The following is a 112,500-nucleotide window of genomic DNA, read 5'->3' as shown; positions in this document are numbered from 1 at the left end:
CTATATATGACAGGAAGAGCAAACGGTGAATGGATATTACTTCTGCCACTGCACTGCTTTTAGCCTTTCTTTGATGGGACAGTAGTGAGAAGACAGGAAAGCTGTGAGAAAGACCAGGGGCAAGGCACAGGAAGTGACCTCGGGGCAGAATCAGGTGTGGGCCTCTGTAATAGCCTGACAGCTCAAAGCAGGCAGCTATCTTAACTGCACTACTGTATAGCTCTGTGTAAATAATCATTCTGTACATTCGATAATCTTTAATCCTACAACTGTTTACAACTTGCATAGTTCCCATTTCTGTATAGCTGTATATCTCAGATTTCTGTAAAGTTATTTATTTCATATTCTGTATAGTTTTTCATATTTATATCCTGTTCATAGCCTGTACATAGCTTGTACTCATTACAGCCTGTACATACCTATAGTTATAGAATATTCACAACATACTTCATACCGTGTACATTATAACATACCATAATAGACCCATTTCTGTAATATACTCACATATCTATATTATTGCTAATATATATTGTAATATATCTATATCACTAAAGCACTTCTGGATGGATGCAAACTGCATTTCGTTGCCCTGTACCCGTGCATGTGCAATGACAATAAAGTTGAATTCTATTCTATTCTAAAGCAGCTTTACCCACACGCAGGCCTTTAAACAGCCGGTTAAAAGCTCGACCCAAGACACAGCTCAAGTAGAAGAAATGTCAGTTGTATTACACATTGTGCTGGCTCCTGTTAGTTTAGTTTTTGTTAAAGTGTTAAATACACAGTTATGTAACTAAAGTTTTCAGTGGAAACACAACCTGGGCTACTTTTATGCTTACATCTGACACATGCTGTAAAATGGAGAGAATGTTGTCTCCAGGAGTTTAGGTGATTTAGAGCAGCAAGGTATGGTGGGTGTGTTCCGGTTAAAGAACACGGAGGCAGCTTCCAAGTTTAGGAGATTTATTCAGCTGTGGTCTGTAGTAACGATACATAAAGCACCTATCAGTACAGCACACATAAAATATTCAACATGCCCAGACATAATTCTAGCACAGAGATGGCACAAGGAACTGTATTCAACACTCACATCTATAACAACTTCAACAATTACACAAGAATTAATAATTAGCATTAACTAACTTAGTAGCTTACATAGCGTATTAGCGTATTAGCATAGAATAATATTAGCATAGTCACGAGGGAACAAATACACACAATAGCATCTGACATACACAACATCATGTAAACAGAACCCACCTTCTGGCATTCACATACAGCAATAAACCAAAACCCACGAGATGCTGATGAGAGGACACAAGGAGCAATGCTGGCTATCAGCAGCTACAAAGGCAGACTAGCAGCACATGGCACAGAGTGGTGCATTCAAGGAGCGTCAGCAATGATATGGTGAGTTCAATGACGTAGGACATATCAATTTCCACAGCGCAAACACTATCAATAAACAAACCACAACACTTCAACCAAGCAAACAACGTGCAAAAATTGGGCTTTCTAACACAGCCGCCCCCGACTGTCTGCACAGACCATCGAATCCGAGGTAGAAAGGCCACTCAGGTACGTGGATCCTTATAATCATCTTCAAGCATAGGGAGTGAGACCAAGCGGGCTACTGGTTGAATACACGTTTGATCTTTGACCTTAACGGCAGCAGCCTGGATGAGTCCATCAGCTCCAGGGTAAGTAGTCGTCACCTTACCAACAGGCCATAAAGCTCTTGGGAGCTGAGGATCAACTATGAGCACCACTTGGTCCGGTTTGAGGTACTCCGCATCCTTCTGCCACTTCTGTCTCTCTTGCAGGATAGGCAGGTAGTGACGGATGAATCGGGACCAGAAGTGGTTGACAAGAACTTGACTATGTCTCCATCTGCGACTCCCGATAAGGTTACTGGGATCGTAAACCACTTCAGGGAGTGATGCATCATAGCGTCCCATCAGCAGGATGTTAGGTGTGATGGGGTCTGGATCTGCTATGTCTGATCAGACATAGCCGAGAGGCTTAGCATTTACGATACCTTCCACTTCCACAAGGACTGTACGAAGCACAGTTTCAGGGACCGTCTGCTCCTTGAGTACGACCTAAAGAGCAGTTTTCACGCACCTGACCTCTCTCTCCCAGGCGCCACCGAAGTGAGGAGCACTGGGGGGTGTTGAAACGGAAAGCAATCTGCTACTCTGCCAAACGCTCCTTCAACTGAGGCACCATGGTCTCAAAGGCCTCATGTAGCTCTCGGGCTCCACTGACAAAATTTGTCCCGTTGTCACACAGGAGCTTAAAAGGTTTGCCTCTTCTGGCAATAAAGCACCTTAACGACATCAGAAAGGAGTCAGTGTCAAGGCTCTCGAGGAGGTCTAGATGCACACAACGGGTCGTCATGCACTTGAAGACTATGCCCCAACGCTTCTCTGTTCGACGTCCAATTTTCACAGTAAAGGGTCCAAAACAATCGACTCCAGTTGAATAAAAGGATGGTTTATACAGACGCAGACGAGCTGGTGGTAGATCTGCCATCTTTGGGATGGAAGGATTGGCACGCCAAGCCTGACACTGCCTGCAGTCCCTCTGATACCGTCTGACTGCTTCCCTCCCCCGGAGGATCCAGAACCGGCAACGCAGTTCAGCCAACACTCTCTCTGGTCCAGGATGAAGGAGGGTCTCATCAAAATCCTGGATGATGAGCTTAGTCAGAGGATTTTTTTTTTTGGGTCTACAGGGAGTGCAGAATTATTAGGCAAGTTGTATTTTTGAGGAATAATTTTATTATTGAACAACAACCATGTTCTCAATGAACCCAGAAAACTAATTAATATCAAAGCTGAATGTTTTTGGAAGTAGTTTTTAGTTTGTTTTTAGTTTTAGCTATTTTAGGGGGATATCTGTGTGTGCAGGTGACTATTACTGTGCATAATTATTAGGCAACTTAACAAAAAACAAATATATACCCATTTCAATTATTTATTTTTACCAGTGAAACCAATATAACATCTCCACATTCACAAATATACATTTCTGACATTCAAAAACAAAACAAAAACAAATCAGCGACCAATATAGCCACCTTTCTTTGCAAGGACACTCAAAAGCCTGCCATCCATGGATTCTGTCAGTGTTTTGATCTGTTCACCATCAACATTGCGTGCAGCAGCAACCACAGCCTCCCAGACACTGTTCAGAGAGGTGTACTGTTTTCCCTCCTTGTAAATCTCACATTTGATGATGGACCACAGGTTCTCAATGGGGTTCAGATCAGGTGAACAAGGAGGCCATGTCATTAGTTTTTCTTCTTTTATACCCTTTCTTGCCAGCCACGCTGTGGAGTACTTGGACGCGTGTGATGGAGCATTGTCCTGCATGAAAATCATGTTTTTCTTGAAGGATGCAGACTTCTTCCTGTACCACTGCTTGAAGAAGGTGTCTTCCAGAAACTGGCAGTAGGACTGGGAGTTGAGCTTGACTCCATCCTCGACCCGAAAAGGCCCCACAAGCTCATCTTTGATGATACCAGCCCAAACCAGTACTCCACCTCCACCTTGCTGGCGTCTGAGTCGGACTGGAGCTCTCTGCCCTTTACCAATCCAGCCACGGGCCCATCCATCTGGCCCATCAAGACTCACTCTCATTTCATCAGTCCATAAAACCTTAGAAAAACCAGTCTTGAGATATTTCTTGGCCCAGTCTTGACGTTTCAGCTTGTGTGTCTTGTTCAGTGGTGGTCGTCTTTCAGCCTTTCTTACCTTGGCCATGTCTCTGAGTATTGCACACCTTGTGCTTTTGGGCACTCCAGTGATGTTGCAGCTCTGAAATATGGCCAAACTGGTGGCAAGTGGCATCTTGGCAGCTGCACGCTTGACTTTTCTCAGTTCATGGGCAGTTATTTTGCGCCTTGGTTTTTCCACACGCTTCTTGCGACCCTGTTGACTATTTTGAATGAAACGCTTGATTGTTCGATGATCACGCTTCAGAAGCTTTGCAATTTTGAGACTGCTGCATCCCTCTGCAAGATATCTCACTATTTTTGACTTTTCTGAGCCTGTCAAGTCCTTCTTTTGACCCATTTTGCCAAAGGAAAGGAAGTTGCCTAATAATTATGCACACCTGATATAGGGTGTTGATGTCATTAGACCACACCCTTTCTCATTACAGAGATGCACATCACCTAATATGCTTAATTGGTAGTAGGCTTTCGAGCCTATACAGCTTGGAGTGAGACAACATGCATGAAGAGGATGATGTGGACAAAATACTCATTTGCCTAATAATTCTGCACTCCCTGTTGTATGATCGGGTGGAAGGTGTCTAGCTCCAGCTGCTCAACTCTTCGTAACCTTCCACCAGTTCCGTATCCTTATCATATTCGGGTGATAAGGAGTTCTAACGGCTGTTGGTTGGCAATGGTCTGCCAGACTTGAGTGCCTTGGCCTCCTCTGGGAATGACTCTGACTGGGCCTTCATCAGGAGGAGTTTCTCAGCTTTGATGTAATCGTCTGCTTCACTGGGCGAGCTTGAGTTTGGGTCAGCCGCCCCATGTAGGGACCGCGCTGTTGTCTTCATGAGATCCTTCCAGGTGGAGAACATGCTGATTTCAGGAAGTCGAGGGCAGGAGTTAACCCTAACCTGTCCACAGAAATATGATTTCTTCAGCTCACCATCCTCTGGCTCTGGATATGCTGGTGGGCTGGTCGGCCAATGCTCCTCGGATTGACGTAAAAACTCAGGGCCTTGGTGCCACCGGTGTGGTCGTGACAGCTCCTTCAAGGTCTTGCCCCTGGTAATGTCATCATCAGGGTTATTCACGCTATCCACATATCTCCAGGTATTCCCATCTCTCTGCAGGTAAGCGACAGACCCATATGCTCTCTTGGAAGTGTTGCAAAAGATGTGAAGATCTCTACTTGAAGCAGATGAATCAGCAGACACTGGTGCATAACATCTGGGGATTTCCATTTGGATAAGATCAGGAATCTCCCTTTCCCAGGCAAGCCATCTGTCACGAAGGCTAGGTGGCTGGATCGGGTCGTCCCAGCGGAGCTGCTCCTTCCAAAGATCCTGTACCAGAGTCTTGGCCTGTGTGGTGAACGGTACTATATAACCTAGCGGATCGTACTGTCACGCAAGTGTTTTGTAGACGTTCCTCAGTGTGGGTTCAGTTCTCTCCCCAAGTCGATGTCTGTATTTGAAGGAGTCACGAAGGTAATCCCATGTCAATCCCAGAGTTGGCTCCCAATGGTCTGTGCTAGACTGAGAGAGCCATAGGTCACTACTCTCAGATCTGACATTGGATGGAAGATGTTCAATGACAGCAGGGATGTTGCTGGCCCATTGACGTATCTCAAAGCCCCCGGTGTGGAGCAGCTGGCGCAGACTGTCGACTAGGGCCTTAGCTTCCTCTTGGGAGTGGGTGCTGTGGAGGCATGGTAGCACTTGCCATTCATAGATCTTCGGCTCTTCATTCCTCTTCATGTCCCGCCAGAGGAAGCGCAGCACTGGTTTGTTTGCTGGCAAAAGGCGTGCCTGGTGGAACATACCTTTGATGTCGCCAATCACAGCAACTGGATACTGTCAAAACCGAACAAGAACTCCTAGCAAAGATGGACCTAGGGCAGGTCCAGGGAGGAGAATAGAGTTGAGGGACTTCCCTTTGTACTGGAAAGAGCAGTTAAAGACGATCCTGTCCGTGTCGCACCATGTGGTGAGGTATAAACCAGGATTCTGCAGTGGTTCTAGCTATCTCATGTGGCACCACGGCTACATAGCCCATCTTCTCTAGCTTCTGACTCTCCTGACAATATACTTCGGCGCGTTGTGGGTCTTTGACAAGTCTCCTCTCTGTACTGCGCAGACTTGGCAAAACTGCTTCCATAGGAGTTTGAAGCATGGCGGAGTTGGCGCGACGAAGCAGTGGTGTGGCATACCTCTGTGTCCCATCGACAGTGACCCTGATGGTGGGTGTCTGGAGTAGGTTTAGAGCTTGCTGATCTTGCTTCGATCGGGTTACCTGCTTCTCGCTCACATAAGGCAGCGTATCAATCTGACAGAGACGCTCAACATTCCTGAAAAGCTCACTGGTTGGCACAACTGTTGCTGTGAACAGGCACTGCTGCTCAGTTGCAGGAGTTTGGTCGATACTGATGGGACCTTGGAGCGACCAACCAAGCTTGGTATGGACAGCGATGGGTCCCCCTGTCAGGCCCAGATGAACTGGTTCTGTAGGTGCCATGAGATGAGGCATGTCAGAGCCGATAAGCAGCAGAGGTTGAACATGGTCTACCAAAGGCAGAGGTAAGTCAAGCAGGTGTTTATAGCGGCGTTGGAGAATCCTCACCGGATAGGAATGTTCTGAGAGACCAAGGGCATCGGCGGTGAATGCCTTTTGTATATGATACTTCTCCCCAGGTTTGTAGGGGGAGGACACTTGGAAGGAAACTGAGGCGCCACGAAACTGCACTACCTCTTGGTGGACAGTCCGCAGGGTAAGTGTCTCAGACTCTGGGGTGAGGTTTAAACGTCGAACAGCTTGTGATAAAATGATGCTTCATTCTGAGCCATCAGAATGAAGCATCAGAATGAATGCCGGACCGCATCATGCAGTACAGTCAGGTGTTGCTCTCTGTAGGTATTACAAGGTCGTTTGAGGGTGCAAACCTCCGGCTGGTGAGTTCTTCCACATTTCCAGCACCGCTGTGCATCAGTTAACCACCTCACCATCTGGTCGGTGGTCAGTTTCTTAAACTCTATACAAGCGTTCAGGAAATGCTCCTTATTCTCGCAGCAGGGACAGTATGGTTTTGGTCTGGATGAGGACTTTGGTCGAACAGAACTCCCTTCTGAGCATGCTGTGTCACTACTGCTGCTAGTGTGTCATCAGTGACAGTAGCTCACCTCTTCATAAATGAAAATGTAATTATTCAGGTTACCTGTCCTCTCCTGTGTCAATATTAATGACTTACTGAGGGAGCAAACGACAGGCCGATCCAGTAGAAACAAATGAAAAGAAAATAGGCACACCTGAACCCCAGACAGGCCTGACAGAGACAGCAAAATACTGCTGCTGTTTGTCTTCTTATTTCAAAAAGTCTCTTTATTTCAATCATTTCAGTAGATAAACACAATGCTAAGCGAGCTTTAAGTGACTTTGGTTCTTCCAGTGGGAGCAGAAGTTTAAATTGTTCGCGTTAATGATACGTATCCAAACATCACGACTCAACCTGGAGATGGCGTCTGTGCAAAAACGGAGTCTAAAACTGTGACGCTTCACTTATTTTAACCAGATGAATATTTTGGATAATTAATTAGCTGACTGCTGTTGTACGTATATATGCACAGCTATATACTCATTATCAAGTTTTTCTTTATCACTTTGTACTTTTTTAGTAAAGCAAACATGAAAGAAAAAAAGTAAAATGTTTTACAATTTAATGCAACATACTTCATACTGCAACATACTTAAACTGAATCAAAAATAAACCTTGTATATGTTACAGTTTACAGTGCCATGGGAATAGTTAAATTTTTTGTATTGCTGCGTATGTCTGCTCTGAGTTAGCTATGATACAAATCCAAAAATACAAACATGCATTTAACCAGACACTCTTTCAGCTACACAGCCACAGTCACACTCAGCTGACTTTATATCAGCTGAGTGTGGTCATTGTAACAAGACTCCATTGTCTCGTAGTGCACTGAACTGACATGAAATCTGCCAAATAGCTCTAACACACACGGAAAAAAAGTCACACAACCACAAAGCAACACAAACAAAAGCACCAAGAAAAAGAAACTTTCAAGTGTGTGTAACTGCACACACACACACACACACACACACACACACACACACACACACACACACACACACACACACACAATTCCCTATAACAAAAGACCTTTGTTTCTTATAAGAAGCCCTGATTAGCGCACAGACCACACACACAGTCATAATGACCTGGCTTTATACAAATGATCAAATGACCTGGCTTTATACAAATGATGATATACGTATATGTGTGTGTATATATACGTGCACACACACACACACACACACACACACACACACAAATACACACACACACACACACACACACATATATATATATACATATATATATATATATATATATATGCGTGTGTTTGTGTGTGTGTGTGCACGTGTGAACCATGTCTATGTGTGTGAACCAGCTGCTAATGGAGGAAGGGACCGGTCCAACTTCTGCCCAATGACCTGTCTCAGAACCACATGGAAGCTCCTGCCAAACATCATCAGCCACCTCCTCCACATGGATGACATCAAGCTGTATGCCAGGAGTGAACGAGACATCGATTCACTCATTTACATCACAAGGATCTACAGCAATGTCACTGGAATATCATTCAGACTGGAGAAGTGTAGTTGGACGCTAACAAAGAGAGGGAAGGTAGTCAGAACTGAGGGGATTGGACTACCAGAAGGCAACATTGCAGACATAGAGGACAGCTACAGGTACCTGGGGATCCCGCAGGCAAATGGGAACCACGAAGAGGCCGCTAGAAAAGCTGCAACCACCAAGTACCTGCAGAGAGTAAGACCTGAGGAGTCAGCTGAATGGGAAGAACCAGATCTGGGCAATGAACACTGACGCCCTGCCTGTGATCAGGTACCCTGCTGGGATCATAAAGGATGAGATAGAAGCTACAAGACAAGGAAGCTCCTGACCATGCATGGAGGGTTTCACCCCAAGTCCAGCACCCTGAGGCTGTACGCTAAGCGAAAGGAAGGAGGCCGGGGACTAGTGAATGCAGGAACCACTGTCCAGGTTTAGACAACAAACATCCATGAGTACATCAGGTAGATGGACACAACTGACCGTGTGCTCAGTGAATACCTCAGGCTGCAGAAATCTGAAGAAGAGGAGGGAGAGGAGGAACCATCATGGAAGGACAGGCCCCTGCACGGTATGTACCACCGGCAGATAGAGGAGGTGGCTGATATCCAGAAATCCTACCAGTGGCTGGACAAAGCTGGACTGAAAGACAGCACAGAGGCACTAATCATGGCAGCACAAGAACAAGCTCTGAGCACAAGATGCATAGAGGCTGGGGTCTATCACACCAGGCAAGACCCCAGGTGCAGGCTGTGTAAAGATGCTCCAGAGACAATCCAGCACATAACAGCAGGGTGCAAGATGCTAGCAGGCAAGGCATACATGGAACGCCATAACCAAGTGGCCGGCCTGGAAGTCCCGAGGTCAAAATGGGAGACGCCCCTAGGGTGGTGGAGAATGACCGAGCTAAGGTCCTGTCGGACTGTGGCTAACCAAAGTAGTGGTGGACAACCAGAGGAAGACGGCCGTAGTGATGGACGTAGTAATACTGAATGACAGCAACATCAGGAAGAAGGAACACAGAAGCTGGACAAATATCAAGGGCTCAGAGAAGAGCTGGAGAAGTTGTGGAGGGTGAAGGAAACAGTGGTCCCAGTGACTCCCAAGATGGGGGAGTGGCTCCAGCAGATCCCAGGAACAAGAAGGATGAAGAAGGACTAGAGGGGAATATTTTTGTATGTGTACGCATTGACTTTAATATAATTAAAATGAAATGGAGGACAGGTAGGACAATAAACGCAGAAAGATTTGCAGCATATTCAAAGAGCCTGTTGTGTTACCCGAGTAATAAAGCTGCTGCACGATTAGCTGCAGATAAAAACAACCAAATAAAAAAAAGGGGAAAAAATGTGTGACTTTACCAAGATCTCTGTCTGCACGGGGCAACAAGAGGGATTTTATGAAGAGCTCTTTTATAAAGATCACTAGTTTTTAATGTCACCAGTTGATTTTATACCAATTAACTACTGGATGCTCACATAAACACCCCGCAGCAGACACCGAGTAGAACAAGGCACCTTTTTCACTCATTTTATTTTGGAAGATTCTTGTGGCGCAGATTTGGTTTCACGAGCGATCAGAGAAACATGTTGCTAACACAAACAGACAAAACAAGACGTTAGTCTGATTGAACTAAAATCAGTGATTCGTGTGCTGTCCTCGCCTGCAGTCTATGGTAAAGACCATCAATATTAAAAGCTAGTTGAGTGATGTTAACAGTCATTCAGGTAATAGGATACATAACAAATCAAGTACAAAATCAGCTTTGATGTCATCATTCCTGCAGGAAAGAGATTTTTTTCAAAGGCCTTCAACAGTCACAAAGAGACTTCTTCCAACAATTTCCTGGAAATTTCCCACGGCCTTTCTGGGAGGTTTGCCTTTGATATTTCCATAATGTAAGTGTTGTACTTCTTGTGATTTCCAAGTGGAACTGATCAATTTTAAAGGTCTGATATTTAAGTATCAGTTTGTAAAGACTGACTTACAGCGTGGAAACAAGAACAACTGAAGATTACTGTGAACGAGGTGAGTTCGAGGGAGGAGACGAAAAAAGGAAGTGCCGAAGTTTCTTCCCCTGGGATAAGAAGTACGTGTCTCGGTGTGCATGCACCGATAAGGTTGTGATAGCCGAGTTCAAATTTGACTATTTACAACATGCAGATCTGATTGAGACACTAAACAAAAAGGGCATCACACACGCACGCACGCACAGCTATGATGACCCCTGCTGTTAGTTCATGGCTCACTGAAGCGACCAATCAAATCATTCCAGTAAAGAGCACGCCCATGGCTACATTTGGCCAATGAAGGATGACTATCTAGCTGACGGACCGTTTTGGACGACCAGTTGTAGACGGCCTCTCCGTGCCACACTGGAGTTGGTGCCAGCACGAGCTGCCCCTGCTCTCTGCAGCCCAGTTCCTCTGCTGGAGTCTGAGCGTCTCAGAAAAAGGCAGCTAATAATTATCAAGGAGAGCAGAGTCCAGGAGAGAAGTGCTCTTTGCTCTTTGTCCTTGACTCTCTTTGTTACTTCTTCTAGCTTGCTGAATAAGTTAGAACATGTTGTTTCACTTGCCGATCTCTCCTCTGTAGCTCAAAATGTCTTCATCTTCCTCCTCTTACCTTCCCAGTCTGATTCACATTCATCCTCCCTCCTCATATATCGCTGCACCCTCGTCTCTCCTATCCTGTTTCCTTTCACACTCCCACAACACTTTTCTGTCCTTTGAGAAAGAAGAAATTGAATTCTCGTGCCTCACTGCTTCAGCGTGTTGTCCCTGGGACTCTCCTCCTCGCTCTTTGTGTTCTTCCCTCTTTCCTTTCTTGTTCTCCTACTTCATCCTTGTTTCCATCACTGTCACACTTCCTATTTTCTCCTGTAATTTCAGTCTTTTCTATCCCCTGTTTGCAGACTGCAATTCTTTGCCCCGTTTCTATGTGCTGGGTATTTTTGCCTTCATTAAATTCTGCCTCCTTCCATCTATAACGCTCCTTTGCCTCTCTGAGCAAAACACCACCACCTTTTTTCCTCAGTTTTGCTTCCCTTCCCCCTTCTATTCTCCTCTTCTGAGGCTTAAACCCAATTATCTTGTGTTCTAGAGAGAGAAACCACACACACGGTGGGAACAGCCTGTGGGAAGCAGCGCAGCCGCGAGGGACGGACGCCGTTTGTTCTCCCTTCGGCCGGTCGCCTCCGATCGTGTCAGCAAGACACAAGCGCACATATACACAGACTGAGAAAGCCAGAGATAAAGACGAGAGGGAAATACAGAAAAGGAGGCATTGTATGTCACACACACAAGCCTGTTTAGCTATCTTAGTGAGGACCTTCATTGACATAATGGTTTCCCCAGCCCCTCACCCTAACCATTACAAATGAATGCCTGACCCTAAACCTAACTGTAACCCTGACACTAAAACCACATTTTGAGCCTCAAAAAGGTCTTCAAACTTGTGAGGACCGGTGAGTGTGTCCTCACAAGTGACTGTTGGTCCTCACAAAGATAGCTAGACAGGAACACACACACACACACGAGGAGAATAACTGACTAAATTGCTTTGATGCTAAAACACACTCTAATCAAAATAACTGGATAAAGATTTATGAATTCATATAAGTTTGGTTCACAATTTTCTTCACGTCAGTTTAAATCAATACAAAATTGAAAGCTGATATTTCATGTTGAATGAAGTACTTCAGAATAACCATTTTACTGCATAAATCTCCACAGAAAAACACCAAAAACCAATAATCACTGATGTTGGTTTGTTTGAGCACGTCGCGATCCCGAGCTTAACATTCCCACCGCTTTAAACGTTCCTAAGCAGGGATGATGAAACGAGCGTCCCTGCCCTGTTTGGGTAAAAGTCAGTTACTCAACGACATCTTTATTAAGTGAGCAATGCAGGCCTCCTCTGTTACTCTGTGACTATGAAGTGCATTGAACTCATGATGTGTTTAACAGTCTTGGCTTGCATGTGTTGTATTCTGTCAGTTATTGAAAGAGAAATTACACAGACATTTAATAACGTGTCAAAAGATGTCATGAATGCCTCCTTTATGACTTTTCTTTTTACAGACCAATGTGTGATTAGAATGTGTGATAAGCATGACAGCTCAGCTAAACTGAGGCTTTACGACTACGCAAGGACCAAAATACAAGCATGCTGGTAACACCTCACCCTTTGAGTCATTTCAAACATCTGCGTACCTGAGGGCCAAAAACATGGTTTACAAAAATAAATAAAGGCTATGGTAGCATTGTAAAATGCATTAAGCGGCCGTGACATGCACCAAGTCCACGAGCGCAGCGTGTCAGCTATAAAACAGCAGTGTTTGGATCTTGAACGCTATGATTTGAAACTGGAAGCTGGAAATTCCACTTGTTTCAGCAACGATTTTGCTATTTTATCCTTTAACTGCTGCTAGGTCATTAGGCAAACCTATAAAATATAAATCTTCCATCTCCAGAAATAATTAATCCATTTCCTGGTACGCTTACACCCATCTCTGGAGTTTGCCCTTCCAGGAGCAGCCCCCAAAGCAAAGCCTTTCAGGGCAGAGTGCAGCCTACTCACAGCCACTCTGACAGGACAGAGGGCTGTACTTAATCACATCGCTGGGAACAACCTCTAATATCCTCCTCACTTTGCCTGACGGCGGCTTCTTCCTCGCTCCTGTTTGATGATATGAAAATATCCCGACATTAAATTAGTTTTCTCACATGCTCACAGTGAACGCTGCTGGAGAGGTCAGTTTGCCAGCTGGGCAGCGAGAGAACATTTGCACACATCTAAACACACACAGGCCCTATAAACAGATGGTGTCTCCTCGTGCACGCACACACACACACACAGTAATATGCTGTTAACACATGACCAGGTCCCTCGAGTTTGCAGCCCAAACATTACACACGAGATAACATCGTGTACGTACTTATGCAAAAACGCACACAATCCAGTCATTCACATGATTCTGAAACCAGTTCCCCATCTCTGCACAGTCAAACATGTTCTTCCTCAGTTCGTCATCCTGCTTCCTCTTTACTGTCTCAGAAGTGCAGTCCTACAGTGGACCATGCTGTAGCTTCACACCATCAGAGCTTAGTCATCCACACACTGCTGTACTTAATCCACTATCGCTAACACGCACCAACGACGAGCACCTGCGTTCCCCTCAGAGACGTTATCGCTGCATCACATCGGAAAGCAATAATCTGCATTCTAAAGGAGAACGGGCACAGACCTAAACGACTTCACCCGTGCACAGTGCACACTATTGTGTCTATGCTGTATTATACAAAGTGCTGCTATAATAGACTCCCTACTTCCAATCATTGAGATCACACACACGCAGCTGCCACACGGATACGCCGCAGCTCAGTGGACACGCCGTTAAATCTAAACCTTAATCTAATCCACTCGTCCTCCCTGTGCGAAGAAAGCAGTCCACTAACAGCAGCAGGTCACTCGGGCACGCCCCGATGTTGAAAGCACACTGTGAAAGAAAATGCAGCGAGGAGTTTCCTCTCTGACGGTTCAGGAAACACTAGAGCATCTAAAAGGCTTCCCTCACAGGGCGCTGACCGCCACTTTGGAAAAAAAAGTTTTACATCGTTTATAAAGAAACACAAATGCTCTAATTTTACAATTTATACAGTAGTCCATTACTGGCACTTTGAAAATGCCTCTGATGTGGTCCCGCTGCATCACGCTGCTCGATACCCGCAAATAGAACGAACCCTGATAAGAGTATAGAGCGTAGTGGATAAAACCAAGAATAGTTTTAACATGACATCCATTCTTGCAGACTGTAACCAGACAGCAGACACATGGAGGTGGCAGGACTGATGTGAAGAGCAATAACTGGCTCCTTTTTGTCAGGAAATCGTGTCGATTGATGAGCAGAAGTCAAAAACATCCACGCTGTCTTACGTAATAAAGGATATAAAGTAACAACCTTGTCGGCACCGTCTACATAAATCTATTAAACCAACAGACTCAGACCTAAATGGATTAACGCCAGGTTTTATAAGTGCACGAATTACATCAGTCCAATGCATACAACGACTCCAGTGAACCCACTGGGAGGACTGGTCCATTGCTGGAAGGACCATTAACAGCTGAGCAACAGGCTCATCTGGATCCACTCGTGTCCGTCATGTGATGCGTCGCCATGCATGCACAACCAAAGCAAGCCTATTATCGGCTAAAATACACCAGCGGAGAAGACTGATGGAAAACCATATGTCATAATGGGATTACAGATTTGAAAGAAAAGGACGGGGGGCAGCCCATGTGCAGCCAGCCTTAAAGAGGAACTATAGTAAATCCTGTAGGTGCTTTATAGGATTATTGCAGCGACGCTGCAAACACAAAAACAGCATTAGGAGTATAATAAGGCTGCCACAGATAAGTCCTGATAGAAGGATCATTACGCACATTGTTGTGAGTCCACAGGAGAAAGAAATCTTTACTTTAAGCCCCTGAACTCAGCCCTAAATCTCAACAGGAGAAATCCAGATGTGCCACAGCTACACTGGACTCACATCTGGTAACTGTGTAAGCCTTCACAGGCAAAAGCACATCCAACAGGGTAAAACAATGTTTCAGTAAAAATATTACAGAAATAAAACGGCTACGTCACATTTCGGGTCAAAGATTGTCGCACTCAGTTTCTCGTTTCAGTTTTCGGCTACTGGTCCATGATGGCCTATAAGCCTCATCCCAACCACTCCCACCAGGAAAAAAATCAACAAGTAAATAATTTGAGAGCTTAAAAAAAAAACCCCACTACAGAATAAAATCAGAATAGTTCTTACTTTAGAGTCAGTCAGCCCCATCGCTAATGGATAAAGTGTTTAAGCTCAATAAAATATCACGATTATATAATGATGGTAGTCATTTGTGTGGGAACATTATCATTCAACCAAGGTAACAGGTAGCAGCATTTCCCTGGTGTCTACAAAAACTAATCCTCCTACAATGTATTATTACAGGATTTAACAGTAAAAAAAAAAAAACAACAGTTCAGTGCTTTTAAAATGGACAGTGAATGCATAACTTACCCAGTCACTGCAGTGGGTGAGAAAACCCACTGCATCTGTCTGAACATAACCGTAACCAATGATTCATCCTGCAACCGTGAAACGATACAATCGTCCTTTTGCAGATGCACAAACTTGGAAACTCCAGACCAATCATATGTTTCTAAAATTGTGGTTTTTTTAGTAGCTAAACATTAAATCTGGATCCATTTTTGCATCAGATAAAAATGTTACACTAGGCTGTCAACAGTGCAGCACCTGTGTGTGTGTGTGTGTGTGTGTGTCTGTGTGTGAGAGTGTGTGTGTGTGTGGGGGGGGGGGGGGGGGGCATAAGAAAAAGGACACACATGCACACTATAGGTTTATTAGACCGTGGTTATGAAAGACTTACTTCATCTGTTTGACGATGGTGCTTTTCCCTGACTCTCCGGCCCCTGAGGGATAAGAGACAAGAAGACAATATAAACAGGGTGTGTGTGTGTGTGTGTGTGTGTGTGTGTGTTTGACAGAAAGATGGAGATAGACTGTCAGAGAGGAGGGGTAGGTAGGGAAGAGAGAGAGAGGCAGGGAGGTATGTGCACAGCACAGCAGCAGCGGGTGGAGATGAAAGAGATGGACAAAGTGGCTGAAGCCTTTCTTCCTCAGCCTCTTCCATCCTCCATCTTGCAACAGAGTCAAACAGATTAAACACTCGAGGTTAATTTCGCGCAAAGAATCAATGAATCAATCCCAAACCAATGAAGCAGAGCTGCCTGTGCGGGGCCCTCCACTGCTGCATGCTGCCATTTTTTCGCCTTGGCTTCCATCTGCAGCCAACATCTCTGGTGTAGATGTCATCTTTTACCGACCCACTGACTGATTGCGCGTTAAAACATTTGGACCATCTGCCGTTATTCAAGCAGGTGGCTTCAAAATGATGCAATAGGAAGGAAGGGTTCCTTCAAATGCACAATAAAAAATCATAACGCATCTTTGTTCTTGTTGTTGAATATAGTTTGTGACAGACGTCGACAGTTTGTCTTTTCTTTCTTTATTTCCACCACCAACCCACACCCACCCACACGCGCGCGCACACGCACACACACCACACCTTCCCACGGCCCCAGGGTCTCATTTCTCAGCCCTGGCGCTACCAGCCGAAGAGAAGAGCATTAAAGCCAAGTCTCTTACCGAGCAGCAGCAGTTTAACATCTTTGGCCGCGGTGAGGCCGTCCTCCTTCAGGTTTTTCTCGATGGCTTTGCTCCGATCCAGAGCCGCCCTCTCCTCTGCGCTCAGAGTACATCCCATGGTCAGAGAACACAGCTTGATAGAGTATCGGTACCGGGATCCACGGAAGAAAGCGCAATAATTAGACGAATGAATGAAACTTCAATTGCAAATCCTTTTTCTTTCCTTCGCTGGTTTATTGCCCCCCTTTTCTCTGCTCAGGCTTCGATCCCTCTGTTTCTTTCTGGGCAGCCGGGTAGAAGCACCGTTAAAGCATTGAAATCAGGGATCCGCTCGGTTTGATCCACAGCGCAACACCGAGACGATATAGCCTCCGCAGCTGGTCGCTTCTCACGCGTGGTCTCGGAGCTGGTCCGTCCTTTATCCGTGTCTTTCTTTTCTCTTTTTTCTCCGTTAGTAAATCACGATAACGGTTCCCTTCTTCTTCTTCTTCTTCTTCTTGTTCTTCTTCGTCTCCACTCGTCTATTCTGCGTTACTGGGCGGCGGTGCGCATTGCTCGGTTCTTCCGTTTGGCTCCTCCGGGGCGGGCGGCGGCGGGGACTCGCTCTGTAACACTACTGCCTCCCGGTAGCTCCGGTAGGGGCTCAGTGCTCCGTCAGTTCATTCGTTCAGTTGCAGGTTTCTGACGTCAGAGCAGTGAAAACAAATGTGGGAGAGCACATCCACGCTCCCAGTGGCGCGGCCTTGTGGCGCACTGGTATATAGTACCATCATGGGCTTCAGAAACAGTTAAACCCAAAGCCACTCCAGGTTAAGTTAACGGTGAGGTTGATCTGTCTATAGGTCCGATGGCTCGTAGAAAATCACATAAAGTAGGGTTAAATGGATATCTCATACTCGATAGAGCAACGGATTTCATTTTCAGACGCATAAAACTGCAAATGCATGAGATTTCTTTACTCGTGTATCTTTCTCTGAAGTTCTCTTCAGTAATAATGTCCTGGCATCATTGTATAAGACACTTGGACTGATCTGAAAGTATCTCTGAGACTCTTCCCAAAGACAGCAGTGCGGTGGTTACATGCAGGGCTGGATCTAACCTTTCTGATACCCCAGGCTAACTCATGATTTGGTACCCCCAACCTCCTTACATATTCATTTTTACCACCACAAGTTTTTGAGAAAATTGTCCCTTTTAGGTATGTTAATGGCCCCGAATGAAATGTACAGGATAGATGGATTCCCATTTTTGGCAAACAGGTTAAAACCCAATTTTTGTAATTCACAGGGCAAAAGTTTGTTGGACAATTTAAAGCAGGGGCGGCCAACTCCAGGCCTCGAGGGCCGGTGTCCTGCAGGTTTCCCCAGTCTTATAAAATGTCCTGTTTATAAGATTTGGGGAAACCTGCAGTCAGCTGAGACTGAAGAAGTCGCTTGGAGTGTCGAAACGTTTCTCCCACAAAACGCTACGTCCAGATGAACAGAATCAACTTTTGCACAACAGCAACAACATTTAGCTACGTGGAGCATGAATTAGCTAAGGTAAACACAAACACGTATGTTCTGCATCTGGTACACAGCTGCAAGTGACCAAAGGTCATAAAACGCTATACAAATACAGGCCATTTACCAAAACAAAAAAGACAAGTAGCCAGTGCATTAGCAGTGATCATAATTTCATCCTACAAACAAATATTTAATCCAAGATTAAATATCGAAGCTACAGTATTAGTTTATATATATTTTGACTATAATTCAATACAGTTGCAGTTCTAATATTACAAATGTATTCATGGACATAATATTGTTAAGGAAAAAGTACCGAGGGAGGCAGCTCTTCCATTACATCTTTTTTATTGAGTTGCTGGCTTCATACAGCCGCACTGTTCATCTAACCATCACACTGTTTGTGGAAATGGAGCCATTTTCCAGCTGATTGTGTGGCTGGTTTGGTAATAATCAGCATCATCAACAATATGACGCATTACATGCACACCTTGCACCCCTCTGTTTGCACAAGATCATCTAAGATGCCTTGCTTTTATTGACTTTGTGTATGAAGACAATATTTCAGTCTTGATATTGTAGTCAATTGGGAAAAATGACATTGGCTTTGACAAAGAAAAAGAAGCCCTCAGTGGTTACAGCCATGACTAATGGCTGGATCTTGGCAACAGCGGGTGCTCTGAGGTTGCATATGTGGCAAAATAAGAAGCTTCTGGCCCAGCTTTCCTCAGCGTAAGTGTTTTCGTGCCTCCATTTGGATCTATTTTAAAACTTCAGACAACATCATCCTTTGCTAATAATTTATCAGACATTAGACTTTAGAGTCATAGTTTCTGGTATGTTGGCGATGGTGTTTGGCTCTGCCGCTGCCGGGCGCAGTTTGTCGCGCTCTACTACTGTTGTGTTGTTTTTTCTGCTCTACTGTTCTCACTCAGTTTTAATGATGTATTTGCTGCCCTGGTGTATGATCGCCTGGGTAGCAAAGGCAGCCAGGCTATTTACCATGATGCCACACGATGTCTCGTCCTCCTCTGGCATTTTCCACCCTCCTCCATTAGCTGGATCCTCGTCAGGCGATTTCAGTGGTCCCTCTAGAGCATAGGTGTCAAACTCTGGCCCGCGGGCCAAATTTGGCCCGCAGCCTAATTATATTTGGCCCGCGAAGCCATACCAAATTACTATCAGAGCTGGCCTACTGCTATTATACAGCTAATATATATGTTGTTTAGTATTAAGCTTTGCTTGTTCCATATTCAGTTTTCCAGCAAAACGTGTTTGAGTCCATAAGAAGAGATTCATTCTTATATCTGGAGCAATAAATATATTTCAATAAATATAAATGTTAGCCCGCGACTTTGTTCCAGTTTTGAATTTTGGCCCACTGTGTATTTGAGTTTGACACGCCTGCTCTAGACCACGGAGAAGGCGAGAGAGAAGAGGAGGTATTCAGGTAAAGCTCAGGCTTTACTGGCGGCGTGGTTTGGCTGGTAAGCGACGTCGAGCGTGCGTTGTCTCCTGCGTCCAGAAAAGCTCCATGGAGGGCGACTTGTTTTCCACGGCCTTGTTTGGATACGCTGGGCCCGGCTCTTTGAGACCGTGCCACCTCAGGAGGGTTTATCCAGACTCTTCTGCGGGCTGGCTTTTTCTTCCCTCGGTGAGTGGACTCTACGAGCGTGACGGCTCGAACCCTGTGTATTTACGTCCCTTAACATGAGCCTCTGCAAATAATGAGGCTTCTAGCTCACTGAATATGGCGCTTTTTAACGCTCGATCTCTGTCTAATAAATCATTCTTGTTGAATGATTTTATATTATCTAAAAAACTGAATTTTTTACTCCTGACTGAGACCTGGCAGCGGGATGTAGACTACTCGTCACTTATTGAACTCTGCCTGGATGGCTATACTTTTATTACCCAGCCTCGGTTGTCTGGTCGGGGTGGTGGGCTTGCCGTGGCTTTCCAGGACCGTTTCTCCTGCCGCTCCGTGAAAACTGGACATTTTCGTTCGTTTGAGCTGCAGCTGCTTAAAATTGGTAACAAGGATCCTTTGTACTGTGCTGTGGTGTATCGTCCACCTGGATATAAGAGGTTATTTTTATCGGAGCTCAGCGACTTCTTATCCGCTGCTATGAAGCTGTCTAGAGTGCTTATAGTTGGGGACTTTAACATTCACGTTGATGATGACTCCGACCTATTCGCCAGAGACTTTATGAACATTATGGATTCTTTTCATTTGACTCAGCATGTGTCCGGTCCTACACACAGCAACGGTCACACACTGGACCTTGTTTTTTCTTTGGGTTTAAATATTGATTTTATTTGCTCTGAGGACATTTTTATTTCTGATCACTATGTTATTGTTTTTAACTTGTCTTTTAATGAGCCTTTGTCCCCCGTCAGACGGATGGTTAGCTCTCGCATCTTAAACTCCTCCACAGCGGAGAAATTTGTGGATGCTTTTAACTTACAGCTATCTCCTCAAAATGGTGTTGATTTCTCAACCAGTCTTTTTAATAATTAATTATTGCCGTTTTATTTTAGATGAAATCTGTCTGGTTAAGACGAGGAGTGTTTCTGCCTCTAAATCTCCTCCTTGGCTAAATGACAGTATTCGTTGTCTAAAACGTGATTGTCGTAAAGCGCAGGTTGAGGAAAACTCATCTAAATGTTCACCTCCTCTATCTTAAGGACCTTTTAGCTTCTTTTAATAATGCGATCAGAGATGTGAGGGCTGCCCATTTCTCACGCTTGGTTACAAAGAGCAGAGGCAATCCTAAGGTGCTATTCAACACCATTGGTGACATTGTTACTCCTGCTCTGCCTGCGGCCCCGATTTTTTCTAACGACTGTGAAAATTTTCTCTCTTTTCTGCTTGCAAAGATTCATAACGTGAGAATGAATTTTACACACTCAGCACCTGTTATCTCGATCTCTACCCCATCTCGGCCCGCTATCTTGGATCCTTTCTCTCCTGTTTCACTACCTGAGCTGGTAAAATTAGTGAATTCAGTAAAAGCATCCTCCTGTTCACTTGACATTGTACCTGCATCATTGTTCAAAAATGTCTTCCAGTCTATTGGCCCATGTGTGCTCACTTTAATCAACTCTTCACTGGCATCTGGTATAGTTCTGGTTTATTTTAAAAACGCTGCTATTCTCCCACTTTTAAAACAACCTCAGCTTGACCCCTCTCTTTGGAGCAGCTACAGACCTATCTCTAAGTTACCGTTAATTACTAAGCTTCTAGAAAAGGTTGTGGCTCAGCAGCTTATGGCAGCTCCTGATAAACATGGCATTTACGATAAGTTTCAGTCCGGTTTGCGTCGATTTCACTCCACGGAGACAGCTCTTCTTAGGGTCTCAAGTGATATCTTGATGGATAATGATGCAGGAAAATGCTCTGTTATACTCATGTTGGACCTCACATCAGCTTCCGACACAGCTGACCATCACGTCCTCATTGAAAGGCTGAAAATTGTGTTGGTGTATCTGGAACTGCATTAGAGTGGTTCTCCTCTTATCTCCATCACCGATCCTTTTCTGTGGCAGTCTCCGATTTTAGGTCATCCTCTACCTCCCTTACTTATGGTGTCCCTCAAGGGTCAGTTTTGGGGCCTTTATTGTTTTTAATATGTCTTCTCCCCCTCCAGCATATAACGGGCTCTTTTGAGGACATTTCTTATCACTGTTATGCTGATGATATTCAGTTGTACGTTTCTTTTAAGCCCCAGGATTTATCTAAGCTTCAGCGTCTGAATGATTGCTTAGATTCGATCAAACGTTGGATGGCTGCAAATTTCCTCCAACTCAACGAGGGGAAAACCGAAGTCCTCGTATGCGCCCCTGATAGGTTTCTATCGCAGATAGTGAAAGCCCTCGGTCCTCTCTCACTCTGTGTTAAATCCTCTATCAGGAATTTGACTCGAGTCTCACATTGGATGGGCATGTGAAATCTCTGGTTCGGTCTTGTTTTTATCATTTCAGAAATGTGGCTAAGCTAAGCCCGATGTTATCTCGCTCTGAACTGGAGATTGCTATACATGCATTTATTTCTTCATGCTTGTTGTAATTCGCTGTTTATGTGTCTAAGCAAAGGTTCTCTGGATCGTCTGCAGGTTGTGCAAAACGCTGCAGCTACACTGTTGACTAAATCCTGCCAGTACTCACATGTGACACCGTTGTTATCTCAGCTACACTGGCTTCCTGTTAAATTTAGAGTCAATTTTAAGATCCTGGTCTTGACCTACAGAGCTGTGCACGGACTGGCACCTGCCTACATCTTTGATCTGCTACAGCCCGATGTCCCCAGCAGGTCTTTGAGGTCATCTGATCAGGGCTTACTATAAAAATACTAAGAGGAGGACTGAGGGTGACAGAGCTTTTGTGGCCCCGAGACTGTGGACTCCCTCCCCCCAACATTAAGAACTGTGGACTCAGTAGCTGTTTTTAAAAACCAGCTCAAAACTCACCTTTTTAAAACTGCTTTTGGTTAATTTTTTGCCCTGTTTTATTTTCTCTTTTTAAATCTTTTTATGACTTGTAATCTTATGTGCAGCACTTTGTGATTCTGTCTTGAAAGGTGCTATATAAATAAAAATGTATTTATTTATTATTTATTTCCTGTTCACAAAATAGTGACTTGCAGAGTAATTTGACATAAACAAAGAGAAGATGAACACATTTGTTATATATGCCTTGTTCTGCTATGACACTTTTATTTAGCATGACATGAAGTATATACAGTATGAGTTTAAAGTCTATAGCAGGGGGGGGGGGGGGGGGGGGGGGTCTCATTCATTTTCCCAAGGAGCCACTTGAGAAACTGGGACTGTTGTGGAGATCCAGCTGATAAGCAGAACTCAATTCTGCAACAACTACAATAATGATAACATAGAGGCTATAATAACAGTCTGTGGAGTGGGTGTGGTCTCTGGCCAGCTGCAGAGGAGGGGTGAGGCAGTGAGCTCCCAGGGCAGCGCAGGGGCGGGGTCAACAGGTGTGCTGGGATGAGAAGGTGACTGTGACTCTTTATATGTTCACAGTGACAGTCGGAGGGGAGGAGAGCGAACGTGACAGCGGAGCGGGAGTGTCTGTGTCCCAGTAAAACAAAACCACAGTGAAACCAAATCTGTAATTAAAGAAGTGCTGTCATTACGTCCGTGTTCTGTCCATGTGTAACGGGTCCAACATCACACAGTCATTTGATATAATTATTATATAATCATTTTTTGGCCTTATTCAATTTTATTTATACAGCACCAAATCACATCACATCAACAACAAGTAAGCCTGCAGTGCGAGAGCGACGTGGTCCTACTGGTCAGAGCAGAAGTTATACTTACACAATGAAAACGTAAAACCGACATCATAAAAAATATCAACATTAAATCACCATTTAATCAAATTGTGCATGTTTTTGCAAAATTCCAAAGCATTTTAATTTTAAACAAAGTACTGTTGCATTTTGCTTGTAGTTTGATTACTTCATCTGCAGTCAGTCTGTTTTGGACTTGAACAAGTGCATGAAGGTAATGTTTGTATTTCCACCTTAATGTCTGAGGTTCAAAGGGAAATAACAGTCACATCAACAGCAAATTCAAGATGTGCTTACCATTCTGCATCTGAGAGCTCTGGGATGTCCCTTTGTCCCACAAACCTCTCAGATTTCTGCTTTCAGATTCCTGCTGCCACTTTGCTCAGGCTGAGCTGAGCCTGACATTTGTGCGATAGCTTGTGTCCCCATCTTCAGCCTCACATTCCTGCAAAGGTACAACAAACTCATTCAGTGTTCTTGTCCTGATGGAGTTAAATATTTTAGTTACAAGCTCTCAAAGCCTTGGGTCAGTACGATGCAAAAATATTTGTTTCAGTTCCTAGTTCATTTTAGTCACTTTGTCTTGCAAAGTCTGACCATTTTCCCCTCAGACCTGTTCAGCCCCTGGTTCTAACACTTTTCAGCACAGCCTATCTGATCGTGCACTTACGTCTGTGAACAAATCACTTCCTGTAGTAGTTTTTTTTCACTTGGTGCATTGTTGCCAGGTCCTCAATAATCTCAAACTCTTTCATTATCCCGTGTACCGAGATGAGTAACCGGGCTGTGCGCAGACACACTCTGTAAAAAAGTAAAAAAATATCCAGTTTGTTTTCAACTGAAGCTCCAGGTTTCCCTCATCGTCCCAACCTCAGATACTCAGATGGAAATGGAAACATGACATTAATGTTCATTCAATATATTCAGACTTTTATTGCACTATAGATGACAAATTCCTAAACAGCATTCGATAATTTGCGATGTTAGAAAAGTATTGTTGCATCTATAATAATACTTCTCCCTTTTTCTCTTTTCCTTGTCACATGTGGTCAACGTGAGTCATGAGAACATGAGGTACCCTCACACAGGCACACACTGTAAATAGTGATGTGATGCAAGTCTTTGTAAGAACTGTTGCATCAGATGTGGGGTGGGATCCACTTACTGAGGACACAAAAACTAAACTAAAAATGTATTTTGCAACTCACTAAATAAGACTTTTTTGCTGACAGCAATCACTTTTTCCAGTTTCATGCTCTGTTCAGCCACCATTTATCAAGAGATGCTGAATATGAGTTCTTACACTTATATGCAATTATCAAGAATATGTTCAACATGTACAAATCACAGTTTGGCCACAATGAACACCTTGTTCGAACATAAGAGTGTCCATAAGTGCACGTGGCACCAGGACGCTCTAGGCCGCAGGTCTGGTGATACGATTTTGTAATCGTATCAGCAGACCTGCGGCCATATGTTCTGGACACTCGGGTAAAGAGAGGGGCTGAGCTGTCAACTGATCACCACCTGGTGGTGAGTTGGATCAGGTGGCGGGGGAGGACGCTGGACAGACCCGGTGCACCTAAACGCGTAGTGAGGGTGTGCTGGGAACGCTTAGCAGAGGCCCCAGTCCGCGAGATCTTCAACGCACACCTCCGGCAGGGCTTCAACAGCATTCCGAGGGAGACTGGGGACATTGAGTCCGAATGGACCATGTTCAGCGTCTCCATTGCTGAAGCTGCTGCATTGAGCTGCGGCTGCAAGGTGGTTGGTGCCTGCCGTGGTGGTAATCCCCTAACCATATGGTGGACACCAGAGGTGAGGGCAGCCACCAGGCTGAACAAGGAGTCCTATCGGGCTTGGTTAGCCTGTGGGACTCCGGAGGCAGCCGACAAGTACCGACAGGCCAAGCAGAATGCGGCTCGGGCAGTGGCTGAAGCAAAAACTCAGGTGTGGGAGGAGTTCGGAGAGGCCATGGAAAAAGACTTTCAGACTGCCTCGAAGAGATTCTGGCAAACCATCAGGCGTCTCAGGAGGGGAAAGCGGTGCTCTACCTGCACTGTGTATAGTGCTGGCGGAGCGCTGCTGACGTCGACTGAGAAAATTCTCGGGCGGTGGAAGGAATACTTCGAGGACCTCCTTAATCCCACTGACACGTCTTCCGAGGAGGAAGCAGAGTCTGCGGATGACCCGCTTATTTCCGGAGGCGAGGGCACTGAGGCAGTTAAACAACTCCTTGGTGGCAGAGTCCCTGGTGTGGATGAGGTCTGCCCCGAGTTCCTGAAGGCTCTGGACGTTGTAGGGCTGTCCTGGCTGACACGCCTCTGCAATGTTGCGTGGAGATCAGGGGCAGTACCCTTGGACTGGCAGACCGGGGTGGTGGTCCCCATCTTTAAGAAGGGAGACCGGAGGGTGTGTTTCAACTACAGGGGGATCACACTCCTCAGGTTCCCTGGGAAAGTCTATGTCAGGGTGCTGGAAAGGAGAGTTCGTCCGCTAGTCGAACCTCGGATGCAGGAGGAACAATGCAGTTTTCGTCCTGGTCGCGGAACACTGGACCAGCTCTTTACCAGTGGTTCTGGACCAGTGGTTCTGTTGGCTTCATCGGGTGATGGCCTCCAGTTCGCAGCCGAGTGTGAAGCAGCGGGAATGAGGATCAGCACCTCCAAATCTGAGGCCATGGTTCTCAGCCGGAAAAGGGTGGAGTGCCCACTCCGGGTCGGGGATGAGTTCCTGCCCCAAGTGGAGGAGTTCAAGTATCTCGGGGTCTTGTTCGCGAGTGATGGGAGAAGGGAGCCGGAGATCGACAGACGGATTGGGGCTGCAGCTGCAGTGATGCGGACGCTGCACCGGTCCGTCGTGGTGAACAGGGAGCTGAGTGTAAAAGCGAAGCTCTCAATTTACCGGTCGATCTACGTCCCTACCCTCACCTATGGCCACGAGCTGTGGGTAGTGACCGAAAGAACGAGATCGCGGATACAAGCGGCAGAAATGAGCTTCCTCCAAAGGGTGGCTGGCCTCTCCCTTAGAGATAGGGTGAGAAGTTCGGCCATCCGGGAGGGGCTCAGAGTAGAGCCGCTGCTGCTCCACATCGAAAGGAGCCAGCTGAGGTGGTTCGGGCATCTGACAAGGATGCCCCCTGGGCGCCTGCTGGGTGAGGTGTTCCAGGCATGTCCCACCGGGAGGAGGCCCCGGGGCAGACCCAGGACACGCTGGAGAGATTATATCTCTCGGCTGGCCTGGGAACGCCTTGGTATTCCCCCGGATAAGCTGGAGGAGGTGGCTGGGGAGAGGGAGGTCTGGGCCTCTTTGCTTAGGCTGCTGCCCCCGCGACCCGGCCCCGGATAAAGCGGATGAATATGGATGGATGGATGGATGTTCAACATGTATCAGCTGCTGCTGAGGAGGAGGATTTTTAAAACTGTAAAAACCTTTTAGCTTTACCTTCATCGAGTCTATCAGAATGAAGCTGGCGACATAATTCAGTCTTTTTAACCAACCTAGAAAGGAAAAGTTGCTTCTGACTGTTTCAAAACAAGAATTCATGCTGGTTTAAAATCACAATGATTTGCGGAGTAAATGTTGCCGCTGTGCAACACAGCAACACAAAGATGGATCGCCTCGTAGGTTTAGTGTAATTATCAGAAATGACAAACTGTGTCCCCACCAAAATAAGCAAAGCGCTCCCAGTTATTTCTATTAAAAAGAGCATAAATGTTTATACAACTCCTACATAATCTTTTCTAAGAAAGAGCACAGAGGCTGGGGCCCGATGCAGCCTGTGAGAAGCAGAGTGTGGGCAGAGGGCTAACCGGAGGTGTCAGGACATCATCTGCAGTGCTCAGTCTGCAACGTTAAAAACAACACAGTTAAAGATGGAAAGAGAAAAAAGATAAATGGATCGATAAAAAAGAGGAATATTGGGGTGCAGTGCAGGTCCTAATACTACCATGACTACATCATATGTGATGAGCACAAAACTGAGGTGAGATGAGGGAAGCGTTAGTCTTCATCAATCAAAACGGAGAGCGAATCAGAAGAAGGTCAGCCTCTAATTTAAAAACCTGCTGAAGTAACCGTAGACGTCAGCGACGTTTTTCAGTCGCTAGCTTGGATCTCTGACCTCACTGAAAGGTCAGTGAAAGGACATAAGTCACAACAGCAACAACAATCACAAATAAATATGAAATGCATAATGTGACTTATCTCATTTTCCTTCTTTAGATGCTTCAAACAGGAAATGGGTGCAAAAATCTGAAATGATCTGAAATTTTCTCCAAGGTCAAAAATATATATTCAAGCTCAAATGTTTACACCCCCAAAATATCTCTTTGTTACTACTGTAGTAATCAGAGGAGACTCAGTGGAAGTCTTACTAAACGTTTGTACTTGAACCTGGAAAAAATCATTACACAAAAAGGCTCCTGATCATCGGAGGTCCTGTGATATGGTTTAACTGAGGTAAAAATAAAGACACAATCAGCATAAAGCTAATCCACTGCAATATATCTAATGAATGTGCCTGTGTGTGTGTGTGTGTTTTATAATGTTCCTACAAAAATAAATGCTCTTAAAAATAATCTTCGTAGCTCATGTGATAACTAATGTAAGGATTATCATTGTACTTTGGGGGTTTTACACAGTGTTTGTACATTTTAATTCCACATTTACATGATTAAAATTATTATTTTATTTATTATTATTTTATTCTACTGTATATATAGTATTTTATTTTATTCTATTCTGTACAGTTGTGTACTGTATTTATTCTTATTGTATTCTAATTTTTGCCTCATAACTTTTGCACTGTCCACTTCCTGCTGTGACAAAACAAATTTCCCACGTGTGGGACTAATAAAGGTTATCTTATCTTATCTTATCTTATCACTGAGATCTGCTCTCGGCTGCAGGGAAAGTGTCACAAAGATGCAAAACAGGAAAATGTATCTTTTTTTTTTAATACTTCCGACACTTTATTCACTTTTAGTCACTTACAGTTATTTATTCACTTATTCAGTCACTTAAAACTGTGTATATACTGTATATTTTAAGTATTTCTATCTCATTCTTATTGCCTGTTTATGCCCTGTCCTTATTTCTAACGTCATGCTGCTCTGTTGTATCTTAATTGCCCTTTGGGGATAAATAAAGTCTCTCTGATTCTGATTCTGATTCACTTGGGAAATATATATTTTAAAATACGTGTAAAGACAGATCAACCATCAGTTACCTAACTGAGGTTCCTTGAAGTTGTTTGTTGTGGCTGCATGAAACTGGCTGCAAAGAAAGTACTGCACAAAAAGCCTTCTAGTGGTCGTTTTCATCTTTGTCTGCAAGTTCAAGTTTAAAAGTGTGATGGAACCAGGAAATAGAGAAGCTTCACCCTCAAAAGAAAGGTTGTGCTTCTGTGCTTTAGCCAACATGTCTCAAAATGTGCAGCCTTTACTTTGAAGGCAGTTCTGGTTTGTGGCAGTTCGCTGCAGCTCCAAGAGTGGCTGGCCACTTCTAGACAAATTTGTCACTTACGTTCAAGCATCTTTCTGCTAGCTGCTTGGGTTACTGACTGTGTGACTGGGTCACTTAATCCTACACCATTATGTAGTTAGTGGTCACATGCATTAATGTAATGACATTGCATTTTTCAGTTACACAATAATGTCACACGTGCTAAATGCTGTAATTGCATCACAGTTACAGTTATAGCACTGCTAATGTTAAGCCTCTTCAGTTATCTGCACTCAGTGGATAGAAAGAAAAAAAATCCAAATCACGCCTTCTTCGTCCTGCAGCTTGTGTTACAATCTGCTGCATCCTGTATGTGTGCTGGGAAGAGGAAACGTTACAGCGATCTGAAGCTTTTGAGGAATGGAGACATAGGCATTCCTTTTATTTTGATTGCAAAAAAGGAAAACGATGCAACCCTGACATGCAAACTGCATCCAGGACAGAAACAACTGCATTATACTGCTAACACAGCTTTGGCTCTCGGTCTGCATCTGTACAAACAGCACGGCAATACAAAGCTAGCCAACACATAAACGTCTGTGAAAAAGACGGAGCAGCACGGCTGTGCAGCGTGTGATCTGGACACAAGCGATGGAGGCACAACTTGTAGAACTTTGGAAAGCTCATCCGAGCCTTTTCGATGTGGCCTCACAAAATTATCACGACCACAACAACCGTGAAAATAGTTGGATCTACATTGCTGCTCAATCACAGCTGCCTGATCATGTTTTTCATTAGCAATTTAGCAAAGTTGATGGTGGTGGCGTGTCTGTGTGAGTGAAAGACAGAGAGGGAGAGCGAGCGACAGATTTTCTGTTATAACCTTCATTTTATGGAGGCACAGTGTGAGCACTCAGGTTGCATCAGAGCATCGGGCCGTATAGTGTGAGACCTGCATCGTGACCTATGAACTTCTAACCCCTGTGAGTCAATCGTACAGTTTGAGCAGGAGCTGAATAACGTGACTGAAAAAAATCGCACAGTGTCTGCCCAGCTTAACCAGACCTTGATCTCGAACTGGTAACAAAAGCAGTGATGAGCAGTCAGGTTCGTGTTGAAGCCTCAATTTCTGCTGGTACAGGTTTCTACAGTAGACTCACAGAGTTGACTGTTATAGTTATGTTGTAGTTTTTGCTTTGTGTTTACACATAACAACTAAAAAACAGAGCATATGTGTGTTCTCATTAGGATAAGGATGTGTTAGTGTGTGCAACTGTAGCTTCAGATTTATATGCTACTGTTTCACGTCATTATATTGAATAACATAAAAATAATGTAACAAGTATTGTAACCAATTCCTTTCTCAGGCAAGTAACTTCTGGCAGTTCATTACTATAAGAAACACACTGCATTCATTTGAAGTACTTTTAAGAAAAGGCTTGGGCATTTTGGAATCTGTTCCTTTAACCTCTGATGACAGGTTTTGTTTTCTCCTCCCTCCAGGGCAAAGCCGGTCCCTGCTCTGGTCCAGAAAGACCTGCACGTCATCAAGCTGCAATCAAGCACAGTTACATAATGAGCAGCCGGATTGTCTGCCGTTCACAAATCATAATGTGGCCTCCAAATGTTGGAGCCATCACCTACCTGCCTGCCCTCCTGGACGCCTTTCTCCTCTGGATTTGGAAACAGGATTGGTTGGATTTTCTCAAAGTTTACTCCGTCTCGGCTCATGTCTGAGCAATCATGCTTTCCAAGCGTTCATATTACAAACAGTATTAATGGACCTATCGTCCCCGGCTGCCCCGGACCCCAGATTTCTGTTTTGACTCTGTTCTAAAGTTGTTTTTTGTCAAACTCACCTGTTTCAATAAAGTTTTTGAATTGCATCAAGGCCCTTTCAGCTTCCTGAAAGTAATGACTAATGTGTAATATGGATTTTTTTTTTTGTTTTTTGTAAGGACCCCAACACTGGCAACATTACTGCAAAACCTCAATGATGATGTCTTTATTTATTTATTTACTTTATCTTAATGAGCTGCCACGAAAACTGTTACCAGCCTGTAATCATGTTTACTTCCCCTGTAAAATGTACAGTTTTAACATTGGAGTGGAAACAGATCAGGATGGCGACATGTCCACACTTAGGTTTATTTTGGTGTTTTCTTCTGTGAAAGTATTTACATTACCAGAATTAACTAAATGATCTCATTCTCATTACCATTATCACTGTGGCCTTGCATGAATGTCACGTCGACTTTATTTAGACTTCTAATGCATTCAATTTTACATAAAATATAGAAAAAAATATATCATACAGGGGCCCAAACTTCATGTGTTACATTGTATCATGTCTTTTTTTTTTCTTTTTTTTTCGCCTGTCCCGTTTGGCTCTTTTGCCATCAGCATTGTTGTCTAAAGGCAAAGAAAGATGCCCAACGGATTTACTTTACCAAATTGACCATCCCAGCCTTGCCATAATGGTCCATTTGATTCACCTTTTTATTGTTTATTTTATTTTCACTTACTGAATACGGGACAGACTTGACTGGAGGAAAGAAGGGGAGAAAGAAAGAGGGAAAGAAACAGCTGAGAAGAGGGACGGGGGAGAAGGGCAAAAGACAAAAACCAACAGAATGAGCAGAAAAAAAAAAGAAAAAAAAGAAAGAAAAGAAAAAAAAGAAAAAGAAAATGCATATATCAATCACCTGGATCACCTGTTGAGAAAGAAAAAAGAAAACAAGCAGAAGAGAACAAGAGTAATAGAATAAACAACATCACAATGATATATGGGAATATGACAGTAAATACTAAATATTAAACATTATTGTGCAGCACGTAAGATCGACAGAACACAGTGTGCTTTGAGGTAGGAGCCAAAAAGGGTGTAGTTTGTGGGTGTGATCACCCGTGTGTACACCTGTGAGCAAGGACGCGCTTGTTTTTTTAAAAGGTTCCTTCATGTAATGATCTGCTAGAGGGTGTGGGGGGGCCACAGCCCCGTCCTCCAGGGCATGAAGCAGGTATGGAGGAGATCAAAACTCCAGACATCCAGAGGCCCCCAGAACACAAGAGACCAAGGAAGACCAACAGAGGGGCAGCCGCGCCACTGTCCCAGAAAGAGCTGAGGAGAGTCCCAGATGAGGGCTCACTCAGCAGCCGCGGAGCAGAAGCCAGGGGGGGTTGCATTGACGCGCCCGTGAGCTCCGCCGGCAGCCAGCTGTGCCTGAGTGACCGAGCCCCAGGCCGAGAGGCCGGGGGCACCCCACCTCCGAAGTGGCCCGAGTGAGCCCCAGGCTCCAGGCCCCGATAAGCGGCCACCAGGAGTGAGCCGGTGGGTACCTGGACGCCCATCCCCGGACACAAAGAACCACCAACGCACCGATGTCTGAGGGAGTCCGCCACTGGCAGGGGAAGTGGTGGTGGGTGGAGATAGGCCTCCAAACCTTGGAGGGCCTGAGATGTCCCCAGAGAGGTGGCGCCTGACACCCAACCTGACATATAGACACAGAAATACAGGCACACACAGACACAAACATCCATCCCCACCCTCATGCTCTCATATGCACTTACTCCACACTCAACCAACGTGGAGACAGACATAAAGAGACGCTGTACACACGATCACACTCCCCAAGCGTACTCTACGAACCGGGTCTAGGTACCCTTGCCCCTGGAGGGGGGAACTGCACCCAGACCCAGGTGGTGTTACCCTTTTCCCTGCGGTGGGGAGAAGCAGACCGCCCCGACTCCGCAGCAGCAGGGAGGCCCCACACTCCAGACCGCAGTCGGACGGCCAACTCCTCCTCCTAGCCCCCCCGCTCCAGCAGGCCGCAGAGAACGGGGGTGAGAGAAGACTCCAAACCTCCCTCCACCCGCTCATTGTAGTGTTGATGCATGTGTGTTCTAAGGTGCATTTAAAAAATGCATTGTATCATGTCAACAATACAGCAGAACCAATGATAAAGAAACAGTAACTGTAATGTTGCAGTAACATTGTTACGAATGACACGTCACCATCGAGTCAAAGCAGGACGTACGTATAAACACACCGACGGTACCATTAGTATAGTCCCACAAAGACAACAGGAATACTTGTAGCTTTTTTGGTGGGGGTGGGGGAAAATATCAGTTATTTCTGTTTGTATGAGAAGACGTGGCATTTCTGTTTTGATGTTAAGAAACTAAAAAAAAACCCATATTACTGTATTCTCACCATCCTGCTTTGAAATGCAAAGCACCGAGCAAGAGCAGCACTTCTCCATAAAGGTGTTTCCATTTTACAGCAGCAGCAGTTATTACAGCAACAAACAATAGAGCAAAGCTTCAGAGCCCTGACTGAATTGGGGGCACTGCACTGTGTGGGCCCTTAAAAACACAACACGCCTACTCTTGCTTCCTAAATGAAACCTGGACCGTTCTGAAAGTTGTGATGTGGTCGCAAACATTTCTTTAAATATAACCAGGCATGTTGTTTATAGATTTCTTTGCATACCACAGAAGCACAAGTCCAGTATCGTTGTTGTGCTCGTCGGCAGATTCGAAATACCAGAATCTCGTAATGATGTGCATTATGTTCTTGTTGATACGATGCAGTAGATCCTTTCGTGTGTGTCCTATTAAATGTGTGTGTTTGGAAACGATTCCTTGCTTTGTCTATACAAATACCTCTGTGTAACAAATGAGTGAGACAGCAGTGATGTACTGCAGGTCTCTGTGAGGGAAAAAGCTCCAAAAACTTCACATTTAATAGGCAGAGTGGTTGGAATGACCACATCCTACATTCTGCTGGGAAATGTTGCTCCTTCCTTTCACTGTCATTTCCTCATGTTACCGCTAACCTTGTTTTCACTTGTCACCAAATAATTTTGTATGGAGACGATATGAAATTCTGTTTTGGATCTAATAAAGTTAATGTACTTGAGAACATCTGTAGTATTATCGAGGACTCCTGGGAGTCATTTCTTTTTTTATGTAGAGTGAATAAATACACAGCATGTTTGTTTGTTTTTACAAGGGAAGTTTACTGTGTAATGACAGTGTAGTAAAGACTACAAGGAAAAGTAAAAGGAACACATTTTGAATAAAAGAGTATGCCTCAGGCATTTACACGGTGACCTTTCCCTCAACACAGGTTCTTACCTGATCATAATCTGTAGGCTCAGATTACCAGACTACAACCTGATTACTTAGCAATAACAACAAAGACGTCACAGATAAAGTTTAGAGGAGAAATTTAGAAGAAGATGTCATAAACAGAAAAACACTCCACTTCTCCGAAAGTGAAAAAGTCCTTCAGCTGAATGAGAAAAACGTCATATCGCACATGTTTGTTGACAACAGCACTTTAATAACTGACCAGAATCACAGCGAGATGATGCCGTTTCTTTGCCCAGTGTTTGACCTGATCTGAGGAGATGAGTGCCACCAGTTTGATGGGGAAATGACAGAGTAGCAGATGAAAACAAAGAAACACATTTAATATCACTAAAGTTTCCCAGAAAATTGAGTTAACATTAGTAAATCGTTTTGAAAAAGACAGAATCAATGCCTGGTATCAAAATGTGGGTAAAAAGCAGACCTTTCATCACGGCCACCTATGAGCCGCCCCTGAAAGTAGCTTTGGAAGTTTGTTTCCCAGTGATTTAACAGAAAGCAGATAAAGCATGTAGTACTTGCTTCTCTCATTCTACATACAGGCGTTAAACTGCTGCGGTTCTGGTGAGTCTCGAGTGCTTGAAAAGAAGGTAACCTGACTTTCTTTTAGTTCATGAAGACCTTTCACTTCAAGAGATCTAAAACAAGTGTTCCAGGTACTGACCCACTTCAATTTTATTTATGTAGCGCCAAATCACAACAACAGTCTCCTCAACTTCAGGACCGCCGATCACAACTGTTCAGTGATGGCCATTTATAATGGATGGCCTCTTTATTTCTCTCTGAAACCATGTGTCCAAAATACAAACTCCTTCAGCCCATATGGAAAAGATATATATAAATCTTATAAAGTTTGTATCTGTCTTGTGTGAAACTTGTATGAAAAGCATATAAGAGTGAAAACAGATATAAGATCCCTTGAAAAATTATATAATGAAACTTGTATGTTTTGGATACTTACTAAAACAATGTATGAAAGTAATGAGAAAGTGGCCACTTTCATGAGTAAATCATGTAAGCCTTATATGATTTACTCATGAAAGTTTCATGAGTAATCACATATAAGTTTTTACTATTTCTTTTCCATATGGGAGTGTAGGTTTGCAGCTGAATCCTGTGCCGTCGAGGTTGAGCTCGTATGTTGCATCGTGTGTTTGTGGAGTGGTTTAAACTCCCAGCAGGTGTTAAATACTCAGGACTCTGAAGCTTCTTGGGTGAGAAACAAACTGTGTTCACAACCAAAAAAAAGCCCACTTGCCTTCTTTTCAGTCACTTGAGACTACCATGCATACCTGAGACCCTACACAGCCCACTGAAATTGAAACTGTATTATATTCCATGATATTGATTTAAAATTGATCCTCAGATTTGTTTCTAATAAAAAGAAATTTGCAGAAGCAATGCTGGCTTTAGGTAGTGATGCTTGGATTTGGCATAAAATTGTTTGCAATTTTTAACAGATTTTTCAATTTTTACGTGCCGACACAAACCTGACGTATTAGCCAGAGGTCCCTTTACTACGGTTCAGAGCCGCGGACCTGTTTTATATACGCGCGGAATAGTTTTCTATACGAGATCGTTTCAAAAAGTGCAGCCTTACCTAATGTCCACCTACTGTTACTCATTTATATTAAAATTTAAACATCTAGTTGGTGTTGGTGTGGAGAGTAACCTTCAGTAATAGTAATAAATCACACAGCAATAGTACATTCACGTTGTTGTAAAAAGCATGATCATATATTAAGTAATCCAAAGTATTCAGAATACGTTACTCTCATTGAGTAACGTAACGGAATACATTACAAAGTACATTTTGGGGCATGTAATCTGTAATCTGTAGTGGAATACATTTAGTAACCTTCTCAACACTGCTTGTGGAGCTGTAGCTTTGGATTATTCTCTCCTGACTTGTTTCCCTCCTCTTGTTCTGAGAGAGCTCACCAGTGAAGCTGTTTTTGATTTTTACTTTGTGCTTTTGGAGGCCTGCCACAAAGCCAAACCTGACAACTGTTTTATTTTTATTTTGCAAAACACAAGGCACCATTGTAAGATTTGTTTTTTTAATTTTTAAATTTTTAAAACAATATACCTTTGATACATTTTCTTAGCTGATGATCCTGTTTGATGTCTTTTTTTTTTCTTTTTTTCTTTTTGCCTGTCCTGTTTGGCTCTTTTGCCATAAGAATTATTGTCTAAAGGTGAAGAAAGATGCCCAACTGATTTAGTTTACCAAATGGACCGTCCCACCCTTGCCGTAATGGTCTATTTGATTCACCTTTTTTTTAAATTGTTTATTTTATTTCATTTTCACCCGCTAAATACGGGACAGACTTGACTGGGGAAAAGAAAGGGGAGAAAGAAAGAGGGAAAGAAAAACAGCGGAGAAGAGGGACGGGGATAAAGGGCAAAAAACAAAAACCAACAAAATAAGCAGACAAAAAATATATCCATCAATCACCTGGATCACCTGTTGAGAAAGAAAAAAGAGAAAACAAGCAGAAGAAAACGAGAGCAATACAATAAACAACATCACAATGATATATGGGAATATAACAGTAAATACTAAATATTAAACATTATTGTGCAGCACGTAAGATTGACAGAACACAGTGTGCTTTGAGGTAGGAGCCAAAAAGGGTGTAGTTTGTGGGTGTGATCACCCGTGTGTACACCTGTGAGCATGGACGCGCTTGTTTTTTTTAAAGGTTCCTTCATGTAATGATCTGCTAGAGGGTGTGGGGGAGCCACAGCCCCGTCCTCCAGGGCATGAAGCAGGTATGGAGGAGATCAAAACTCCAGACATCCAGAGGCCCCCAGAACACAAGAGACCAAGGAAGACCAACAGAGGGGCAGCCGCGCCACTGTCCCAGAAAGAGCTGAGGAGAGCCCCAGATGAGGGCTCATTCAGCAGCCGTGGAGCAGAAGCCAGGGGGAGTTGTAGTGACGCGCCCGTGAGCTCCGCCGGCAGCCAGCTGTGCCTGAGTGACCGAGCCCCAGGCCCCACCCCCGAAGTGGCCCGAGCGAGCCCCAGGCTCCAGGCCCCGATAAGCGGCCGCCAGGAATGAGCCGGTGGGTACCTGGACGCCCATCCCCAGACACAAAGAACCACCAACGCACCGATGTCTGAGGGAGTCCGCCACCGGCAGGGGAAGGGGGGGGGAGATAGGCCTCCATACCTTGGAGGGCCTGAGATGTCCCCAGAGAGGTGGTGTCTGATACCCAACCTGACATATAGACACAAACATCCATCCCCACCCTCATGCTCTCATATGCACTTACTCCACACTCAACCAACGTGGAGACAGACATAAAGAGACGCTGTACACACGATCACACTCCCCAAGCGTATTCTAAGGCCCGGGTCTAGGTACCCTTGCCCCTGGAGGGGGAAACAGCACCCAGACCCAGGTGGTGTTACCCTTTTCCCTGCGGTGGAGAGAAGCAGACCGCAAGGCTGGACTGGGACAAAAAATCGGCCCGGGCATTTTGACTAGAGACCGGCCCACCAAGATAAAGATTGAAAATGTGACGTCATTCAGGGGTAAAACCGCAAAGGATTCTGGGAACTTGTGGCAAGAGGTACTAGCGCACGCAGGCTTTCAATTGAACTCAGTTACACAGCGATAAAAAGAAACCCAAAAAATGGCAAGAAGCTGTTGTATTATTAACAGCATGACAGCCACGGGAAGCCGACGGGTAAAGAGATCGTTTTTTTTATCGGATTACGTCGTTGAAGAGAAATTTTTTAAGCCGAATGTTTCCGAAGTAAGAGCCGACGGATGGTCTGGATATACCAAATATAACGTCTCAGAACTCTTCAGCTCACAGGTTAGTCTGCTCCAAGTATTCCCACAAAGGTCAGAGTTTTGTAGTTAACGCGTCATTTTCATAACATAATTGGTGATATAGGTTACAAGCAAGTCTGGCGCTGAACAGAAATTGTCGCGCTATGCTCCTTTGTTTATTGTGCATAAATAGTGAATTGTCCTGACACAATATTGCGTTTCGCTTCTGTTATTACCATGGTACACTGACAAAAACATATACTTTTATTCACATCATAAAACAGGTTTTTTGTATCACTAATTGCCCAGTGCGATTACAGCATACAGTATTATTGTCACTGCTACATTTCTGTAACGCGTACCAGAAATTATCGTATATGTCCTATATATAAAATCCTATATGTATGTGTAATGAGAGTGTGAGTAATGTGAATGTCTAAGTTGTGGGATAAAATTGAGGCACAAGAAGCCAGAAAGGGACGGGGGGGACGGGGGGGGATGCCTTCCCTCCACCCTGGTGACACACCTTTACCCCAAGGCCCTGCATGTGTGGGTGATTGTGGTGGAGCAGGAAGAGGGAGGCAGCTGGAGATGGGGAGGGAAGGAAGGGAGGGGCATGTGACCCCTCCCTGGGGCCAGCTCCCCCGCTGACCCCAGTAGGCACCCCCATACTCTGCAACCAGCCAGGGAAAGGGGGCTCAGGCCCATCCGGACCGGGGCCCAGTTCGGCAGCGCCGCCTGGCCCCACAGAGCCCGGGACAGCCCACCCAACCCCACCACAGAGAAAACTGCACCCACCCCACCATCCACTCATCTTCCAGACTACACAAGACAATAGACGCCCAGGCTGAGATCTTCCTCCACCTCTCCTGTATCTCCCCCTCCTGCAGAGTCAGTTCCTGAAGAGAGGAGACCTCCTGCAAGATGTGACAGCCTCCCCCACCAGTTGAAGAGCCCCCCAGGTGGCTCGATGCACTGGCAGCACCCTGCGCCAGGGCTGGGCCCCCATACACCCACCCGCCCACAACCCCGGCAACACACCAACCAGGACCCAAGCCCCCAAGGCCCAGCCAGGGCCCCAGCCCAGAGACGGAGCGCCCCCAGAACCCCACGCCCATCCCGGACCCACCCAGGGGCAGCCAGGCTACCAGGTCAGTAACCCACGTCCGTCAGCACAGACCCTCCCCTAGCCCCGCTGCACGCAGCCACGAGGAAACAGTCACCTAAGAGCCAACAGAGCCCTTAATAGGCCGTGACCGCTACCCCGGGTTGAGCTCCCCAAGGAAGATGCTCCTGGGGAACCCCCCGACGCCCTAAGCCTGTCCCTACCCCCACACCAATCACAACAGCGAAGGTGGGGCTAAACTATGACCCCCCACTAGGTGATGAAGCTGATCAAAGGAGCCCAGAGCAATTGATCTGATGTGGTGGCAGAGGCTGTATCGAGACTAATGTAATCTAATAGGTAATTTCTATATTGGTTAGAATTAAGATTGTTTTTATTTTTCCAGTTCATGAGGACAGTTTTCTTGGCTATGCATAGGGCAGTGAAAACCATATGGGCTATATTCTTTTCTGAAGTGACATTATCTAAGCTGCCCAACAAACACACTAAGGGGGAAGTTGGAATGTTACATTTCAGACACTTCGATAAGTCTTCACATATCTCGCGCCAAAACTTCTGAACTGGTGGACAGAACCAAAGAGCGTGGATATAATTGTCCGGTGAATTGGTTTGGCAGTGTGAGCAGTTGTTGGTAGACGTAAAGCCCATCTTGAACATCCGATGACCTGTATAGTGCACTCTATGTAGTATTTTGTATTGTATTAATTGCAGACTGGGATTTCTAATTAAATGAAAGGTTTTTAAGCAAATCTGAGACCAGAAGTTTAGGTCTAAGTTAACTGATAAATCCGCTTCCCATTTTGCAATAGGAAGTGATATTGATTCACCTGTTTTAGAAAGGATTCTGTATATTTTGGATAGTAATTTGGGGGTTTTAAGAGTAAGAAATTGAACCACACTTGGTGGTGTTTGTAGTTCAACTTGACCCGGTTTAAATTTCTTTTTTACTATGGATTTAATTTGTTGATATTCTAAAAATCTTTTCTTGTTGATCCCATATTGTGTAACTAGTCTGTCAAATGGAATAAATTCTGTTCCTTCTAGTATATGTTCTAAATATTTGATTCCTTTACCACTCCAATCTGAAAAGTTTATCATATTATTGTTTTGTAATATGTCAGGGTTGTTCCAGATAGGTGTACGTTGGCATGGGATTAATGAAGACTCCATCAATTTTAGAAACTCCCACCATGCTGTCAGAGAAGAGCTGATGTTGATGCTTTTAAAGCATTCATGTCGTTGGATGTTTGAGCTGATAAATGGTAGATCTGAGATCTCTAGATTATTGCAAAGTGCTTGTTCTACATCTAAGGTTCCAAGGTTCATCTAAGAGGGTATGTTTTAGCCATCCTGAGATAAACTGAAGCCTGTTGGCTAAGAAGTAGTGCTGAAAGTTAGGTAGTTCTAATCGTCCTCTATCCTTGGTATTTTGTAGTGTTTTTAAGCTTATACGTGGGGGGTTTATTTTTCCAAAGGAATTTGGACATACATGAATCTAGAGATCTGAACCAACCTTGTGGCGGTTTAGTTGGGATCATTGAGAATAAATAATTTATTTTGGTAAGACCATCATTTTTATAGCTGCAACCCTTCCCATGAGGTTCAAGGTTCAAGGTTCAAGGTTCTTTATTTGTCACATGCATAGTTATACAAGTATAACACACAGTGAAATGTAGCCTGACACGCTCCTCGACATGTGCAAAAAAATTGGGGGGGGGGGGGGGGGGTGTAGAGGAAGAACATTATATATATATATATATATATATATATATATATATATATATATATATATATACACATATAGTATATACATTGGGTGAATGTGCAGTAGTAGCAGCAAGCAGGTGAATTCTGTACATTAATATGAATAGACATCTGACTATTTTACAGGATAGACAATATAAACATATTTAAAATTAAAGGAATTGAAATGTACATTGTGCCTTGGTTTAGTGTCTGGAAGAGTCCTGACTCAGTCAATTATAGATGATGTGAGAGGGCAGGTGTGTGTGTTTAGGGCACGGATGGCTTGGGGATAGAAGCTCCTCTTGAGTCTCTCTGTCCTTGCCCGGAAGATGCGGAACCTTCTACCAGATTGCAGAAGTTGGAACAGTTTGTTGCCAGGATGGGACGGGTCCTTCAGTATCTGCGCTGCTCTAGTCCGGCATCTCCTGGTGTAGGTGTCCTGAAGCGGGGGGAGAGCAATCCTACAGCAGCGTTCTGCTGTACGGATCACTCTCTGGAGAGCTTTTTGGTCCTTCACACAGCTGTTCCCGAACCACGATGTCATGTTCTGTGTGAGGATGCTCTCCACAGCGCCTGTATAGAAAATCCTGAGGATCTTTGGAGAGACCCTGAACTTCCTCAGTTGTCGTAGGTGATACAGGCGCTGCCTAGCCTTTTTGGTCTGGACCTGAATGTGGGCAGCCATGTCAGGTCTGAGGAGATGTGGACACCAAGATACTTGAAGGACTGCTCTCCACTGGAGCTCCATTGATGATAATGGGCTTGTAGTCTCTGTGCTGACCCCTTCTGAAGTCCACCACCAGCTCCTTGGTCTTGCTGACGTTCAGCTGGAGGTGGTTGTCCTGGCACCACGATGCCAGATTCTTCACTTCATCCATGTAGGCCGCCTCATCGTTGTTGGAGATGGCACCCAACACCACTGTGTCGTCAGCAAACTTCACAATGGTGTTGGAGCCATGGGTGGCCACACAGTCTGAAGTGTAGAGGGAGTAGAGCAGTGGTGAGAGGACACATCCCTGAGGTGCTCCTGTGTTGATGGTGATGCTGTTGGAGAAGCACCTGCCCACCCTCACCACCTGAGTTCTGCCAGTGAGGAAGTCCAACACCCATGCACACAGACGGCTGTTAAGTCCCAGATCCCTCAGCTTTGTGAACAGTCTGCAGGGCACTATTGTGTTAAACACTGAACTGTAATCAACAAACAGCATTCGCACATAGTTACCCTGTTTCTTGTCCACGTGGCTGAGAGTGGTGTGTAGGACGTGGGCGATGGCATCCTCTGTGGATCTGTTGGATCTGTAGGCGAACTGCAGTGGATCTGTGGTGTCTGGGATGGAGGAGGAGATGATGTTCTTCAGCAGCCTCTCAAACACCTTCATTACTACCGAGGTCAGTGCAACTGGCCGGTAATCGTTCAGGGATGAGGGTTTGCTGTTCTTGGGCACAGGGATGATGGTGGATCTTTTGAAGCATGTGGGGACCACAGACTTCGCCAGGGACTCGTTGAAGATGTAAGTGAACACACCTGCTAGCTGGTCAGCACAGCAGCGCAGCAGACGGCCGGTGATGCCGTCTGGCCCCGCCGCTTTCCTTGTGTTCACTCTCCTCAGTGCCGCTCGGACGCCATGCTCCGCGATGCTGGTCACCGGTCTCTCGCTGATGACGTCACTGTCCTCGTGATATTGGTAGACATTTCCACCTAGCCAGATCACCTTCTACTTTCTTTAAAAGTGGGATATGGTTTAATTTAGTTAGATCTGCAAGCTTGGGAGAAACATTAATACCTAAATATTTTATATATCCCGATTGCAGTGGTGTAGAAGAAGAATTATGGAAGGAGCAATTAATCGGAAGGATTGTAGATTTTGACCAGTTAATTGAGTAATCTGATATTCTTGCAAAAGAGTTTATCAATTCAATCGCCCCAGAGATATTGGTTTGTGAATTTTGGAGAAAGAGTAACACATCATCTGCATAAAGGCTGATTTTATGTTCCACGTTCTTGCATTTTATGCCCTTAATTACTGAATTCTGTCTGATTGCTGCTGCTAGTGGTTCAATAAAAATTGCAAACAGTGAAGGGGAGAGTGGGCATCCCTGCCTGGTGCCCCTCAGGAGACAGAAACTGGAGGATGTCTGGTCATTTGTTCTGACACAAGCTGTTGGGGAATTATATAATATTTTTAACCAGTTGATGAAAGAGGATCCAAAACCAAATTTGTGTAAAGTTGCAAATAGAAATTTCCAGTTAACTCTGTCACATGCTTTTTCTGCATCTAAAGAAAATATTGTAGTTTCGATGTTTTTACTGTATGAGTAGTCTATTAAATTAAGTAATCTACGTGTATTTGTTGATGAGTGCCTACCTTTTATGAAACCAGTTTGGTCAGGATGAATTAAGAGGGGGGTTATTTTCTCCAGTCTCTTTGAGAGAGCTTTGCAGATTATTTTAAGGTCTACATTTATAAGGGATATTGGACGATAGCTTGAGGGATATACAGGGTCTTTGCCTGGTTTTAGCAGGAGATTAATGTTTGCAGAATTCATATTTGATGGAAGTCTGCCCTTTTCTTTGATTTCCAACAACGTTCTGTAAAAAACTGGTGCTAGAATCGTCCAGAATTCTGCAGGAAAGCCGTCTGGACCTGGAGCCTTATTATTGGGCATACTTATCAGGGCTTCCTGGAGTTCACCTGGTGTCAGTGGTGAATCCAGTGCCATTGCTTGAGTGTCTAATAATTTTGGAAGAGTTATGTTGTCCAAAAACTGATCAATTTCATATTTAGATTAGGGCTGGGACAACGCGTCGACGTAATCGATTACGTCGACGCAAAAAATACGTCGACGTAAAAAAATCTGCGTCGATGCGTCGTCACTTTCAAAAAAAGACATGGCGGCAGCGAGTAGCGAAATCATGAGTGAGGCAGTTGCAGTCAACTTAAATCACTCCACCCGAACACGCAGTTCTACAGTATGGGGATATTTTAACAGAAAAGGAAGTGATTCAGTCGTTTGCCGGCTTTGTGAGGTGGAAATGGCCTATCATAAAAGCACGACGGCTATGCACCAGCACCTCAAACGACTGCATCCAGGAGCAGCTTCTGCAAAGGACAAACCACCGTAAGTTTTCAACTTTTTTACTAACGCTAGTTTTTACCCGTTAATTCATCCAGACCCCCCCGCCCCACGTAGACGTACACTCACTCATAGACACAGAGATAAACACCCAACCTCCGTAAATGCAAAACTCATTTAAGCTGCTTAGCAGTAACATATAGCAGCTGCTGTTTAGTTGTTATTGTTTTTTTGGTTTGTGGCCCATGCTGGCGAAATGAGTCGGAATGCACGCAGGCTGATTATCAGAATCGGCGAAAGACAAAAATGTGAGACAGCGAATTGGCCGCAGGAGAAATGTTAACAAGGATAATGCACCACCTGCTAAACATAGCCGTCGTGGACACTATTACAACATTGTTAAAGTGCTTGCAAAAGCAAAATGACAACGAACTCTTGATTTGTCAAATTTAATGTGTTTCATCCTATTTGAACGCTGTTTTTATACATAATGCTTCTCCAGCTTGATCTTATAGGTCAAAGTTATGCCATCTAATGACTAGAAAGCAGTGCACCAGTAAAGGTGCCATCAGCTATGGCTGTTTAAACGTTATCTTTTCCAGCCATCATGATTACTGCATATCATATGTTCAACATTGGGGATTATTATTAACCTCTTACTGTTATGCTATGAAAGCACATGGCATAACAGTGTGTGTGTGTGTGTGTGTGTGTGTGTGTGTGTGTGTATCTATCTATCTATCTCAACCAGATCCTTATCAAATTATTTTGATATTATGCTTTCCATATAATTATTTAGTAATTATTCGAATTCATCTGTGTGCTGTGTGTGATTTATGATTTCAGGAATAAACAGAAAAGTCTGGAGGACTACTGTCAGAGAAGAAGTACACCATGCACCCCCCAGGAGGTGGCTGTACTTACTGAGAGCATCTTATCTATGATTGTAAAAGACAAGAGACCACTTGCTGTGGGTGAGGGATTCAAAGAAATGCTGACCACTTTCCAACCAGGTTACACTCTGCCGTCTAAGCGTCATTTTACAAGCATGATGGAGAGAAAGTATGAAACTTCAGTGGAGAAACTAAGGAATGAACTAAAAAAAGCCTCCAAAACATCCAAAATCTCCCTTACCACTGATGCTTGGACAAGTCTGGTCACAGAGTCCTACTTAGGGGTAACTTGTCATTTCATTATTTGTTCAAAGACGCCATTGCTGCTGTTTGTATATTATTAATGTTTTGCTATGATTTCCTTTGTTATATTTGTTTTGCAAAACATTTAATTTTTTGTTAAAAACAGAAGATTGTAGTACAATGTTATTGTGGATTTTGTTTTGTGAATGAAGAGCACTTTTTGGCAGAAAGCAAAGTGAATGTTACATTTTGTTTGTTTAAAGACACCATTGTTGCTATTTATTTGAAATGTTTTGTTAACTTTTCCTTAATTTTATATATGTTTGCACATTTCATTTCTTGTTAAATGCTATCTCTATTGTATTGATTGTACGACCTCTACAACTTTATTTTGCAATTTTTTTTTTTATTAAAAGGTCTTCAAATGAATAAATTTGTGTTTTTCATTTATATACATAAATTAGTAAATGTGAAATTGCTATACAAGTCAAATAATGGGGGAAAAATCGTTAATCGAATCGAATCGAAATCGAATCGGATTGAAAAATGAATCGTTAGATTAATCGATGCATCGAAAAATTAATCGCTAGATTCATCGATTAGGAAAATAATCGTTTTGCCCAGCCCTAATTTAGATGGTTTATTTGTGGTGAATACAACGTTTTATAGAAATCCCTGAAAATGTTGTTTATTTGTTTCGGTTCATATATTGTGTTCCCAGATGAATCTTGAACAGCACATATAGTTGTTTTTTCTTTATTTATTTTTAGCTGGTTTGCTAGAAATTGACCGGATTTATTACCATGTTCATAATTTTGTAAGCGTAGTCTTTGTACTAAGAATTTTGTTTTTTTAATCAATTATCTCATTTAATTCTAGTTTTGTTTTGCGTATTTTGTTCAATGTTTCCTGAACTTGGTGGGACGAGTAGGCTTCTTCTAGTGATTTGATGCTTTTTTCTAATTCCTGAATATTTTTGTTTTCTTCTTTCTTTTTATGTGATGAGAAAGAAATTATTTTACCTCTCATCACAGCTTTCCCTGCTTCCCATAGAACAGAAGCTGAGGTTTCGGGAGCGTCATTATACTCCAAATATGAAGTCCACTCTTTTTAAAAATATTTAATAAAGACTTCATCTTTGAGCAGCGATGTATTAAATCTCCAGTTTTTACTTGGTGTAGCGTTCTTCTTATGTATTAGTGTTAAAGCTACAGGAGCATGATCGCTGACAGCTATAGGGTGAATCTCAGTGTCTGAAATGTCGCTCAGCAGTGAGCTGCTGACCAGAAAATAATCCAGACGAGAGTAGGAGTGATGGACATGTGAGAAAAAAGTATATTCCTTACTGGTGGGGTGAAGGGAGCGCCATGCATCGCAAAGACCAAAGTCGCTCATATACTGTTTGATTATATTTGTGGACTGCCAATTACGCTGAGTTCCCGCTGTATTGAGCCTATCCATGTCTTCATTTAGTCCAAGGTTGAGGTCGCCTCCAAGAACAAGTGTGCCATCTAAGTGTTCAGAGAGTGCACTGAAAAAACCGTGGAAGAATGAGGGATCATCAACATTTGGACCATATACACTTACAATACATAGCTTTTTATCAAGTATAGATAGTTTAATGATTAAGAATCTGCCCTCTGGATCTATAACTGTATCGAGTACTGTGAAATTAATATTTATGTATTAAAATTGCTACTCCCCTTTGTCTAGAATTATAACAGGCTGCAAACACATTAGGAAACTCAGGTGTTTTAAGTTCATTCGAACCTCTAAGAGGTCTGTGGGTCTCTTGTAAAAGGACAACATCTGCCTGTAGTTTTTTGAGTTGGTTAAATATTTTTAACCTCTTTTCTCTGGAGCCAGCTCCATTTATATTCCATGTAACAAACCTTAGTGCACCCATAGATGTCTGTGCATAACTAGGGGTGTACGCTGTGTGTGTCGCAGGTGGAGAGAATACATCACTTGTTTGTAAATAAAGAGAGGGAGAGAGAGAAAAACTCTGTGGCGAGATGCTCCCTGAGTCTGACTATGTGTGTGCATATTTACTAATATGAGTAGGCTTGGCTTTAGTGTGTGTATCCTATAGGTCTGTGTGCGCTGTCTGACTGATGTAAATGTGCTGCCGTTGAGCGCATGATTGTGCGTATAATGTTGAAATAAAGGATGTTGTTTGTGGATGAGTGTGGAAGCAGGTGATCGAAGCAGTGAAAGAAATAAAGAAAGAAACCAAGGACAGGGGTGAGCAGCATAAAAACAAGAGGGGGAAAAGAGAGAAAACCCCCCTCGGAAACATTCCAATTAAATCACTGACGGAGAGTGACGGTGTTAATTCTGCTATGAAATCACATTTAAGATGCGATTTGATACTGGTAAGTTAAACAGATGTTAATGCAAGTTGGTGTGAGTGGATAGGGAAAGGGTGTAGCTGATTCTTATCTGGTCTGAAGTTAATACAGCCACGGAGTGTTTGATGTCATACTAACATGCACGTGACTGGAAGAGGTGTAACTATTTCCAAAAAGCAGACACCACATTTTTGTGAATTTGTAGTTATCACTGTCGCTTTACTGACGGCAAAGTTCTCTCCGGGTGTTCTTCCTCTCACAGCCCAAAGACATGCAGGTTAGCTTAACTAACGTGGGCGTGTTTGTCTCTCTGTGTCGATAGACTGAAAACCTGTCCAGGCTTTTTGCCCTCTGATAGAGTTGTACAAGCGGAAGAAAAGGGATGGATCCACTATATCACTGTGACTGGAAGCAACAACTTTAAAACTAGGAATGAAATAAAACATGAAACATTTAATCCATGACAGTTACAGTGTAGCTGTCAGTGAGACGCACTGAAAACGTTTGTAAAAAGGAAAACTGACTGTTTGCGCCTTGGCTACTGTGTCATTAAATCAGAGGAAAGAAACAAGTGCTACTAAAACATTAAGTGGAAAACTAGAATGACTGTATTCAAAGTTAATACGAGCCATCACTGATTCAGTGTCCTCGTCTTCTTTGACATCAATAACTCCATTTCACCAAAAGCCTGTATACATCCTCAAAGTGCAGCTATAAAAAGACATTTTACATGAAAAATGCAGCAGAGCTTCAACCCTGATGCCCCAGTCATCGTCATCATCATCACTGCCGCCGCTACCGCTAACCCTCCCTTGTGTTTTTTTTACTCTCACAAACATTCATAGCTTTCATCTTTCGGCTGTGCTCCCTGAAGTCCATCTGCATAGCTATCGGGCATAAAATGAAAAAGGGAAAAGCAGAACAAATGATGGTGGAGGTGCCACAGAGGCCACTTCACTAAAACAAGTGAAAACTGAACAAAGGAAACAGCTGCCAGAACCCTTCAAGAGCCACTTTCAGCTGCTGGTATTTTAGAAGAAGCGCCATAAACAGATAAGATTTCATACCTAATAGATATACACTTCATCGCCATCTATTTCTCAGTGTTTTTGCTCCTGCTTGTGATGTGTGACATCTTAAACAGTACAAAACTGGCCCAACAGGCACATTTTTCGCTACTCCTTGCTGGGTATATCCTTTCATACGCCACATTTGCTTTTACACATTGCTAAAGATGCAGAGCTTTCTGATGAAGAGACTTTCAGTAGCTCTTTGCTTTCCGTTCAGTCATCCTGGCTCTTTTAGATGATTAAATATGCAGGGCTGTTTGTCCTCTTTTCCCTTTTTTCTACCAGTGCAAAGCCTCGTCCCTGCTCTGTGTTGTGAGTCTGTGGCGCCTGCAGTTGAAGTGCTTCAGCTCTGCTGCTGCTGGTTATAAATAAAAGACATCGAGTTCTGTTGTAGTTTGGCCGTGCATCTGCCTGCAGCTGCTTCTTAAGTGATCTCTGTGGAGCCCTGGCTGGCATTCAGGGAAGAAATACAGGAGTATGTTTGTCATGACAATAGTGAGCACTACCTTATATGAGGATTACACCAGGTTTATAAAGATGCGTCTGTCACGTCTAGCGAATCTATGACCTGGTAAATTGTGCATTTGTGTGCATGTGTTTCTGGTGCAATCTGTGGTTTTGCAAGGAGGGGTTAACCTCTCGAGCGATGCTCCACAGAGCACGATGAAAGGAGAGGTACGCAGGGACAACACAAGCCATTCCAAATAGCACTCAGTCTGAATAATGCAGCAGTATGGAGCAGGGAGCGAGGGGGAGGGAAGAATTACCGGGCAGGGTGTGAGCGATTGTGTAGTGAGTGCCGACAGAGAGAGTTACAGGCCGAAGCGAGCACAGGCAGAGGTGGTGGAGATAAGAGGCGAAATAATGTGCACAATCCGAAGGGAGAAACAAACAAAACATAATCGTGCTGATTCATAAAGATACAGATGAGCGGCGTGGAGGACGAGGATGGCAGGAGAGGAGGAAGAGTAACAAAGGTTATTAGCATTACCATTAAATAAATAACTACACAAAAGCCCCCCCAACTCACAGACACACAGACATGCGCACACACGCGCACATGTACGCACACATTTGCACACACACAGACGCACACACTTTCTGAACACTACAAAGCTTTTCCTAAAGGGCTAAAAATAACTGCACAGGCCTGCGTTTCAGCTGCTGAGATAAAGAATCCCAGCAGCATCTCATTATAGGCACAGTGGCTCACCGAACAGCCCCCTGTATATTTTGCATTGTGCAAGACGATTACATGAATGAAACGTAAACGTCACACTGAAATTGTGAATGTGTGTTAAGGCAGAGAAACGTACAAAAGTTTCTTTTTGTGTAGCCAGTTCGGCTTGAGCCCTTGCACGCATGTACACTGTGTACATTTTAAAAGTGATTACTGTTGTTTGCAGTGTTTTAAATCTGCCATAAAACTCAAAAAGCTCCATTTGAAACAGGATCAGTTTCTGGCAACTGCCTACAGGCTAAATTATAATACACGTGAGGCGTTTGATATGAAGGGAGGAAGAAATGATTTGGGGTCATCTGACTTTAAATAAAAATAAATAAAGCAGGTTCTTAAATTTGAATTCTTGACATACTTGATCCCTAAAAAAACCAAGTGGCAGGCCTTTGGAGAAACTGAACGACTGCCACATGTCTTCCCTCACGCTGACAGCATGCTCTCCACCGCGCCTGTTTGGTCAGATGACGCCTTCGTTCTCCTTTTATTGCTGCCTGCACATCCTCCATTCCTTTCCTTGTGTCTTAGTCCCGCCTACCACAAATGCAAGGAGAAGAAGGAAGGGCCAATGAAGAGGGAGCAGTCAGAGCAACAGGCATGTAACAAAGTAGACTTCTAGTATTTTATTGCAAAATCAATGAAATATGAGGTTTGGCAGTCACTACAGTGTGTGCAGCTTCTGGTGCTGGAGATGATCTCTATCGGTCGACTGTAGCTGTGTTCATATTCATATGAGATATGACCAACCAAACCCAAACTCTGGAGGTGTAGCAGACCTTAGACAGAAATACACTCTGTGCCTTTCAAATCACTGAATGCAGGTGTTCCAATCACGTCCACGACCACAGGTCTATAAAATCAAGCACCTAGGCGTGCAGACTGCTTTTAAAAACACTTGTGAAAGAATGACCTGTGAGCCGTCAGGAGCTCAGTGACGTGGGAGCAACTGGGAACACTTTGAGCTAAAGAACTGCGTGTAGAGACGTTCATGGCTTCCATGGCTGAGCAGCTGCAGTCAAGCCTCACATCACCAAGTGCAATGCAAAGATGCAGTGCTGTGAAAACTCTAGAGGAGTGGAGACGAGCTCTCCGGAGCGGCCAATCAGCCTTCTCTGTTTGGTAATCGATAGACGAGTCTGGGTTTGGTGGTTACCAGGTGCTTGATTATAGTGTGGGTTTTTTGGTTGTTTTTTTTACCCAGTTTTACCAAGACATCTTGGACAATTTCACCCTCCCAACTTTGAGGGAACAGTTTGGGGATGCCCCCCTTCCACCAGCGCACAAAGCAAGGTCCATAAAGACATGGGTTAGGGTCAGGGACATACAGAGTGTAGTCACTGACAATTTTGGTTTACAACAAACCAAACAACAACTGTGTAAGTCAGAACAGCATTGAGAGCATTTAATGTTGTTATCCTCACCAGCAAGAACAAAAACATGAGACAATTAAAAACGAGTAATGCCAACCAAACCCAGTCTAAAGATTTGTTCATGTAAAAAGAGGAAAACTGGGATCTCCATTATAAATCGTGTGCACTGAAAGAACGCAGCGTTTCCCTGACATCACATCCAAATATTAGACGGGGACTTTACCGCTCACACTCTCAGGTTGATGGCTGGTTAAAAGGGGAGAAATCTAATTTGGAGGATTCACAAATGGAAGATGTGCTACATCAGAGGCGTAACTGGAGACGAGTGCAGCTCAACCCTGAGATGAAGAGAAGCTGACAGACGCACAAGTTGAGAGGAGAGAGGAAATATTTATGTATTTCTAGCTTCTGTACTTCCTGTCAGTGTGTGTTCCTGGTAATGGCGGCGAGCTCGGCTCATATCGCCCCGTCTGTTTTTAAAATGCTCCAGACTCTTTCTGTGGCTGCAGCAGGAGGAGTGTACAGCGTTATAGTGCGAAGATAAAATAAAGGCAATTCATATTTTAATGAAAAACTTTTCAGTGACTGCTGATGACTCAGTTTGAAATCCAAATTGATGTAATTACTCCCATTTATAGTACTAAAGCAGTGTTTTAATACTCGCTATTACATTTAAGGAAACATATAACCTCATACAAGCATTTAAAGCGCCATATGTTCCTCCTGTCCATACAGCCAACGAGGACCTTTTTATGTTTCAGTGTAAAACAGTTTTATATTTCAAAAGAATCCAAAATTCAGCTCGAGGCTAAAAATAATTTGAGAGTTTTGCTGTTACGTAAGTGAAGCAGGTTATTTTTCAGGTTCTCATTTTGTCACAGCTCAGCAATGAAGCACAAGAGACGTGCAGCAAGACCATCACATGCACACACATGTGTAATGTAATGAAGCCATTCTTGACTTTTTGCAGTATTCATTATTACTGTTAATTTACAGAGGTATCAATACAGATTATTTTCAATATATATAAACAAACTTGTTTTTATCTTTGGGAGGGAATCAAAAATGCTTTTCCTCTTGATGACTCTGTGCACGTCCTTCAGGAATATATATCTGCATCGATCTGGTGTCTGTCAGCCTGCAAAACGAATACTGCACATTTCAAGGTCTGTCTAAAGAAAAGAGCTAAGAGCTTTTCAAGTTTGCAGTTTTTAAAGTGCAGATTATAGTTCATAACTTTTTATTGGCCAGACTCTGCAGGTGCAGCCGAGGGTGGCAGGGTGTGTATGGGCTCAAATCGTGGTCATAAATATTTTGTACTTATATTCTTATATGTTTTTCAATGCCTCCCTATCCTGATTCCAAAATCATTTTTTAAATCTCTAGACTCACAAATCACTTCATTTATTTGGAATGGTAAACATCCAAAATTGAAGAAATCTATTCTTCAAAGGCCCAAGCCGGTTGGAGGTTTAGTCCTCCCTAATTTCCAGTACTATTATTGGGCCGCCAATATCAGGAGTTTGCTGTATTGGAGACACTACCATGTAAAAACATCAACACCAGTTTGGGTTGCCATGGAGTCATATTCAAGTGGGAAAATTTCTCCACCTGCGACTTTAGGTTCATCACTCCCTTTGGCATTGCCTCTACCCAGTAACAATAGAGTTGTCCAGCAGTCTCTTAGAATCTGGTCTCAGTTTAGGACGACTCTGGGTCTCCGGGCTTTCTCACTTCAAAGCCCAGTTGCAGCAAACCACCTATTTGTTCCCTCAATGACAGATAATGCTTTTCATATCTGGCATAGAAAGGGCCTAAAATCTTTTGCAGACTTATATGTAGATGGACAATTTGCAAGTTTCTCTCAAATATCCACCAAATTTGGCATAGCTGCAGCTCAGTTTTTTCGGTTCTTACAGGCCGGACACTACGTGCAGAGTGTGACAGCAGAATTCCCCCAAATGCCTCCACACAATCCAGTAGATGATTTTTTAATGGTCAACCCAACCTCAAGGGGCATAATATCAGCCTTGTACAGCTCAATTTCCTGTAACGGATGCTGAGCGGTAAGACTGTAGGACGGCTCTGAAGTGTGAAGTTTGTTTCAAAAAAGAAAAAAGAGGCAGCTCATAACAAACTGCTTGAGTTTCCTAACGTTAGTTAGCTTTATTTCTAACAGAAAATAATGTATTTGTGTAATTTCTTCAGAATCAAAATACTTTATTAATCCCTAAGGAAATTACGTAACCAACCTGTATTTGGTGCAGGGAGACCCTTTGTGCATCCTACCCTAAAACCTGCTGCCAGGCCAAACGGATCAAACCTCGTTGCTGACACTGAGCCAGCCCCACATGTATATAAATGTGTGAATGCAAAAGGCCTGATGGGAAATGTATTTTCCTTTTGTAATAATAATAATACATTACCATTGTAACCCACACAAACAGAGTAGTTTCTCTGCACTATGATTGCTGCAGGCACAGAGAGCTTTCAGTACGTAAATCAGCTTAATCATAAAAGCTGTTTGTGCTTCACGAGGTCTCAGCACAGAGACGCTTTAGTGTCTTTGTTTAAAATGGATATAATTAATGTTTTAAATAAATGTGTTTAAGCAGTAAAAAATCTGTTTATACCATGTTATAGATTTATAGAGGTATGTCCTGTGTGGGTGACCCTGTGCTTTGTATTTTGAATTATTAATAGTCTTTAATTTCACTGTTATTTACTTTCTTGTCTCCTGAATTCTGCCTCTGTGCTCGTCTCATGTTCCTGTTTTACTTTGATAGTCTCGTGTTCAGTGTTTTAAGTGCTTCCCCCGGGTTTCCTTGCTTGTGATTGCTCTCGGCTGTGCTCTCCTCCTGGGTCTTATTTCAGCCCTGTGCCTTCCTCTGTTTGTTGCTTCCATGTCTCAGGTGTTCCTGGTTTTCATGTATTTAGTTTTCCCAGTTTAGGTTTTTTAAAATTAGTTTCTCATTTAACTGGTTTTTCGTGTTCGGATCATTTTCTGTTTTCTGGCATCAATAAAAGGCACGTTTCCTTCACTACTTTTCCACTCCACATGGTCACTTTGACAGGTGTAAGGTGCCAAAAAAAAAGATCTAATGCCATTATCATTAAAAACACTTACACTGTATTATCTAAACACAATATTGATGCATGTGTGCGCAGTGTTAGGGCTAGCATGGAGAATTAAAGTGTGGAGCCCAAAATGACGGCCCTGTTTGTCTTTGAGTTTTGCTGCACCAGAATCTGAAAAGGTTATCAAATTAAAACTAATAATAAAAAAAGTAAATAAACAAATCTGGGAATCTGATTACTTTAGATTAGGGTGACCATATTTTGATTTCCAAAAGAGAAGACACTTGGCTCAGTCATGAAGAACTTGCTTAAAGAAACAAAAAATCGGCCCGGGCATTTTGACTAGAGACCGGCCCCCCAGGTATTAAAGCCATAAATCCTTTGAATGAAAACAGACGCTGTTGTGACAGTGATGTACAGTCTTGTTGGTATATATGATTTCTATACATTGAACATCAGATGAAAATTTTGGTTGTAAGATTCAGATAATTATTTATTCAAAGCGAGACATTTTAAATAAGAATAAGAAAGTATTTCTTTGTGCCCCCCTCTCCCTGTTAATGCCCTACCTGCCCCCCTGGCAACACTTTGCTAGACCCGCCCCTGCACAGTTACCAGCTGTCAGCTACTTAGAAAAGGATCCTGGTGTTATTTGTCTCTCAGAAACAGTTCATAACTTCAACTCATTCATGTCACCTAAAAGGTAAACCTGTTTCTCCATCACCTGTTCAGCTCTGATGATCCAGTAAGGACATCTCCTGGTTCCATCTTCATGTTTCCCTCTCACCACATATCCAAACCGACATCATGACCAGCAACTTTACAGCTGTGGCTCCAGCAAACATCAGCTGATAAATTCTAACAACAGCTGATCAAGCTTAAACTGCTGCTGCTGTTTAGCTCGACATCCGCTGGTTTCCTCTTTCTGGAGCAAAGTGGGCGATAAACAAAGAAGAGAGAAAAGCTGATCAGCTGATCATTGATCAGTTTCATGATTGAAGGAGCAACAGGAGAGGGAGGGGAGAGAATGAGAGAAGAAGAAACAGCTGACAGCATAACGACAGAAAAACTCCAGCTTTGTGTCTTTTTTTAATTCTAGCTGAAGTCCGGGACAAACTGTTCCTTTTCAGCTTTTTTTTTCTTTTTACCGGAAGGTTGGCAACTCTAATAACCTTATGAATAAAATAAAGTTCACTATCAGTAACATCATAGCACCCACCCAGCTGTATAGAAACTCCGTAATGCTAGCTAGCACGCAGTATGAGTTATTGTAACTGACTGTAAAAAGTCAGCACAATGAGAATACCCTCCACCTAAACTTGGTTTATATCTGATCCAGATAGACTGCAGGCAGAGGTGGGTAGTAACGAGTTACATTTACTCCGTTACATTTACTTGAGTAAGTTTTTGAAAAAAAATGTACTTTTAAAGTACCTTTTTTGCACAATACTTTTTACTTTTACTTAAATACATTTGTGAAGAAGAAACGGTACTTTTACTCCGCTACATTTGCAAAATTCGACTCGTTACTTTTTGAAAAAATAATTAGTTTAACACATTAGATAACATGCCGCCAGTGGAGTTTCCGGTAACTTTTTTACCAATCAGATGTGGCTGTGCAGTCACATGACCAGTTTGAAACTGTGGCGGGCAGAGCGGCCCAAGCGTTTCAAAGTAGCGACACACGTAAAGAAGAAACATGAAAACATGGCAGAGCCAGTCGTCTACGCTAGAGCTGAAGAGGATGAACAGCCTTGGCCTCACATACAAAGGATGTTTCGCTTAAAAGCAGCACAAAAGAACAGCTCTGTCTTCAGTGTCGGTGTCTTCAGTGAGAGCCAAAACAACAACTTTTCAGCGTGAAAAAACTCAGCTCGTGTAACCTGAGTAAGTTTTCTCTAAATATCTTTTTAGCTGTGGTTAGCTGGATGTCAGTCTTATGTTACAGTAGCTGTGTCGAGCTGCGAGTCATGTTTTCGGCGCTACGTTGTAGTGAGATAAGTTTGTGGGTGTTTTGTGCAGCTTCGGCTGTCCTTTTAACTGCTCGCTGGTTAGCTAGCGTGAGCTATAAGCTAACAGCTAGCCTGGTTAATGACGCTAGAGTTCCACGCACATGCAAACAGCTCGTCTCTACTGCTTTAACTTTTAAAACAGAGGCAATACTGCGGCTGACAGGGTTTATTATGTGAAACAGCAGCTTGTTTAGTTTAAACAGTCTGCATTAAGCTGGGCAAACACTGCGATTTTTTTCAGTCACGTTATTCAGCTCCTGCTCAAACTGCACAATTAAATCGCAGGGGTTAGAAGTTCATAGGTCACGATGCAGGTCTCACACTATACGGCCTGATGCTCTGATGCGACCTGAGTGCTCAGACTGTGCGTCCATAACATGAAGCTTATCATACAAAATCTGTCTCTCGCTCTCACTCTTTGTGTCTGTCACTCACAGAGACACACACACCATCAACTTTGCTAAATTACTAATGGAAAACAATGACCAGACAGCTTTGATTGAGCAGCAATGTCCATCCAACTCTTTTCATGGTTGTTGTAGTCGTTATAATTTTGTGAGGCCACATTGAAAAGCCTCGGATACGGAAGCGTAGAGCTGCCACCCAGGCAAAGAAAAATAGAGCTTTATCACGTTATAACATGAAAAGTATATTGTTCTAACGATAAACCTTTCATGTTTGTACAATATACTATCACGTTATTACAATATACAGAATTATCACGTTCGTACAATATTAATATTATATTGTACGAACGTGATATTATATTGCTCAAATGTGAAAGGTATATTGTTAGAACAATAAACTTTTCACGTTATAACGTGATATAGCTCTATTTTTCTTTTGCCTGGGTGGCAGCTCTACGCTTACGTACTCAAATGAGCTTGCCTCATCCTACAAGTTGTGCCTCCATCTCTTGTGTCCAGATCAGACGCTGCACTGCCGTGCTGCTCCACCTTTTCTCTTTCATTTCTGTGTTTGTGCGTGCGCAGTGTGAGAGGCTGCTTTGAGGGGCGACAGGATTTCAAACAGGTTTGATTATCTTGCGACCAAACGATTGATGATTGGGAGCTGGTCGTGAGGTGTTAACTGCTTTTCGTTACCCCATGTATACTACACGATGCACGACACACGATTAAGGCAAAACTTGGGCCGATCCCCAAAATAGTTGCGCGACTGAAAAATCGGCTCAAAATGGGCCAAAAATCACACAGTGTATGGCCAGCTTTTGGAGGCTATAGCTCCAAACAAACATCTGCAGCTTGGCAGTGTATACGGCACTATAATGACCAGACCTGATTCTTTTGAAAACCTTACATCTTTCCACAGGTCTCCACTTCATCAGACATCACATAGACACAGAGCTGGATGAGGCCAGCACAAATAGAAGCCTAACCGTTGAAGATGATGGATCCATGGGGTCAGGAAAACCAGAAGCAGGGGAGCTGGAGAGGTACCTTTCATGTCCATTCACTGGAGGTGTGGATCTGTTGCATGGCATTCCTGCAGAAGCTGTCGATCAAAGTCAATACAGCTCTTCTTGCATCTGGAGGTTGTGATGGACTTCTCAGTCATGCAGGACTCGTGTTCACTGCTAAACAGTTACAGCTTCACAGCAAGAACCTTGAGAGCAAACTGCTGCTGAAGCTTAACCATCACCTCACTGAGTGAAGAAATGGCACATTTTTGCTAAACATGCAGAAATAGATGCACACCCATACAACTTATGGTAAACTGAGCTGCCTTGTATGTACATATGATGAAGATGCCTCGTTCTGTTTTCTCTGAGGCTGCTGTGCCATTTGGAGCAAAGATGAATATAAAGTTTACAGCATATCTTGTCACTGGAGATTGTTTGCACTGTTTATATATTTATATTATTTACTGCAGGCATTGGTGAAAAAAGCTTTATGTTGTGAAAATCTGAAAATTAGAATTGTTGTGCCTTATTTTGTTGATGTTTTTACATATATTCCTGTTGAAAATACTAAAATTTGTATATTTATTTATTTTTGTTTGTCTGATAGCATTTATTTATAAAATAAATCGGACATTTCAAACAGTTACTCGCTACTTGAGTAGTCTTTTTGCCAAGTACTTTGTTACTCTTACTTGAGTAACTTTTTTGAAGACTACTTTTCACTTATACTTGAGTAATAACATGTTTAAGGTAATGCTACTCTTACTTGAGTACAATTTCTGGATACTCGACCCACCTCTGACTGGTAGTAACAGGTAAATGAACTTTTTTTTTTTTTTTTTTTTTTTTTAATTATTTGAATATATATGAGTGCTTGTGTATAAATACACAAACAATACACACATGCTTTCAATTGTGTAATTTAAGTGATCTAGTAGCTCTGTTTTGGATGCCACCACATATATTTATATATAAACATATATAAATAAAACTACTTTTTTTTTTTTTTTTTACATTAGTAATTCCTTTTGTGCATAATTTTATATTATTGTTAATAATAAATTAATTAAAGCAACAAAACAACCTGAAGAGCCGGTTCGGAGCCGAAAGAGCCGGCTCTCTAAAAAGAGCCGGAAAGCCCATCACTAGTCTGTGAGCGCAGAACGTGCTCACAAAGCAGCAGATTGGGGATGACGTCACACACATGGGTCCTCTGTCAGAATATAGGAAAACCCGGACATTTTTATCAATCTCGAAAATCCCCCCCGGACAGAACGTGAAAAGAGGACATGTCCGGGGAAAAGAGGACGGTTGGTCACCCTACTTTAGATAAACTATTACTAAGCTAGCTAACGAGCTAACTTAGCATGCTCCTGTTAGCTGTTTACATAAAACAGAATAAATACAGTTTAACACATTCTGATGAATCCTTCAAATAAATAATTTGTTTGTTATGAATTTTTATTTGGAGTATCCATTTAAATATTTCACACACAGGTGGAATACATGTTCAGTTTCTTTGACTCCCTGTAACGATACACTTTATTCTTTAAAAATAAAAATCCATTTAAAACAATTCACATTTTCAGCGGCCCACTTTCAAAAGCATCTAAGCACTGAGATCATGTCTTTGTCTTCACTGACAGCCGGTGTCGACAGGATTTTCTGCTTTAATATACATGATGTGTGTTTCTATGCACATTTCTTAGAGTCCATTTAGCGTGCAGAGGTGCTTTTGGATGCCAGGCTTTGTTACAGCAGAGATCTTTTCACTCGTTGAACATCAATACTTATTTATCTGTCTGCAATCCCGACAGGCATAATGTCATCTGAACACACAGTTTGATCATTTCCAGTGCAAATGATTAAAAGTGGAAAACGGAATAAATTAAGAACACAACAGCAGCTGAATGCATGTATTCATCACTCCTTGGAAAAAAGTAATTACACTCATATTTATTATGAGGAACACAAATAAATGCTATGTCTAAAATGTACTGTGTACTCTCAAATATCATACAACTGTCATTTTTAGTGCAATTTCATTTGTTTACACCACAACTTGCTTTCCGTCCCTTTTCCAAAAGCTGCATGGAGAATGAAATAATCAAATGTTAGCCTGCAAGTGTATAAGTTTGTGTGTGTGTGTGTGTGTAAAAAAACATATATACATACATACATACATATATATATGTATGTATGTATGTATATATATATGGGGAAAAAACCATGATGGTCAGCTTCACATCGTGGGCAAAAGCTGCAGATTTTCTGCACAAGTCGTGATTTTGGTTGAGCGCCGAGGTACTGAGGCGCGGCTACACGATGCAGCACGATGTTGGTCGTGGCCTTGCTGCAGGCAGCGCTGCAGCTGACCTCCTCACTAATGCTACTAAAATTTGAAGCTTTTGTCAGACTCGGTATGAATAGCGGGGCTTTTAGGCTCACAAGCTAACATTATCCTTCTGCAGTGCATCTTTCTATGGTGCTTTCCAGTCCACCGCTTACAGCTGCTGCTCTCTACATTCCTATGGTCATTGCAGTTTCTCACAGTTCTGTACAGTATTGCACAATTCAAGTTCATCTACTGCCTCCAAACAGTGGTGAGGACTAATATTCGATGTCCAACGGCATAATCATTAATAAACTGTCGTTATCCAGAGTAAATAAGACGCATTCCTTCAAGCAGGTAAAAGATTCAATTATCAAGTAATCACCCCACCGTACATTCAGTGAAACAAAGTCAAAGTAAACACCGGCTCCTGGACAGCTGACGAATTCTTCTTCTCCTTGTGGTTTTGGCGTAGCCCCCTGTCCTGACTTTGGTTTTTATGCATGTGTAGCACTGAGCACAGATACAAGTGCAGCAACACTGTGTGACCACTCGTCTCCAAGATGAAAGATTACGGTTTAAAAATGCTGTCATTCATTTACTGAGCAACCCAGTGCTGGCTATTTACAAACAGGAAATCAATGACCCACTGTTGTAACTAGAGATAAATGACTAGATATACCGATTGTGCAAATATGCCGTAGTGTCCAGTGTAGATTTTGTCAAATGAGAATCTGTCTATTAAAACTTAACACTTAAATCAGACAGAAGAGAAATAACCTAATCCCAGGCTTCACGTCGGGACTGTGCAAAGATGGGTGTTACCTTCTACTGCGATAGATTTCAGAGAGCCTTCTTTATGGATTTTAACACAGCCTGATAGAAACGCTAACACGCTTATCTCTCTGAAGGATAGTGATGATTTTTTTCAAATGCCTAAAGTATACCTCAAATTCTACACTCCTACACAGACTGAGAAAATCACATAAAATCTGCCAAAGTTTGTTCTTTGATACAAATACATCATATTCTTAATAAGGATAAACTAATAAAAAATATTCATCTGTTGTGAAATCTTTATAGGAAGAAAAAGTCACCTCTCCAAGCAGGAACTCCCTCTCACACAAAGACTAAAGTGCAGGAGCCAAGAATGCACCGTCTGCATCCATCCGGCTTAATATCAGAGTCTAGATGTAAGGCTGTCGTAATGCTCTTCTGTGATTGGTTAACTGTGAAAATCATAGTCACTAACATCTTTTTTCGCCATGTAGGTATCGTTCACGCCCACAGAGCAGACAGCTGATAGATCCGATGAAGTCAAATAACCAGGAAGTAAAAGCTTTGATCAAAACGACTGCAGAGACCTTTTTCTGTTGTAGGCATGTGGATGTATAAAGAATAAAATCAAAGTCACGTGTAGGAAATAGCCTGGCAGGGCCTGGGGCTCAAACTGGTGCCCACTGGAGTACAAAGCGTAACAGCAGCGTCTGTGACCTGCAGACACAAACAGGAGAAAGGAGCGTCAGAAACTGAGGACACAGTTTTCAGTCATCGGTGTGGCATCACGTTCATTTTGTTATTAAAAATAATGCAGATGAGGTTACAAACCTTTACATTACAAAAAACGTCTAGTTTTATAGAAAAGCAGCCTGAAAGCTGAAAGCTCTGCCTCCCGTTCTCCTTTAAACGAACCAGAAGCGGTCTGAGAGCGAGGAGCTCTGTGCTGATGTGGTGCTGCGAAGTCGTTGACATAAGGCTGGGTATCATCTGAGCAGCAATGAAAACGTATGCTGATGATACTGCCTGAGGGAAGCATGTATAATGTAAACAGGGCCGGCCCCGGCGCAGAGCCCACTGGAACCCCATAATTAACCTTAATATGTGAAGAAGACTCCCCATTTATATTAAAAACTGGAGCATATTAAAGAGATTTGGTTCATCTGCTGCACACAGTACATTTAAAGCCTACAGCATGCTAATCTCTGTAATAAAATATAAAGGTTTGAGGTGTCAAACTGAGGTCTAGCAGGCTCTAAGAGTATCAGCTGTAACCTTCACTAAAGCTGTTTCTGTGCTGCGATGAGCAGTTGGACAGCTACTCTTTCAGGAGTTTGGACATGTGGGTCAAGTGATGGCTTTATAATAACGGTTTCATTCATGCAAGCATTAAAGCCACTCATTTTATTTAAAAGTGACAACAACTATTTATACTTTCAAGAGGTCACCATAGCAGGTACTTCCACATATCTGATGCAGCAGATTCTTAAACTTCCTCCCTGACACATCCCAAAGCAACGTGAGTCTCCTCCTGAGCCCAAACCAAGGATTCAGCCGCCCCCTCAGTCCCAGGTTGCTTAACTAACGATCTACGAGGTCGATACACAGAAGCTAAAATGTTCTCGTCATCCAAAGACTTCTGAACCTATGAAGTCTGATTCTGACCACACGATGGCAAACCTGAACAAGAATCAGAGAGCAGGTCTGCTGTGTGCGAGCAGCGAGGAGCTGTGTCGCGATTTTTATATCTGTTAATACATTACAATGTTTATTTTCAGTGTAATACCAGGGGGATCTATGAACGAACAATGAGAAGCTGTGTCTCATTGTGTACGGGCAAAAAGTCTATTTAAATCACAAAAAGTTACCAAAACACTTTCCAGCAGCTAAACGAATACGATTCGGTCAGATGCAGCATGCGGGTGGTTTGTGGCTGATGTGAGAAATACGCTGATTAAATCATTTCTTCGTGACGTGACAACACTGTAAAAAACAGTCCTGCATTCGTGCACAAAGAAATGGATTTGTTTGATAGTTCGATTAGTCTAAATATCCTCTGAAGATATGAAGCTGCATTGACATTAGTCTTAAACAAGAGACTGTTACCTTTCACCTCAGAAAGGACTATTCACGGCACAAATTCACTGTTCTTCACAGCCAGCGGCTGGAAAAGCCTCGACTTCCTGGTTCTGGAACATGTACTGTGAAAATAAACATGCACACGTTAAAATAAATCCCAACAGAAACGTTTCATATTATATCAAACAATTTGTTTACACAACGAATATGTGAGGACTGCACTGTACAAAACTCAGTATGAGCTAATAAATCATTCACTCATTCATGTCGTTATGAAATATCCATGCTAATAAACACTAAGGCTGTAAATGCTGGGAACAGAAAAGATTATGAACAAACGTGGCACTAAAGGGAGCTTTGAACATTTAATAAAAGGTTGTAATTTTAGTGGCTTTAAAACATCCAAAATACACCAAATCACACTTTATGTGTTCTTCATACAAAACTCTGAATTTTATGTATTTATAATTACTGAATAATCTCAGCTCAATTTTATTTAGAACAACCACCTTGATGCACTTTATACTGTAAGGTAAAGATTCTACAATCACACAGAGAAAATGTCAACAATCAAGTGTTCTCATCTAAATTGAAGAGGAACAGAAGCAGGATGAAGAATGAATTAAGACTCAGACCACAAGTTAAAGTAACAGTTGTATTAAACAGTCGTGCGTTGTTGAACATGGACTGAAAGAACTAGCAGGGCTCCACAGCTTGTCTTTGTGTCTTCAGTCAACATGAGTGGGCTGTGGGGGGGGGGGGGGATCTGAAGCCACCCGTGTTGTACATGTGAAATATAGGATGGCAGATATAACAACGTGGCGACACAGGATCAGAAAACACTGTAATTATAAGACAGTTTAACAGAGTGCAGTGCTGGGGTTTTGTGTTTTTGTAGGATAGCAGGAACATTCAGGGTCAACAATTAGGAAAAGGCAGTTGGTTGATCTGAAAAAACACTTCAGATCAACATGTCTGTGAAGGTTCTCAGTCATCCAGGTCATCGTAGTCTAAGGAGCTTGCAAACAAAAGTGTCTGGACTTCTTTGAGTTGCTTGAAGACGTTTCACCTCTCATCCGAGAAGCTTCTTCTGGCCGATGTTCACATTTTGGACAGAGAGGACAGATGGTTTGAAAGAGGAGTGAAAGAAGCATCTATGTCCACTGTGAGCCACCATCTTTGAACAGAGGCGGGGCTTACGACACCAACTGTCTGCCATCTATAATCCAGTTTTGAGTTCTCCCCTCCCCAGATGCCTGAACGCCCACTCACATCCTGGGCCAGCTGACCTCAGGAAATCACATGATAAGGTGGGGCCAGGTTTCACAACGAGCTCACCTGAAACCCTGGCTGATTGGGACCCACACCCACTTTCACACCTTGGCTCAGGTGATTAGAGGATCATCAGGGGGTCCTTTTGTCCCTCTTTGGGGGGAAACTCCCACTAGGTTTAAATCTGGGACTCTCCACCATTTGACCTTAGAACTGAAGAAGCTTCTCGGATGAGAGGTGAAACGTCTTCAAGCAACTTAAAGAAGTCCAGACGCTTTTCTTTGCAAGCTCCTTTGACTTCAGATCAACATTTCATGGCACTAGGTTACCATGTGACCATTCTTCAAGGTAATTTTTAAAAATGCAGATCTCTCAAAGTGGGGTTTTTAAAAAGCCAGATGTTGGTGACGATGTATCGAGAAAGAGGGCTGCACCTCTGAGGCACGAAAGAAACTCCAACAATAGTGACCGAGGAGAAAGTCAGAAAAGGCACAGCCTTCCAAAGTGTTCCCAAAACCTTCACTGCTTGAGCTGGCAGCAGACATTTAGCCAGAGTTGGGCTGGTCTGCAGTGCATAGACAAATTATGTTTATTTACTTCAAAAGAAGTTTCAACTCCAGCAGACACACGAGCAGGTTTCCCCTGCTGCTGTAGATCATTCCAAAGTATCATGGTGACTGATTGATGAGAACCCCAAGGCTTGAGAGGAGAGAAACTTTGTGCTACAGGGTCTGAACACACTCATTTTTACCCCCACACAAGAGTGCTGGCACCACAGGAAAGGCTGAGATGCTTTACAAAATAAGAGACTGGGGAGCTCTGGTGTCAGAGTGAGTTCATCATCACTGACTGGAGGCTGAGCAGGAACCAGTGTTTTTAAAATGTTCACAGGAACCAATCAGCAGGTGACACATCAATAGGACAGCCCATGGGATCAACCAATCAGGAGGAGATCTGCAGAAGGACTCTCAAAGATCCTCAAAGGTGGAGAGGTCTCATACAAAACATCACTAAACTCCAGTGAATATGAGGCTGTAAGAAGAATATTTTGTCCTCCTGCAGCTGCTGGTAGTGAGAGCTTCCCACAAGGTGAATGGTATAAAAACATCTGGAGTTTGTATCAGAGTCACATTCTGCTTCCTTAAATGTCTCCGTCACAGAGCAGTATGGAGCTGCTGTAGTAAAGCTCCACCTGCTGGGGCTTTTTCACACTGCACTGATGTGACTGATCCTGTTACAGCATTCACTTTGTATCTGATCAGTGTTTTCACACTGATGCGCATCATCGTAGTGAAACTGAAGGACTTGTGTTGCTGTGCGGAAAAATGTCTAAGAATCAGATGAACATTGAATTTAATGTTACTGAAACTGGAAATAAAATAGAAGATGAAAGTCTCTCCATCATCGCCACGTGCTTGCTCGTAGGGGATTGTTGGGTCTTTTCAATATTATTGAGCTGGTTTACCTCCCAGTGACTAAAGCTTTGAGAGTCACATGACTAAACTTACTGGTTTGAGGTTGGGCTCCATCTCTGTGAAGTTCCACTCAGTCAGAGGCAGACTTAGACTGAAAGGCTAGAAGAAACAGGGGGGAAGCAGCATAATGATATGAATACAATAATACACTCCGCTGGCTGCTGTCTATAATCATTAGGGATGGGTACCGGTATCATGGCACCGGTTCTGACATAAACGGTAGTAACCAGACCGAAAAGCAGCGCACATTTCGGTGCTTTTTTTTCCTGAGCTGTGATACACTTCTAGCCAATCATTTTACGTTTCCGAGGATAGTAGGCGGGTCCAGGTACGTACGTTCTTTTAGAGCAGAGCTACAGATTAAAAATGCCCAAGGCGAAGCGGTCAAAAGTCTGGCTGTACTTCACAGCAAAAGATGCAAACTCAGCAGCAACAAGTGCTTTAAGCTGATACTGTGATACTGTCAAAGGAGGTAACACCTCAAATCCAATGAAACACCTGGCGACGCATAGCGTTTTTTTTTAAAGCCGAGAAATGCGCCGTATTTGATAGCTTGCTGCGAGACCTCACACCGAGCACATCTACTGCGGGTGTGGTGCCTGTTATTGGACCCGGAGTTAGTAACATCCCCCAAGGACCCGAAGAGGAGAGTCCTGGCCCCTAGCCCTGCCAGTGTAGCAGAAATGATGAGGATGATGATGCAGCAGCAGCCGTTCTTCTCTGCATGAGTAGCTTAATGTTGTTCGTGTGTAATTTACGTTGAGTAGGCTAACCACGTTATTACATTAATGCATGTAAGGTGAACTAGCAAACACCATCATAGCTACATGCGGCTGTCTTCTTGTTTGATGGCAGATGCTCCCTTCACCCTGGCCAAAAAGGCTAAAATGACCAAAGAAAAAGTGGAAAACAGCTAAACTTTGGACAAAGTTTGTGTTTTTTCCATTGTTTAAGCACTGCTTCCAGCCAAGAGTGATACCATAAATCCCCCATAGCTGCAGAAAAGGCTAACATTGTTACCTTTTTACAAAAAACAGCTAAACATGAGAGGTTTTTGGACAAAGTTTGTGTTCTTGATTCTTTAAGCACCGGTTCAAGCACCGTTTAAGCACCGGCACCGTTTCAAAAGTATCGGTTTGGTACTGGTATCGGATAAAACCTAAACGATACCCATCCCTAATAATCATCAAACTGACATCGGTCAGCCTGATGTCGCAAATATCTACTGACATCCATGACAGCACTGGTCCCAGCTTCCACAGCGTTTTGCTGATGGCTCCTAAGAAGCAGCTGCTGCAGCTCCTCCAGACTCATGTCCACATTCTCCACTGTGTCTGCAACCTCAGCTCTGCACACACACATGGAGGATGTGTTATACAATTCATACACCTCACAGTACTTTTCTGTTGCATTACATTTTCCATGACTTCGTCCACCTGTGAGCACCTACCTCTCCAGAGCAGGTCTCTTGCTCCTCCTCTCCAGCATGGAGCCTACAGAGCCCCTCCCCTCCAGAACAGATTGGACCATTGCAACAGGAAGGACAGGTGGTTCAGAGGAGCACACCTCACACGGGGAGGTCAACGCTACAGCCTCTCCTCCCGGTACACTGCTTCCTTTTCCTCCCCCTCGTACCCCTGGACTCACAGGCTCCTCTTTGATCAGCATCATGCACTTCTCCCTACAAGCAGAGTCACACGTTGTGTGTTAAAAGTAGCTTTTAATAGTGAGCCGAGAAAATCACACATGGATCTCCTACCTAGTCTCATCAGGCTGCATCTGCAGAGCCATGCTCGCCTGAGACATATCAGTAACATCGGATATAATCGGTCCTCCTGCAAGTCCGCTAGCAGAGCAGGAAGCAGTATCACTGGATGGCTGAGGGCAAAGAGGAGAGGACTGTGATGCACATTTGCTCTAATAAATTTAGCACCAATGAAGTTGAAGATTTTCAGGATGCTTGTATTTAGTTAAAGAAACAAAACAACACACAACCTAGAATCTGTTCAAACATATCTGGTTGTGAGCCCACATAAATGCTTTTGGTTCCTGAAAACAGTTGAAGTCAGAATTTCGTTGGACTCGTTTAGACCTTTTTTGAACTTCAGCACTTCTGTGATTGTTGCCTTTGCAGCAGAGCCTGTATGTAACAGTCCTTTACAGACTCATGTGTTTGACCTCGGACTGAAGTGAAGCACATCGGTGGCCCCCTAAATCTGTCACTGCACATTGCTTCCCCCTAGTGGTGACGTACTGTAACAGCTGGATTGATGGCGCAGGAGTGTTAAAGGATATGTATTCAAACAGATGAGGACAAAATGATTAACCCCTCCTATTAAAGGTTAAAAAGTGCATCAGTTATAAACACGCTTGTCTAAAATGGAAAAAAAATAATTGTTGATGTTCATAAAATAGGAGGTGGATCCAAAGTTATCATTCCAAGTATCATGAACTGGAGTGAGAAGTTTCATCAAAGAAAGCTGGACAGTAAAGAGCCAGTCTGTCAGAGGTAGGAAGCAAAAGATTTCAAAGAAGGAAACTAGTGAGAGATGTGTTTACAGATAGCAGAAGAACGACCGAGACACTGGTGAATGACTTGGCCGAGTTGGGAACTGAAGTCTCAAAGAAGATAATCACGAGAAGCCTGCACAGGAACAAAACTCCACTTCTTCAGAAGAGACGTCTTCAAGCCAGAAGACTTTGGTCAGATAAGACAAAACTAGAGCTCTTTGGCTAGAAACACTACTTATATCTGAAGAGGCCTCTCCTGTTTGAAGAGCCACCTCGACTGGACAAGACTCAGTGGTCCATCTGCATCTAAAGGTCAAAGGTCACTCTTTTGAGGACTCCAGTATTCACATCTTAGACAGAGAGGACAGATGGTTTGAAAGAGGAGTGAAAGAAGCATCTATGCCCACTGTGAACCACCATCTTTGAACAGAGGGCGGGGCTTATGACACCAGCTGTCTGCCATCTATAATCCAGTTTTGAGATCCTTCCCAGACGCCTTAACCACCACTCACATCCTGGGCCATCTGACCTCAGGAAATCACATGATAGGGTGGGGCTAAGTCTCACAGCGGGTTCACCTGAAACCCTGGCTGATTGCGACCCACACCTGTTTTCACACCTTGGCTCGTGGGATTAGGTAGAGGATCAATAGGGGGTCCATGACCCTCTTGGGGGAACACTCCCACAGGGCTTAAATCTGGGACTCTCCACCATGAGAGGTGAAACATCTTCAAGCAACTTAAGAAGTCCAGATGCTTTTCTTCCCAAGCTCCTTAGACAACCCTAAGGACACCATTCCCACAGTGACACACAACTGTGGGGAGTCGGGAAAGATAACAGAAGATTTTGAAAGAAAACCTCAAGCACTCCACAGTGAAGAACTAACTCCAGAAGGCCAAAGTGAATGTTATCGAATGGCTTGCACAATGCACTGATTTAAATCCCACTGAAGTTCTTCAGACTGAGGTAAATGCAAGAAGAGACCATCAAACATGGAGAAGCCTGAGAGATTAGCCAAAGAAGAATGGGCTGTGATATTTCAGGCGATGTATGTGAGAGTTGCCAAAACCTACAACAAAAGAATAGAATCTATTATCCAGCAAAAATGATATGATTCATTATTAGTATCAGAGGTGCTAATGATTCTGTCCTCATCTGTATAATAAATTGTGATTTAACACAGTAGCTGTCATGGTTCTACATTTAGATTCATCAGTATTGGGAAGTGTGTATGTACTCGATCAGTTGGTTTTAAAGGTCATCTTAGAATCGCACATAGCCGAGCACTTAGGAAGGCCAGCTGTTTACCTCAGAGCTGATTTGACTGCATGTTGCTACCAGCGCTGTTTGTGCTGAATGTGGAAGGTCAGCAGCAGCACAGCAGATTATTAATTATAGTTCCTAGTAAAATGTGTCCACACGGTACTTTCAACAAACTGAAAACCAGACTCGAGGTGTGTCGTTCTCACCGACTGGATGTAGAAGGGCTCGTGGATGGCTTCCATCTGGTGACTATGGCTGAACTTGGAGGCAGGAGGGCTGGGAGAGCCATCGTCCAACATCAGAGGCCTGGAGGAAGTGTTATTGTTTCACTAAGTTATAAAACAGTAGTAATATCAGCTACGCACAATGATCATCAATGTACTAATTAACAAATGGTTAATTGGTGTGACTGGAGCAGACGTCTGTTTGTCTGTGGTGTTTACACTGAAACCTGCTGAATGCTACAGTTCTTTTCGATCCGTCTTTGTTACACGGCTTCATGTAATTAACAATGCCGAGTCACAAGATTCAGTCTTTCAAAAGCTCATGTGCTCCTTCGGTTTTGTATTTATTAACCAACAAGTCCATGCAGCAAACACATGGTTGTGTGTGTGTGCTTTATATCCACGGATAATAATCTCAGCACTGAAGGGCAAATTCAGCTGGCAGCAGCCAGTGGTGTGCTAGACCCCACCTCCACTGTTTTAAATCATTAAACTGGACCTCTGTGATGTGTATGTGGAATGTTTTTAATGGATTAACCAACAAACTGTATGCTGTCTGTGGTGATACAGACCATCCAAGGAATCTGTGCTTCAGTTTACATGCTAACACTGAAACTACGATGGCAAACATGCTAGACTTGTGCACATGTTAAGACCCATGCAGAAATGAGCTCGAAGCTTTTTTAAAAGGTTAATTTTGGAGCAAGGAAACTTGCAGTGAGAGTAGATGAACTAGGACACAAAACCCAGATTGTGGAAGTGTATGAAAAAAAAGACATACATTTCTGCAAAGCATACATCTGAATTCTTCCCGACCCAGAAATACACATTTTTTTGGCACTTTTGTGTTGCGGCGTGCCGTTGCTTTCTCACGTCGGCCTCGTTCACTCTCAGTAACAAAGCTGAACCAGCATTTTACACACACAGCCTGTCGTGCAGGGTCGCGCACCCTGCTCTGCCTTCACTGTGTGTGTGTGTTTGTGTCTGACTGACTGATTCAGCACTTGTCTCCATTCACATCGCTTGTTGAGTTCGATTATTCAGTTTGTCAGCTGAGCCAGCCCTTCCCTCTGCCCCACTGTGGCCCTGTTTGTCTCACTTTTGTTGATTGCTCTACTGTGCGCCCGTGTGTGTTTGTGCACGGCTCTGTGTGTGTAGGTGCGTGTCTACTCACAGCTTTCTCTTTAGGCCCACAGTGCTGGGTGTGTTGGACTGCATCTGGCTGAACAGAAACTGAATCAGCTGGCAAAGACAGAACGAGCATGTGTGAATCAGCAGCTCACACAGGAAAACATCACCAACTCTCATTTTTTACCTTCAGATATAAACAGAACAGGAAACTGAGAGACACGAGCCCTAACCTCCCCGCTCACATCTTCAGACGATGAACCTTTGTGTTTCTCAGGTCTGATGGTCTGATGCCATTTTCACTTTATAAACTGATTCATCTTTTTGTGAATCAGACATGCAGCAAAAGTGCTGATGCTTCAAGTAACAATCCAGTAAGCTAGCTGACGGTGCTAAAACAGCACTCTATAAAAGCAAAGGAAACAATGCTTTATGACGCCAGAACATTTACCTTCAACTCTAAAACAAAAAGTTCAAAAGAAATACTGTAAAACACTGTGATACAAGTGCCGTCGGTCCTGCATTCAAACGTCTCACAAATTTATACATGAATCACCTTAGCTGTGAAAAGAACTTCATTTACTTTCCACCACAGCGACGAACCCACAGAGAACAAACATCCACTGTGTGGTTTGAATGACGTCTGGAAGGAAAATTATACTCCTGCTGCCGACCTCTGGCAGGTTTCATCAGTGACAAAGATGCTGGAAGCTCAGCGATAACAGAAAGAAACGGTAACATCACCGAAATATAGCTTTGAAGTATTTGTTCAGTGTTTATTCCTTTAGAGTGGAAGATACATGTGAAATACAGAAGCGTGAGTCAAACGTGAAGGCAAAAACTTTCATTACTTACTTTTGTATTTGTGTTTTACATAAACATATAAATGCATCATGTGTACCCATAGACTGACCTTGTTCATGACTTTCTGTTGCTGCGTGTGGTTCTGTCTCAGTGACACCACCTCCCGCCACAGCACCTCATTCTGCCTGCAAACGGAGGGGAAACACTGCAGAGATCAGAAAGGCGGAACGAGCAGAACGAATGCGAAACATTACAAGTACGACCTGAACGTTTTGTTATAGCCACCTGTTTATAGACTAATTACGTTTTTAATAAGCAGAGTTAAAAACTGGGTTTCGATGTGATGCAAAGAACAGAGCACAGTCGATTCTTCCATGTAGGTTTTTTTCACTACTTTAGGTTCATTCAGGTTAATCTCACGAGCATGCGTGCTTCAGGCACAAGCAGTGTTTCATTTAACCTGTCAGGCATCAGTGCACAGCAATCTGTGCAATCTCTATAATGTATTTATGACTCTATTAGCTGTCTTTTCCTCCGTTTGCCTAAAAACAATCCACCCTGAGGAAATGAAGATTCTGTTTTTGTTTTGTTGATGTGCAAAAGAAGAAAAGTTTAAATAGTTGTGTTGGTTATATCCCAAATTTCCCTCGATGTGGAAATGTGTGTAGGGTAGCTAAAGGAAGCAATGGCGTCTAAATGTGACATAAACACACAGCGATGATGTTCATCATCCACCTGCTGACACACTGACTTTCTGTGATGGATGTCCACACCATTGCTCACATACATATGCACGCACCTGTGTTCACGTGTGCTCACCTTTCTGAGAAGATTACCAGTGGTTACTGACGTGTGTGTGTGTGTGTGTTAGTCAGGTGAGCAGGTGAACATTCTCTTCTCTCATTAACAAACAATACGGAGCACAAAGCAGCCACACAACAGGCACAGCAGCTCTGTTCAGTAACAATAGTGTGTAGAAAAAAAGTGAGGTCATCTACTTAGCAAGAGAAACAAAACACAGGTTAGCTGCTGCTCTGACACAATCCCTGTCTTCAACATGGGCCAGCAATGTGTGAGTGTGTGGGTCAGATGACCACGAGCGGACATCGCTGTAGCATGGCTGTATTTATTTTACCAAAAACAAGTTCAGAGGACAAATAAAAAAAAATGTTTTTAACTAGAAAAATGTGAAATATTTTTTCAAGGAGACAGAAGAGTCAGGAAGGACGTCGTTTCTCTGCCAGTGTAAAACTGAACAAGGACACTTTATGCAGCCCAACAAGCGTCAGTCACGTTTCTGGGCTCCACACACACATCATACTTTTCAGCTCCCTCAGAGGTTAAAATGTTGAAATAAATGAAAACAGGATCACAACGATCCAAAAGGGCTAACTGTTTTTATTTAGGTGTCTACGCTTTAATAATTGTTAGTTAATATGAAAGACTGTGCTTATATTCTTCCAGAGAACGGCACAACACTCTTCCACAATCACAGTAATTCACATTCAAATTTCAGTCAAATATAAACTATTAAACGTTTCTGTGCTTACACGTGTTTATGACTGTAATAATCTACAAATGTAGTTTTTGCACCTACAGTAAAATAAACAAAGTGATTTTGCAGAACGTCTGATGCTCCAGTTCACACTGGACTGAAACGTGTGTCTGAAACTTCAGGCTTTGAGTCAAAGGGAACTTTTTTCAGCACGTTTGTGCGAATCGTCTGAAGTTGAGTGTTTTTATTTTCTGCTGCACTAAAATTCCTTTTACCTAAAAATCTGTTGAACTTTTGAAACAGTGTCGCCTCTGTGACAATGACAAATCAAAATCAAGAAGGGGCGGGACTTGTGATATCAGTTCACACAGACCCACACAGACACACACAGACACACACAGACCCACACAGACACACACAGACACACACAGACGCACAGACGCACACAGACCCACACAGACACACACAGACCCACAGACGCACACAGACACACACAGACACACACAGACACACACAGACACACACAGACACACACAGACACACACAGACCCACACAGACACACAGACGCACACAGACACACACAGACCCACACAGACACACACAGACACACACAGACGCACACAGACACACACAGACCCACACAGACACACACAGACCCACACAGACACACACAGACACACACAGACCCACACAGACACACACAGACCCACACAGACACACACAGACCCACACAGACACACACAGACACACACAGACCCACACAGACACACACAGACACACACAGACGCACACAGACACACACAGACACACACAGACACACACGTCCTGTACTCACTGCTTCATGTCCTGCATCTGACACTCCATGTTGTCCTGTTGTGTCCTGAGAAGCTGGACTTCGTACAGCAGCTTACTGAGGTCCTCCTGACGAACTTTAGTCTCTTCACTCTTCACTATGGACACCTGAAAACATGATGCATTCTGGGCAACTCATTTCCAAACTAACATTCATGTTGTGTGTTCAGGTAAAAACACCTCAAATGATGAATAACTCCAGCAATTATCAAGCATCAATATCGGGTCCATTTTTCTCACTTTCCCACAAATGCAAAGGAAAAATCACATTTCTCATTTTTGAATGATTTGAATTATATGTTAAGATAAATCATAAGAACTTTGGCATAGAATTAATTTATGACAACAGAAAAACTACAGTTCTACGGACGTTTTACACGAATGGTAGTTCATGTCCACAAACTACACCAGTGCTGTGTTTTCATGTCACGTTTTAAAATCTCCTTTATGTGAAAATTTGAACAGTGTTCAGTGAAAAAAGCTGCGCCTGAACTCTTGAAGTATGATGTTGTCACTGGATGTCCAGAGCTGAGGGAGATGGTTTGTTACAGACTGATATAAAAAGAAAACAATGATTTCTGTTTCTCAGATGTCTTTTTGGAAGAGGGAAATAAAATTTTTTTTTTTTTGTGCGAAACCCTCTCTAAACGTGCAGCTTCACCTAACTGGACCAACAGCAAGGTCTTGGACTTTGGTCAAAGCACCACACTGTTATTGGCTTTGATAGAAGCGTCGTCTAAGGAGCTTGAAAAGAAAAGCATCTGGACTGGATCTTAATAATTTTTATGAAGGAAAACAAACAATTTAGCATAATGAAGAACTCCTTCAGAGACATTGCTCCTATCTGCATCCATACCTTTCTTTTGATGTGTTCCAGCATGTGCTCATGTCCCTGGAGGAAGTACAGATGTTGGAACTCTGTATCGTCTCTCTCAGGTTTCACCAAACCACTCTGCTCGATGTTTACCACCTTACGAAAACCATCTATAAGCAAAAAGTAGGACTGATAAATAAATGGAGAATGAAGAGGAGAGGAGAGGAGAGGAGAGGAGAGGAGAAACTCACACATGTTGAGTTGCCGGACGAAGCTTGCCATGTTGTTGTGTTTAAAATATTTGGGCAAAACCTCCTTAGCAAAGCGACCCTGGTCAAACACATGGAAACTAGTCCCAGTCTGAAACAGAGAAAACACAGAAATGCAGAATCAGTTTTCAGGATCTCTGTGCATAGCTAATCCAGCACTGAGAGAAATACATTATTCATGTGCGTACTAATCTGTACTGAATCGTTTTTGTGTTGCAAACATTAGCGTACGGCAGCTCAGTGTGACAGGAAACACCGCTGTGATGTACTTTTCCTCAGATCAACCAAAAACATGAAGAAACTGAAGATCAGGTTAACTTTTAGCCTTTTAAATGTGTTTACAGCTACACATTGAGTACGGTTACCATCGTGCTGCGTTTGATTCCATCTCTGGATTTCACAGACATCCAGATAAGCTCTTACAAGTAGCTGAGTTAACTTTAAATAATAATACGTTATAAGTTATTAAATAATACTAACAATAGGGAATCATCTGGAAAACTGGCCGATGCCGGGGTTCGTCTACAGATGACTGATCCCAATAATAACACATTTTAATCAGAACTAGCAGTGAGTAACGTCAGTAACGCAGCGCAGCACAAACTCGGTGTAAACATGAAAGAAAATGTTTGTCTATTTGGGAATTTGGTGTTTTGGTCAAGCAGAGAGTCTGTCAGTGATAAAATGCAACATCACTGTTTGAAACCAGGTGAAATCAACGTTATATGGATGCTGCATGTATTGGGGAACATTAAATGAATAACAACAGAACTTTTACCCAGTTTTTGCCCATATTGTGAGATCTAATTATCAGAGGTAAAATTCCCTCATGCACACTCTCTCCCTCCATGAGTCATGCTTTCCTCCCATTTTCACTGAGTAGCTGAGAAATTGTTTAATATAACTTTTCACAAACTATATGAAGCTCCATAAGAACACATTCCTGTGGTGCTGTCACTCTATTACACCCATCTTGCACACACTACATTACTCTGAGGATCATTTATACGGTTAGAATTGGTGTTTACTATAAAAGCATATTTAGTTCTTAAATATTAGGAACATTTAGTAATCAGATTGAATCTTTTATTTGTCCTTTTTTTTCTTATCAGCAGGTATAAATTTGTACATTTTACCGAAATTCCCGGAGGAACCCACCCGAGGGATTAATAAAGTTTTATCTAATCTAATCTAATCTAATCTAATCTAATCTAATCTAAGGACAGTAAAGAATTGACAGTTAATCACTGTTTCTCTGCCTGCTGCATTTGAACCACAGCATCAGTCCAACATTTCCCTCCTGCTCCTTTCAGGAGTGTTTTCAGAGGCTGTTTAATGATCGTTGTTTTGCATTACAGTCACCAAATTATGTCGACTTTATGGAGTTCTGGATCATGTAACAACTGAAAGGGAGTTACTGTTGTAGTTTTCTTTGATTAAGACCGTAGATGCAAACAGCCATCTAATTCCATCTAATGAGGAACTCGGTTACGTGTTTGATGACTTTGACTCTTCTTACAATAAATTGTTGAAGGCTGAGAGAACAGAATCAAAAAAGTATTTCTGCAAAATAATTTCTGACACAATTGTCCGATTATATTGAATAAACATTTTAATATTTTGATCATTCAAAACTGACTTGGTGTTAATACATTTTAATCTGTAGACATGATGCAAGTTAGCTGTAGCATATAAATACTTTAAAAAGGGCTGATCAGAATAAAAGTGTAAGGAAACAAAATGACCTTTTTGGCACCATTTCAAACTAGAATTTGACTTTTTAAGTCTGTAAGTTGTTCTGTTTGAAAAATTGTGAAGCAGATATTGAGTAAATAAGCAACTTTCTCTTTGAAAATGTAACAATATCCTCATTAGGTATTTAATCCATGTAAATGAATTTAGCTCAGATACTTTAGCTGAGTCGTACTGACTTAATATTTTTAGATGATATCAAATCAATGCTTTTACTAAATGTTAAACATTTAAACTATAGCTTTTATAACATTGAACCTTTTTATTTTGTTCAAATTTAGTTAATTTCTTTGATACATTATAAACAAAATCACATCACTTTGTTGGCATCATTTTTAAGGACCTCTTGGTCACTTTTTAGGGCGTTCAAACGCCTGATTTTAGTCTTCTTTGGGTATTTTGTGCAGAAAATATTGGTCCAAATTAGACTGCAATGAGCTGATGGTGATGATGATGATGTTCATTGAAAGTATAGAGGGTATGCACCTGTCCAGGAACAGCACTGAAACGATCTCGTTGCTAAATCTAATACAATGGAGCTTTTCTGTTATGACATCATTTTTTAAAAATACGTTTTCATGCATAAAAAAAGAAAACGAATACTTCACTCCACGAGATATTTCAGGTATAAAAAACAGACTAAAGAGTATTTAAAATGTACTTTATGTGCTACAAATATCTTGTGGATTTCGACAGTGTGTTTGGAACCTCGAGGATCTAAACGCCTAAATCTAAACATATCAAAGCATCTGCAAGAAAACATTACACAGCACTTAGAAAGGGAACACAAGGACCTTTACCTGGCCATGCTTTTATACTTTTGATTTTTCATTTAGGGAAAATGATCTGAAATGTTTTTACACGCACACAGAAGATTTCAACTTAACAACAAATTATCACCAAGGCACAAAGACTGAAAGTAGCAGAATTCACTTTTTAATGATGTGCTCAGTAAGTGTCATTAGTGTCACTGACCTTGTTACTACATTCATGTCATGCTATAATTTTAGGAAAGGAAAGCATTAACAAAACTACTACAATCTACTATACTTTGCTGTAACTCAGTGGTTCCCAAACCTTTTTGCTGGGCCCCCCTTTGTTTTACAAGAAAAATGTTCGCCCCCCGCCCCCCCTCGCGTGCACAACCTCCAACCACATGCGCCCATATTTTGCTCCATTGCGGTTTCTTTCACACCTCAAACATTTAGTAAACAATTAAGCAAATACAAGTAATCTGCAATAAATTACAGGTAGTAATAAAATAAACTACTAACTCTTTTACGCTACGTCCGCACCTACACAGGGTGATTTTGAACACGCAGCTGTTTCGTCCACGTAAACGGCGTTTCAAATTTTTTTAAAACTCATTTTTTGCGTTTACGTGTGGACGAGGAATACAGAGTTGGTCACACAACGTCTAAGGTATGAGCCTTTTTCACGTCACGCTGTGCACCATGTTATTCTTTACATGAGATGAATTGCAGAATGGCAGATAGAGACAAAATACTGTTAATCTGACTGTCTGCAGGTTTTACACACAGTTACTGTCCCTCCATTTACAAAGGCAGAGGTGTCACCGTGTGATTATTTTACATGTAGTTGTTTTTTCCTGTGTAATAATATTCAACATTGCGTCAATACATTTTTCAAAAATGCTTCTCTGTGCAAAATGGGTTTAAAAACATAAACAGCTGTGGGATCCTGTTTGTCTGTGATTTGAACCGAGGGAAAAAATCGTGGCAGGATCAGCCTGATGTTATTTGTATCTCACTGTAACTTTACTGGATAAAGAGCAAACATCTTCAACATGTCAGGAGTAGTTAGTCATCACAACAAGTGTTTGTGAACTAAAAATCAAGAATGTGGGATCCTGTTTGTCCGTGATTTGAACAGCCCAGCGCTGCTCCCGACGAAGGAAAGACCAATCCTGCAGGGAGACCTACCTCTGCACCTGTGCAGGTGAAGCCAAAGGGAAGATCTGCTTCACCATATTTTCTAGTCTTTGGCTTAGAATGAAGTTGGTTTGGAAACATATTCAGCGATGCTTCATCTCCTGCTTTGCGTTTGTGTGGGCGCCCGTGCTAGCAGTGTCCAAGCGTCCCCCCCTTTCATACCGCGCCCCCCCCCCCTGCAATGGCTCTGCACCCCACACTTTGGGAGGGTCTGCTGTAACTAAACGTTACATGCTTTGAAGGGGGTAACGCTTCAGGTGTGTAGCATTTGTTAAAATAACTCAAACATGGATGAGCAGTGAGCTTTACATGTACAGCGGTGTTCTCGAGGACACATGACAGAACCTCTGTGCTGGATTTGTGATCATACTCGATGCCTTCACACTACACAAATCGATTTTTGTTACTATTTCAGATTAACAGAAATATTTACTTTACGATACTGTTCAAAGCTTTAGTCCACTGATGGAGTTACTTGTTACATAGGATCAATATCAGAAATGCAACTACTTAACAAGCTAAACAACCCAATAACAAAGCCTTGATACTGAAACCACTAAGTCACCACCAAATAAAGATCTTGCAACCGTACAATAAAGACATGTAGGATTTTTTGTACTGTTAAAGCTGCAACATCAGCTTCAACAGTTTCCCCAGAGCTTTAACAAGCTGGTCAGTCTCTCATAGACAACCTATGCCATATTCACTTCTTATATATACTGTACTAAAAATTAATATTAAGTAGTAACCATTAATATTAATGTAGATGTGACTCACGGCACTCCAGCAGATAAGGTGGTTGGTGTCTGGGTCCTCAACCAGGGTCCACAGCTTAGTTAGAAAGGCTGGAACATTACTAGTGTAGCTGCCATCCACACCAACCGCACCTGGAGACTCCTGCATAATGGCACCTGTCCGCTTCCAAGGCCTCTCACGAGGGAACAGAGTGTGCGAATGTATGAGGGTGAGTGTGTGTTTGTCTATATACGTGCACGCTCCCAGACTAGTCCATGTTTGAGAAACTCCTCTTCTGATGATCCCTTACTGATAATCCCAAGTTTGTCTCAGTGTCTTCGAGTCCATCTCAGTCAGCCGTGCGTCTCGCCGCGTGCTTCGTTTGTTTAATGAGTGTTTTTAAAATCTTCCTTCACCCTGTTTTTCTCTTCCACTCTCCTCTCACTGTCCTCAGTACCACATCATCCATCCAGCTGAAAGCCATCACAGAAGGTCCATGTCAGCACACACACACATGCACAATCCCGCCCCCCACCCCGGCCTCCCGCCCAGTCAAACAATACAGCATCCACACAAAAGCTTCAATAACACAGCGCTGTCCTACCATCAAAAGGCTACTGGTAAAAGTGAACAGCGTGCAGTGTGCCTTTATGTCAGCCAGAAAAGACAGAATTGATTCATTTGTGAGCATATCTTAAATATCTTTGTGTCATTATTAAGTACACATGTAACTCATGTACAGTAAAACCACAGCAACAGACCAACTTTTTAATCATCTGAGTGAATCACAAACGAATGATGACTCGTGTCAGATATCTATCACTGCGGGTTTCATCTCAAGAGATTAAGTCCTTCTGTCGTTAAGTTCCAAAATCAGGCCACATTTTTAAAAGTACACAAAAAATTATTAGCAGTTCACCAGCAGATTCCCGTTTGACTAATGAGGAAGCACGCTCAGGCTCCCCGGAGGAGCCAATCATTCACCTCTAAACTATAATGTTGACCAAGCAGTAATGTCCAGGGCAGAAATATGAAGCCTACACAAAAGTGTCAGAAACTGCTGACACAAGTGTAGTCAACAGCTTTCTGCTAAACTTAGAAGTTGTTATGTGTGTGTGGGTTGCACACATACAGTTTATGGATGCAGCTTCCTACCCAGACTGCTAGCCTCAGTGGATAGCTTAGCACTCTATCCTCCTGTCCACATATAAATGGAAATTTTATCTTTGTTTTGTATCTGAGTTTGTAGAATAAAGAACAGACTCATTAACTCATCAGTCACAGGTCAAAGGTCTTGACTATATTTGGTAACTTTTATCTCCAAAACCTCCAAAAAACAAAAGTGCAGAGTCTACAAACTAATAGAAGACATCTTAGTGACCATGTCCGTCTTTCATGTTGAGGATGTAAAGGATAAATTTGTTAATGCTCAACGACTATTAGCTATTGTTTATTTCAACTTCACACCAACAACCTCGCAAAAAACCCACACGTAGCATTTTGTGAAACTGAAGGATAATGAAGGGTAGCCTGTAATTTTCTGGTGGTTCGTGAATAACAGCCTGCATGACGAATATGACACTATGTTGTTACCACATCAAAGAAACAGCAGCATCCTTCTATAATACATTATTTCAGACTATGTAAATATTCAGGCTACATTTATTGTACCTGTTTGTCTTATTGGTGACTTTAAAGCAATGACGGGTTAATAGTCTCTCTAAATAAAGAATAAAGTTGAATCTACCTGCACACAGAGCATCTTCGAAACTGGCTTGATCCTTCCCATCCACAGCTATGTCTATTTCCTGCTGACAATGCTCGGAGAAACACAGTTATCATTAAGCCGTGTATACAACCACAATTCCAAAGACGTTAGTAGCTGCACCTGGTGTCAGTTTGTCCTGGCTGACCGACGTCTGTTATGGCCTCAAAATACTAATTACAGGCCAATTAAAGGAGGTTAGTTAATGAGCAGATCTCCTTGCTTTGCATTCGAATGCTATGTTGGTGGTGTCCGTCCGTCCATCCATCCATCCATCCATTCATCCGTCAATCCATCCATCCATCCATCTTCTTCCACTTATCCGGGTTGGGTCGTGGGGGCAGCAGCATAAACAGAGAAGCCCAGACCTCCCTTTCCTCAGCCACCCCCCTCCAGCTTATCCGGGGGAACATCAAGGCATTCCCAGGCCAGCCGAGAGATATAATCTCTCCAGCGTGTCCTGGGTCTGCCCCGGGGCCTCCTCCTGGTGGGACATGCCCAGAACACCTCACCCAGGAGGCGCCCAGGAGGCATCCTCATCAGATGCCCGAACCACCTCAGCTGGCTCCTTTCGATGTGGAGGAGCAGCTCTATCCCGAGTCCCCATCTCTAAGGCAGAGGCCAGAAACCCTTCAGAGGAAGCTCATTTCTGCCGCTTGTATCCGCAATCTCGTTCTTTCAGTCACCATCCACAGCTCAAACTGTAGGTGAGGGTGGGGACGCAGATTAACTGGTAAATTGAGAACTTTGCTTTTACACTGAGCTCTCTCTTCACCAAAGTGGACCAGCACAGCGTCCACGTCACCAATCAGTCTGTCAACATCCCGCTCCCTTCTCCCGCACTCAACAAAACCCTGAGATACTTAAACTCCTCCACTCCGGGTAGGAACCCATTCCTAACCGAGAGTGGGCACTCCACTCCTTTCCAGCTGAGGACCATGGCCTCGGATTTGGAGGTGCTGATTCTCCTTATCGTCTACATATTTTGTAAATCTGGTTTTCATATCAGCCGGTACACAGCGAATCCTTGCAGGATGGTAACACATGGTAAAGAGCTATTTAAATAGCTCTTTACCATGTGTACCAAGCGTGATACCCCAAACTCACACACATTCCATCATCCCTGCAGGATTAGAGCTCTGCTGCCCGTATTATCACTAGGACTCCCCCTACCCACCACATCACCCCTATCCTGAAGCAGCTTCACTGGCTAGCGGTTAAACTTTGCATTAATTTTAAAATACTCCTTTATAGTCTATTATAAGGCTATTCATACCATACCTCTCTGATTTGGTACAGATCTCCATCCCATCCCGGTGCCTCAGATCCTCCTTTTCTCTTTTTCTTTCTGTTCCTTCCTTTCATCTTCCTTTCACCATGAGAGGCAGGGCTTTTAGTCGCTCTGCCCCTCGACTTTGGAATTCCCTATGCCCCGACCTCAGAAACATCAGTTCATTCCCTCTTTTTAAGTCCACCCTCAAAGCCCACCTGTTCAAGATAGCCTTCTCTATATAACTTCTCCATGCTCTTAAACATTTTTTTATTATTGTGTTTATTTCCTGTTTTTATGGCGGTATTGTTTGTTCTGTACAGTGTCCTTGGGTGTTTTGAAAGACGCTTTTAAATAAAATGTATTATTATTATTATTTATTATTATTAAGATGTCGTTAGTTTTGCAGGTCACAAAGCATCAAACATGCAGCTAATCCTTGGCTAAACGAGACACTGTATAAAAAGCATACCCTGCACCTCGCGATAATTCATCAGGTAGAGGATTGCAACAAGCATGGTGTTTGCAGGTGGGTCAGTTCCAGCATAGTGACGGTGCGCAGTGAAAGCTGGTCTTCAGAATACAACGAGCCATCGTTTCCTCTCTTGACGAACAGACGAGAGGAAACGAGTGCGTCAGTGTTTTTTTTTAATCAGTTGTTTACAGTGAAATGTTTGAGCAGGAGACAGCACACACACACACACACACACACACACACACACACACACACACACACACACACACACACACACACCTTGTCCAGTTCATCCAGGTAGCAATCTATAAACGACGTGGTTTACCGGGAACTTTGCTCTTTTTGTTCTCTGTCAACTTCTCCAAATCTCTTTCATGGGCGATCTAACAGGAAAAAAGCTTTGATGAGCTGTTTCGATGACTGCACCGTGTGTCATGCTGACATGGATGTTTTTAAACACATGGATAAAACTGACTCACACTTAATACTGCAGGTGCTGTATTGTTGATCCTGTGTTGCATCATACTACGTTCAGTAAAATAACAGAATTTTGGGGCTTTTTCTTGCTTTGGGGGAAATGTTTGAAAATATATGGAGAGCTAACACTCAGTGCTTGTGTCATTTGTGCCTGATTCAAATGGGCCTCAATGTGGTCACATGTGGTCACCTCAACATTTCAATTTCAAGTGACATAATTTTAATTTTTAATACGAACATTTTCCTGGTTTGAATGAGAATATTTGATTTTTAATATAGTGGTTTTACATGATTATTGATCATGTTCATCTAAGGAAGAGGTTTCACTTGTCAGCTCCTTCACTTCTACAGGAGTATATCATCAAACATATGACAGCTTTGCTATTGTCTCTGCATTAAAACATAAAATAAGGATTATTTGCAAAACTTTTGCAAATCAAAACTTTCCAAAACATAGCCTGAAATACTTGAAGGCTTTCGGGAAAGGCAGCGGGAAGGTGCGCACCACAGGAATGTACTCATGAGTCTGTACAGATGAAAAAAGTGATGAAATGTAATTTTACTGAAGGTCTTGTTATGGTGTGACCTTGTTTGCAGATTGTATTTATTCTGCATAATATTAGTGACAGCATGATGTTCAGAGGCGTCACTATGAAAGCAGCTCACCGTGCCCCAGTGATTAATTTGGATGTCTCATGAAAAAGACGAACAGAAAACTTGATGAATTCATCCTCTTGGCAGATGATGTTTGAGGCTCCAGTGTGGAACAGCAGCTGAAGGTCTGTGGTCCTACCTGGAGAAACAACGTGAACAGACGTTTTTAGACACAAACGTCATTAAAAACAGAGCAACAAAAACAATTAGTTACTCACTGCTGGAGAAAAGCATACCAACGCTTTCCTGCAGAAGCTTCACAGCGTGCTGCATTTCTCCGAGAATCCTCTGCTCCATGGACTGTTTCCCCAGACCAAAGTTTCTCAGGGTCATCAGGCAGAAGCGTCTGTGCTCCAACCGGGACTGTAATCTGCTAAAACCACTCCTGGAGGGTGAGCTACATGGAAAAACGGAAACTTTTATCCCTTTAATTATGTTTCAGTAATTACAAGCACATCACCTGTTGTTCTCACTGCTACCACCAGATGGTGCCAGTGTAAGGAGTTTTGACATTCAGCATTTACTTTGTTTCACAGTATTTACATCACATTCATGTCACCACAGAAAGTATTCCCACCTAATTTATTTTAATCTTGCACTCCAACCACATGCAGACTAATATGTCTGCATTACATTTCCAGTGGCCACTGTTATCTGATGCAACTCTGAGACCCGAGGCTGTCATTGTGCTCTTACTCCTTTACCATTAAAATAACAAACGGAGGACCACAGCAGTTACATTTTCATAGTTTAGTGGTTTACACATTCACCTCACAAGCAAAAGTTATGCAGTTCAGTTCCAAACTTCGTTTGGCTCTCGGCGAAGGCGGTCGCACTTTTCTCCTCTCCTCTTCCCCTTATCTTCCCTGCTTAGCCTCTTGTGTCCTTGTCCTGTCTCGTGTACTTTTCCCTGGAACACTCTCTCACAGTCTGTTCTCTAAAACCTAAAAGAGGAATTATGCATTTGATCAACTGGTCTCTGAATGCAATTGACACCCCTTCTCAACGAGAAGTCTGGGCTCGGGTGAGCCTGACTGCTGAAGATATCTACTTATTCAGAACCATGGTAACAGGGTTCTGGCTGATCGGAGCTGGCTTGGCCCTGACTTATCGAAGAATTAAGGAAGCGGAACCGGCTGTTCAAACCCCCACAAGGCTGCCCGCTGGGATTGAAATGATGGGACGAGGCGTGAATTTCTCAGAATGGGCTCATTGAGTCAGCACGGAGAAGATCTTGGAGAATGCACGGCTGCCGTGAACACTCAGAACAAGAGCTCTGAGTGAAAAACTGGATTACATCTGGAGGGGCTCGCTCGAATAACACCTTTGAGCGCAAATTCGATCACATCTTGGGGAAGTGCACTGCGGTCGTGAGTTCTCAGAATCGGCTCTTTGAGCAAAAAGAACGACAACATCACGGAACGTAAGTTTGGAAAAAATCATGGAGAAGCTCACGGCTCTCCAACGGGAGATTGAGAGACCAGTGTTGGACTGTTAGAACAGCTTTGAAATTCATATGAGTTGTTCGCACTAAAGTAAAAACCATCATCACTTCATGCGGAGACCCCTTCGGCGCCAGCTGCGGCCTCAAGGCTGGAGCTGAACAAAACACCCTGATAACGACTGCGTTTAGACTGTTCCCCCCATTCCATGCAAGGCCACCTGGGTTGGCTGGCAGACTGTTTACTTAGCATGATAGGGCGAAGGACACTGTCTCAGCTGAACTCTGGACACACACACACACGTACACTTACACTGATAAGCACACACTCATCCCCCTCCCTTTCCAAATGCCTTCGATGCTTGTTTCCTGCGGGGGAACACGGCGGGTCTGTGTGCCGCGCTGGAATGGTAGCGCTATGCAGAGCGGCTGCTCTGCTCGCTTCGGATTACTCCTCACCCCCCACCCAATCCTGTGGCTTCTCATGTCTTTCACAACGTTGTGCTGAGGACATTTATGTGCTTTTTGTGCAGAGGAGTTTCTTTGTTTCCTGTTCTCATGCTGTCCTACCATGGAAGCACAGCATGAGTAGAGGTCTCTTTTTTTCCTCTTGTACTTTCCCATTGTAGTGTATATTTCAGTGTTTTTTCTGTAACGCTACCGATCTCCGACTTGTATCCCCATGTAATGTCTGTATTGTGTGTGTAAGGTCGGGGGGGGGGGGGGGGGGGTCCCATTTCACTGCAGGGCAACCTGCATGTGGCGAATAAAGCTTTGATTGATTGATTGGAAGAGACACAAATCCCTTGGGAGCTGTATCAGGAAGAGGATCTGGTGTAAAAATTGAGACGAGATGAAACATGTCTGCGGGGGCTGCATAAAGAGACAGAAAGTCACAGAAAGCTATCGTACCTTTCACTTGTACAGCATGATTGTACATTAGGTGTTGTGGTCTGCCAGAGAAGTCAGCAGCTTTGTGGATCAGGGCCTCCTTTAAGGCCCAATGATAACAACCGCAGGCCTGGGACCAATAAAAAGGCTGTAGATGTTACCATAGTGTTCAGCCAGCTGGGGGAGATAAAGTGGCATGTTTTATAAAAATAGGGTATGAAATTCAGATTCAGTGCAATTATGAGACACTGTAACAAGTTGATTTAAAAAAGTTATCGTCGTCGTAAAGATTTAGTCCAAACGAGTGACCTTGTTTGGACTAAAATCACCTCACAGCAGCTCTGCAGAGCATTTTTATTCTTTTAAGTTAGATTTTTTGATAAATAACTGACCATCAGGTCACAGAGCCAAGCCCCCTCTGTTCTGTGAGGAGCTCAGCTCATCAGCTCGGGCAGACAAACAGCTGAGTGAAATAACTACCACGAAAAAAAACCTTTGGAATATTCAACTCTATTTTCATTCATCTTTTAAGATATTTATTCAACAAATGAGTATCATTATATCTAGACTAAAAACAGTCATTTCCCTTATTAACCTGTATGCAGCTTACCGAATTTCCCGGAGGAACCCACCGGAGGGATTAATAAAGTTTTATCTAATCCAATCTAATATTTTATTTTTAGAGAAAAGGAAAACAAAAACTAACACCAGGAAACAATTAAAGATGCAGGAATCTCAGACAAACCTATCAGTGTGTACATCAATGAATGTATATATTAAAAAAATTGTAGAATTGTTTTATATATTTAAAATATTAGAAAAGATATTAAACTTTACCCCCTCTAGGCCAGCAATAGGCTTCTCCAGATCCTGTATTGGCTTCCCTTCATTGGCTTCCTGTTAAATCCAGAATTGAAGTCAAAATCCTGCTCTTCACATACAAGGTCTTAAATAATCAGGCCCCATCTTATCTTAATGACCTTGTAGTACCATATCACCCTATTAGAGCACTTCGCTCTCGCTCTGCAGGCCTACTTGTTGTTCCTAGAGTATTTAAAAGTAGAATGGGAGGCAGAGCCTTCAGTTTTCAGGCCCCTCTTCTGTGGAACCAGCTTCCAGTTTGGATTCAGGAGACAGACACTATCTCTACTTTCAAGATGAGGCTTCAAACTTTCCTTTTTGCTAAAGCATATAGTTAGGGCTGGACCAGGTGACCCTGAATCCTCCCTTAGTTATGCTGCAATAGACGTAGGCTGCCAGGGATTCCCATGATGCACTGGGTTTTTCCTTTCCAGTCACCTTTCTCACTCACTATGTGTTAACAGACCTCTCTGCATTGAATCATACTTGTTATTAACCTCTGTCTCTCTTCCACAGCATGTCTTTATCCTGTCTTCCTTCTCTCACCCCAACCAATCACAGCAGATGGCCCCGCCCCTCCCTGAGCCTGGTTCTGCTGCAGGTTTCTTCCTGTTAAAAGGGAGTTTTTCCTTCCCACTGTCGCCAAAGTGCTTGCTCATAGGGGGTCATATGATTGTTGGGTTTTTCTCTGTATCTATGAAGCGCCTTGAGGCGACTTTTGTTGTGATTTGCCACTATATAAATAAAATTGAATTGAATTGAGATCCAACAGGTTTCCAAAGACGGGGATTGGTCGCAGGCCTGTAGGGAAATTATTGGGTCTGTATGCTGAAAAAAGCAGCAGGAGAAGCAACAACACCAACAACAATATCAGAGCAACAGATGCAAACATGGTGATGCTGTGATTCAATGTATTCTGTTTCATCGGGCCTTTGTACACCCTAACCTTAACCCTTTACTGTACAAACACAGACAACCTTTGCACAGTCGTGGGGCCTGCAGAGGCACTGAATCGGGTTAGTCATTTTTTCGACACCGACTTGATCTACGCATGTCTGTGCCATCATAGGCAAGCAAATGTCTGCTATCACTGTTGCCACAGAACATAATGGTACCTATGATGCTGTGGAATACACCAGGCACAAATACACGCACACGCAGGTATGTACTGCCAATTTCCACATTTATTGATTTGTTTGTTTTGACAGCTGACTCAGTCGCACAGCCTGACAGCTCACGAGCCCAGCTGATCTCCTCGCCGCTCCTCCCCGTCTCAGTATAAACACAGCGGAGGGAGACCATCATCAGTACATAAACACCATCAGCTGTTCTTACCGGCCTCGCAGCGCCGCCCTGTTGAGCCTTCTGCTCCACTCCTCCCCGGCAGCTGCGCCCGGGGCCACGCCTCCGCCACACACCCCCACCGCCCGTTCGAGGCCGGGGAGCCGTCCGGCCGAGCCAACTCCCCCCCTCGCGAGCGAGAGAGGAAATCGGCCACCGCCATCTGTGCCCCCGGCCTATGGATCACCTTGAACTTAAAGGGCTGCAATGCCAGATACCACCGGGTGATCCGGGCGTTGGCATCTTTCATGCGGTGGAGCCACTGCAGCGGGGCGTGGTCCGAACAGAGGGTGAATGAGCGTCCCAGGAGGTAATAGCGCAGGGAGCCGACCGCCCACCGGATGGCCAGGCACTCCTTCTCCACGGTGCTGTACCGGCGCTCGCGCTCCGCTAGCTTCCGGCTGATGTACAGGACAGGGCGGTCAGCTCCCCTCACCTGCTGAGACAAAACGGCTCCCAGCCCTCTGTCCGAGGCGTCAGTCTGCAGAACAAACGGGAGGGAAAAGTTAGGAGTGTGAAGCAGCGGCTCCCCACAGAGAGCGTTTTTCACTCGCACAAACGCCGCCCGGCACGGCCCCGTCCACTGGACCAGATCCGGGGCACCCTTTCGAGTAAGATCGGTCAGGGGGCTGTCATGGTTCGAATTTGAGGAGAAGACAAACGGCTGCATGGTCTCAGTAGGTGTCAGAATAGGTGATTTTATTATACATATGTACATATGGGGAAGATGAGCAGCACAAGCCTCTAAGCGCTGATCTCCCACCGAACAACCACGTCCCAAGGTTTTTATTACACTGATAACGTCACACAGTCAGACCTTACTGGCAATGATAACAGTTCCTCGCACTCAAAAAGTTCCCCTTATATGGACATCAACTGCTACTTTAGAGAAAAACAAGTGTGTATTACATTGTGCACTTTGTGATAGTGTAGCTCTCAGAGAGACTGTCCTAAGACGACCCTCCTGTTCTTATTAAGTGTGTGTGTGTTGTTACAGGCCGGCGTACATGCAGAACTGAACGCAGAACTAAGGCAGGGTCCAACAGGACCCACAGACTTCTGAGTGGTTACAGAACTGTGAAACAGCTTTAAGCAAATAACAAGAATAGTACAGAACAACAGTAGACTAATTAAAGTACTGATAATCTGTGTAGATTTATATTCTAGTCAAAATAACCTAGATGTGATTCAAAGATTATTCTGTCAACTGGTTCAACAATGGTAAATGATTAATGGTTGATACTTCTGCTTATAACTGTGATCATAAGAATACAAAATAAAATATCTCCTGGTCACATTCCTCCTCTTTGGGCTGGCTTGCCAGCCCAACTCACACCAGGATTTGTCTCCAAACCAAACAACCCAGCTGTTCTTTTAGCTTCAGACTCGAGTTTCAGCCTGTCACGCTTCAGGCCTCCTTGCCACCTCCTCTTGGAGTGAAGAAACGCCCTCGGATTCTTCTTTCTCCGAAATCACAGGACACAGAACTATTACTTCCGGAGCTTGGCACGCTCCCTCCATCCTTCCGGTTTTCATGTTCCAATGCTGCTGAAGGTTTTCAGGCAGGCCAGGTTACACCTCTCCATCCCCTGGAAGCTCAGTATCACAGCTCTCGGTGCCAGTTTCGCTCACATCTCCTCCACGCACCCCTTGAGACCTCATTGTTCTGGTGTCTACTCCCTCCTCTGCAAGAGACAGAAAGCCAACACACCTCTCTTCCTACCCCTAATACGCTAATGTTGTTATCTACTGACCTTCATAGACTAAGTGCCAGCTCGTTACAAGCACATTTGCAATTTGTGTATAAAAGTGAACAACAGACATCAAAACAAATTGGGCATTCTTAATTCTAACTTCCATTTAAATGTAGTACTCAGTTTCTGATCATCTAATTATGCTCCTCACTGGTTCTCTAAATTGTCAAAAAACCTTTAATTTCGCCATACCTAAATTATTAAAACACCAATGAAATCATAGACCCCTTATATAGCTTTTTGCCTTTATGAGCACTATAATGGGCAACAGCCTGCAATCTGTACCAAAAATCCTCATGGTTACACCTGCAATCAAAGACCAGATGCACTTCATATCCGATTTAATTCTTCCTTATCTAAAACCTCCTCAGTTTCAGGTTAGTTTTGATTAGTCACAATTAATAGTTCTAGTTGTATTTGCAATCTCCCCACTAGAAACTGCACAAAAACATTACACATCCTCTCCAAAACACTCTTCCGCCAAGCTGTAACCCTGTGTAAAAACCTTAGTCAGCAGTTACATGTTAAGCTCCTTTAATTCTCCATCCACCTAAAAAGCAAATCTGTCAAATCAAACAGCTTCTTTACACCCACCTGTAAATCATAAGAGTAATAAAAGATTCAACAAAACAGACAAGTCTCATGTTCAGGTTTTCTCCGATCATTAAATCACTATTATTGCCACAATTTGTCTTAGTCACACTTGGGCAATGTTACTCCACTAGTTTATCACTCAGAGCCCCCTAATGGCCAGTTAGTGAGCTCTAGGTTAAACTGTCCCCAAATTAGTTCTTTGTTATTATTACTTGTTTTATTATTATTCTTTGTTTTCATGTCACTTGTCTGTTTTTTACTGCCCCCATTCTTACCAAAGCAAAGCAGACATTAGCAGCACACTGACCGCAGTCAGGCATCCACATTCCAGAGGTGCTATAAAAAGATTCCCTGTCAGAGGAAAACATTAAGAACTGTAATGCTGTAAAGACGAAGATATAAATGTTAACGCTGCGCAGTTACCTCTGTAAGCAACACACGACACAAAAATAGCATTTAAACGTTCACTCATCCTTGAATATTTTGTCATCCTTCTACTCCTGTAAAAAGAAACACACATAAATTCATCCACCCTCTTCTTCTATCTAGGTGGAGGTTAACCTTAAGTCGTAGTCAAGTCTTGTCATCTTTTACCAGTCAGTCCGTTTATTTTTATTTTCAGTCTTTCATCCGTGCATTCATTCATTCATTCATCCATTCTTTCTTTCTTTGCTGATAGTGGAAAACATCGCCGCATTTAGATTTCCGCCCTCAGCAAAATGACGTCTTTTCCAAAAGAAAAACAAGAACTTGAGATCGGATTACCTCGCTGAATCCTTTTTTAAACAGGGGCTCTCGTTTCTAATTATCCCCACAAGTGTTTCCTCCAGAACCCATTTCAATGCGGAGAAACTCACTTACAACAATTTTCTCGCCGACGTGTAATGTTTGTAATTTCCGATGTGCAGATCTGCTTAAAGAAAAGATTCAGAAACAAAAATCAGTGCACTGTTCAAAATATAATGGGCCCCTCTCAAACATGACCATGTTTCCTAAAACTCCCTCTATTTAAAAACAAAAACAACAACCACCCAAACCTAACTAACAGAATCAGTCAGTCATCACCACATAATTCCACCTCCTCAATACACCGAAAATCTAAATAAAACCACACAAGTTGCACTTTATGCACTTTAACATACCTAGATTCAACATACTCAAATGTTTGTTTGTTTTTTTTATTAACCATTCACACCATTCTATCACTCATACAAACAGCAAGCTGTTTTATTTTTCTTTATGTTCTAAGCCAGGTTTAATCAATGTCTATGCATTAATCATCGTGGGCTTGTCTTGTCTTTGTAGGGTTAATGCGTTTTCTACTTGTGTATGTGAATTTGCATATGTTGCTTTTACAGCGTGTCAGACTCCTTCATAATTCTCCACTTAAGCCGTCAGTTTTCTTTCCCCAATTTGTTAACCCAAATTTATAAACTCCCACCTTATTAACAGCATTCCTGGTCCTCTGCCAGAAGTTAGGGCCCCACTTTGTCAGGTTTGTGGAGACATGGCGCTGTGAACAATTCAACCAGAAACTTGCCTTATCAGATCCAGTCAAATTAACCCATAGGTTTTTCCTTCCGACTGCTGTATGTGGAGAATTGATCCAGTTCTGTTTATATTCCTCCTGTAGAAACACAACTGAGACATTTTATTACTATCATGAGCACTTAAACTACCAGGTTCCCTTCTCTGGTCAGCAATACCAGCTTATGTCCTGTGTATAAGTGTAAGCAGATCTTCATTGCTGTTCCTATGTATTTTTGTTAATGTTCAGTGCATGTAAGCTGCTTTCTTCATTGCCTCTATATGTTACAGTCAGAATTAATTCATGCATCGTGTCACTGATTTCTTAATTTAAAACTGTCTCACTTCTGATTCTCTATAAGAACATAATTGCACATGTAACACTTTGTGTATGTGTGTTTTCCATTCACTTATGTAATTGTCAGTTATTGTATCTCTTTATTTTATCTTCTTTTGTTTACCTCTTTTAGTTTTCTGGTGGACATCTCTAAACACCATCATGAGTTCAGGCTTTCGTTTCAATCTAATTATACCCTGTATTCTTACAGTCAAGCTTCACCTCTCACTGGTTCCGTCCTCTTCTCTCAGTGTCCATCTGTGGTCCTGAATTCACCAACAAACACAGTTCGTTTCCTCTCTGTTTCTCTTCAGTATCTTCCTTCTGGATTAAGTCCCAGCCTGGCAAAATATCACATTCAGTGTCATGTCACACTGTTCTTACCAGCCTGCAGTCCACCGTGCATTTTCCATCACGTGGTTTCTTCTTTTCTGTCTCTTCAAGATTACCCCAAGCATGGCAAATCTGACAATCAGTGTCCAGTGCTTTCCCACCGTTCGACTGTCCAGCCTGTAACTCAGAGTGCATGTCAATTTTTGGTTTCAGGGTCAACAGTTCAGTTGCACTGTCTTTTGGCTGCTTGTAAATTCTTCTCAAGTGGTCACGATGTTCTATTGGTCTTCTTCAGACGATTAACTGTCCTTTGAGCTTCTTCTCAGGATGGGGACAAGTGCCAGGTCAAGCTGCAAAGTTTTAAGCCAAAATCTGGCCTGTTTTCTCCCAATAATGCTACTCTAATGGTTTTGGCGCCGTACTCAAAATTCCAGGTTGAGAGAAGTCCACCTCTATTCATCTGTAACCTGTATTGGCACACTAAAGCATAGCATTATTGTCATTTTCATTTCTTTTCTTAAAAGCTGCATTCGCTTCATGCTCACTCATCACCAAAGAAACAGAGAAAAAAGTTTTGCACCTTTCCTCTAATATCAAATGGACACACACGCTGCCCCCCTCTCTGTCCCTCTCTGCTCATACACACACTGCGGGGTTAGACGCCCCCCTCCTTGCTGCTGCCTGAGACAGAGAAAGAGAGAGAGAGACACTTTTCCTTTTTTTCCTACGCTCTGTCTGCCCAGAGTTTACCTCATCTCTCTTATATGGGCATGCACACTTCCTGTCTCACACACACACACAGCCCCCTCCTTTCTCCTTAGGAGAAATACACACACACACCGTCCCCTCTCAGTGAGAGAAAAAGAGTTTTGCTTTTCCTTTTTTCAGAACACTCAAAACACTGCAACCACAGGACAACTTAACAGACAGTTTTAAACAAGTAATTTACACTTTATCTACACACACGTAATTTATATTCTATTTACACACGGGCCCGCATAGACGTCTTATGCCAGAAGAGGTTACACCTAAGTTTTTGACTAATTTAAAAGCATCTTTCAGCCCAGAGCCGCGCTCTTGCTGACCAATTACCATTTCAAGTACGCCGCCTTGAAAACGGTCAGATTACTAAGTTCTAATTACTTTATAGCCGCTTCCCGCAACTGGCAGGGAGCTCCACTTCCAGCCTGGTACCAAACCCACGCCTTCAGCTATACTTAAAACTCACAAGTCAGCCACGTTAAAAGGTCACGGTCGGTCCCAGACCTGTCGATCAATCAATGCAGTAAGGCAATCACCCATTGAATGCCTAGCCTTTTGACGGGAGTCCGAATCCCCGCGGAAGGCCAACTCCGGGCTAAAAGCCTAAACGCGCGTCCGCGAGTAGGAGTCAGTGCCACCTGCTGGACAAACTGCATTCCTAGGAGACCGCGTCTCCAGTCCTAATTAATTTACTTATTTTAAAAGCCTCACTGTGGGTACCCTGCCCTCCAGTGTTACCTGAGGCCCAAAACCGCGTTTTTTCTGCTCGATTAAACCAAAAACCCTACACTAACCAGGTGACTGCTGGCATCCAGCCACCCACATCGGTTTTCCACACCTTAAAACCGTGTTATTTGTTTCCACACACCTTAAAACCGTATTATTTTAACCTCATATAACCTCTTAAACCTCTTAAAATTCGCTCCCCCAATAAACAGCAATAAATTTTATCAGTCAAATATTCCCCAAACATCTAACACTAACCAGGTGACTGCTGGCATCCAGCCACCCACATCGGTTTTCCACACCTTAAAACCGTGTTATTTGTTTCCACACACCTTAAAACCGTATTATTTTAACCTCATATAACCTCTTAAACCTCTTAAAATTCGCTCCCCCAATAAACAGCAATAAATTTTATCAGTCAAATATTCCCCAAACATCTAACACTAATTACCCCAGAATCACCACGGACCGAACAGAAGCTCCACTGAGTGAACCTTTAATTTAGCACCTATTTTTCCAATTGGGCACCTTTGGAGATCCATCAACAGGCGGTGCTTACCTCTCATATTTCGGGGCCCATCACTCAGTGTAGCTCCCGGCCGTCCGTCTGACACCACTAGGCCGTCAGCCAAGCTCCTTAAAATATCCCTCCTCAAACCGGTTTCGGCACCAGATTGTCATGGTTCGAATTTGAGGAGAAGACAAACGGCTGCATGGTCTCAGTAGGTGTCAGAATAGGTGATTTTATTATACATATGTACATATGGGGAAGATGAGCAGCACAAGCCTCTAAGCGCTGATCTCCCACCGAACAACCACGTCCCAAGGTTTTTATTACACTGATAACGTCACACAGTCAGACCTTACTGGCAATGATAACAGTTCCTCGCACTCAAAAAGTTCCCCTTATATGGACATCAACTGCTACTTTAGAGAAAAACAAGTGTGTATTACATTGTGCACTTTGTGATAGTGTAGCTCTCAGAGAGACTGTCCTAAGACGACCCTCCTGTTCTTATTAAGTGTGTGTGTGTTGTTACAGGCCGGCGTACGTGCAGAACTGAACGCAGAACTAAGGCAGGGTCCAACAGGACCCACAGACTTCTGAGTGGTTACAGAACTGTGAAACAGCTTTAAGCAAATAACAAGAATAGTACAGAACAACAGTAGACTAATTAAAGTACTGATAATCTGTGTAGATTTATATTCTAGTCAAAATAACCTAGATGTGATTCAAAGATTATTCTGTCAACTGGTTCAACAATGGTAAATGATTAATGGTTGATACTTCTGCTTATAACTGTGATCATAAGAATACAAAATAAAATATCTCCTGGTCACAGGGCTGGTTAGCTGCGCAAACCCCGGCACAAAGCGACGATAGTAACCCGCCAACCCCAAGAACCGTCTCACCTCCTTTTTCGTCCTGGGGCGCCCCCCAGGTGGTACCCCAGATACTGCACCTCCCTCCGTCCAACTGCGCACTTCTTCGGATTGGCCGTGAGCCCCGCCCCCCTCAGGGACTCCAGGACCGCGGCCACCCGCAGCACATGCTCCGCCCAGGTGTCGCTGTGGATGATCACGTCATCCAGGTAGGCGGCAGCATACGCTGCGTGCGGACGCAGCACCCGGTCCATGAGACGCTGGAAAGTGGCCGGTGCCCCGAACAGGCCGAACGGGAGTGTCACGAACTGGTACAAACCGTACGGAGTGGAGAAGGCCGTTTTCTCCCTGGCCTCGGCAGACAAGGGAATCTGCCAATAGCCCTTGGTTAAGTCCAGCGTCGTGAAAAAACGGGCCGTGCCTAACCGGTCCAGGAGCTCGTCGACCCGAGGCATGGGGTAGGCATCAAAGCGTGACACTTCGTTCACCCTGCGATAGTCGACACAGAACCGTATAGACCCATCCTTCTTCGCCACCAGAACGATGGGGCTACACCAGGCGCTGTGCGACTCTTCTATTACTCCCATCCTCAGCATTTCCGCCAATTCCCTCTGCACGATCTTTCGCTTGTGCTCCGGGAGCCTATAGGGCCGTGAACGCACCGTCACGCCGGGCTGCGTCACGAAATGGTGCTCGATGAGGGACGTCCGGCCGGGCAGGGGGGAGAACACGTCCGCAAAACGCTGTTGCAACGCGACAACATCCGCTCTCTGGGCCTGTGTGAGATGGTCGTCACAAGGGAGGGAGGTGGGAACGATAGAATTTGGCACCTCAGGCCCCAACTCATCTCTCTCCTTCACCAGGCTCACCAGAGAAGCGGTTTCGACCTCTCGCCACAGTTTGAGGAGATTGAGGTGATAAATCTGCGCGGCTCCTCCCCTGTCCGACCGAGCGACCTCATAGTCCACGTCCCTGACACGCCGTGTGACCACAAAGGGACCTTGCCACTTGGCGAGCAACTTCGAGCTGGAAGAAAGGAGTAACACAAGCACTTTATCTCCCGGTGAAAATTGCCTGAGTCTAGCCCCTCTGTCATACAGGCGTTGCTGACGCTGCTGAGCCTGGAGCAAATTCTCCCGTGACAACCTCCCCAAAGTGTGGAGTTTTGCCCTCAGGTCCAACACGTACTGAATCTCATTTTTGGCGGGGCTCGGACCGTCCTCCCAGCTTTCTTTAATCAGGTCGAGCACCCCACGTGGCCTCCTGCCGAACAGCAGTTCAAAGGGAGAAAATCCCGTGGAGGCCTGGGGCACCTCCCGCACCGCGAATAACAGAGGGTCTAGCCAGTGATCCCAATTGCGTTCATCCTCGTTAATGAACTTCCGAATCATGGACTTTAAGGTCTTATTCAGCCGCTCCACCAGCCCGTCAGTCTGAGGGTGGTAGACGCTGGTCCGAATAGATTTAATGCCCAGTAATTCGTACAGTTCCCGCATCTCTTTCGGGATTCCGACTCGGGAGATGACCTGAAACAGTGCCTGCGCCACACTCTTAGCCGAGATGGTGCGCAGCGGAACTGCTTCCGGGTACCGCGTTGCGTAATCCACCAGGACTAACACAAAGCGGTAACCGCGTGCACTCCGGTGAAACGGCCCGATGAGGTCCATGCCGATGCGCTCAAACGGGACCTCAATAAGGGGGAGAGGGCGCAGAGGCGCTCTCGGTATGGCCGGCTGGTTAACAAGTTGGCAGTCCGGGCAGGACGCGCACCAGCGGCGCACATCCGCTCGGATGCCAGGCCAATAAAATCGGGCCGTTATTCGCTCCAGAGTTTTCTCGTAGCCCATGTGCCCTGCCATGGGGTTATAGTGGGCCGCCTGGAAAAGCGTTTCCCGGCGGCCCTGCGGCACCAACAACTGGGTGTGTGTTTCCTCCGTCTGAGTGTCACGACTCACTCGATATAATCGGTCATTTAATAAGACGAAACGCGGGTAGGTCTGCGCGGCCTCAGGGCGCACCACGTGACCATCAATAGCCATCACTTGGTCAAAGGCTGAGCGTAGGGTGCCGTCACGAGACTGCTCCAGTGGGAAATCACCCATGGGGGACACTTCCGGGGCCGGCGGGACGTCCCGTGAGGGACCCGCCGGCTCCTCCCCCCCGGAGTCGGTGTCGGACGACCCTGCGTCACCGCTGAATGCCGCGCACACGCTACACCCCGCTTCCGGTCGTGATCGCACTCCTGCGTACTGCCCCAGTAGCTGATGAAACCCCGGCCAATTGGTACCCAGAATCAGGGGGTGCGACAGGCGCGGGCTAACCGCCGTGTATGGCCCTTGTATTTTAGCAGCAGCGGCACTATGGGGTACCGGTGCACATCACCATGAACACACCTCACCTCCACCCATTCTGCCTCCAATAATGCCCCGGGGCGAACCAAGCCTTGGTGCACGAGGGTCTGTGTGCAGCCCGTGTCCACCAACGCTTGGCGTATACCCCCTCGAGTCCTTACCGGAATACTGTATGTCCCTCCTGGACCGGGGGTGGGTGCTGGGGCGCCAGCAACGCGGAACACCTGCCCCACTTCCATAAGCGGACAATCCCTCCTCAGGTGTCCCGGCTGCCCGCACTTCCAACACTCCGGCCCCGGCGTTTGTGCTGCCCTCCGTGGCTCGGGGGCGGCTCCACTCGGCTCGGTTCCCCTGGACGGCACCATCGCCGCGAACGGGTTAGTGGGGCTCAGCGCCGGCAGCCGCTCTGCCTGCCCTGGTGCCGGCACACGGCGCCTCGGGGCCGGCACTGGGGCCTGTTTGGTCGGCCTCCGTCCGGCGTCCCCGGACTCCCCTGCTCCAGCGGCAAGGTGGTCCTCCGCCAGCGTCACCGCTGCCTCCAAGCTTGCGGGCCGGTGGCACCGGACCCATCTCGCCATCTCCGCTGGCAATCCTTCCGTGAACTGCTCCAGCACCACCTTGTCCACCAGCTTCGTCTCGCCCTCTGATGTTCCCGGCTGCAGCCAGCGCACCGCCGCGTCGCGCAGCTGTCGGGCCCAGGCGAATGGTCGGTCCGTTGTAGCCAGCCGACAGGCCCGGAACCGCCGGCAATGGTCTTCGGCGGTGAGCCCCAGCCTGTCCACCACCGCCCGGCTCACATCCGGGAAGCTGCTCCTTGATGCCGGAGGTAGACTCAGGGCCGCTGTTTGTGCCTCCCCAGACAGCAGGGGGAGCAGCCGCGGAGCCCACTCCTCCCGCGGCCATTGGCAAGCCTCCGCCGTGGCACGGAAGGTCTCCAAAAAAATCTGTGGGTCGTCCCCGTCCCCCATCCGGGGCACCGTCACCGACAGTGGCGAGGGCTTCGGCGTGGTAGCGGCCCCGAACAGCCGCTCCAGAACTTGTGTCTGTCGGTCCGTTTGCTCCCGCAGCGCGGCCAGGTGGGCACGCTGGTTGGCCGCCTGATCCCGGCTCATCGCCGCCATCTCCGCCAGCATCTGCGCCAAGTATTGCAGGGGCTGGGCGGGTGGCGCGGCCTGTGGGTCGGACATTTCCCCACCGGCACTTTCCTGGGTTTCGGCACCACTTGTGGAATACACCAGGCACAAATACACGCACACGCAGGTATGTACTGCCAATTTCCACATTTATTGATTTGTTTGTTTTGACAGCTGACTCAGTCGCACAGCCTGACAGCTCACGAGCCCAGCTGATCTCCTCGCCGCTCCTCCCCGTCTCAGTATAAACACAGCGGAGGGAGACCATCATCAGTACATAAACACCATCAGCTGTTCTTACCGGCCTCGCAGCGCCGCCCTGTTGAGCCTTCTGCTCCACTCCTCCCCAGCAGCTGCGCCCGGGGCCACGCCTCCGCCACAGATGCCTACTTCACTTTTAATTTAATATATAGAAATGCAAATATTTAAAATTGTACTTTTTGTTTTAATGTTTAACTGACAAAAGTTTAAAAAAAGAAAAGCAATGGATGCCTGTATTAGGACTGTTTTTACAACTTCAGATATTTATTCTTGGATTTGCATGATTCACAATATTGGAAAAATACTGCATTTCAAACCATCTTTTTAAAAATGTTGTACTGGTACTTGGAGCAGCTCCACCCACTTTCCTTTGATTGGCTGCTCCTCGGAAATCAAAGGTTTGAATATTATGTGGGTGGGTGTGATGTACTCCTGAGACGATCGCATCGATGGGATCCATTTTTTCCCCAAGCTATTTGTAATTAGTTAGACCTGGTAAAACTGTAAATGTCTCATTATATAGGCAGAGGATGTCTGGGCTTCTTTGTGCCGCTCTCCACAGACTCCGCCCCCACAACCTGAACCTGGATGAGCTGTAGAAAACGGATGGATGGATACCATCACATAAAAATATATAAGCTTTCTGTAATTAATATTTAGAATATTTCTGTATTTTTAAGAGACAGTAAATTAAAATACATGTTGTAGATTTAACATAATTTTCATTTTTAAGGACAAACATGTTGAATAAATAGTATTTAAACATGAAAAGATAATGAAATACATATGTACTACAATAAAAATCTTTAATCCATGTTTAAGGTAAGAAGATGAAATATGAGCCCATAAAAATGTCAAAATACAAAACAAGAAACTACAACCGAAAGTTATTATTATTATATCAAGTGAAAAAACTAATGATGTTATTTTTATTTGTATTTATAATAACTTCTGTGAAATGATGAAATTAAAAATTGTCTGTTAACCCATTTTAAGTTAAAGTGTTTCTTACCATCAAAATCTATAAAGACCTGTAATTCGGGCTGATGTAAAGAATATACATGTGTTTTGTGAGTTTTTAAATCTGGGACAGTTGTAAATGAGTTTCTGTTAATGTCTGAAAACCAGGAAGATCTGCTGAACAACCAATAACTAAAATTAATTGTCACAAAAGATGACCTCAAAAAAGAGTCTGCATAACAATGAGAGTGTAAAACAACACACACAAATCTGGGTTGTAATGGATTTATTGTTTCACTTCTATGAGAGAAAACACTCTTTATTAACACAATGATGGGTGTGGTGCGGTCAGCTGAGCGCACCATCCGCTCCGAGCTCCCTGACCTGCACTCAATCTACAGCAGGCGGTGCTGGACCAAGGCCAGGAAGATGGTGAAGGACCTCAGCCATCCCAACAACGGACTGTTCTCTCTGTTGAGGTCAGGAAAGCGATTCCGCTCCCTGAAGACCAACACAGAGAGACTGAGGAGGAGCTTCTTCCCGCAGGCGATACGGTCTCTCAATCACACCACCACACAATACTGACCCACACATATGGTTCTTACACACACTGGACATTCTGGACATTGTTTTCACTTCATCACTTAAATCACTTTAAGCATATTTGCACTGCACAAGACATAATGTGGATTGCACAACACTGGTCACTATATTCTTCACTTCCAGTTAATACTTGTACAGCTGCTGTTATTGTGTATATATATTTATATTTCTTCATACATTCTTATATAGTTCTATATTGTGTATTTTGTTGTACAGTTACTTTATTTTCAACTTTAATTTATATATTTTATCTTATTCTCCCAGTTAAATTTACCCTTCATTCTAATTTGTGTTGTACAGTTATTTCATTTTTAACCTTAATTTATATTTTATTCCTTCCTAGTTAAATTTACCCTTTTTAATTTTTCATATTTATTTCCTATCTTATTCATAGCCTTTTCCTTTTTTGTTTTCTTTAGGTCACGAGCAGTTGTCCAAGCATTTCACTACATATCGTACTGTGTATGACTGTGTACGTGACAAATAAAATTTGAATTTGAATTTGAATTTGAATTTGATTTGATTCACATCCACACATCTTTTTTTTTTCCAAATTAGATGTTGGATGACTGTTGGTCAGGGTTTTTTTATATAGCTCCAAATCACACAAAGCGTTGCCTCAGGGTAGACCCTGCAGTATTTGGGAAAATCTAATACATAGTTTAGAGACTAATTAAGGATCAAACCCTATGTTGGGATAGGTGCACTCACCCAATTTATGTATATTTTACTTTTGTGACTGTTGACTTTAAGGCAGCAGAAATTTATTTTTATTCAATTCTAAGTATGACTCTATTTTTATCTGAGTCACTGAGCTACAGCGTCTGCACACCATCTCACTGTGGTGTCCTGAGTTGGATCTTCATGCTAAAAGGTTTGGGAGTTAAGGTGATCCCGTAGACCGGAGTGAAGTCTGGTTCTCCTGCGTCCTCGGGCCAGATGAACTGATATCTCCTCAGCAGAGTCACCATGATGAGGAAGAGCTCCATACGAGCCAGACCCTCTCCGAGACAAATCCGAGGACCTGAGACATTAAAAAAGGTCTCAGTACCATGTAGAACACATATTTGACAACATATTACAACCCTGTCTCTGCTGCTGCTCCAAGTAAGATTTGTCTATGCTCTTGTACCTGCAGAGAAAGGCATGAAAGCCTCTGGTTTAACAAACTCTCCTTGGTCATTTAGGAAGTTTTCTGGGTTGAATTCATGAGGGAATTTCCACTGTCCGTCCTCGTTGAGTACTGAGGTCAGATTCTGGATAATTACTGTACCCTGAAAAAACACCAAAACAATAAAAGACATTAAGAAAACTCTTCATTGCCTCTATTCCTAAAACCTATATAGCCGGTTGCCTCTTACCCTGGGAATGGAATATCCCATGAGCTCTGTGTCCCTGGTGGTGCAGTGGAAGATGCTGAGAGGAACAGTGTTGGCAACCCTCTGTACTTCATGAATCACTGCCTGGATTAAGACATGTTTTATGTAGTATAGAGCAAAAGACAAACAGTGCAGGCTCACTAGTACTCGCAGTTATCTAGTTTCTCTCTATAAAGAGATTGTAATGAATGAATGATTACAACAGCTATCCAAATCAATGGCTTCAATCAATGACAAAGCAAACTTTGTCCGAAGCCTCTCCCAGATGTTATAAGGTGAGAAGCATAAGGTCCATTGCAAAGCATTTGTCTCCATCTTCATGTTTAATGTGAGTCTTCTTGTCTCTGTCTTTAGTATGTCTTCTATCCTTGAAAGTTGTGCATTGTCAACACTAGGGGTGCAACAATACATGTGTCTGTATTGAACTGTTGGATACAGTGCTTTCGGTTCGGTACGCATATGTATTGAACAATACAAAATTTTTCATTTATTTTATCAACTTTTCTTCTGATGATGCTGTCTGTGTTGAGAGTTCAGTGGATCTGCGTTTGACTACTCCGCCTAGGCTGCATTGTCGAGCACAGATCCACTAAGCACCGTGTAACACTGGTGGTGCAATACTAGACCTGTTAGTGCTACTTCTTGCCTTCTTTGCATGTAGTACGGCAGTATAGTTACCTTTAACCACAGTACGAGGACAGAAGGGAAATATGGACCAGATCAGACAGGTTCTAGATTCGTAGGAGCCAAGGGTATATGACAACAGAGGACTTGTACACAGTAGGTGTAGAAAACACAATTGCATTTATTAGCAATTATTAAAGTTGTGCACATTTAACAAAAGTAGAGCGCTCTTCTTGAAAACAAAATAAAATAAACTCCACAAATGGTCGAACCAAGGATATATTGTCTTTTGTGTCTTTTTTAAAGTCAATTTCAGTCTTTCAATATTCAATAGTCACTCAGTGTGTGTGTAACCAGTCGGGTTACAATCTACCAGTTCATCCGGCTCTTTGGGCTGGGCTCGCCATCCAGTACTGGAAAAGGGATCCTCGATTCTTCTCAGGTCCTCAAAACCAATCCAATCCAAATAAGCAAAGGAAAAAAACCTGACCTGGGGACCAGGCCAGAACACAGTAGTTCAACATTTAAGCTATCATGTCTGTAACTTATTATTACTACTGGTTGCTTGTAGTGCTTCTAAATTTCTTTCAAAATATTCTATGTTGTACAACAAATTATTCTCATTTCAAAGGGAAAAAGTGCATAGGAAACACACATTTAAAATAATACAAAATAGCTCAGCAGTGCATTAAAAATACACATTGGCTTGAGACTTATAAAGTTTCAGCTAAGTAAAGTGCAGGTGAAGGCACTTAATTTCACGTTGCTAATACTTAATTGTGCAGAACTATAATTAGCACCATGAGAAAAGTGAACATGTGCTAACATAACTTCGCACAAAACCATACATTATACATCAATACCACAGTAATGTGACATAAACCTAAAAGAACATCTCGTATAAAGTGCAGCAGACTCAGTGCTAATTGCTTTAGCCTCGGAAAAGGCACTTTCATTTAGGGCTGCTCAATTAATCGAATTTTAATCACGATTACGATCTGGGCTTTCAACGATCATTAAAAATGACTGAGCCGATTATTAGCCCCTCCCTCGTGCTTTACTCTCGCGCTGCTCCGTGTGCCAAATCGAGCGCACCTCTCTGCATTTCGAACACGCGTCACAACAATTAAGAGGACCCAGGGGAAGCTCGGAAAGCTAAGCAGAAGTTATTTGGAGAGGAGAGTGACTGCCGTTGGTTGAAAAGAGGTAAAAAAAAAACTTCAGTGGTGTGGAAACATTATGGGTTCGCAGAGTCAGACATCAAGTAGACACAGTGTGTAAACTTTGCTACGGTGTAGTAGCTGCACCACAGAGCAACACTGCAAAGTTCACTAAACATAGATGTTTACATTTTTCATTTATTTTTTATATTGTAAACATTTGCACTGTTATCAGTGTTTGCACACTATTTTATATTATTTTTTTAAAGTCATTATTCAATACATTGTTATTGTTAACCCTTTAAATCCCTGTAGAACCGGAACCATGTAAGCTAGCGCAATAACTTGTTTTGCATAAGAAACCGGAGGAGTTGTACTTACATCTTATGTCATCAGCTTGTCCTAAGTCACGGTTTCCTTCCACATAAAGCTTTGCAAAAATTGCATAAAAAGCGACGTCAACGCGAACTATCGCATGTCCGCCATTTCCTGTCCGAAACCGGAAGTGACGTCATTTTCGCGGAAAATGTAGTTTTTTACTTGTAGGCCTTAAAAGCCTATACTGGTGTTTTTATAAGTCATGTTTGACTCTATACTTTTCTGAATAGTTTCTGGGATGCTTAGAACTCGAATTGCACTGCTGGAAATAGTTTATTTTGATGCACATGCTGTTTTCTTTGCAAATTTGCATCAAAGGATTGTTTTTTGTTTTTCCTGCAGTGTATATAAAAATTGCTGTATCTCCAAAGTAAAACTATGAAGACACTCAAAATAAATTTCCTGTGGTGGGAAACTATTTTTTGCAACTTTTTTGTATTTAAAGTTTTGAGGGAATAAACTCTTAAATTTCCCTAAGTAGAAATATATGTAAAAAAACAAAACAAAAACGATTTTCAATTTTTTTGTAGTTTATTGCGCTGTTTTGCAATTAATGTAATTACTATGGACTTAATGCATACATATTATTAAAATATGGGCTATAACAGTTGTATTGATGTATAGCAACTTGAAATGCTCCCAAAAATGGCACTACAGCATGTAAAAAAATAATATAAGCTCTGGCGGACTTGGTGCTATGGTAGGTCTTAAAGGGTTAAATAAATATCGTCAAATAATCGAGATCTCAATTTCAGTGAAAATAATCGTGATTATCATTTTTGCCATAATCGAGCAGCCCTACTTTCATTGCAAAATGGCTAACGGAAGTTAGCATCAGAGCTAGCGGCAAGTAGCATGCTATGCTAGCGCACGTGTACTGCCTGGGACTTACCATGTGAAGCAACAAATGCTACACGAGGCTTCACAGTGCTCACGTTGGCTCACGGCCTCTGGAATACAGTATCACTCTTATTATTCTCGCCGAAAAAAGGACTTTCACTATCCAGCTAGCTTCTTCGCCGCACGGGTAAACTGATCTTTCACCGTCTGCGTCTCTGGCGTATCTGACTGGCACACGAAGGCACACACAGGTGTATGAGTAGCGCACAGACTGGGGGAGGGTCAGACCGGCCAATGATTGGTCGCTCAGTGGATCTGACAAACACACTCTAAAGGACTAAGTCCTGCCCCCACACCATTTATACATTACATATACATATGTACATATTAATTAAACTTATGTTTACATGCTTTTTATCAGTATTTATTATAATTAACTTTGTTTTTATCAATATTTATTCCCATCGTGAGAGTATGAATATTTATACTTTTAATCCCGTTTTTAACACTGGGTTACAACCGCCCATATGCATTCACTCAAGCTAGCGAGACAGAAGTTAAGCTCGTTGCAACATGGCAACTACCATGTCGCTACCCGAAATTGAACCTCCCGCACCATCATTCAGATCTGGCGTTTGGAACTATTTTGGTTTTCATGTGAAGCATGACCCTGATGGTAAGCACGTCATGGACAAAAGTACAACAGTATGTTGGATTGTGTCACGCAATGCTCAATTCCATCGGTGGGAACACAACGAATATGACTGCACATTTATGTCATCACCCTAGTGCAAAGACAAGTGGAAGCAGACAAAAACAACAACAAGCACACATGCTACAAACTCTACCCGAGTCATTTAGACAGCCGTTAGCACATGGTTATAAGAGGGCAAAAGAAATAGACAGGGCAATTGCAACTTTTATTGCTGTCAATGACAGCGTGCAGCAAACAATCAGGGAAAAGAAAACCGCATTCAAGATAAGGCTTCAGTCTCGCAACAATGGCGACTACAGGGCCCTTCAATCGGCCACGAAGAAGGCAATAGTAGCGGCAAAGGCGTCACATTATGACAAACTCTACAAAGAACTGGACATGCCTGGGGGAGCGAACAAAATCTACCGCCTCGCTAGAAACCGCCATCGAGCAACGCAGGACATCGGCCAGGTCAAACACATCAAGGATGCCAACCATCAGATCCTCCATGACCTGCCCATGATTCTCAAACGTTGGAGCAAGTATTTCTCAATTACCGCCCAATTCGACTCCTGTGCCACACCATGAAGATTTTCGAGCGGATCATCGACGCCAGGCTGCAAGAAATCGTCACAATAACGCCCAACCAGTGTGGCTTCGTCAAAGGATGCAGCACAATAGATGCCATCTATGAGGCCCGCCTGCTGTTGGAGAAGCACAGAGAGAAGAAGACCATCTATATGGTCTTCCTCGACCAGGAAAAGGCTTTCGACCGAGTCCCTCATGACCTGATCTGGCACTCTCTGCGATCACACAGGGTCCCCGAGGCCTACGTCAATTGGATCAAGCTCTTGTACAGAAATGTGACCAGCAGAGTCAGAAGCCCAGTGGGAACATCACCACCTTTCAACATCACTGTGGGCGTGCACCACGGCTCCGTGCTGTCCCCGCTTGTCTTCATCCTCTGCATGGACACTGCAACCGCTGACCTCCAAGCTCCCCACCCTTGGACACTCCTCAATGCTGATGATACCTTCCTCGCACGAACAGGCCCTTCACACAATGGAAATGCGGATGTTGTGATGGTGCCTGGGCCTGACACGATGGGACCACGTCACAAACATCGACATCCGAAAGCGGCTGGGCATTGCACCAATTACGGAGAAGATGCAAGGAGCGCGACTGCGATGGTACGGGCATGTGGTCAGAAGTGACAAAAAATTGGGGGCAAGAACAGCAGTGCGACTCAGCCCCCAAGGCCGGCGACCAAGGGGCAGACCAAAAAGGCGATGGATGGACCGAATTAAAGACGACGTAAAGATTGGCACCAACCTGAACGACGCCCTTGATCGTGCCGAGTGGAGGCGGCTTTGCAGAAAAGCGGACCCCGCAGAGCGGAAATAACACTGGGAGGAAGAAGATTATTTTGTTGTTTCAGCAGCATTTAATTGAAAAACTGTACTTTTGAGGTAAAAGAAATATTTATAATTCTAATAAATTGCAAGTGAAAAAAGGCATGAACATTTTTTTGTATTGAAAAAATATCAAACCATGACACCAAAGTGTCGAACCGAACCATCAATTTTGTGTATTGTCGCACGCCTAGTCGACACATAAATGCTTCTGTTTTTGTTTTGTTTTGTATCTGTAAGCAGACCATAGCAAAAAAATTTGTAACTTGTGTAAATATCTTTTACAAACACAAATCCTTTTTACACACTCACAAATTCTCCTCTATAGATGCGGAAACATAAAACTTTCAGATATTTGGGTTTACAAGGTAAAAAAATATTTATGACCAAAATTTGAGCCTACATAATCTAATAAACAATGAACCGTAACTGGGAAACCTAGAAGCTTATAACTAAATGAACTTAAACGCAAACCATCAACATAAATGAAAACTCAAAACGCTGGCTCGATCATGACAATACTACAGCGACATAACCAGTCGAAATGTTCAGTCTGCAATACCCTGCATTTGGGTCTTCTTGTCTTCATTGTAAAATATGAGTAAACATATGACCAGACATATGTTGTATGATTTGTACCTGCACGTAGGGCATATTGTGTCTATCTTCAAAACTGGCGCGGTCCTTCCCGTCTAACACTCGGTCTATCTCGTGCTGACATCGTTCTGTGGGAGATGTTGCATCATACAATGTGTTGTAAAGAAAGTCAAAAACAAATGTTACATAACAAACAACAGTTAATGCTATTTAAAGAGAAAATGAAAATTAGCAATGTGGTAATTGCCACGAGTGAATGATGAACTAAACATCGGATTAGACAAGTTTTTAATAATGGGTGCTTTTCATTTGCTGTAATTCTGCATTGTTTTTCGACACCCTAACATGAAAAACAAACAAACAAATTCAGGACAAATTCATATGTAATTTCACAGGCTTATAGACCATTTCCAGCTACTTCTAAATATACCTTATTAGGTTCTAACATGGGAATTGTTGCATATTATTAAAAGATTGTGAAAGCACAGCTCTAGCAGGGACTCTTTTTGTTCACAGTAAAAAGCAAAATCTTGGATCAAAATCAATTGTTTTGTTTTAGTCTAGCGTACAAAAACATCTGGTGTGCACAAACTAATATCTAGTGGACAGATAACGCAAATAAAACACAGCAGTGTAGTGTAATATTTTACTATAAATGTGCCAACGAGTTGAATTTTTCTTGATTATAAATGAGTACGGGGGGAGTCGTATTACCTTGTATGTGTGGATAGTTCATCAGGTAAAGAAAACCAGTAAGAAGTGTGTTAGAGGTGGTGTCAGTCCCAGCGAAGTGAAGATTCAGCGAGTATATAATGAGCTCTTCTTCTGAAAATGAAGACTCTTCATCAACTCTCTAAAAATACAGAGAGTGATAATTGTACGAAACATTCAAGCAAGACAAAAATGTATCTTATCATACATATAAGAGTATGAGTGTTATACTTGTGTAACAAGATACTGAGTAAATACTGAGAATTTCCATTTATTTATTGCTTTCCTTTTCACGCTCACACACCTTCTCCAGTTCATCCAGATAGCAGTCAACAAAGTCCCGTGGCTCTCCGGGAACTCGGGTCTCTCTGTGCTCGCTCACCATGCGACGTGAAAGATTCTTATAAATCTAAAACATGCAATTCTTCATTCATACTTTTCGTTTTTCACTGACAGTGTGCATGCGTATGTTTCTATCTTTATTGTACAAACGTGTGGTAAGAATGATCTTCAACATTACCTCCATTTTCTTAAAGGCCTTTTGGAAGGGCAGTGGTAGGTAACGAATTAAAGGAAAAGAGTCATACAGCTGCAGAAAAACAACCAAACAACATAATTGGTGGAAGAAGACGTATTGCTGAAGATAACTTTTAAGTCAACTTTTTATTTGACTTGCAAAACTATGTTGGATGGACAGTCAACAAGTCGATACAAAGTCCATTCTGACTTCTAAACAATAAGAACATAGCAGTGATTTCACAGTGGATTTTGATCTTGAAGACGTTTCACCTTCAGCTCTAGACTGAGCTGAAGACTGTAGCCATGTTGGCATGCTCCAGGCAGTCTCACAGACCTGTTAGGAAACTGTAAACACTTTGCCTCGATAGCATTGCTGTCAGTTTTACTCACCGTGGCCCACGGTCCATTGACTATCTTTGAAACCTCGGTAAAGACTTCAACAAACAGTTTGATTAACTCATCATCGTACTTGTAGCGTCTAGCAAACAGAACCTGGCAGATGATGTTGGAGGCTGCATTATGAAACATAACCTTAGGGCTCATTGTTTTACCTGTAGGAGACATAATGAAACAAGACAGCACTGTACGAGAGTACAAATCAATATTCTGAAACCAACAGCACCGTGCAAAACTGTTGCGTGAACCCATTGATGAACATACCAATGTTCTTTTCCAGGGTACTGATGATGTGTTTGATCTCGTCATGAATTCTCTCCTCCATTGAATTCTTTCCCAGACCAAAGTTCCTCAAAGTCATCAAAGCAAAGCGACGCTGTTCCCTCCACTTAGAGCCATAATCTGCCATAATGACTCCTACAACAGGTTGAGCAACATAAAGAAGAAAGAACTCAAAAATGTTCCCTGTTCCAAAGCTCTCCAACCTCTTGGCCTAAAACGTAAGTGAACAATTGATCCTCACAGTGTAGTTTAAAGTCAGTAAAACATCAGCAACATCAACTTTCCCAGGTAGGAAACATAAACCACTGTGAGTCTGTTTTGCTTGTTTTGATGCACGCGAAAGTCACGACAGGGGCACTGGAGAAGCAGCAACAAAACACCCACCAAAACGTACATTTGACTCTGAGTCGCACTTAGAATTTCTGATAAAGAAGATTTTACTATTATTCCATTATACCTCATATAACATATGATGTAAATTCTACCTTTCCCATCACTGAGCTCATTAACGAACAAGCCTTGAGGTCGTCCAGCAAAATCAGCAGCCTTGGTCACCATAGCCTCCTTCATGGCCTTTACACCATTGATGACTACAGCTGGTTTACGACCGATGAAAATACTGTAGACATCTCCATAAGACTTCCTCAGCTGGGAGGAAACAAAATGACATGTTTGAAATCCATGCGTAACACCCTCAGATGAATATTACATTTTGAAGGGGCTTTAAACATATTCACCGACCAGAGGAATTAACATTTTATATGGTCTAAAGCAGCTATGAAAAAAATTAAATTAAATGTAATTTATGTCCTTAATATTTTTCTACTATGACCTGAAAATGGGACCCTGTGTACGCATCCTGCTAGACACAGCTTGTGGCATATTAGTAAAGCTATATTGACAAATTATACTCAATAAAATAATTGATTTTTTGAAGCGTATACTGCTCTTTTATTATTTTATATAAAGAAACATAAAGATAACCCCCTTCACACATACAGAAAAACTCTGTTGGCAAATACTGACTTATCAAGAAGGTAAGGTCCAATCTGTCCAGTGACTTGCAGTATTGGCTGGGTAAATGCCAACTGTGCAGAGAGTCAGTTTTATACCAACAACATATTAGGCAATCACAGTAAAAAGGTAAGATCAGTACTGTTAACCCTTTAAGACCTACCATAGAACCAAGTCCGCCAGAGCTTATATTATATTTTTACATGCTGTGGAGCCAATTTTGGGAGCATTTCAAGTTGCTATATATCAATACAACCATTATAGCCCAGATTTTAATAATATGTCTGCATTAAGTGCATAGTAATTACATAAATTGCAAAAAAGTGCAATAAACTACAAAAAAAATTGAAAATCGTTTTTGCTTTTTTAACATATATTTCTAGTTAGAGAAATTTAAGAGGCTTATCCCAAACAAGTTGCACAAAATAGTTTCCCATTACAGGAAATTTATTTTGAGTGTCTTCATAGTTTTATTTTTGAAATACACCAATTTTTATATACTGCAGGAAAAACGAAAATAAATATTATAGTGCAAATTTGCAAAAAAGCAGCATGTGCATCAAAATAAACTATTTCCAGCAGTGCAATATGAGTCCTAAGCATCCCAGAAATGACACAGAAAGTCATAAAGTCAAACATAACTTTTAAAAACACCAGTATAGGCTCATGAGGCCCTGATGGTAAAAAAAACAAACAAACTACATTTCCGCGAAAATGACGTCACTTCTGGTTTTGGGCAGGTAATGGCGGACATGCAAAAGTTCGCGCTGACGTCTATTCCAATGTAGGAAGTGTTATTAACAGCTGATTGGATGGCAAAGCGTGTTTCTGGAATATTGTGTTTTTGTTGCTGCAAGTGCTTTTTATGCAGTTTTTGCAAAGCTTTATGTGGAAGGAACTTAGGACAAGCTGATGGCATAAGATGTACAGGGAGTGCAGAATTATTAGGCAAATGAGTATTTTGTCCACATCATCCTCTTCATGCATGTTGTCTTACTCCAAGCTGTATAGGCTCGAAAGCCTACTACCAATTAAGCATATTAGGTGATGTGCATCTCTGTAATGAGAAGGGGTGTGGTCTAATGACATCAACACCCTATATCAGATGTGCATAATTATTAGGCAACTTCCTTTCCTTTGGCAAAATGGGTCAAAAGAAGGACTTGACAGGCTCAGAAAAGTCAAAAATAGTGAGATATCTTGCAGAGGGATGCAGCAGTCTCAAAATTGCAAAGCTTCTGAAGCGTGATCATCGAACAATCAAGCGTTTCATTCAAAATAGTCAACAGGGTCGCAAGAAGCGTGTGGAAAAACCAAGGCGCAAAATAACTGCCCATGAACTGAGAAAAGTCAAGCGTGCAGCTGCCAAGATGCCACTTGCCACCAGTTTGGCCATATTTCAGAGCTGCAACATCACTGGAGTGCCCAAAGCACAGGTG

The 112,500-nt window shown here is 43.3% G+C and overlaps 3 protein-coding genes and 3 long non-coding RNA genes across 8 annotated transcripts in view; 3 read left to right on the top strand and 3 right to left on the bottom strand.

Annotated features, from left to right (window-relative positions):
- Positions 1 to 1,085, top strand: part of LOC120735294 — a 23,146-nt gene extending 22,061 nt beyond the window's left edge. The window contains exon 3 of the long non-coding RNA XR_005696215.1: positions 1,071 to 1,085. This is a non-coding gene — a long non-coding RNA (uncharacterized LOC120735294). The remainder of the gene's footprint in view (positions 1 to 1,070) is intronic.
- Positions 1 to 16,715, bottom strand: part of LOC120735282 (guanine nucleotide-binding protein G(o) subunit alpha) — a 98,446-nt gene extending 81,731 nt beyond the window's left edge. For both annotated transcript variants that reach the window (XM_040034579.1, XM_040034587.1), the window contains exons 1-2: positions 16,598 to 16,715; positions 15,819 to 15,861 (exon numbers count right to left, since the gene is read on the bottom strand). In XM_040034579.1, the coding sequence (XP_039890513.1) occupies positions 15,819 to 15,861; positions 16,598 to 16,715 (161 nt within the window). The remainder of the gene's footprint in view (positions 1 to 15,818; positions 15,862 to 16,597) is intronic.
- A 27,776-nt stretch (positions 16,716 to 44,491) lies between these two features.
- On the top strand, positions 44,492 to 63,286 carry LOC120735276. The gene is made up of 4 exons (XR_005696212.1): positions 44,492 to 45,521; positions 51,806 to 51,815; positions 58,293 to 58,297; positions 63,276 to 63,286. It is a non-coding gene; the product is annotated as an uncharacterized LOC120735276 (long non-coding RNA).
- On the bottom strand, positions 58,728 to 84,726 carry hsf4 (heat shock transcription factor 4). Of its 2 annotated transcripts, XM_040034526.1 has the most exons (14): positions 84,034 to 84,726; positions 83,810 to 83,936; positions 74,700 to 74,808; positions 74,491 to 74,618; positions 73,618 to 73,742; positions 71,396 to 71,471; positions 70,529 to 70,596; positions 69,337 to 69,436; positions 67,116 to 67,234; positions 66,807 to 67,037; positions 66,587 to 66,704; positions 65,390 to 65,455; positions 62,637 to 62,731; positions 58,730 to 61,247 (listed from the first exon to the last, which is right to left on the bottom strand). In XM_040034526.1, exons 3-13 carry the CDS (start codon positions 74,728 to 74,730, stop codon positions 62,672 to 62,674), a joined length of 1,122 nt encoding a protein of 373 aa, XP_039890460.1. In that variant the 5' UTR covers positions 74,731 to 74,808; positions 83,810 to 83,936; positions 84,034 to 84,726; the 3' UTR covers positions 58,730 to 61,247; positions 62,637 to 62,671. The 2 variants fall into 2 exon arrangements, with proteins under 2 accessions (XP_039890469.1, XP_039890460.1); XM_040034535.1 differs by lacking the exons at positions 83,810 to 83,936; positions 84,034 to 84,726 and adding an exon at positions 79,199 to 79,628 and having other exon boundaries at positions 58,728 to 61,247.
- Positions 84,727 to 94,374: 9,648 nt separating this feature from the next.
- On the top strand, positions 94,375 to 95,350 carry LOC120735271. Its single transcript, XR_005696211.1, has 2 exons — positions 94,375 to 94,435; positions 94,626 to 95,350. It is a non-coding gene; the product is annotated as an uncharacterized LOC120735271 (long non-coding RNA).
- Positions 95,351 to 101,594: 6,244 nt separating this feature from the next.
- Positions 101,595 to 111,244, bottom strand: LOC120735249 (cytochrome P450 2F2-like). The gene is made up of 10 exons (XM_040034513.1): positions 110,533 to 111,244; positions 110,030 to 110,182; positions 109,760 to 109,920; positions 109,371 to 109,439; positions 109,155 to 109,259; positions 108,854 to 108,992; positions 108,182 to 108,267; positions 102,417 to 102,518; positions 102,188 to 102,329; positions 101,595 to 102,079 (listed from the first exon to the last, which is right to left on the bottom strand). Exons 1-10 carry the CDS (start codon positions 110,615 to 110,617, stop codon positions 101,892 to 101,894), a joined length of 1,230 nt encoding a protein of 409 aa, XP_039890447.1. The 5' UTR covers positions 110,618 to 111,244; the 3' UTR covers positions 101,595 to 101,891.
- Between the last annotated feature and the right edge of the window lie 1,256 nt (positions 111,245 to 112,500).

The sequence above is a fragment of the Simochromis diagramma genome, unplaced genomic scaffold (assembly GCF_900408965.1).
Source record: "Simochromis diagramma unplaced genomic scaffold, fSimDia1.1 OVJJ01000333.1, whole genome shotgun sequence".
NCBI classification, from domain to species: Eukaryota; Metazoa; Chordata; class Actinopteri; order Cichliformes; family Cichlidae; genus Simochromis; species Simochromis diagramma.
Note: the sequence above shows the minus strand (reverse complement) of the source record. Positions and strands in the feature narration are given on the sequence as shown.

Bases quoted from the DNA above. Each gene is read 5' to 3' on its own strand.
- hsf4 (XM_040034535.1), bottom strand. From the start codon at position 79,324: ATGCAGGAGTCTCCAGGTGCGGTTGGTGTGGATGGCAGCTACACTAGT. The intron at 67,235-69,336 runs GTGAGAACGACA...CTTTGCCCTCAG, and splicing joins AGCCCTTCTACATCCAGTCG to CCATCCAGTGATACTGCTTC. The intron at 62,732-65,389 runs GTAAGTTTAGTC...TTATTTTCACAG, and splicing joins TGGAGCCCAACCTCAAACCA to TACATGTTCCAGAACCAGGA.
- LOC120735249 (XM_040034513.1), bottom strand. From the start codon at position 110,617: ATGAAGGAGGCTATGGTGACCAAGGCTGCTGATTTTGCTGGACGACCT. The intron at 109,921-110,029 runs GTATGTTCATCA...TGTCTCCTACAG, and splicing joins TACCCTGGAAAAGAACATTG to GTAAAACAATGAGCCCTAAG. The intron at 108,268-108,853 runs GTAATACGACTC...CATCTCCCACAG, and splicing joins GAACTATCCACACATACAAG to AACGATGTCAGCACGAGATA.